The 144,179-nt window shown below is 39.8% G+C and overlaps 5 protein-coding genes, 1 long non-coding RNA gene and 1 pseudogene across 15 annotated transcripts in view; 3 read left to right on the top strand and 4 right to left on the bottom strand.

Annotated features, from left to right (window-relative positions):
• LOC114563671 (olfactory receptor 2B2-like) overlaps positions 1–2,076 on the bottom strand; it is a 4,125-nt pseudogene extending 2,049 nt beyond the window's left edge.
• An 8,793-nt stretch (positions 2,077–10,869) lies between these two features.
• LOC114564019 (frizzled-7-A) lies at positions 10,870–28,540 on the bottom strand. Of its 3 annotated transcripts, none has more exons than XM_028591134.1 (3): positions 28,410–28,540; positions 27,047–27,132; positions 10,870–16,252 (listed from the first exon to the last, which is right to left on the bottom strand). In XM_028591134.1, the coding sequence occupies exon 3, from the start codon at positions 15,638–15,640 to the stop codon at positions 13,946–13,948; it is 1,695 nt and encodes a 564-aa protein (XP_028446935.1). In that variant the 5' UTR covers positions 15,641–16,252; positions 27,047–27,132; positions 28,410–28,540; the 3' UTR covers positions 10,870–13,945. The 3 variants fall into 3 exon arrangements, with proteins under 3 accessions (XP_028446935.1, XP_028446936.1, XP_028446937.1); XM_028591135.1 differs by having other exon boundaries at positions 10,870–16,162; XM_028591136.1 differs by having other exon boundaries at positions 28,414–28,540.
• Positions 28,541–29,843: 1,303 nt separating this feature from the next.
• Positions 29,844–32,169, bottom strand: LOC114563561 (uncharacterized). Of its 2 annotated transcripts, none has more exons than XR_003693655.1 (4): positions 32,060–32,169; positions 30,560–30,628; positions 30,219–30,313; positions 29,844–30,046 (listed from the first exon to the last, which is right to left on the bottom strand). It is a non-coding gene; the product is annotated as an uncharacterized LOC114563561 (long non-coding RNA). The 2 variants fall into 2 exon arrangements; XR_003693656.1 differs by having other exon boundaries at positions 30,219–30,302.
• Positions 32,170–32,251: 82 nt separating this feature from the next.
• Positions 32,252–60,642, top strand: LOC114563902 (alsin). 4 transcript variants are annotated; one of them, XM_028590885.1, is made up of 41 exons: positions 32,252–32,458; positions 33,415–33,614; positions 34,325–34,485; positions 34,945–35,169; positions 35,308–35,498; positions 35,723–35,755; positions 35,854–36,048; positions 36,246–36,370; positions 36,506–36,720; positions 36,863–36,950; positions 37,260–37,435; positions 40,106–40,274; positions 41,659–41,755; positions 42,060–42,137; positions 42,624–42,851; positions 43,176–43,347; positions 43,615–43,810; positions 45,030–45,095; positions 45,452–45,611; positions 46,377–46,508; positions 47,150–47,278; positions 47,654–47,677; positions 49,355–49,425; positions 50,741–50,807; positions 51,341–51,519; positions 51,933–51,998; positions 52,298–52,396; positions 52,663–52,827; positions 53,160–53,271; positions 53,816–53,893; positions 54,192–54,328; positions 54,585–54,737; positions 54,869–54,983; positions 55,875–56,032; positions 56,165–56,263; positions 56,453–56,635; positions 56,774–56,819; positions 57,842–57,903; positions 58,482–58,631; positions 58,822–58,918; positions 59,122–60,642. In XM_028590885.1, the coding sequence occupies exons 2-41, from the start codon at positions 33,595–33,597 to the stop codon at positions 59,158–59,160; spliced, it is 4,956 nt and encodes a 1,651-aa protein (XP_028446686.1). In that variant the 5' UTR covers positions 32,252–32,458; positions 33,415–33,594; the 3' UTR covers positions 59,161–60,642. The 4 variants fall into 4 exon arrangements, with proteins under 4 accessions (XP_028446686.1, XP_028446685.1, XP_028446684.1 ...); XM_028590884.1 differs by having other exon boundaries at positions 54,582–54,737; positions 56,456–56,635; XM_028590883.1 differs by having other exon boundaries at positions 54,582–54,737.
• Positions 60,643–85,130: 24,488 nt separating this feature from the next.
• serp2 (stress-associated endoplasmic reticulum protein family member 2) lies at positions 85,131–89,858 on the top strand. Its single transcript, XM_028591897.1, has 3 exons — positions 85,131–85,397; positions 88,095–88,167; positions 89,398–89,858. Exons 1-3 carry the CDS (start codon positions 85,314–85,316, stop codon positions 89,436–89,438), a joined length of 198 nt encoding a protein of 65 aa, XP_028447698.1. The 5' UTR covers positions 85,131–85,313; the 3' UTR covers positions 89,439–89,858.
• A 6,342-nt stretch (positions 89,859–96,200) lies between these two features.
• Positions 96,201–132,914, bottom strand: LOC114563942 (TSC22 domain family protein 1). 3 transcript variants are annotated; one of them, XM_028590963.1, is made up of 3 exons: positions 129,405–132,914; positions 98,394–98,445; positions 96,201–96,651 (listed from the first exon to the last, which is right to left on the bottom strand). In XM_028590963.1, the coding sequence occupies exons 1-3, from the start codon at positions 132,050–132,052 to the stop codon at positions 96,382–96,384; spliced, it is 2,970 nt and encodes a 989-aa protein (XP_028446764.1). In that variant the 5' UTR covers positions 132,053–132,914; the 3' UTR covers positions 96,201–96,381. The 3 variants fall into 3 exon arrangements, with proteins under 3 accessions (XP_028446764.1, XP_028446766.1, XP_028446765.1); XM_028590965.1 differs by lacking the exon at positions 129,405–132,914 and adding an exon at positions 103,884–104,648; XM_028590964.1 differs by lacking the exon at positions 129,405–132,914 and adding an exon at positions 98,922–101,005.
• A 9,557-nt stretch (positions 132,915–142,471) lies between these two features.
• Positions 142,472–144,179, top strand: part of LOC114563857 (general transcription factor IIF subunit 2) — a 54,584-nt gene continuing 52,876 nt past the window's right edge. Inside the window, exons 1-3 of one of the 2 annotated variants that reach the window (XM_028590789.1) lie at positions 142,472–142,694; positions 143,176–143,249; positions 143,365–143,383. In XM_028590789.1, the coding sequence (XP_028446590.1) occupies positions 142,602–142,694; positions 143,176–143,249; positions 143,365–143,383 (186 nt within the window). In that variant the 5' untranslated portion in view covers positions 142,472–142,601. The remainder of the gene's footprint in view (positions 142,695–143,175; positions 143,250–143,364; positions 143,384–144,179) is intronic. The other variant, XM_028590790.1, reaches the window with a different exon arrangement.

Here is a 144,179-nt window from a genome sequence, read left to right as displayed (position 1 = left end):
TTCATTTCCGATTCAATTCATGATAACAAAAAAAATGTATTGTTGATTTTTTAAAACTAATATGTTAATTATAGACTAACATAACTTGTTGAATGATTTCTTCTTTGTCTATAATTTCTTTAGAATAATTAGATCACTCTGAGAAATATTGTGCAAGCTGATGTATACTTGTTCTGATGTCTGTAGGTGTTTAAACTGGAAACCTCCAGTCTCCAGGAGATTTTTTGCCCTCAGGGTCTGTATATTTTGAAGGAGTAGTGTTTGAGTTGATATCAATATTAGTTTAATATAAATTAAATATATATAGTCACAGTGCAAGTCATATCCAAAATTTGAAAACTAGATGGCATTTTATTTCTAACAGAGCACATTAAATGAATAATTCTTAACAGAGTATACAATGTATTTATTTTCTAAACAAATAAAAGGAAGATATTACCATAGAAATTGTATTGTTTAAAAAAATAGCAAAGCTACTTTGTCTAACACTTTCTCATTCTCATTCTGCCTGAGATCTTGGAAATAAGGCCACTTAAAATAAAATGCCAGTATGTGTTGTGTACATGCAAAGTAATGAATGAATTAATCTGTCATCAAAATTGCAGTGGTTGTGAAAGGACCAGGTAATGCAGATATCCACTAGTTGTTACATTTCTTGTTCTTTATTTAAGAGATATATTTATTTATTCACAGTTTATTTCAGCATAACCAATATATTTTTTAGTTGCCCAGCTGTTATCAACATGTTTACATCGACTAATGATTCATAACATTTTTACGTGACAGAAATGTAATTGGCATGTTCAGTTTATTATATTCATTTGATCCAATGAAGTAATATACAGTATGTCTATGTCCACAACACACAGGCTACTACATTCTCTGTATTTAGAGAAATAATGTCATTAAATATCTTGAAAACATTAAACATGTGGCCATAATATTCTCACTGTCAAATTATATGACATCTTGTGAGTCAGTAATCATATCTCTATTATCCTTTTGCTTTATTCTGAGAGTTAATCAAAATGTCAAATGTTTTTTCTTACCATTAACACACTATTTTTAGCTTTTGTAGAATAATGTGTTCCCATAAGCATAGACACACAATAGGCTGTGGTGGGTTCTAACTGAACATTTTTGAGAGATTATTTTAAACCATTGCAACAACTTTAAAATGTGTCTTCTAATTTATGGTAATTTGAGGCCATACACAAGAGGATTTAGAACTGGAGGGATAATAATAAACTCCAGTGACAAAATAATGGCCACAAATGGATTTATAGCTTCCAGATTATACCGGCTCAAGGCAATATCACAAAATCCAGTGATACAATAAATCACAAATGAAACAACATGTGGCAGACACTTCTGTAATACTCTCCCTTTGAAATCTGCTGAGCTTTTCCAGCAAACAACCACAATTCGCGAATAGGTGTACAGGACATAAAAGAGGGAAAGGAAAGATGAAGCTATGGTAAAAAGCATACCCACAATGTTGTTGACAACAGTGTTAACACATGATCATTTTACAATATTCCAGTTGGCACAAAACACTTTGTGTATCTCATTACCACATAAAGGAAGCCTGGAAGACAAATAAATGTATGCTTTAATAACTGAGGCTGGAAAGATCCAAGCCAATGTTGCCAACGTAATAATTGTTTTAGAGTTCATCTTTCTGTGATAATTTAAAGGATGACATACAGCAACATATCTATCATACGCCATAATGCCAAGAATGGTCAATTCATAGGAAGCATATGTGTAAATAACATAGATCTGAGTGAAACAAGCAGGACGAGAGATCATCTGAGTATCAGACAGAAGGTCCATGAGCAATCTGGGGAAGAAACCAGTAGAACCATACAGAGCGTTGACAGATAAACATGCAATAAACATATACATGGGCTCATGTAGTGTTCTCTCTCGACATATCACCAGTGTTATGACAAGATTAGCAGAGACAATAAAGCTGTAGAGCAGGAGACAAAAAACAAAGGCTGGATAGCGGTAGTGTCCAATGTTCACAAACATGGTGAAGTTAAAGTAAAGAGGAACAGTACCATTGTCCATTCCACTTACAGTAAATTAGCAACGAATATATCAGCATACAGGTATATGTTTTCGGACAAACTATCATTCCTGTCTTGAGAAATCAGATCGAATTTGACAGACTGCAGCATCTGTCAAAAAGAAAATTAAGCAGTTGTTAAAAAGCTTAAGTAGGCATTGTCACATAGTATCATATAATATTGGTCATATCTACAGTAGTTTCACAATACTTACTGAACTAGTGGTCAAAACTCTTCAGATGTGTTCTGCATTCTGCTCTTGGTATAGATAGACCCAAGGTGTAGGAAATAGAAGGAGTATTTTATGTTGTCTGACTGCACATGTCATCATAGTTTTTCTACTCTGGATCATCAATCATTTTAATATGGCATTTTATTACTTACCCAATATGCATCTTAAGATTTCTACTTAAACATTATGATATAGTTTCTTACTTAGACTATATTAAAAGGAGTTTGCATGATTGATGATTTTATGGAAAGTACCCCATACCTACATAGTATAGTATGTTGAAAAAAGTGCTAAAAAAAAGTCATAGTATAGTATGTAAAAATTGTCATAGTATAGTATGTCGAAAAAAACAATAAAAAATTGCCATGGATAGTATATACTATCTACTACAATTTTTTATTGTTTTTTTAATAATTTTACCTTTGGTAAAGCACTCTAAATTGCCTCTATGTTTTAAAAGGAGCTACATCAATAAAGCTTGTCCTGTCCTTGCTTTGCCTTCAGAATCAGAATACTTTATTGATCCCCTCAAGGAAATTATTATGTATTTACTTGTGGACCAGTTTATACTGCAGCACAGTGAAGGTGCTACACCGCTCATATAATAGCTTCCTCCATTATGGACTCTTGGTTCTCTCAGTCTGCTCAAAGGTCAGCACTGTCACGAAGTTTGGCAGTTGGTCAGTGACACAAATTTGTGGCTCAAAGTTAACCAAAGCTGAACTTTCTGAAATGCTCACATTTATATTTGCCGTCACTGAATCCACTAATTGTGGCGATTGAATTGATTTTGGTTGGATATTTAGCTATTTCTGTATTTTTCTGATGTGACAGAGCACAAATACTAATTTTAGTTTTTATTTCATCATTAAAGTTAATCCATGAAATATGGGCATTGGTTTTTCTGGATCTTTGTCATCCAGAATCTAACGTTAGCGGCCTTCTCTCAGTATATAGGGAGTTTGCACACGTTTGTTCTGCGTGGAGACTGCTGGTCCCAGGGAATGACATGAACAACAGATTGATGTCTTGGGGATACAGCGATGTAGTGGACTAATGACCCTGAGGCTTAATCATCATGTTTACTCAATATTTCTGTGTCCCTGTGACATTGCATCAAAACAGATGGGAGTTACATCAACAGATCTTTATTGTCTCATCAAAAAACATGGAAATCATCAGGTTGTCTCAAATGTGTTGGCCTTAGGTCAATGTTTAAGTTAAAGTAACTTAGCTTAACTTAAAGTTTGTTTGTCACATAAACACTTTAATGAAAGTACTAAATAAAGATAATGCATCTTTATTGAGTCTGGTGTCATACAGTGTAACTATGTATGCATGATATATTTGGTATTATCTGTAGTATCTAGTAAATACAAATATTTAGCTTTTTCAGACTTTATTAATTGAAGACTTTATATTAAATATTTGTGTTAACTTAAGCCAAACAAGCCAAACAGTCATCATACTACTTCACGTCTTTTCTTTTCATTCCACTTTCTACTTCTACTCCACTACGTTTCAGAGAGAAATATTGTACTTTTTACTCCACTACATTAATCTGATAGCTTTAGTTACTAGTTACTTTACAAATGAAGATGTTTGCACACAAAACACATGTAGTTTATAAAATACAATGTTTTTATGAATTAAAGTTTTCAATAATATATAGGCCTATAAGTCCAGCTGGATTTATTAGCCGATTAAACATTTAGTGGATTAACAGAAAATTTCTGATCGTTTCCAATTTCTAAAATGTCATGATTTTTCTGCATTGAGTACTTTTACTTTCAATACTTTAAGTACATCTTCCTGATGATACTAACATACTTTTACTTAAAGGTCCAATATGTAATATATTTACTGTAACCCCAATGCGTCATCAGATATTAAGGAAACATGCTAAGTTTAAACACTATATTTGGCCTGTGTGTTGTTATCAACGGCCCAGTTTGACAGCCAGACCGGGTTGCCAGACATACCTGTAAAAACGTAAACCCAGCGTGCTACAGCTGTAATGTTAGTACAGCCATGAAAGCAGCAAACAAACAGGATCAACAGAGACAAATTCTACCCAACCTAAAAATAACAGCATGTTTCTAACAGTTGCATGACCAGAGACGTAACAAACCGGGTAAATATATGGAGATGTATTTGAAAGATGGAGACAGTTTAGAGCCCAAAAGGACACCAAGGTGGCTAATTTCCTCTTGAACAGGTAAGCATCATCTTCAGGCTAATTTATCACGGCTACAAGGGACAAACATTTTATGTCATTTCAACATTTGCGTACTCACATCGAATTTTACAGCTAAAGTACCCGAGTTGGTTACTCACAAAAACAATTGAGACATAGCCAATAAAGTGATCCCGACTGGTCCTGGCTAACGCCGCCATGCTAACCCTGCTAACTGCTAGCTAACATTATCGGAGGGCCAGTCAAGTTTACAACGTGTAGCCTTTTTATTTGCCGTAGCCGACAACGTTGCGTTATTTTAAGCCAAGAGAGGGGGGCTGTAAATTGGGAAGAGAGAACCGTGAGTTTGCAGTGTGTTTAGCGATTGTTGCTGTAATTCTAAACCAATAAAGTGTGTTCAGTCGGGTGGAGAGGACGGCAAGGTAGTGTAATTTTCTCACCGTAATGGTTCTCACCGTAATTCTAAGCCGAGGAAGTATCTCTGTCCGTTTTTGTAGAGAGGACGGCGAGGTTGTTGTGTTTTTAGCGGTTCCTACCGTAATTCAAAGCCGCAAACGTTTGCCTTTCAGTTGGGTACAGAGCTTCGCATGATCACAGGCTTTTATGACTGTCAATTTAGCCAGCATCTAACATTAGCTGTGCTGTGGAGTAATGTCTGGCTATGTGAGACAAGTGTCTAGTAACATTATTGTGGATGCTGCGGTCTCAGCCTGGCAACCTCCGTGAACTTTGAGTCTGGGGAGGAGGGGGCGGGGGGGACGACTCTCTCCAGTATTTTGAATTTGTACTGCAGTAACTATTTTAAACACTAGCTGTCAGTATTACATATTGCACCTTTAAGTAACATTTTCAAATGCAGGGCTTTTACTTACTAGAGTAATTTTACAGTGTGGTATTAGTACTTTTACTTAAGTAAAGGACCTGAATACTTCTTCCACCACTGATTATAGGAGGAATAGGATCCGTTTCGGAGCTTGCCCCAGACGTCCACTTTTTGCAATGAAAAGAAATCACTTGAGTCCCCTTTTATTTAAGATTATTACAACTTCAGTCTTATTTTCATAGCTTTGGTGACCAGTGTTATCGGATAGAACATGCCAACACTAAAAAAGAAATTTGACCATGGCAACAAGAAAAGGTATCAGATTGGATGGGTCCTGTATGAGGTGTACAGTTTTGCTCCATTAACTCAACAGATTGGTCCTTGTATTAGGCTTTGTGACTTTCGTTATCCCATTTATATATTTATTTAGTCTCTTATATGAAGATTTTCTCAAGAAAACGGGCAGTGACAGTGACCACAAATTTATTAGAATGTTTAAAAGTTGAAATCTGCATCGAAAAGAAGAAGAATGTTATTGTTGCTGTATTTATAGAGCACCAGGTTCCAATATTGAACTATTCAAGGGGTGGATGGAAGAAATGTTCACAATGTCAAATCAAAAGGTCATGTTCATCTGTGGGGATTTTAATATAGATCTGCTTACTCCAAATAATCACAAACAAACTGAAGACTTTATGAACACAATGTACAGCTTAAGCCTCTATCCAAAAATCACTAGACCCAGCAGGATTACATCTCACTGTGTCACTTTGATTGACAACATATTTACGAATATGACAGAAAATAATACAATAACTGGATTACTGATCAATGCCATCAGCGACCATCTATACCAGTGTTTTTACAGATTTTGACTATGACTACAAGAAAAAGCAGGAGATTAAATTTGAGTACAGGCGAGTACGGACAGAAGTGTCAATAAATGCTTTAAAAAATGAATTATTAAATCAAAATTAGGAAAAGGTAATGAAGAAACCATCGCTAAAGCATATGACATATTCTTATGGGTGTATAAATTGTATGATAAAAATTGTCCATTTAAAAAATCAATAGAAAACTTAAATATTCAGATAGACCATGGTTAACAAAGGGATTACAAAATGCAAAACAATTACTATATAAAGAATTCATAAAAAAAATAGAACCAAAGATGTAGAAACACAGCATAGAAACATAAAAATAAGCTAAATAGTATTATGAGAATTTGTAGGAAAGAATATTATAGCAAATGTTAAAACAATATTAAAGGTTTATGAAATATATTAAATAGTGTTATTTGTAATGGCTCTAAACAAGTTAATTATCAACATCACTTTATTAATAAGGATATGATTATTAATAATATGGATGATGTAGTAAATGGCTTCAATAATTACTTTGTAAATGTTGGACCAAAACTGGCAGAAAAAATCCCTGAATCTGTGACTTCTGATGAGAAGAATGATGATTTCATTGATAATAACCCTTACTCAATGTTTCTTTAAGCAGTGGAAGAGAGGGAAATTATAGAGATTGTTCATGAATGTAAAAACAAAACTTCAACTGACTCTAAAGACACGAGAATAGTTTTTAAAAAAGTAATTGAGGGAATTGCGAAACCCCTAACGTATATCTGCAATTTATCATTTCAAACATAATGTAGTAAACACAAAATTGCTGTACAATCACCGCTGTACAAAACTGGAGACAAACACCACTTCACTAATTACAGGCCTGTTTCCTTGCTTTCTCAATTTCCCAAAATTTTAGAAAAACTCTTTGTTGGCAGTCTAAACAAATTCATCAATAAACACAACTTACTTAATGGGTTAGGGTTAGTTATTGCCTTAACTGATTGAAGAAATCACAAATTCCTTAGACCAAAAAAAATATGCAGCTGGGATATTTATTGATCTCAAGAAGGCATTCGCTACAATAAATCAAATTAAAGTAAACTTGAACGGTATGGTATCAGGGGGGTTGTTTTAAACTGGTTGAGAAGCTATCTACATAACAGGCAACAGTTTGTGAAGATGGGTGAAAACATGTCGTCTTGTTTGGACATTACTTGCGGTGTCCCCCAGGGGTCAGTGTTGGGGGGCCAATTATTTTTATTCTCTACATAAATAACTTAAATTAGTCTTATTTGCAGCAACTTCTGGAGTTAATCACATCTGAAATGAGCAAATTAAAAACATGGTTTGACAGTAATACATTATCATTAAATCTGAGTAAAACCAAGATTGTGTTGTTTGGAAATTGTAAGTCCAATAACCAAGTGCATGTTTAGATAGATAGTGTGACTATTGAAAGAGTGTGTGACTATAGATCACAAGCTCTGCTGGAAACCTCACATAAAAGATGTTCTCTCAGTCCTGTGTAAGGCAAAGCATGTATTAGATCCTAAATCATTGCATATTCTATATTGTTCACTTGTTTTACCTTATTTAAATTACTGCGTGGAGGTCTGGGCGAACACCGATAAAAGCACAATGCAACCATTGATCACACTACAAAAAAGAGTCATAAGAACAGTTAATAAAGCAGGATATTATGATCACACCAACTTACTGTTTTTACATTCCCGTGCTTTAAAGTTCATTGATCTGGTTGCACAAATCATGTATAAAGCAAGAAACAGACTACTAACAGGTAATATTCAGAAGTGTTTGATAGAGAGGGGGGTTATAATTTAAGGGATAAATTTAATTTCAAGGTTCTAGCTGTTCGCCGGAACATACCATGGAAAAGGGGTAGGATTAAATAAGTGTATACTTCTTCCTACTCCTTTTCAGACATTTCTATGTTGGTTAATGTTTCTTAATGTTTATTGAATGTTTTGCTTATTTAACTTATTTTTTAATTTCTTTGATGTTTTTATTGGTTTATAATATTGGTTGATATGTCTGAAATAAATTTCTTCATTCATTCATTCATTCAAAACAAACAAAAAGCTGTCACTACTGCACACCTCAGATTGTCTACGTGTCGTTTGTCAGCTGCATTTTTCACTTTGTGGATTCCATGTTTCTTGTGGCCGATGTAACGGATGGTGTGCATTATTTAATCTGTATATCTCCTCGTTTGCCAACCAACGGTCACCCCATTTATTTGGCCTACCGAATATAGGAAAATTGTGTAAAGGATTTTAATTCCTGCTTAATAGAAAATAAATATTTGTCTTCATGTTGCAAGAGTCTGTTTGGAGCAAGGAGGGGTATCTCTGCTTTGTGGAAAAATAACAAGGCGGGTATATTAAAGTGGACATTATGCTTTTTAACTTTGCCTTTGTATATCTTTTTATATGTGATAGTTACACACTATGTAAAATTGTCCAATTGCAGTAACATTGTATAGTATTGATTTTAGCCGTGGCACACACTATAGTTTTAACAAAACATGTATTTCTCATTGTATGTACACACCAGGCAAACACAAATACATAAATGAAGCTTGTACAGAAAAAAAATATACAACAGCAAAAAATATCACAAACTACTGTACAATATGTGCAAGAAAAAAGAAAATATGGGTCATCCAATCTCTCGTCTCTGTCTGACCACAACATTTCATCAACATCACAGCTGATATCCTCCATTGCAATGGGAGTTTTCACAGCAGACATTTTTGACTTGTCATAGTAGGCAAAAACACAGCTGAAATTGATAACCTTAATGATGGCTCAATTCCATCAAGTGTCCCAGTAAGCTATTTCAGTGAGTCAGCATGCACAATACCAGGGCCTCTCCTAAGTGGAATGCATAATTAATGGTTTGGAATACACCTGTACTTTTCCTACTATGACATGTCAACATGTCTGCCATGATGCAGCCACCCCCTACAACAATCTGCTGTGATTTGATTGAATTATCACCTTTTGCAGGTCACATAGATGGTGTGGTGTGCTGAATGTACCACGTGGTGTGAGGATTGTACTTAGAGTTTTGACAATTGTAAGTTTGTTCCAGTAAATGAGAAAAACTGTAATATAAAGTTCATGCACTGTAACAGCAGGCAGGCAAACTTCTGCATGTATTTATAGCTTTGGCCACCAGAGGTCAGTATTAAACCAGAGTGTAATTGCGTGAGGACTGACCATCCTTAAAGGGGAGCTCAACCGATATTACACAGGAAAGTATGTGTACAGGGAGTAGCCTAATACTACATCTGTGGAGGCGGGGTAGTATAAAGCTTTTTGTTGGCAGAAAAACGTATCTGGGGTTGTGAAGTTACAGTTTTTCTCAATCGCTTTGGCACAATTGTCGAATGACTATTAAACTTCGTCAAACTATATGACTATATGAACATTAGGTCAGTTGTTCACATGACTATAGTCATTTGTCATTGGTTTGGCACAAAATGCAGAGTAAGCCTTGCAGATCAAAATAGTATGCATTCAATTGCTATTGAATCATATTACTCTTTTCCCCTCGTTGGACTGACTGCAAGGGAGGATATCAGGTGTGATGTCGATAAAATGTGGCTAGCTAGACAGAGACGAGAGATTGGATGAAACATGAGGTTGATAAATTTGCAGCATATTTTCTTTTTGTCTTGCAAATATTGTAAAGTATTTCCTGATAATTTTGCTGTTGTATATCTTTTTTTCTGTACAAGCTTCCTTTGTGTATTTGCAGTTGGCTGGTGTGTACATACAATGAGAAAGTATAGTGTGTGCCATGGCTGCTATCAATACTATTTAGCTAGCTAAATATACAATGTTAGCAATTGGGCAATATTACAGTGGATAACTATCACACTTTCAGAGTAGACTACACTGTCATTTGACAAGATGTCTTTGCATTTAGATATATAGCATTTTGGTATAATTTTTTCTGTACAAGCTTCATTTATGTATTTGTGGTACAATGATAAATACAAGTTTTGTTAAAACTATAGTGTATGCCATGGCTAAAATCAATACTATATATAAATTGTTATTGCAATTAGACAATTTAACATAATGGGTAACTATCACACTTTGAGAGTACACCGTCATTTGACAGGATGTCTTTGCATTTTGACTGTCTTGGTCTAAACGATAACAAAACCTTTTGTTTTGATGGCAATGATTTATTCATTGATGGATGTATTTACATTTGAAACAGGAGTTATTTATTTTGATTGAGTAATTACCTTTTGCAGGTCACATAGAGTGATGTGCTGAATGTACCACGTGGTGTAAGCATTGTACTTAGTTTTGACAATTGTAAGTTTGTTTCAGTAAATGTGCCAAATCGATTGAGAAAAATTGTAAATAGAAGTGAGCTAGACCTCTGTAGCAAGCTCCTCTTGCTCGACATAGTGCTCGAGGCTACATTAGCTGCTACCAAGATAACACACCCGAATCTTTGACTCAGTGGTCGAGTTGCACTGTGGGCAATGTACTGTAGGCTCTTTTAAGTTTTATTTCAAGGGTTGTTGTAGTCAGTCAGAAAAGTCACCGTTTGTGTACTTCTAGTCTAGAGTATGCTGCAATTTCTACAGATATGTGGCAGAATACAAACAAAGAAAATCTGTTGTTTAATGCTGGTACATTTATTTATTTACATGTTGGTATGTTCGACTTTCATCAAGTAACAGATCTTTGGCAGGTAAACAGAATCACTACTATTCTCAGAGTAATGTTACACAGAATAACTTGTTCTTGTATGATTAAAGCTAGTCAAATTCCTTGTATGTGCAGACATACCTGGCCAATAAACCTGATTCTGAAGACAGTGCAAGCAATAAAAAGTATCAAGTTATAATCAATAACATTAAGGATTGTGTGACTTGTGTTGTTCACTTATTGGCCTAAGTGCTGCTAAGCAGCATCACAATGTTGCCTGTGTGTCATTACTAATGTCTACAAAGTCATGTGTCCTGCCCATGAATGAAAAGTATTTTCACTGGCGTGCCATAAGGTTAAAGTGGTAAGTGACAGCAATACGGTGGTGCATTATTTAACAATAAATACCATGCATATGTTGACAAAACAATCTGAACTCAAGGTCTAATTACTCTGAGATTGAGATGTTTTGTCAATGGCTATTTCCAAGGTCATACATTTACTGTGAAGCTCAACATGCACAAGAGTTCACCTGAAGACAAACCACAAGGAGCAACGCATTACAAACCTTAACAATTTTATTCAAACTGTACACATACAACAGGCTTATCTCATTTAAAAAACATGTAAAAAAAAAAGAAAAAAAAAAAAAAAAGACAAAAATGAGTATCCCCATAAATACAATATGCCTTTACAAAACAGAGTCTGTGTTTACTTGGTAGGCTGCATATGTTCCAATAAAAAAAGAAAACCACACACTTATATTCCTTCTGAAAACTTAGCACAAGACAAACATCAGTCTGGTATCACTGACACTGGCAGATTCAGCTGCCTGAAGGCAATTACCTCATACGGTTAAAATATGGACACGAGATATGGGTAGTGGAGTGTTGACCTGCTTCCTAACTCAATCCTACATACTAATTTTATCCTAGGTTTGAGGTATAGTGCATTCAAATGGGAACTGTGGCACTTCTCGTAGACAAACCGCTTTAAGAGTATACGATGAGGATTGGTACTTAAGTGTATACACTAGTAGAAAATATACATATGTTCTACTATTAGTATGAGTGGATTCAAGACACAGCTTTAGAGATTAAAATGCACTAGAACACCAAGTCTTTAAGGTAATTAGTTTACCCCCATTGTTGCAGGGTGTTTCTATTCATCATTTACATGTGATGTATGTAAAGAAAATGTTCTACATGACAAGAAACAAAAACCTTCTGGCAAACACATGCTGCCTTGCAGCTGACTCCGTTAGAATAACACGCTTTTTTTGCCCCACAAGATCTCCTACCGATTTCATTATTTAGTCAGAGAAATAAACTGCGGGTTACTCATTAAATTCAGTGTATTAGATGCAACAGAGGATTAGCAATGGGACTAAATCACTGGTTACCGTTTTACGTTGATGCTTTAGGTTACCAATGATGCATTCAGCACTGTTAAGTGAGGACACTGTTATTCTAAATGTAGTGTTTTCTTACTTGAATAAATAGTGTTGAACTACTTTCAGAAAATAAATGAACAGTACTGAAATACACTTTTGGGTTGTTTAACTATGTATGTGATTGTTTAATTTTAATAACTTTTATTAATAAATTAGTGTATTGTCTCAAGTGATTCTGTCCCGAATTAAACAATCCACCTCTGCACAGTCCGTCTCCACTGCTGTCCCTCCAAATAAAAATTTATTCCACAAGGTAGTGACCTTTGACCTCCTTTCTGGTGTTTCCCGAGATTTAAAACATCAAACACAAGTCCCGTTTCCAGACTCAGGGACAATAAATGCAGTTTATGTGTTTTGAGGGCTTCTGTAAGGTAGCCAAGACACTAAAATAATGCTTCATTAAAAAACTCTGAAATGTTCAGTCTGCTTGTGAAAAACATATAACACTTCAAGTGAGGGATTAAGGCAGATTCAGTTACACTGGCTAGAATACAAGCGTGAATGTGTATAAAATAACATCAAAAATCTCAAGCAACCATTTTCACCCAGTATGGATTAAATCTGGATCTTTGAAATGGTGCTTTGGAGGTCTTAAAACCTAGAAGTCTTTTTGATGAGGGATCCAATAGTTGAAAGACCACACACAGAGACAAACAATAAGCTGTTGTGTCATTGCAGAGTGGTGTGTGTGTGTGTGTGTGTGTGTGGTCTCCCTTACTGTTTAATCCAGGTCATCCTGTGATGAATCAGTCATTTTTAACACTTTTAACCTTTAGGATAGCTGTGCAAACCAATACATAACTTCATTCACCTTCGGAGTGAACATTCAATACAGAAGCAAATACTCAACAGTCTGAAAAATTAAAGTAAAAAAAAAAAAAATGAAATAAAGTTTTGATTTGTGGGCAGCCACTTGGCACATAATGGCATGGAGTCACTAGTTGGACTTTTTCTCAGATTAAAAACAGGCGAGATTGTACTCTGCAATATCTAACACATATTAAAGCATTTCGGTCTTTAGCTAAAAGCAGAGTAACCTAAAATGTACATGTATAATCCAGGCATCCAAAATTAATGAATTCACAGTCAGAGGGTGTCGGTGGTAAGGATCAAACCATTGACCTTTTTGCTGCAGCATGGGCAGATGGCCACGCTGCTAGATCCATCAGTCTTTTCTGTTATGGTGTTTTCCACTGAAAAACTCTCACGAAGTAGACAGGATGTACATTCAAATTGTAATAGGATATATTCAATAATATGTAGGAAGTTTCATATTAAAAGAAACCCTCTCCAGCCAGGCATTACAGTCCAGGGACCACTATGGCAATTCACACCAGTTTATAATCCAAAGATGCAAAAGCCAGGAGTGTGGGCTGATAACGACAAAAAAAAAAAAAAAAAAAAAGGAAATATATTGAAAAAATCATCCAACTTCTATCGAATATAGATTAAAGTTTGGTTGGTGTCCAAAAGCCTGAATTGCTGTCACAACCTGAAGACACATGTGGAAAAAAATGTCCAAAATAGTATTAAAAAGGAAAGCTATTTGACCTCATTTACATGGTTATTGTATCCAAAAGCCCACGGGCTTTGTGCCTTTTCTTCCTCGAAACTTTACACCGTTGTCTCTCCATGGTTACCGTTGCTAAGGCGCTTGTAGAAACTCCGCCATGATTGGAGAGTCTTGCCGGACCAGACCCAGAAACCCGAAGTGATGCCGACGATCATGGTCATCAGGTATTTGATCATGAACACGGTGAAGTCTGGAGTCATGGGGGCGAAGTTGTGAACCGGGCAGGGTACGGCGAACCGCTTGCATGTCTGCATGTGCCAGGTCCGCTGCCAGTGCTCCCTAAAGGCCTGCTCGTAGAAGTAACAGGCGATCACTATGGTGGCCGGTACCGTGTAGAGCACACTGAACACGCCGATCCGCACCATCAACTTCTCCAGCTTCTCCGTCTTGGTGCCGTCGTGCTTCATGATGGTGCGGATCCGAAAGAGGGACACAAAGCCGGCCAGGAGGAAGGATGTACCGATGAACAGGTAGACAAAAAGCGGAGCCAGGACGAAGCCGCGGAGGGCGTCCACGTTGAAGATCCCAACGAAACACACCCCGGTCAGGACGTCGCCGTCCACCTGGCCCATGGCAAGGATGGTGATGGTTTTGATGGCCGGGACAGCCCAAGCGGCCAGGTGGAAGTACTGGGAGTTGGCTTCAATCGCCTCATGGCCCCATTTCATCCCGGCAGAGAGGAACCAAGTCAGGGACAAAATCACCCACCAGATGGAGCTGGCCATACCAAAAAAGTACAACACCATGAAGAGGATGGTGCAGCCCTCCTTTTTAGTCCCCTGAGCCACTGTCCTGTAGGCGTCATCTTTGAATTTATCCACGCAAACAACTTTGTCCTCCAGGAAAAATCCAGCAGCGTAGGCTACCGCCACCATGAAATAGCACCCAGATAAGAAGATGATGGGCCTCTCGGGGTACCTGAACCGCCTCATGTCCACTAAATATGTGAGCACTGTGAATAAGGTGCTCACACAGCACAGAATGGACCAGATTCCAACCCACAGCCGGCCGAATTTGACCTCATCCTCCCGGAAATACATGATGCCGGTGGGTTTAGTGGGCTCACATGGGGCCCCGCAGTCGTTGACCCCCATAAATCGGTAGCCCAGGTACGTAGGCACCTGCAGCTGTAGAGGGCAGGAGAACTGGTTGTGCTGGGGCGGGTGTGGGTTGGGTCGGCCTATGTTTGGGGGAAGGGTCACAGCATCGGGTGCATAGGGGGAGGACGAGGCCGGGCCGCTGGGTTCGGACGTGTTCTGACCGACGCAGATCTCACCGGCTCCGTGGACGGGGAAAGCCTCGCAGCGGAGCCGCTCCGGCCACTGGAAGCCGAACTTATTCATGAGGGCTTCACATCCCTGCCGTGCACGCTCACACAGGGACCGACAAGGGGGTATGGCCTGCTCCAGCACTGTGCAGACTGGTGCATACATGGAGCAGAGGAAGAACTTTAGGTCAGCAGAACACTGGACCTTAACCAGAGGGTAGAACTGGTGCACCTCTAGCCCGGCGTCCTCCTGGTTCGTGTGGCCCAGGAGGTTCGGCATGATGGTCTGGTTGTAGGCGATGTCGGTGCAAAGCGGGATAGAGATGGGCTGGCAGAACCCGTGTTCTGGGATAGAAATCCCACTCTCACTGTTGTAATGTTGAGCAGAAGTGGATGAGAAGGACAACCCGCACACCAGCCACATGATCCGCAGCAACACTGAGCCAGTGGTGGACCTGGCCGCCGCCATAGTTGAGGAGGAGGGGGGGAGGGAAGGAAAAAACTTTGATCCAAGTAGGGCGACTTGAAAACTGTTAAAAAGCGAAGAAATCTACATTAATTGTCGCACCACGTTAGCCTGTAATACGAGTGCTTCGAGTTAAAATTGCTGCGACCGTTTTTCCTCGTATTTTATGAAGTTAAATCCAAGTGAAACGTTCGTCGTGTCATGACTTCTTGATGGTCTTTGTAAGTGACTCCAAGCAGCCCACTCTCACTCCCGACCCGGTGAAAATACCACTTAAAGTCCCATTTTCTTGAAGTAATGCAACCCCAAGTTATTCCAACGTGTCTAACACGTAAGCGTTGTCACTTTAGCACAAAACAAAAAATGTTTAAAGTTTAAAAAATGTTATATTTCCATCCTTTTTCGACTTGAATTCACACAGAGCGTCAGTTCGCATGCTGAGCGGTTGGAAGTCCAGAGGCTCGCAGCTCCTCTCACTCCGTGCAGATTCCACCGGTTTCCAGGCGCCCCCTCCATTCACAAGACCTTCCAACAGAAAGCAGGGCGCCTTGAAACCGATGCCGCGTCTCAGCCAATCCTAGCATTTGTTTTCCTACAGGACTGTTCTTGATTGGCCTTTATTTAATATAGAAATAAAAATGTGTTACAGTAATTACATTAAACCAGAGATTTTACAAAAATAATATTTTTTTCTGGTTAGTTGAGGTGGTTTTCAAAGCAATTTGCCTGTAGTTGTTTTTAAAGAGCTCTTAAATTATATATATTTAAATATATATATATATATATATATATATATATATATATATATATATATATATATATATATATATATATTATACATGAAATGTACAAGCCTTCTTTCTTGGATTGATGAAAAAGAAAAAAAGCATGTAAATCCCAAACCAGTATAATGTTATCTTAAGACATCTGTCACCTGTCAAATTCACACACAGTCAGGTCATCTTTGTAGACCAACTGTTCAGCTTCTAATGCCCATTATTTTATAACTTGGTTTTTCTTTCCTATTTTATCATGATTCATCTTCTACATTAAGCAATCACTCCCTGTAGAAAATGCCGTGTTCTATGTTCACAACAGAAAGTTTACGTCTGTTTGAGTTTTAAGCTTTTTTCCATCTACACTATTTTAGTGTGCAGCTGTAAAGTTGAGCTCTCTCCATCTCTTCACGGAATCTCTACAGTCACTCACTGTGTGCAGGACATGTAAACACATTGCAGCGCAGTGAGCAAACCATGAAAAAAACGAAATGGATTCCAGCTTCTTAACCACTCAACCACGGCAAGCACCGCAAGAACCTGTTGCTGTTTTCTCCTTAAAGGGTTTCATTGCAAACAATCAGATGCAGCTCCTGAACTGATCTGTATCATTGTGGGAATAACAGCAACAACAGTCAAGGCAGCAGTAAATTGGATTGACAGCATGATCGATCTGCCCACAGGCCCAAGTGTGGGAGGTGTAGGAGGTTCTTGTTGGCCTTGCTGCATTTGGTGTGTTTCTACCCTGAGTGGGATAATAGAGGGTGGGGGTAGGTTGGGGTGGGGGAAGGGACAGGAAGAAGAAAGAGAAGGAGCGAGAGCAGGAAGAGAAGCTGAACCAAAAGGAAAAGTCAGTAGAGTTCCCAGCTGTAAACTGACCTATATAAAAAAAGACAAGTTAGATTGAAATAGGACAGTCGGCCAATCTGGATTTCTGACCCACCACACAGTGGTATTCATCTAGAAACAAATTCAGGCAAAATGTAATTCCTATTCCTTAATAATCTTACCGCTGCCTTTGATACGGTTGACTGAGAAAAGTGGGTTGGACTTCCTAAAATGGTCCTCCATGACAGGGACCACTTTGTCTCATTCAGCAACTACAGTTCCATACAGATTCTCTTCACAAGTAGATTAAACAAACAAGATACTGAAGTTGTGGGCCGGGCAGCTAAAACAATAAACTGAAACTCCGTAAAGCTGAGGGGAGCTGCAGATTGCGAGTAACCCCTTTTACATTTCACATTGTTTTCACCTTGTTAATATAAAAATATTGATTATAGCTGCTTTAACTTCCTTTAAAACCAGATTAAAAAGTTTTATGGTCTCCACTGCCTTTGGCTAAATCTTAAAGGGGCTGTACTCGAAATACTGAAAAAAAAACAGCGGGCTGGGATTGCCTGCACACAGCTCTCACAGACCCCCAATACATGAAATACCTTTCATGGCCACATGCACGCGTGGACTGGCTATCAAAAAAAAGAACAGAGAAGCATAGATTACCACACACACACAGAGGGAGTGTGATTTCATTCTCTGCTCATGATGCCATTACTTCCCAATATCTCTACATAGCAAATATTTGTTTGCTGCTATATTAATGTTCTAAATGTCAAGTACAGCCCCTTTAGGTACTCACCATTATCCGCCTTGCACTGAAATAAATTCCCTTCTTTTACTTCTCTCCTTTTTATCTTATCTTTAAAAATTGTTTATAATCTTTTACTAAAATCTTTTTAAAGGAAGTTTTGTAATGCTATCTGGGACAGTATTCAATAAAACAGTACATAACAACCTCAAGTAGCTAGTTTCAAAATGCAGACAGATACAGGTATTATTTTCCTGAATGGTTTTGTAGATGAAATTAGTTTAGAACCAATAAAGAATTACAAAATATTTACCATGGTGTCATTCATAACATTGCTTGAGAAATGTATTTCAATATTTTGCTACATTTTCGGTATTCTGTATTGTATATATGGGACATGATTTAAAGCATGCAATTGCATGTTTTTGTACAGTACATGCTAAACTTGATTCCAGTACATAACCAGGCCATTTATTTGCTGTTCTTTAATGTGTCCATGTGTAGGTACAGCCATGACAAATTCAGGTCAATCCCATATGATTTTCCTTCCTCGATGACCTAAATAAATACAGGTTCTTATGAAGAATCCTGCAGTAAAGGTAAGCATTAAACAATTGTAACTATCACATGACAATAATCATGGTGTCAAAATAGGTCCACCTAATGTGGAAACAATATAAACAAAAGGTAAAGCAAAAAAATTGTGTATGCTACTATATCTTACTTACTACTACTATACTTACATCATTAAATTAATAAGAATGTTTTTCAAAATCACTATAGATATCACAATATGGCAACAATGGGCAAAATTGCATGTACATCTGGGATTTACATTGATAGTATTTAAATTATAGCTACAATAGACTCATGAAAAATGCCTAAAAGTTTAGCTGTAGAAAAACACTAATTTTAATTTGGAGCATCAGGACTTTGGTTGAAGATTACAGGCCACTAATTGGTGACCACTAATTTGGAGAATAATTGATGATAACATGATTGCACATTTCATGCAAATAGCCCATACCCACACAGACAAAAACATGTTAACACTGTTCAAATTTACAGTTAATAATGGAGGCCAGATGATGGTGTTTTAAATGGGCTGAAATTACTTTGATCTCTCTCTCGCTGCCTTGCACGCACGCACGCACACACACACTCACACACACAAACACACACACACACACGTCGTTTCTCCCCGTGGTGTAAAACACAGCAGTTAGTAGCCACAACAGGTCAAATGGATGCACTTCATCGTGTTTAACTGTAGCCGTTTGTTTGTGTGTGTGCGTATTTATGTGGATAGTGTCTGCAGTGGTCAAGCACATGTGGCCAGTCCAGCAGGTCAACAGGTTTCCAGACACTCAATCACTGTTTGGAGTGCAGTCTGCTGTAGCTGGACATCTGCTTAGGGGGGTGTTACACAAACAACAACTAGATTTACAGTAGACCGAGGTGGAATAAACGAATAAACAAAACTAAAAAGATTTAGATGGTTTGGACTGTGCTTGCTCAGTTCAAGGATAGCCAGAAGCGTGACCGCCGTGCAAAGTATGTGAGCTACCGTGTGAAACCCAATACTGAACAACTATTTAGATGTGGAGTTGAGGAGGAAAAACACAAGACTTTTTGTTTGGTCTGAGGAGGTTTTCAAATTTGAGGACGGCTTAGAGGACATGTTGGCTGACCAAATTGGTCTAACCAAGTATTTTTGAGGAGTTAGCTAAAACATTTTAATGCACCATGTCAGTTTATGTTCATGCTTCAATCCATATGTGTGTGATTATGAGATGATTTTAATGTAAGTTATATCAATTTGTAATCTTTATTTTTGGACTGGCATTTGAAAATTTGGAGACTACATTGTTTACAGAATGTGGTGGTTTCTTGTAAACCCATGCGGTCTGAGCATATCTGCATGAGACGACAACAGAATCTCATCATCATTTATCTATTCATCCATTGATTTATACGAAAAGTCTGCGGGGTTGGTGCAGATACTCTACTGTAAAGTCTTCTTTCTCTTCTCATTTTTAGGAGTTTTTTTAGGCCTACTGCCCCCTATTTTACTAGAAAAACCACTGCACCTTATACAGTTTTTCTTTAACTATTTACTGTTTTGAATTGTCTGCTGTACATTGTCCCACAAAAAGGATGTGAGGTTGAACATTTGTAATGCTTACTTTGACCTTTTCTGCTTTAAGTCTGGTTATGTGGGTTAAGACTTAGTTATGTCAGTTACTTCAGGAAAGATAGCAACACATCAGGATGAGTGACGGGTGTTGAATATGGAAGCTTTTAAGGCCCTGTCCACACGTACCAAAACGTTCTTTTTTTTACCCGTCTTCCCTGGATTCGTTTCAAGAATAGTTGCGTCCAAACAAATCCACTTGTAAATGACTCAATACGCTACTTCATATGCCAGGCCTATAGGTGGCGCGGTTTCTGCTACAGAAATTCACCAAAAAACGGAGAAGAGCATGGTCACTTCCACTTCCCATCATAACATGACTAGCTAGATTATAATTTTCTCTTAATACGTCCGTGGACTATAATAACTTTCACCACTGCTCATTTTATAAAGGCCGCCGCAAGAAAATGTCTTTGTTTACGTTGTATAATGTGCTGTTGGATTGCTTTTTATTTTGCATGATTGCAGCGCATTAGCAGCGAGCTAACGTTAGCAGCAAGCTAACGTTAGCGTGCTAACGTTCGCTAGCTCTAACATCGGCAGAGTCAAACAAACATCAATGATCCATGAATGATGTCTTTTTAATAATCTATACGTTTTTCTTGCAGTAGCCTTTCTACTATAATCCGTTCAAGGAGTTGATAAGCAGACAGATTAGCTAACTAGTTGATAAACAGATAGCCATAGCAGCTAACGTTAAGGTTACGTCAATGGTTACTTCGCTGCTGGAGCAGTCAGCTACTTTAGCGATGTTTAACGTTGGCTACATAACGTTAGCAATATATCTTGTGTAGAATCCAGAGGGAAGGGTCAGGGAGCAGAGACAGTATTTAGATATAGTGTGCTGGTTTGACCACAGAGATGGGACATGCTCGCTTAGCTTCACCGCAGTTGTGTGCGTCAAAAGAGGGTGTAAAAGAGGGGTGTGGCGATGACATCATCGATACGGATCCGTATTCACCATCCATACGAAGCCAAACGAGAGCCGTTTTCGGATTTTTTCACCCTGAGACCTAGTTTCAAAAAAGTGTGTTTGCAGGATTCGTTTGGACGGTCGGCCCAAACGATGCAAAACATGTGCGTTTGCACAAAAAAACGTTTCCGTGTGGACGGCCCCTAAGCCAGCTGTAAAAGGTGCAACATACAAAGCAGACAATTTGTTTCTTTACTAAGCTGTCTTCTGCCTGGTTTCCTTATTGGTGCGCCTGAGTTATGGGTTGCTATATATATATATATATATATATATATATATATATATATATATATATATATATATATATATATATATATATATAGCATTATAGAAGTATGTGTGGGACACCCGTTTGAATGGGGGGAGGGGAGATCGACCTTAAGAAGTCAGCAGAGAGAGAGAGGAATGCAGGCAGCTGGTTTGTGTCTGTCAGTGCAACACAGAGAGCCTACAGTACTAGACTACTCATACACACACACACACACACACACACACACACACACACACACACACACACACACACACACACACACACACACACAGTGATGAAAGAACGATTTATTTGGACCAACAGAGTGTGTGTTCCGTCCAGTGGCGGGCAGCAGGAAGTTCACTGGCTGACATCTCAACTACTTGGACAAAAATTCCATACGAGAGTGTGACCAAAAAAGTCCATGCAGTAAACTACACACAAACTGTTGTTAAAAATACAGTCAAAGTTAGCATGGTCTGGGTGTAGGTCAGTCTTGTTGTATTTATGCTCCTGGCAGAGATCTATGGACTGAACTATTGCTGCAGACTAAAGGTGATATACTAGACGCAGCCCAGCTAGCGCGTACAAATGTGACGTCATGAGATCGCCGTGACTATTTATATCTGCGCTGGTGGTCGCGACACTAGCTGCAGTCTTCTCCTGAACAGCGGTGGCGCTAATGAGCAAAGGCTACTGACGTTGCTCTTTCTACGGACTGGAAGAAGAAGAAAAAAGTAAACAACGGCAGAACTGGCAGCAGCATTGCCGTCAATGCTTCGATTTTATTCCATGACCTACTTCGTCGGATCAAGCCTTTCATTCTCCATAAAAGAGATCATCTTAACCTGGTAAGTTTACAAGAGAGACTTGTAGTCACTCTGAGAATCCTGGCATCCGGGTTGTCAGCGAACTCATTCAGGCCTCCTGTTTCCGCTTTGTCGCGCGCCGCTGAAAAAAAAGGAGCCGTGCGCGACCTCGGCTCGCGCGCCATAAATTGGACGCGCCGGCTGGATATTGCATCATTTTGACGTCACGATGTCGCGCGCCACCTTGGATGCGTCTAGTGTAAAAAACCCTTAATGGCGGGGAACACACATCCAGTGTAGTCAAAAAAGTGTTTACACTACGACGGTGACGGTTTTTCATTGTTTGGGCTCTGTACTTGCATTTGAATTGAAACAAGGACTATGGGGTTTAAGTACTTTTCAGCTTTAAATTAAATTTATTATGAACATTGTTTGGGATTCATTTACTTTTTCATTTATCTCAAACATATTTCAGTTCTGTAATTTTTTGTTACTTATCAGCCAACATATACAGTATATTGATATATCTGTGATCCACTAATATTAGCCTGGCGCTACTATGCAATAAACACAACAGAATGGAAGGAATTATATCCGAATATATAAATAAAAGCCTGAGAGAACATCTTTGCTAGCAGCACTGTGAATGAGGCTGTGCTTTGAGCTAAATGCTAATGTAAGCTAAGCTAAGCTAATGTCAGCGTGCTAGCATGCTCAATGACAATGTTTACATGCTGATGTTAAGCAGATAGATAGCATTGCTAAAAATGAAAACTTAAGATGATTTATCCATCTATCTATCTATCCATCCATCCATCCATCCATCCATCATTCAGTGGTTCATATGAGAAAACGGCTCAAGATTATCTTTGTGGCCTTCCCCACAGGCATTGTGTGTGGTAAGTGTCCTGAATGGCAGGGAGCTCCCTGCCAGTTGTCTGCTTCACTGTTCTAACCAATCTCTGGAGGGCCTTGTGGTTGTGAGAGGAGAGTTGCCAAACCACACGTGCAAACAGTTTCTCAATGCTCTCAATGCTCTGAAAGAGTTTGTGAGGATTGGATAACTTCTTGAGTCCCCTACAAAAGAAGAAGTGGGAAGTTCGAAACACCATTTCTGTGTCAAGGTAAACTAGAAATGTTACCCTCTCAGCAGGGGTGTGGTTGCCTCCAGCAACTTCCTGTAGTCCACTATCATCTCTTTGGTCTTGTTGGTGTTGAGGTACAGGTTGTTATCGTAACACCAACACACCAGGACTTTGACTTCCTGTCTCTAAGCTGACTTGTCGCCTTTAGTGATTAGACCTATGATGCTTTGTGTCATCAGCAAATCTTCTAATAATGGATGAGCAGTGCATTGAGACATAGTTGTGTGAGTAATCAGGTCATCCAGCAGAGGGCTGAGGACGCAGCCCTGGTGGACACCAGTGCTTAGGGTCAATGAGGAGGAGGTGGGGTTGAGAATTCTCACCACCTTAGGCCTATTTGTGAGAGTTCAAGGACCAGCTGCAGAAGGAGGTGTCAAGTCCCAGGTCCATGTCACCAAAACTGTAGGCAGTGGATTGCACTCCACTAGAAAAGTGGACTCTACCATTAATGCGTGTTTTTTGATTAGGTAATTTTTAGGTGCAGCACCCGATTTGTTTGGGCAGCACCTTAGCCAAAAGAATGTTAAATCAATGTGAGCATCAAAACTAACTGCCCCCATAGCTAAAAAAAATCCTAAAGGAAACACTGTTTTGGAGTGTTATTTATTTTTATCTGCTCTAGCTTTTCCAACGTTTTAGACACAAATATTGTAATAATAACGCTCCAAAATGATGTCTTTTTTATAAATTGAAAAACCTTTTCTTGAGGGACGAAAATTCTCTGCCAAATATGTGCACCTAAGGTTTTTATAAAACTAGGGAAAACACTGCAATGTCATCAATTCCCTTTGCGATATAACTTATGACAGAGTCACTGTTACATATGGATGTTGCCATCAGATGAGTCTGTCAGTCTGTAGTCTCAAGTAACAATTGTGTGGTCACTCAACACTGGACAGTTATGTAGAACTGGTTTGTCCTGTTTGAGTCTTTTCTTGTATGCTTGGAGCAGGAGAATAAGATATGATCTGCTTTCCCAAAGGCAGGGCAGGGGAAGCTCATATAGCAGTGGTGCAATGTGCATAACCTCTAGTAGGGCTGTGCTCGATTGAAGAAATTCATTCAAACACTCATTCAATTGTATCGACTAATCGATTAGTTGATTTGATCGACAGATCTGTAAATCTGAGTTTCTCCGCAAAGAGTCATGCAAAAGCACCACCTTAATTCTTGTGTTTAACAGAGATGTGCTCGTACGATTCTTGGAAATAAGTCATTCAGCATGAAAAAAGCATAAAACATGACTAATCGACTAAAGAAATCTAAGTTGACTAAGACCAAAACAACCGATTAGTCGACTAAGATGGAGCAGCCCTAACCTCTAGTAGGTATGTTAACATGCTGGTAATATTTTGACAGAACCTTTTATATGCTGGCGCTGTTGAAACTGAAAGCTGCCTCAGCGTGGACATTCTCCAAACCACTGATAATATCATTCAGTTCATCCATGGCGTTAGCTTTTTCTGCTTGTTGTGGAATGTAAACTACAGTTTGAGTAATGAAGCTGACCTCTCGAGGGGTATAGAAGAGTCTTAGGCTACATCCAAACTACTCTGTTCTCTGTCCACACAAGCGTTTAGGCTCCATATAAGAAAGGATCTCCGTCCATATTAACAAGCCTGACAACGCATATCACATACACCATTCACAAACACTGGACATGCGCAAGCCGGTGTAGACAGGAAGCAGATTTTCTAACACTACTCTATGGTTGGAAATCATGGATGTATAAGTTGAAAATACTTTGGAGAAAAAAAAACTATGTCGTAAAGTAAGACCAGGGATTTGCTTGGACCGACAACAAGGTGGAACTGTAAGGTGAAAGGTATGTAAGCCTACCTAACCGATAAGACTGACGTGTGTCGCCGTTTCCAAAGGTCTCTGTTTCTGCCCATCCAGACTACAATGCAACCCCGGAGTTTTCTTAAACTTAAACGGGGTCAGCAGTGTTTTCAAATGTCTCCGTTTTAGGGGCTCAGAAAACTCAGAGTAGTGTGGACCTTAACGTAGCAAAAGATATGCGTTTTTAAACAAAAATGTATTAGTGTGGATGTAGCCTTACATCTCAAGTTAGGAACTATTAAAGAAAGACCCTTCTACCTCCACTGAGAGCTTGTGTGATGCAAATATTGCTACATAAAAGCCCCTCCTATTGTTAACCATCTAATAAGAGTTGTGTCGCTTGTTCAATTCCTCTACTTCTTGTCTAGGGACAGAGCATTAGCCTGAATGATACTTGGAGGAGGGGGTTTAAAGTACTTTTTCTGAGTTCTCAAAAACAAACAAATGGAAATTTGTGGTTGGCACTCATTGTGAAATTGGTAATATGAAAATATTTTGTGATGTTTGTCGATCATATTGTATGTGCATATGTGCGTCACTTAACGTAGACAGAACAAATACAAAAACATGCTCAAAACACACAAGTAGTTTAGAAAGGTTTGTCATTCTAGGGCGCACCATAAGCAGAGTACCGAAGGGACTATCATGGAAACTTACAACAATATTAGACTGTATATAACCATAGCAACAGTTCTAATGCTGTATATGACCCCTCAGATAGACTGGGTTTAACAGACTAAGTTAAGCAACACAGTAAATTTCTTCTGTTATTTCCTTGACTAAACACAATAGTCCTTTACTTCTCCTCCCCCACAGTGAGCACACACACACACACACACATGCACACACAAAGCAGTCTTGGAGGTGATGTGCTAATTGATGCAAAGTAATGGAGGAGGTGAAACCACGATGGCTGCCCCGCTAAGCTTTACACAGAGCTCTCTTTGCTTGCATGGCTTGTATTCAGTAAATTTTATGTATTTTGATGGTGTGTTTTTGATTGAGAATCGATCAAGAAATTGGAATAAAGAAAACAGAGGAGAGGAGGAAGAGGAAGATAAAGAATAGGAGCAGGGGAAGGAAGAGGATTAGGAGGGGGGGAGGCCTCCTGCGGTTTTGAGGTCAAACACACAGCTGTGGTCATCACCTTTCACTGCAGGACACACACACACACACACACACACACACACACACACACACACACACACACACACACACACACACACACACACACACACACACACACACACACACACACACATACAGATCATCACCCTCTGTGGGAGTTTGACCTGAGCCAGATGGTCACCGCTCTCTCATTTTATGACTCTTTTTTTCTGTCATGTCCACACTAAGCCAGTGTTTTTCACACCTAAAAAAAACTAGCTTTTCGAATACGCTCTCCAGAGTGGATACGTTTCAAAACACCAGTCTAGCATTGTAGTGTGAATGAGGCAAACAATGCCAAATCAATTATGTATCAATAACATGCCTTCAAAGCCTCAACATCTCTGTAATTGTTCATCTTGAATTCCAATGGAGATCACACAGTGTAGGTTTGTGATTAACCCATCCCTAAACTTATGCTGTAAAAACAAAAAAAAAGGTCTCAGTGGAAGAGCATTTCCAAAACGAATAACAGATTTGGCTAGATTGGCTTTTCCATGTCCTAAAAGTTTGGACATGGAAAAACTAGCAACATTTGGTTTATTGAGATCTTCGGTTTGGTCTTTTAACATTCAACATTTAACATTTTTGCGTAAACAATGACCACTATATATATTCTATTTTACATTCATTTTAAAATGAATGTTTAAAGTTTTAGTCCTCACCTTGTCAGGCCAGGTTGAGCCTTGTTTATTGGGATGATGCAGATCTCCATGGTGGTTGATGCTGTCTCCCTGCCCTTCACTTCCCCCTGTGCAGACAAAAACAGTGCCATTTTTTTTTTTATGTTCCAAGTTCCAAAACTCTGCACTGCACCATCGTCTTAATCCCTACCCGTGGCCTGTCATGTGCAAGTGCTTGTATTGTTTTAATGAACGTAATGTGAAAACCCAAATGCATCCACACCCACGTATAAAACTCTTTCCAGTTAATGGTGTATAAATTAACACATGTAATCTCCTTTACCTTTTTAAGAGTTATCTCCCGCTGCTGTCTAACTTTACAGATTTAGGTTGAAAACATTGAACATATATCTGCCATTGTACATTTGTCAATATGTGTTATAAACTGTACATCTTGCATAGATTGCAGCCCATGTAGGACATACAGTGTATGGTTTTATGCTCGTAATGAATACTTTGGGATAATGGAAATATTTTTAAATTAACTAAACTAAATTAATTTAGTTTATATTAAAGTTCTTTAGTGTTTCTGGTCCAGATATTTAATGCATGTAAATGTTGTTTCCCAGAAGGTCAAACTTCCTCCATCCAAGGGAGCAAGCTTGTATGTGTATGTGTGTGTGTGTGTGTGTGTGTGTGTGTGTGAAGATCATGCCAAATTACCCTGTGCCTAAAATGTTTTTATCAGGCTCCAGACATGTGTTTCCAATGTTCTTTAAATACGCTGCCTACACACACACGCACAGTACTTCCAGTGCCAGATAGTTAAAATTAAACCCCTCCCTTGTTGTCTAAAACAAAGTTAAATGTTTCTTCCTTTGCATCAGACTACATGTGAATAAAAAAATGATAAAGACAGTAATGAAAAGCTGACACAAGTAGACACACCAGTACACCAGTGATGTCTGTTTGACCTAAAAAAAAACATTGCAATTATGGCTTATCTTTGTGTCTGTAGTTAACTACTTTGTATTCAACAACTCTCAGGAATCCCAAGATCATTCTAATATTAATTAAAATGAATAGTTTTTTTCAAAGTGAATCACAAGATCTCACAAGTTTAAAATATTTATCAGAACAGGATGTTAAGTCATAATTACCAGATATATAAGTTATGTATGAGGAAAAAAAAAAGCATCTCTCTCTAGTTTTCTCCCTTTTTTGATGAAGTGATATGCTTTTAAAGGAAACAGTTGTCATTGAATGTGACCCAGGATTTGCAGAAACAAACAAATATCAATTGCAATTGGAATTGATGTTTATTACAAATCTGGATTATTTTTCTTGACAGTTGCACACAATACAAGCTCTGAGGCAAAGTTTAGAATGCTCTGGTGTGTGTTACCTACTCCTCTGCTCCTCACGACATTGTGGCCAATCAAACCGCTCTCTCAGGCTTGCTGTGTCTCTGTGGCCTGGCTGCAACCCTGTATGGTTTCTCACACTCACACACACACACACACACACACACACACACACACACACACACACACACACACACACACACACACACACACACACACACACACACACACACACACAGCCTCTGCAGTCTAGTAAATCCAGGTTGTGTTGTTTCCAGCAGCAGTAGAAGTTTATGAGGGTTTGGACAGGGAAATACTGGCTGCTCAGGTCACGACATGGGGTTACTGTGTGTGTGTGTGTGTGTGTGTGTGTGTGTGTGTGTGTGTGATGATCAGGGATAACATAGGGTTCAGAAATTAAATTGGGAGCGGTGTTTTGTTTTTTTTAAATAGAAGATAAAAATTTGTTCTGAAATAGCAGGTTATGTCTGATTTTTCATGAACTATAAACTGCAACAAATATGACAGTTTCAAGTAGGACTTATTCAGTAGCTTGTTGCATGATCATGCAACCCACTTCTTTATTTTAAGGACTACACCAGTGCTTTGCCAATTACTACAAATGATATAGTGTTTTTTTGTCTTTGTCTCCTAGTCAGCGGTAATTTCCTCTCTGTACAGTTTGACGACTGTGCAGAGACATAAACTTGTTTGAGTAAAATGCAGATTATTGCCAACGTTACGTTATTGTTGCATAGAACTACAATTGAAAACACAAGTTAACTTCAAAAGTCAGCTGATGTGGTGGGTTGAAGTTATGGTGAGAGTTTCTAACTAAGGGACTGGTAAATTTACAATAACCCAATATGATGCTAATGGTTTGAAAATAGAACATGAACAACAATGACATCAACAGTGTGTCTCTAAAGAGCTGAACTTCACAACACTAAGATGTTTGTGTGGTGAAAACTGAATATTAGATTAGGCAGAAAAAGGAGCATATGCTGCATTTAAGAACCCAGAAGCTACTGCCAGCATTTGTGATCCTTTAATGTCTTGTGTTCAGCTCTAAGAAGGCAAAAATGTAGACACTCTTTCTCTGGATTCCCTGCCCTTGTTCCCTTTTTCATTTTTTCCGCCTGTTTTACTGCAGGCAGTAAAAGTCTGAGCCAAAACCTGCTGAACACTTTTATATAGAAAACACTAAAACGGCAAACAAGAGCTGATCACGAACATGGGTGAAAAGAAAGGAAAAGGGAAAAAAAGGATGTAGCAGTGAAATATATATATATATACAGTATGCATAGACACATACAGTATATATAGACACACTGTGAATATCTGTTAATGTAATTATATGGTTATAGTTATAGTTATGGTATATAGTGTGGATATATATATATATATATATATATATATATATATATATATATATATATATATATATATATATATATATATACACGTGGCTTGATAGCCTAACAAACTGCGGTTCAGCTTAGAGAGTCCAGAACTCCATCACTGAAAAGTTGTAGATGGCCAAGGGTTTAGGAACTACATATAAGGTAATACAATTGAGGACTGTTGAAAGACATTTTTACATTTGTGATATGACTCACCTTGTCAGGGTCAAGAAGGACCACTGCTGTGATGATCTCTGATACTCCAACTGGGTCTCCTGCAACAGAGAACAGCAGAAAACACATTTTAGTTTAAATAATTTTATACTTGGTAATATATCAGTCACTCTTAGACAAACAATCCCTTTTTGAGCATGGGTGGTGTGTGAGTAAGCTGTAATGAAATCACACTAAAATGTAAGGGAGCAAATGAGCAGATGTTCAACTTACCTTTAGGTATTTCTCCAGAGGCTGACTCACTGAACCCAACACCAGATCCATGGAAAACCTTTTGTAGTCATTTTCTGTCGAGGACTGCACACCATCTCACCATAATAAAAGGACAATTTGAATAAAAACAGAACTTAAAACAAGGTTTCCTGCTTTAGAAACTTTGTAAAACAACTGAACGTTATCACATAAAAAATTCAACCTTTGAAAGAGCATGTTATGCAAACAATTCTTTGTTATCTTATGTTGTATATATACAAGAATGTGTTTCACAGGCTTACTTTGTACAGGCTACATTTTAAACCCTGGTATGTGTAAATGTGTCGTTGGTGTGGTCCTACCTCTTGTAGGTCCAGGTGCCTTACAACTGGGCAGCAATATGAGCCTGAAAAGGGCAGGTGTAGCTAGGGCTGGGAGATATGGAGAAAATCAAATATCAGGATATTTTTTACCAAATACCTCAATATCGATACCGCAACGATATTGTAGTTTTGACTATTGGTACTTTAACAAAATATCTTCACACTTTGATTTTAGATAAATAATCATCAGTAATGTGGATATAATAACTAAGTGGGGAAAAGGCAAATAATAGAACAGTTACAACAGTCTGGTAAGTTCAGAAAAATAAATCACTTTACTGTAATGCAGCCTTTAAAACCAGGAAAAGACAACACTTATGCCATATTACGATATTACGATATCCAAAATCTAAGACGATATCTAGTCTCATATCACGATTTCGATATAATATCAATATATTGCCCAGCTCTAGGTGTAGCCAATGCTGCTTTTGCAGCTCAAAGGAGAGAGACCTCTGCTGTTCCAACATACAGCTGTGGAACCCATCCTGCTCGCACATACATTCACACACAGTGTTTGGGCAGTAGTGAACTACATGGAGTTAAACTAGTAGTTTAACTAACATTGTGCAACTACATTCATATTTGCATAATGATTCAAGCGGTTAAATTACTTGTTTGCCATTTTGTGTAGGTAACTACTGAAACCAGAAAGAATTTTGGGCTATAAAAGGAAAGGAATGATTTTTTTTGTTTTATTTTTACCATATTGCTTCTCTACTGTAATTGAACCCCCTTTGACCTTTTTTTCCATCCTGACCCCTTTGAAGGCATGCCAGGCAATGCATTCATCAGGCAGCCACTTTTGTTAAGGACAGGTTTAGGTCTTAGAGACTATAGTTTTTAATGTTTTGAATCTAGATTTGAATATATTAGGTGTCAATTAGTGATACGTATCGATAATGGTTATTTATTAACAAATGTTCAGAGAAGTTGCTGCATGCCATTTTAAAAGTTATAGTAACTGGCTAGCTGGGTAATCCTGCTTGGTGCAATACCCCCACCTGGACTCCAGTTCCTGGAAGGCAGCTGTCTGGCCAATGAACATTGTATACAAAACCGAAGATGACATTCCTTGCACTTTCCCATAACTAGTTGGGTATTTAATTTTTCTGTTTGTGTACCTGTTAACAAGTGGGCACTTTTTGCAATAAACTCAATTGAGTGGTATTTCTTTGCTGGCATATGTGACTGTTTTTTATTTTTTTCATTTCACATGTACATTGTCAATATTTTTTACAAAGTAGTTTGACATTAGCTGGGCCTTTTGTCTTACTGTAGAACATAACATTTGCACATTTTGGAGAATTATTTGATATTTACAGGTTTTAAGATGTACATTTTGAATATTACAGTGGATATTGTTACAGTGGTAGATTGCTGTTAAAACAAACAAAAAACAAAAAGAGTATTTAACCGGCTTGTGGTTTTGTTTTACACCTAATTTGTTCATGAACTCATCTTTTATCCAATACTTACATTATTCTAGGACATGCAAATGATGCCAGATGCCGTTCAAAGAAAGTACGGATAACGGTAACGTTAGGCCTATCCTATGTGAAAAGGACATGCTGGCGCTGGCAGCCAGACTGCAGTACTGTCTGGAAATGTAAAAGAATAGAACCTCCTTGCCCCATTTACATACAACAGCAACAGGTGTGGCACCGCCGCAGTGTTTGTCCCTGCCCGGCTGCCATCGGAGAGGTGGCTCCCATCAACAACACAGAACTGTCAGACAACTTCTGCTTTCAGTGCGTAGCACTGATTGGAATAAAAAAATGTCATAGCTCAGTGTCTTCTGCCGTTACAGCAACACACAGTTATCCGGACTCATGCACACATCTCCGCGACTTTCTCACGAGTTAAAGCTGGCAGTTGGTAAGTTTAGTTAACGTTAGCTTCTGTAGCAGCGCTAGCATTAAGCTAACCAACTATCAGTGTACTAGCTTTACCTTACTTATTTTAATAGCAAACTACCTTCATGTTTTATTTAAGGGGGGAGTTAATTTCGCTATATGTTAAATATTGACGAATGTATACTTGGCAAGATATGACAATGGTCTCTATTTTCACTCGGTGACAGAACATGTCTGCTGTTAATTAGCTAACGTTAACGTTAATCTCTGTGTAAATTGATAGGTAACTTTATGTTAACCGTAGAGTAATTACGAGTTCTGTGTTGATGTGATGTGTGTTTCCAATGATACGGGGTAATATAACGTTAACGTTATGGCTTTTAATGTAATGCACGTAAGAAGTATGGAGCAACAATAACAAATAGCTAGTTTTACTGGATAAGGAGTTGTTGTAACTTGTCAGTAGAATCCAGTAAAGATCAAAAGAAACCACTCCTCCTGCTCCCTGTGGAACCATTACAAACTAGCCTGCTCATGACTGAAATCAATATCACACAAGTTCACTCTTGAACTTGGAATTAACGTTAGTAGTTTGACAAAAAAATAATCTTGAGTCAAGGTCTCTGAGCAAACTGATGAAGACTGTAAGATGCATTTCAAAACCTCTGAAAAAGATATAATAAGTAGACCTCGAGTCTCTTTATTTTGTCAGACAAGATTATTATATATTAACAAGTATATATTTGCAATATATATGAATTAATGTATCAATAATAAGGTGACTAAATATGCACTATGATGGATTACCAATGTCAAGCAAGTTTCAGAATTCACTGTTGATTTCTGTAGCAGACTAAAATGGAATATAAGCTTATCCTCTCTTGACATTCAATGCTGTAGCCCTTGAAATTGCATATTGCACATGCCTCACTTTAAAAATACTGTATATATTTTTTTAATCTTTCTTTTCACAAACAGGTGTTTTAGAAAGAACAAGCACTTGAAGCCAGATGAATCAAAGAGGTGTCAAAACGGTACAGAGGATTATTCGTGCTCCTGTAAACTGTTTTATTGTTGAGAGTGAACGAAAGTCAAGAGCTTTGGAAAAATGTTAATAAAGATGCCTTCACTGTCCTGTGGAATGGAGAGTCTGAAGTGATGGAGAACAGACATGAGAGGTAACACACACACACACACACACACACACACACACACACACACACAAAAAAAGATATAACACAATAAAGGAAAGGAGAAAAGCCAAAAAGCATAATATGAGCACTAAGTGTGAGACCACTGATCTTTCAGTCAGTCAGTTAAACTTAAATTAAGGTATATAGCAACTTTAATACCATTAGTTCAGTTAGCAATTCTTTACAAGTGACAAACTGTATAAAGATGGTTAAATATGATACCCACGTCAAAAGAGTGTCTGGCCAGTGTTTGTGCCTTTGCATTGCAATTCTTTAATATATTTTTGTCCCGTTGAGTGTGAGTGAGTCACTTAAAGATGTTCTCCCTCAAAACATAACTGCATTAATATATTTTTGTCCAGTTGAGTGTGAGTGAGTCACTTAAAGATGTTCTCCCTCAAAACATAACAGCATGTCAGGACCTGCAGGTGCTGAACAAACAAGTATCAATCAACAGATAAATGAGTCGGAATTGAATCCAACTTTAAGAGTGTCTGTGTCACTAAACCACAATACATTTCAACATTTACAGTCTCAGGTGATTTTTGGAACTGGATGGTGGTTGCCAGGTTTACCTGGTATTCAGCTGGTTTGGGTTTGGACATCATGTATTAAGCCTTTTAGTTCAGGTTATGTCTACATTTAAGGCCCATTTCAGGCTAATGTTATTGATTCATTGGCATGCATTATTGCAGCCCTGCAGATGAGCCGGCCCCCACACCTCCAGAGCAAGGACTGTTCCACATCTGGCAGTCAGCGGGCCCCAGTGCGCAACTCTGTCCAGAGAGAGTGCTCCTGTCCAGGCCTGTCCTGCAGGCAACTCTGGGAGAACACCATGGACTCCTGCTGACACAGGGTAGTGGAGTGTGTGTTTGTGTGTGTGGGAAAGCAGGCCTGTGTAATGATTCAGTGCTATTACACGCATATATCATTTTCTTATATAAAATTAATATTCTCAACCAGTTGAATATAATATTTTATATTTATGATGTTGTCCCACCAGTATTGGAAAGGGATACTTTTTTTCTGTGTGTATCTGTATCCGGGGATTGTAACAAAGTCTGAACTCTGCTGTGGTTACATCATTACATCTTCAACAATAATATTCCTTCCATAAATTTTTAAACAACTAAATGTTTTTACCCTAAGCTACTAATTCTAATAGATAGATAGATAGATAGATAGATAGATAGATAGATAGATAGATAGATAGATACTGTAGATACTTGATTCATCCTCTTGGGAAAAAATTTGGGTCAATTGGCATCTTTAAGTCAGAATTACTCGTTTCCACTCAGTTGTTGCTGTCTTCCAGGTGGACAGGTGTATTCTTTCGGAGAGCTGTTGTGGAGGGATCTGAGCATCCCGGTGTCTGCTCCGGTGCTGGAGGTCTCTCTGCTGGGGAAGACGGTGGTCCGTGTGGCTGCTGGTGGTTTCCACTGCGGTGCGCTGAGCGAGCAGGGCAATGTCTACATGTGGGGGGAGAACACTGCAGGACAATGTGGGCTGACCGAGAGGGGCACAATCACAAACATCACAGGTTGGTCACCACCTTACTTCCAACTTCCTTACGTCTTTTCTTCCCACATTCCATTGATTGATTGACTGTCCTACCCACTGCTTGCCCAGACTTACTTTTTTCTTCTGTCAAACTATGTAAAAAAAAATTCTGTGTCAGTTCCAGAGCCTTGCCCAGTCACAGTGGTGGACAGTGAGGTTGTTCCTCCAGCAGTGGTTCGGGTGGTGGATCTGGCTCTCGGACGGGAGCACAGCTTGGCTTTGTCAGCCCGGAACGAGGTGTGGGCGTGGGGCAGCGGCTGCCAGCTTGGCTTGGTCACCAACACCTTCCCTGTTTGGAGACCACAGAAGGTAATTTGTTTAAAAGCTCATTGAATTTCATCATTCAAAATTCAGTCAGAATGAAAAAAACATTGACTCAACCAATGTTTATGATATTGTTAAATATTTACTAAATGTTTGCACTGATTGGTGGAGAATCAATGGCGTTTTGGTATGGGTTTGCATGTGAGCACTTGACAAAACTGTATTTAAATTTAATAAACACATTTGTATTATTTCTTTCTCTGCCACAGGTGGAGCACTTGGCAGGCAGACATGTCATTCAGGTAGTTTCTCTTCCTGATATACTCATTGCCATATTTAAGAATTACAAAGAATACTATGTTCTGTTTCCAGAAATACCATCTCTATTTATTTCCCACAGGTGGCTTGTGGTGCCTACCACAGCCTGGCCCTGGTTCGCAGTTTAACTCCACAGAATAGCCTGAATCCCACTGAGAAGAGGGAGCGGGGTCGGTCGCCTCACTATTCAGTGGCAGAAAGGGAGGAGCCGTCTGCAGTTGATGTTGGTCACTACTGTCCCCTGGGGGTGGAGCTGAATGAAGTCATGACTGGCGAGGTAAACTGTACTCCAAAAAGGAGAAATTAAAGAAAGGAATATGTTTGGGCAGACCTAATATATTGTTGTACCATAAAGATATAAAATTACAAAATCTAGGTGCTGTAAAAAATGTTTAAGGTCAAGTATCTATGCTCATTTTAGAGGTTCAGCTGTTTTAGCCCTGGTTGATGCCCCTGTTTGGTTTGCATTCCCAGACCTTTCCCAGAACAAGAGGCCCCAGACAAAAGTTCCAATCTCGGGGAAGGTCAGCTGGAAGCAGCCCTGGCTCTGCAGCCGGTTCTTGTCCATTTTCTGAAAATGGCAAATCTAACACTAAACAGTACGGTATTACATAACTTATGGGTCTTTTTTTTTTTTGCCTACATTTTTATGTTTTTGCATTTCAACTTTTTCTATTTCAGTTTTTAATTCTGCTCTCTGCTCTCTTTCCCTTTCTTTCATTGCAAAACTTCAGGACTAATCTTTCAGTTGGGCACACTCACCCTCTCACTGACACAGATGGCAGCCCCAAGTCTCATCCCCTGTCAGGCTGGGAAGCCAATAAGAACTCCGCTTTCCCTGACAAGATAGAGCTTCAGAACCTCCTTCAGAAACTCTCTAGTCACTCATTCGAGATGCGCCACAACACCGGGCCGGGAGATACCGACTCACTGAGCAGTTACACTTCAGGTTGGTAATTCAGTTTTGCTCCTTATGCCTTTGTGTTGAGGTTGGTTTATTTGTTTATTTCTTCATAGCTGTTTGCCCGTCATTCTATTTTCTTTCTCCTAAAATGTTTTTATTCCTTCTCTCCTGCCCTTGTTCTCTCCAGATGATAGCTGTGTTTCCTCGACTCCTTCCACGGATCTGTTGACTTCCAGTTACAAAGAAGACTCGCCAACCAAGAGTCAAAACAACAAGTAAGACCAAGTTTTCTGTAGTTGATAATGTGGCACTTTGGTTAAGAATTTTAGGCAGTGCAATTCATCAGTGTTTTCAATAATCAGAAAAAAAGTCATGTTGAGAAGTTTTCACTCCAGAAAGAACATTTTTAGTGCTATTTTTGTCTTTATTTTATGCAAGTGATTCCACTTCACCTTGAATCACTGTAAAAATAACGAAAAGTCAAGCTTAACTTTATAACACAGATAGTGTTTATCTGTGTTAATTTTCTAAAGTTAAGCTTGTTAACAGACTCTCATCTACAGTGTATTTGCTTTCCTATGCAGTGGAGTGGCCGTGCCGTACTCCTCCTCCCCAGTGTGTTTGGAAGAAGTTCGGCTTTGTCTGGAGGCGGAGAAGCAGACACTGCAGGGGCAGAAAAGCTCCAGTCTCACAAATATAAACCAGAAGGGCAGAGCAGCAACAAACAGGAGACGCTCCCTGCCTGGAATACCCACCCGTGGTAAGAATGGTAGGGTGTGAAGAACTTGACTGCGTGTTTGGGAAATATTTACTTTCTTGCCAAGAGTTAGATAAGAAGATTGATGTCCTGGGGCCTAAAGCGTTCATTATACTCGCCATTCCTGACCTGTGACAGTGTGACGTCATGGAATGGAAATTGATTTATTTGAATGGAATGGAAATTGATTTATTTGAAACAGGGACAATGCACAAATAAACATTAAACTTGTTAAACAAGAGAATATGTCTTGGGCCAGGTTATAGCAACAATTGCTAATTTCCACCTGTAGTCCCTGGGCAGGTCATGGGAGCGCCGTAACTGTTTACAGTATACTCGCGCGTGGTGGTCGCGACACTAGTTGCAGTCTTCTCCTGGACAGAGGTGTCGCAACTGAGGAAAGGCTACCGACTTTGCTATTTCTACGGACTAGAAGAAGAAGAAGTAGGTAAACAATGGCAGAAATGGCAGCAGCAGCATTGACGTCAATGTCAACAGTGGCTAAGATGATATTGGAGTCAATGCATGAGAAAGAACAGCTACTTTTGAGCCTGCTTGCAAAGAAACGAAGAAAAAGAAGGTGGAATGTTCATTCTTTGAATAACGGCAGACATAAATATGGTGAGTTCAATATCCTCGTGAAACAAATGAGGATGATAGACGAAGAGAAGCGCTTTGAATACTTCAGAATGTCTGCACAACGATTCAATGACCTTGAACTCATCTTAACCCAGTAAGTATACAAGAGAGACTTGCAGTCACTCTGAGAGTGCTGGCATCCGGTACCAGTCAGAATGCAGTTGCTGTTGGCGTACTTGCTCGGAAAGCTTGCCCTTGAACTAGTCCATGCTTCCTGTTTCCGCGTTGTCACGCGCCGCTTAAAAAAAAAAATTGAGTGACGCACGACCTCTGGTCGCGCACTTTAAATGCTGGTGCGCCAGCGAGATCGACGTCACTTTGACCTCACATTGTCGCGCGACAGGTCGGGAACGGCAACTGTAAAGAGGCCTAAAAGTTTGGTTATACTTGCGTGTGACACCAAGCGTGGGCCTCCGTAGATGGAGATGTTAATTCGTCAAGTCGTTGTTTGTTACAGTATTCGCCGAAACATCAGAGGGCGTACAAACCATTTAATCTGTGAATTAGAAATAAGTAGTAGAGAAGAAGACGCAGGCCAGGCTCGGACAGAAAAATGCGGCCCAATCCGCACTCTATTGAGAATGGAACCAGGGGGCCATTAGCTTAGCTCTGCATAAAGACTGGAAGAGGTTGTTCACCAAGAAATATTTAGACATGAGCTAATTAACATGCTTTAGCTAGCTTTAGAGTTGCTGGTAATAGTATTTTTTTATTTTAGACAGAGCCAGGCTAGGTGTTTCGCCCTGTTATCTGTCTTTGTGCTAGGTTAAGCTAACTGTCTGCTGGTGCAAGCTTCATACTAAGTGTACAGATAATGAGGTTTAAATGGGCCACCACAGACACAAATATACATATACATAAATACACAGAAATAATCTGGTACCAATGAAGTAAACCATATCCCCAGAATCACTGAAATGGGTTACTCTGTGAAGTTGCAGCCTGACTAACAAGAATACACGTTTTATCTCAAATGGAAACACACAATACAATTTCTGCTTTTGTCTGCCTTTCACTTTGACACACTGAACAATAATGGGTTTTCCTGGATCTGATGAGCTCAGATCAACTGATATGGAAGTCAAGATTACAGCATACACATGCTCACATAACAAATGTATCATTATATTGAGATAACATTATTTGCTTTCTTGAGATAACATAATAATTAACTATTATAAGATAAGAAAAAAGACTTCACATAAAAATCAGAAAGTCCTTTAGTCACAATATATTGCCTAAGCCAAATGACGATTATTGTGATGTTTTACCCTTAATTGTATTATGCTCAATTAATCATTTAAAGTCTCTTTACACTTTATATATCCACAGGAGAATGTATGAAGTGTATTCACAAAATACATGGTTGGACCTTATAGGGAAATTATCAGACACAGCAGACTAACTTCTTGTTTTCTGGTTTGCCCAGAGTTTCATTAGTGTCAGAATGAAAGTCCCTCATCCTTCAACACAGATCCTAAAACCATCCCCCATATAGACCTTTTTCAGTTTTAGTAGTCCTCAAAAGCTTTGGGTATTTATTAGATATTGAATGGCAGTAAATAATGTATAACCTTTGTTAGCCTGTGTGGCTGAACAACTTTATTATCTTCCACACAACTCATCTCTTGCTGGGATGCTGGGAGCTCACTAGGTTATTAGGGCGTGTTCATACCAAACCTGTTTGGTGTGAACAAACGTTTATTTAGGCTGGTGAGACAATTGTATGTGAACTCTGGTGCACATTGTTTGTGGAGATGAGGCAACACAGACCAGCTACAGCCTTATGTTATACTTGTTATATGTGACACTTATATAGATTTTTGTTCATGTCTTATATTTCCTTTGTCGTCGTTGTAGTTTGAGACACATTATCTACTTCCTCTGTTTGTAGTGGCTGTTGTTACGTATGACGGATTAAGGGCTTTTGCAGTCTTGACAGATGTTCAAATGTAACTAGTAGGTGATGGTTCAGTTGGTTGAAACAACACTGTTACCAGGACTTTACCATTAGATCATGTGTTTTTCTTTCAGGGTCTCCACGGCAACTGCGGTCTTGTGCCTGCAGGCCATCCTCTGCTGGTTGGTCCCAGGTTGCTGCAGCGGAGGAGGCTGGAGACGGGCTGCCGTCTCTGGAGACAGAAGTGTGGAGCTGGGGCCGCGGGTCTGAGGGGCAACTGGGCCACGGAGATCAGCTCGCTAGGTGTGGACACACAAGTACACACATACGCTTATAGTATATCCCCACTTATAATAGCTACAATACTTATAATATATTCTTACACATTAACATAAATCAGTATAAAAGAAAATAATTTGACATAAACCGTCAGTATAAAAGTTTGTCCTGCAACAGATTTGGAGGTTCACTCTTCACTGGCTGCATGTGAAAACGCCATGCCGTTATAGCCGTGTTAACACTTTGGGCCCTATCTTGCACCCGGCACAGCTCGGCGCAAAGCCCGACGCAAGTGTCTTTGCTAGTTTAAGACAGACGCAGTTGTCAATTTCCCGTCCAGCGCCCGCGTCGTTTAAATAGCTAATGCACCTGCGCCCATCTTTGTGCCCGTGGGCGTGCTGGCCTTACAGGGAGGTGTGTTCAGATGAATTCTTGGCATATTGCTGTCTTCGGGCAGCGGAAAGTGATCGCGCCATTGACCAACAAAAACCTGGTCTAAACTCAATAACACAGCATTTTATTTTTATTTTAACAGCGCATTAGTAAAATGCGCCTAGGCTCGTGAACAGCGCGCGCACACTATGCTTGTTACACACAAAGGGAAGTGCAGCAGCACACAAACATGCAAAAGATTAAAAATACAATGTGAAATATCCGCCATCATAATAGCAATGCGCCAAGATGCATGTTACACCCAAAACGCAACATGCACCTATGAATTAATGAAGACACTAAGTACAACCCTTTTGAACCATGCGCCTGGGGCACAAACCCTTTTTTCCGCCGTTAAACTAGCAAAAGTGGATTCGTACACGCCCTAAATGCACCCGCGCCAGGTGCTTCACGCCGTGCGCTTAGATCGTTAAAATAGGGCCCTTTGGGTAAATCACTTAATTAAACTGCTTTAACTACTTTAACGTTAAAAAACGACTTGTGTTACACAAGAAGCACAATTCGAGGAGTATAACGTCATTAACACATTTAAAAATAAATTATTATATCATTATTATTAATTATTATATTAACGCTGTAATTGTGTGATAGTACTTACTTTACATGGGACAAGATAAGAAAATAAATTCTGTGAAATGCACTTACTTTAAATGACACAAAGAAATTAAATACACAAGACTAGACTTATAACTCTTACACAATGTCTACACAATCTGTGTAATATGAGCAGCATGTTAGCACAGTCAGTTACTGTAGTAGTATGTAAAACGTGCGTATACTAAAAATACACTTTGGGTTGTGTTTAGATGTAAGCAGTTCTAGTGAAATTCAAGCCGTTATGTGGCCTGTGCAGACATGCGTGTTGGATAAAAACGCAGCTGAAACGCCTCCAATGTATACAAGCTGTTACAGTGTGTGTGTGTGTGTGTGTGTGTGTGTTTGTGTGTGTGTCCAGACTCCAGCCTCTGTGTATCAAGTCTTTGACAGGGGAGGAGGTAATCAAAGTCACCACAGGGTCACACCATTCACTGGCTCTCACTGCTCACTGCCAGGTAACTCACACACAGCACACACACACACACACACACACACGTAATTGTATGTTTGTATGAGGACTCTCATTGACATAATATGCTCCTTGGCCCCTGACACTATTCCACAACCATCACAAATACATGCCTTACCCTAAGTAACCTAAGTCTAACCTTAAGCTTTAAATCAAGTCTGATACAATGCTTTAGAAAAGTGACGACTGACCGAAATGTAGTCATCTAAAAGTCAAATTGGTCCTCACAAACATAAAAGTACAAGAGCACACACACATTTACACCAATTAACCTATCTTGTGTTTTTCAGGTGTACTCATGGGGCAGCAACATGTGTGGACAGCTCGGTCATGTCAACAGTCCTGTCACTGTACCTCAACAGGCAAAGGTAGAGCAGTCAGTCATGTCTCTTCTTTCATTCAGTCCGTGCTTAACTAATTTACAGTATTTCACATGTTTAGTCATATATTGATTTATTTCTTGAAATGCTTATTTCTTATTTCTCATTTATTTTGTTATTCACTGACATACATTCAGTCATTCACACAATCAAGGAATCAGTCAGTCAATAAATCAATTAATGTATGCCATATCCTAACAGCATATTACACAGAAATGTATTACTGAAAATTATAAATGAACATATCATTAGAGGGATGTCGTTCGTACTGTAAAACATACTTGAGGACATACAGTATGAATGCAAATGTGCTGAAATAACAGATAGTGAGAAGAAAATAGCACTGTGTGCCAGGTGGTAACATATAAAAATATACAGTAAAGTAATCCTATTGTAGTCACACTAACAGATCTACAATAAATCAGTAAATAGACTAATAGCATTCTGTGTTTTGTCCCTGGCTGGCCACTGTAGCTGTCTGACGATCTTCGGGTTTGGGACGTGTCAGCCGGTCAGAGCCACTCCCTCCTCCTGGCTGATGGAGACTGTGTCCAGCCGGTCCTGTTGTACTGCGGCCAGCAGCAGGAGCCAACGTCGGCGCCGAGTCCGAGGTCCCACCAGAGTCAAAGTTCATGTCAGAGGTCCCCCAACAGAGCGGAGAGTTATACAGTCAGACCCACCCTACTGCCCTTCTGCATGGAGGTTTGTAGGTCCTTAACACAACTGTTTGTGGTTTATTACACATACTTCAGTATGGTTAAAGTACAAAGAAGTATCCTTTATAAAGTTATATTTGTGGTATTGACCGAAATCTTTAAACAGACAACAGATACACACACACCGCACAGAGACGGTAGTCATTCACAGCTGCCATTTTGAAATCTGGTGGAGATACGTGGAACAAAGGGAGAAAGTCAAGAGAAAGCTGAGAAACATTACAAAACATAGAAGCAACAGCGAGAAACCACAAACTTACTGGAATCCTGCTGTTAATGCATGACTAACGAGTATTTCTTCTGTGTGTAGATGGGTTACATCAGCACTGTGTGCAGCGGCGGTCAGAGCTGTGCGGTGCTGGCAGACCAGAACGTCATGGGTTTTATCTCAGCTATCCATGAGCTGGCCTCCAGAGAGAGACAGTTCTACTGCTGGTCAAGCACCGTCACGGAGCGCCTCCTCACACCGCTACGCAACAGAGGTGAAAGCGTCTCTTTACTGGCTCCATCTTTGTTGATTAGCACCAACTGCTGTTATGCATCTACTCTGCATTTCCATCTCCGACCCCCTTACTATTGGGGATTTTGTGACCCCTTAAATGTAAATGAAAACATATGAAATTGTTGCAAATAGAAACAAAACTGTGCATACAATACAACAAATTATCTGTGAGATAATACATGTTGTACAAGTGCATTAGTAGTAAAGCGTCAACTTAATATTTGTGTCTGTGTGTTCTCCTGCACAGAGAGTGTGTGTCCGTCGTTAGGTGAGCCATGCACTCATCTCTTCTTCTCTCTCTGTGAGAGTTTTGTTCGTCTGAGCGTCCTGATCGGTCGACACTCCACGTCACTCAGCTACTTCCTGCATAATGTGCAGGGCTGTGATGTCACTTCCCTTCCCCTGCTGACACATGCTGAGCACTTTCTGGACATCTATAAAGAGTAAAGTTCACCTTTTTGTGAAAAGCCCATACTGTATTTATTAATATGGACATTCTCCTATTTTTTATAGAAAATATACCTATACATGTCTTCTGCTTATTGTGGATTTTCTTGGAGTTTTAGTCCCAGTTTAACTCTTTCCATGTGCTTTAATGTTCCTCTCATTTACTTATTTTTTTGTAGTGCCAGTAAAGAAACTGTATTAAACTCTCACTAAACACCGTTAACAGTTTTAACAGTTACAAATTACAGTAAATACCAGCTTATATTATTTGTCTCAATGTTAATGGTCCCCTTCTGTAACAAAAGACCCCACATGCTATTAGAGTTGCAAAGGGGTGAAACTTTTTCCGGTAAATTTCTGGAAACTTTCCATGGAAAGTTCAGCTGGGGGATTTTGAAAACATTCCAATTTGGAAACTGTCATGGGAATTAACCGGAATAAATGGGGATTAATGGGAATAAACTGGATATTTTTAATATTGCTTTCCATGAAAGGTTTAGCTGGGGAATTTTGGAAACATTCCAATTTTGATGTACTATGTTTAGTGGGCTATACAATTAACACACATAGGTTAATAATATCAATGGGTTATGTGTTACACCCCCCCTCCAAATAACAGAATAAGAATACGGGGAGGACATTCAACTGAAGTTGCATTAAATCAGGTTGTTTTAACCAAGATTATGCTGCAAGATGTTTGTTTTTTTACTACATTTAAGTTCCCTGTTATAGACTAACAGTATTATAACAAGCAATATTAAAAACATCCAGTTTTTTCCCATTAATTCCCGTTAATTCCTGTTAATTCCCATGAAAAGTTTCCAACATTGAAAATTCCTGGAATTTTACAACCCTACATACAATACTGTCAATGACTCCATAAATCTCTTTGAATATAACGCTTTTTGAATGAATTATTCTTGTCCAGACTGTAGCCAAACTGTAAACTGATTTTCTGGAAAGAATTTGGAAAACCAGTTACATGGGTTTAAAACACAAACCAGGATGGTGGCACTGATTTTCCAGAGCAAATAAAGTTAAAGCTTGCAGAGTTTCCGTTGACAGTAGATAGTGCAAACAGTAAACGGACGGAGGGTACAAGTTGGTTTTTACCCAGGACTAGTACATTTGACATTTTTATATTGTATCTAGTATGTGAATTCAAGTGAAAACCCAAATTAACATCTCTCCCTCTCTCTGTTGCTGTCTCTCTAGGTATTGTTCTTCAGTAGGTGACTTCCACGTGATGGGCGGATTCCGGTCACTCCATAAACTCTCACTGTACGCTCCTTTTATTTTTTTCTTTGTTTTCACTTGAGGAGTCCTGCTAACCTCACTTGGCTTTGCCCCAATGTTAGCAGAGAAAACATTCACCGTTAATTACCATTCACCGTTAATAGTTGATGATCATGCTCGTGCTAAATAGCCAGCTATTCTGTATTTTATTTCCCAAAACAAACCACAAACTTAAAACACAGGAAGTGATCCTGTGCAGAGTTGCCAAACAGAACATTTTTAGAAAAGCAAATGGATTTGCTCCCATCAACTGAAAACAGACACATATTTAGATTTAAATACTGAAGATAATTGAGTCTTGAGTGGTATGTCTCTTTGTCTTTCTGTGTGTTTCTGTCCAGTGAGTGTTTAGGCTCTCAGCAGACCATGCTCGCTCAGCTGTGTGTATCAGACCAGTCTGTCAGTGGTGATGTTGATCTGGTTTCCTTGTTGTACTGGCCTCTGCAGCAACTCCACCAGTATAGCCGAGTCCTGCTCAAACTGGCAGCCTGTTACGATGTGGTGAGGAGCTCTCTCTTTGTTCTGTTTTTTACTCAAACACTCTTTTGATCTTCTCTTTTTTTATTTATCTTCCACCTTTTCCAAATGTGTTTATTTCCCATGAGTAACTTTGGATATATCGTAAACACCTGTTCATAGATAAATAGTTTATAAAGTTATTTTAAGAATGGTTGAAAAACAAGCTTTGAATGTATCGTCACATTGAAACAGAGATACTGTAGCTTAAATAATATAACAAAAATGTACATATGACATAGAGTGATTTAGCAGTAAATAAAATACATTTAAAATGACAAACTAAAGCTTAGCAGTCTTTTATTTCCATGTTCAACATGTGAAGAGAATATGCCTTTACTACTGAATTGAGCAGTTTGGTGATTTCCAAAACTTACTGGTAATAGACATTCCTCTATTGTTTTTCAGTCTCCTTAACATAATTACACTCCTGTCAAGCTCTTGAGAGTGGTTATTTTGTGAGCAGTGTTACATACTTTATATGTATTTACTATTATCATAATAACAGATTTAGAGAGTGTTGGCAGAAGTTAAGGAATAGAAAATATTCCACTGTATCTTCCATTTTGTGGTCAGAATTAACATTAACATTTTTTTCCAGACATACAATACAGCTAGCTCTCGTCTCAGGGGGACATGAGGGAGGGAAGCATGGTCATTCAAAAACACTACCTGGTTTCTACTGATACAAAGCTTAATGCTAATCGTTGAAGTATCCCTTTAACCTCTCTTCATTTCTCTCCCACCTAGTTAACTACAGAGTATCAGTCCCTCCATCAGGGCTGTGGTCAGTATGACTCCCTGTCTTTGTCCCTGTTGAGGAAGAAGAAGGAGGCTGAAACCACCTTCCTCTTCTGGAAGACCCACTCTGGAAAAATTACTGTGAGTACCACTCTATGTTAAGTTATTTAGACCTGCTATCATTCTTCCTGATCATACTGTTTGGGTGAGAAAACGTTGAGAGATTTTACATTGCCAAACTACGATACACAGAAGACAAAGAGAGTATGCTCTTCAAAATAATATCTCTTAGATCCTAAACCACTAAACTGTACTTTGTACCCAGGACTGAGGCTGTTCCTGCTCACAGGATACAGGAACATTTTAATTTAGCAAACATTGCGATCTGTTTGCTCCTTTTAAATATGTGTTATTATTCACAAAGAGAGCTTTTTAACATTGACAGGGGGCACTTGGGTAATTGCACTTGCTCCAATAAGAGCTTTACCACTCGAGTCCTCTAGGTTACCTGATAGCCGAGGTTAGGTCAGGGGTACGGCTGGGGTTAGGGTAACCCAAACCCTAACTCCAAAATGATGACTTTTGTAAAAAAAAAGAGAACAAAAAAGTTAAAAGTCACCAAAATGGGAGGATTGCAGCTGACAGCAGTGTTTTCTACAGTTGTACAGAAAGTCTCAAGGTGGGAATTCATAAATGCAGCATGTCCATCTACTCTAAAGTGTAAGACACAGTTGTTTTCAGATGTCAGATATCTAACCAGCAAATGTACATGTGTTCATCAGGAGGTCCTGCGTCTCCCACAGCGTCGTGTGGTGTGTGAAAGCAGCAACAGATCTCTGACTCTGCAGAATGCCGGCCGGTTCTCCAACCACTGGTTCATACTATTCAATGACACACTGGTGCACACACAGGTACACACACATGCAAACACAAAAAATATCCAAATGATATTATTTTTCTCCTATTTTTAGGTAGTTTAAATCCTTGATGGACACCAGTTTTTTCTTTACAGACAGAAGTTTATACGTAAATTGGCTAACAAAGATTGGCTAACGATGCCTACTGCAGGGCGGAGCGAGCACAACGCACCCATCTGTTAAAAACTTTTTAAATTAACCTCAAATTGTCTTACAGTGACACCACATTTTTTTTTACATCAGAGAAAATTTGTTAGTCTCGTTCACATCAGACAAAGCTTCCACTGGATCTGTCCTCTAGTTTCTTGACATCTACCATGTTTTGTAAATAAAGTTTATATTTGTACATTGTATCTTTTATTCACCTAGGCTGCCATTCCCTCTCAGAACCTTGTAAGTATATCTGGCACCAGTTTACCAAACTTCACCTCCAACCAGTTTAACCACCCTGAGCTTAGTGCTGCAGCAGCATGGGCGGCCTCTCTTCAGTGCTTACACTCTGACAGGTTCACAAGGGATTAGTAAGCAAATAAATAAACAAACAAACGTTAACACAGGACTTTCTGTAACATTATAGAGATTGTTCATGCCAAACCCAATAATTTTTTTCAGTTGCCAGTTTATTAGGCACATCTAGTATAAACTGATGTAGTTCAGGCCAAGAGCCTTACAATAAATCCTATAGGTAATAATGTTTTTTTTTTTTTTTTTCATTTTTCAACCCTAACCCCAATAAGAGTAGATTAACTGAATTATTATTGGGCTTTGTAATATTGCACACCTTAGCATTGCAAATGTTCTGTGTTAAGATTTAGTTTGTACACGTAGACAGTCTGCTGTGTGTGTGGATATGGGTTTAGATGTGTTTGCAACCGTAACGTTAATCAATCAGTGCTGAAAATAGATGAGGTCATAGTTACAGTAGCTCATGTTGGTGAAAGGATGCAACTCACAGCTGCATGGCTTTCAAAAGCATCTGATCCAAGACACAAGCAACAAGACAACGTGTTTGCCACTGATTAGATCATACAACATATTTACTCCTGACTCTCCCTCTCTACTTTGTATTTGTTTCAGTATATCTGTTTGCTTTGGTTGGTGTATAAATAGGCAGCAGATAGTGGTGAAACCTGTACTATTTCTCTCTGTGTGGTTTTGGGTTGATGTCTTGTGTTGTGTTGTGTAGTAGACCTTTTGATATGGTGTTAATCCTGCATTGCACATGGCTACACATCTTGCCTAGTACATTTAATAGTTGAGATTTGTTAGTTAAACTGGACAAAGTTATACTGCAAGCATCAATAAATCACACATACGTGGTATTGTTGCTAAGTATTCTCTAAAGCATTAAGGCTGGGACAGACGATATGCTTTTGTCCCGATTCGATTAATCACAATACATGGGTGCAGATTCGATTTATTGCGATTCAATAGTATTGAGTATAACGATTTTCTTTTCCTTCTTTAAAAAAAACTTGAAAACAAAAATTTGTTTAGGTTAACCATTGGTAAAAAAATAAATAAAAATTAAGCATACTGTAGATTTTTACATTCACTACCTTCAAGGAAGCCTTATTTTTAGTTCCAGTATATAGGGAAAAAAACCATCAGAGACTTGAAACTTACTTGAGATAAGACAAACCTAATATATGCTTTGTGAAATATTTGTTTTTTTAAGTTTAGTTTAGTTTTTTGTTTACAAGAGTTATGTGGACCCATTAATGAAATACCATGAAAGTCAAAACTCCATGGAGGAAACTATTGACAAGTAGGTGATTTTTGTAATAGAATTAAGTAGTGGTGTTACCGTACAGTGACATTTAAATCGACATTCCTTACATGCACACACTAGTAAAACTGAAATTACATTTGTGATATTTTGTATAACTTCCCTTATTCACAAGAATATTCAAAAGTACAGTGAGACATGTAAAGAGGCAAATATATATGAGTCATTTCTGTAAACATTGATTTGGTAGTCTCAGATAATGTGAGAAGTATCAATGTCCCACATCTGCAGAAAGATGGTGATAAAATACCTGAACCGCTGCTGTGTGTCTCTCTCTGCAGTTCTCCACACATCACGTCTACCCTCTGACCTGTCTGTGGGCAAAGCCACTTACTGAAGACAGCAGCGGACTGTGAGTTGTTTGTTTTAAAAAAAAAAAAATCCAGACTGAATAACAAAGCTAGCATGACTAATGCTAATAAAAAGTGATGGATGTGGCTATAAAATCAGTGAGCCTCGGTCGCCCGGATGGCTCGGTTGTTAGAGCGACCGACCGTGTGTGGAGGTTTTCAGTTGTCCTGTCAAGTAAAGGCCTAAAAATGCCAACAAAAAAATCCTCTTTAAAAAAGATTCAGTGTTCATGATGATAAATAATAAACATAAGACATGTCATCTACCGCAACATGTACAGTAATGTTACCCTATAGCTTCAGCCTTGTTTGCTTATACCACAAACATGGACACAGTGTGATGTCACCCAGGTCTGAAAAGATTCTGGATTTTGAGTTTACCACTCAGAAAATCTTTTTTTGTTTGCCCATGGATGGAGCTGAAGCGGGTCAAGCTAGCAGCAAACATGATGGCTTTTATTTAAAGAAACAAACTGCTCTTTAAACTGTAATATCAAGGTAATGGAACCATTTTCCCAGAGACACGTATTGGAGGAAGGGAAATTAGTTCTCTTCATTCACTTTTTATTTATTCAATTCTTTGGCTCCAGCATCTAGTGGCTGATAGATGAACTGCTTTTTAAGGCACTTCAGTGCTGGTGAACATTAAAGGCCTTTTTGTAGTTGTGCGTCGAATCGACGGCGTACCCCCACAGACCCCTCTGCATCTACGCCAGACCCTACGGCGTAACCTGACGTGCACCTCTTGAAAAATGTAACTACAAGCCGCAGTGACGCATGTCGCTCGGCCGTGGCTTGGTAGCGTTGCATTTCCCCCAACTCATTTCCTGGTTCTCCTTCTCCATAAACAACATGAAATCAAGGAGAGGGTTAACTTTTTACTTCTACAGATTTCCCACCGTGGTCAGAAAACACATGGGAGACACTTTGTTTCTCTCACTATGACTCCAGAGTCGCTACTCGCTCCAAAGCTAATCTCCGTCACTCTCTCACTTCTCCCTCGCTCTACAACACACTCCCCACACATACACACATGCCGGCTCGACGCACACACCAGCGCACAAGTATAAACATCAGGCCACTTACGTAGGCTACGGCGAAAGCTCTGCGTGGAGCCTGCGCAGGACCATAAAACGGCCTTAAGCCTCGGTGGTTGCTTGCTGTTCGGCTGATATCTGGGTATATCTCTGGAACTACATCATACATAGCGGTGAAGGTTGATGTCTGTGTCACAGATTGAAAAATGGTTTGTCATTCATTGTTAAAACATTTTATGCAGATCAAGTTTATTATTGTCCTTGTCGCGTGTGTCTTCAGCTACGCCATCAAAATTACATGTCCAGAGGAGAGTTTCACCCTGGTGGCTTCAACACCACAAGAAAAGGTACATTTATGGTTTATACACTTATTACCCACTTATTGCAGAATGGTTTGTTATTCAAGAAGTTTTATGCATATTATTATTTGCAAATTTAGAACAACAATTGAAATGATTAAGGTTGCTTGATGTAGAATGTTTTTTTTAATATTAAGAAGTATTATGACATTTTGTGATAAATATTAACAATGTGTTGGAATTATCAATGGTTCGGCATGATTACTGCGACAGCAAGAAAGCGGCACATTTCTATTCAATGTACTGTACTACTAACAGCTTTTCATGTTTTGGCCATCCGCTGCAAACATCAAATACAAATATCTGACACTAAAAAACAACTTTCCTAATATGCTGATAAATACTTTTACATTTTTTTTAGGTTCATAGATAGATAGATAGATAGATAGATAGATAGATAGATAGATAGATACTTTATTAGTTTTAGTCGGGAGGCACTCACATTTCTGTCAATGCATATTGCATAATGATGATGTCTCATTTAATTCAGAATTCTCTACTTTTGTTTTGTCTCTCTCCAGAACAAGTGGCTACGGTCTATTAACCAGGCGGTGGATCAGGTGCTGGGTGGTGCAAGTCAGGGGTCGTCCCCAGGGATGACAGCAATGTCTCGCACTGCCTCATACATGTTCACCGGAGAGGGCCGGTTTAAAGACGCCCAATACACCGGGAGCTGGATGGCAGGACGAGTTCATGGCAGGTGTGTGTGTGTGTGTGGGTGTGGGTGTGGAATAATGTTTGCATACAGGTGTGTCCATGAAATGTATTTTCAAGTGTGTGCATTGGTTTTTGGCAGCCCACTATAAACTCTTGGATATGGTTTAAGGATAATGACAGTGACATTAGTTTAGCCAACAAATTTCAAATCGGTAGTAGTAGAAACCTGTGGAGAAGAGGCACAGCGTGAAAGTAAATTGATCAATCAAAGTATTAGCAGGGAGTGAGTGAAGTCAGCATTGACTGTGAACAACAATTTCCAGCATTGTTGAATACAGACTTTGTTATAAGGAAGGCTGAAGCTGATTCTTCCTGTAGTAGCTAATTAAATGGCTACAGAGTGTAAAACTGGCTTTGTGCAAATAGTTGGATAGTTACATGTATTTGCCTCTGCAGAGGCACCATGAAGTGGCCAGATGGACGGACCTACAGCGGGAACTTTAAGAAAGGACAGGAGGATGGGTAAGTACATTCACCTGGTATAGTACTAAAGAGATGGTTAACGTGTAAAGTTGTTCATTTCCAATATGACACATCTCTCTACCTTTTTAGGGAGATCTGTAATCAGAAGTTAAAATATTGAACTACTATACTATAGAAAATAGTGGTGGTATTTTTTAGTTCTGTTCTGTATGTCATCATCAAGTATGCCTAAAACAGTAAGCTGGTGGCTTTTGCTATTTATATCTGTGTAATTAACTAGCAAAATTAAACTGTTGTCCCAACAGTTTGTACAATTGTTATTTCTCTTCTCTTTCCAGCTATGGAGAGTGTATAATACCTAACAAAGTGCTGAAGAAGCCAGACAGCTACCAAGGATACTGGAGAGATGGCAAGATCCATGGTTTCGGGAAGTACAAGTCAGTACGCTGTTTTCTACTGACTTTTTAGTAAAGTAGAGGGTAGCATAGGACAAATGACCTGTGTATAAGTTGTACATAACAGAGTCACTCACGTAAAGACTGATCAAGTCACTCACGTAAAGGCAATATTCAGTCTTTGGGCATCATGTCTGACTCCCACACTCACAACCCTGTCAGTCTTAGCACCTTGCTCTGCACATGAACATACAGACAGCCACTACCTGTGTGTGTATTCATGTCTCTGTGGGTTCTACCTGCTGAAGGTATGCCAGTGGTGAGGTGTACGAGGGCTGTTTCTGTGATGGGCAGCGGCACGGTTATGGCATGCTGAATTCCGGGAGGCTGACTAAGAACTCCTCCAGCGTTTTCGTTGGCCAGTGGGTCCACGACAGGAAGACGGGATATGGAGTCTACGATGACATCACCAGGTCTGATTAATGGTTTGGCTCATACCCAAGAAAGCTCCAGTAAGAGAGAGAATATCGGCTTATAAAGGAAGAATAAATGACTAGATCATTTCAGGAGAACATCCACACTTTCGTGATATAAGCTGAAAAATGTATTATTTGGCAGATGCTTAATTTTTTCAAGTATGGTTTTAGTTGTTAGTCCAAAGCATTTCAGAGGAATCGTGCATACATTTGTTACTGCAAACAGGCATTTTCCTTTCTGTACTTGATTTTGCTTAAAGTTAATTTAAATGTTGTACATGAAGACATACAAACTGTCACTTGTGACTGCTCCCATTTGCTCTCCCCAGAGGTGAGAAGTACATGGGACAGTGGTTGGAAGAGCAGCGGAATGGCAGTGCTGTGGTCGTCACCCAGTGTGGTGTGTACTTTGAAGGGACCTTCAGAGACAACAAGATGTGTGTAAGTTCACCCTAAAATATGTACTTCATCCTTCTAGCAAATACAGTTAATGGCTGGATGTAAATAGATTCAACTGCACAACTGTCCTCAACAGTCTGAGGAAGTTTAGGCATCAGTGTGCTTTGACAAGGTCTGCGTGTGTTTTCCACTTAAAGGAGGTATTGATTTTTGTGCCAAGGAATTTGAAAAAACATTTGTCTTAGGAGCTTTATACCAAGTAGATTTTGGGCCAGTAAATTGTGCTTATGATATAAAGTCATGTAGCTTAACTTGCTATCATTTATCATGTCATATTTGTTATAATTAATTCTATTTCAAGCTACAAACCTGTTAAATATATCAAGAGATAAAAGTTGGTGGACGACAGCAACTTATATACGGATGCTCTGATGTGTAGTGTCACTTAAAGACAGGAGGTGGTGCCACTTTGTTTTCTCATTATCAACTGTAGGTACCTAATGACTTCAGGCAATGATAAGATGAAAACATTGTAAATAAAATAATTTGAATGTGTAATTGTTATTTGTTGTTTGATGTGTATCAGGGTCCAGGTCTGTTGATGTCAGATGACGACACAGTTTTACATGGGGAGTTTTCTGATGACTGGACTGTCAACGGGAAGGTAGAAAGCTCCATCTCCTTTTGATCTATGTGCTCCGTCTGCCTGTTTGCTATGCTCTCTAGCAGACGGGTATCTTGTCCATGGTTTTTACTACTTTGTAATGTAACTGGGTCTTCTTGTTTCGGAATACATTTTGAAAATGAGTTACTTGTCTTTTTGTACTTAATTCCAACTTAAAATCTCACCAAATGGTTCCATGGTACTAGCAAGAAGCCCTAGTTAGTCAACAAAAAATCCAACCAATACAACTGCAAGACTATCATTTCATACCATCAAACTCCCTTCCCTTTTTCTTCAGGGTGTTTTATCCCAGGCTAACGGTGACTGCCTGCAGGGCGTGTTCAGTGGAGAGTGGACCACAGGGCTGAAGGTGGTTGGAACTTACACCAAACCAGCTGCAGATGAACCAGAAAACAAAGAGAGAAACAGCCTGCTGTGAGTATTACTTTGTACTCTTAAAAACCTGGAATTAACCAATGTCCTGAACTGATTTTCTGATTTAAATAATGCCATGTGAATGCACTTATGTTGAGCAGCTAGTCCAGAAGTTTGCAGGTGTGTATTCATGTCTATGTTGTGAATATTATTGTGAGGCTGATAGTTGTTCCTGGAAACGTGGTATTCAAGTCTAAGACAGAGTTTTGTATCATCTGGTGGTCATATTGTGTTTATATGTGTGCATGTGCAGCAGGCTGGGTCAGTACATGGTGCCTGCAGGTCAGAGGTGGCTCTGTGTGTTTGATGAATGTTGGAGTCGACTGGGCTGTGAGGCTCCTGGGAGAGGAGAGAGGACTGTGGCCTGGGACAACATCGCTGTTACCATAACAACTGCACGACGACAAAGGTAGATCCAGCAGCACACACACAGAGAAGTAAATGTAAATGGTATTTTTACCATTATTATTATTATAATTTTTTTAGATATGCGGCTGTCATATCTAAATAGGTGTGTGTGTGTGTGTGTGTGTGTAGTAGCCCAGATCTCAGTAGGTCTCAGCGTAAAGTATTGGAGTGTTTGGAGATCATTCCTCAGCATGGAGAACCGGTAACCACCGCAAACTATGACAACATACGAAGATACCTCATCAAGGTAAAAGTGTGTGTGTGTACAGACTGATACAATATAAATTAGCTATAACATGAGGTGCTTTTGCTGTTTTGTCAATCCTTATTGTTATAATCTAGTAAACAAAATATTTCAAATACCTTTTATTATAACTTAACACAATTAACCAGCACCATAAATTAGTTTAATCAACACCTAAAAGAGTCTTAACATTATGAAGGTCTGATTTATTGCAGGACTGTTGTTTTTGACTGCATTACAGTGGCTTTAGCTAAGTGTATTACACTAAAAACTGGCAAGTGAAGAATCCATCAGGCTTTTGTCTAATGGGAATGGGTGAAGAGGGAAAATCTCTAAGAAGTACACATAAGGACATTTTTGCAGATGTACCTGATTGTTCAAAGTACCTTTTTTAAAGGTGCTTTAAGCGATGACACGCGTTTGTTGGGCTACAAAATTTTTTGTCACATACAGAAAACCTCTCCTCACTATCCGCGAGTCCCCTGAACACACCGTAAAAAAAAAAGCAGTCTCTGTAGACAGCCCAGGCTCCACAAACGGCAACAAAAACAAACTGCACCAACATGCACCAAGAAACATAACAAACAATCTTCCAACGTTCCAAACAATAGCCGACAAGAAGGATTAAGGGGTGGGGGTGGTGGGGGGGTTAGTGCTTGGAAGCACGGAACGGAGGGAGAGGGGACGGGATGAGGAGGAGGTAGGGGCGAGCTAGCCTCGTTTTGTTTGAAAATACTTTGAACGTCAACAAGAAGTGTCGTCAACATCGCTTAGAGCACCTTTAAGAAGGGCAGGTACTGCCTTAGTCTCCGCCTGAATCAAAGAAAACAAGGTCTGTTCCTTTAGCTGTGGTTTTGTCTGCGTTATACTTGTGTGTGTGTGTGTGTGTGTCAGGCGTGTGAGACCCCTCACCACCCTCTGGGCTGGCTGGTGGAGACGTTGGTGACGGCCTACAGGATGACTTACGTCGGTGTGGGATCCAACCGCAGGCTGCTCAGCCAGGCCGTCCAAGAGCTTCTGGCCTACCTTACACATTTCTACAGCATTGTCAGGTAGATCTCTCTTTTGATTGACTCTTCACTGCTTCAGTAGACGTGTATCTAGTGTACTTTACTTTGCATGGTATATTTAAAAAAAATAAGATTTAAGTCACTTTACTAAATAACATAAATTGTGGTCTGCAGGTTTCTGTTTTCGGGGTTACCAGATGATGGCGGCATCATCCCAGACCCCCCTGCCTCTCCATCTCAAAGCAGACACAACTCTAACATAACAGAGCAATAGTGAGTGTCAACACACACAAACACGCTGTGGTGATCCAAACAAGACTCCGATCAGATGGGATCATCGTTGAAACGATACGTTTGTCAGCTTATCCACCTCATACCTGTTGAAATAGACAGGTTGTATTGTATGTAGAACCTTCATCTCCCTTTCTCTCCTCCTCTCCCTCCTCCACCTTTTTCCTCCAGCAGTGTTGTGGTGGTGAGCTGCTCCTCTCTGCTCCTCCCTCAGCTGCTTCCTCGACTCTACCCTCCTCTCTTTACCCTGTACTGTCTGCAGGAGGACCAGAAGGAGACCCAGTACTGGGAGCGCATCCTCCGACTCAACAAACAGCCCGACCAGTCACTGCTCAGCTTCCTGGGAGTGCAGGAGTGAGTGTGTAGAGTCAACAAACACACGGAGACACACACATTTGTTTGTACACCCACAAGTTCTGTCTCTAAATGGCATTTACATGAACAGTGTACTTGTGGTAAGAGCTGCATGCTTACTTTTTGTTTCTGTTGTAGGAAGTTCTGGCCTGTGTGGATGTCAATTCTGGGAGAGAAAAAGCAGGTCAGAATCAGAATCACTTTATTCGCCAAATGCATCAGCAGACACACAGGAATTTGACATGGTAATCAGTAACACAGAAGCTTGACAAACAGTTTATGTTCATAGCTGCATAAGCATGCTTAAAACAATTAATAATGAAATAGTCCAAAGATAAAATAGTGACGGTAGGGGAAGGAGGGGCAATGGATCAGCTATTCAGGAGGGGAAATGGCTCCTGGAAAAAAGTTATTGAGGTGGCACGAGGTCCTTGTCCTCATCGCCCTGTACCTTCTTCCTGAGGGAAGCGGCCTAAAAATGTCACTTGCTGGATGGGACTGATCAGCAGCAATTTTAGCTGCCCTCTTCCTGCCTCTGTCCAGTCAGCCTCTCTGCTGTGCGCACAATGCGCTGTAGTCTGTTCTTCGCCTGGGCTGATGCTGAGGGCAAACCATACAGTAATGGATGTTGACAGAAGGCTTTCCACAGTGTTTATTTCACCACAGTTTTGGTGGCAATACAGGTTTGCTCACAAAAGGAAATATATGAACACACAGTGTCTGTGTGAGTCCATGGAGTCACAAGCGGCACACATGGATTCCCAATCAGTGGTGTTTAGACAGTCTTGTAACATCACAATTGCCTCTGTCGTCCATCTTTTAGATGTATGCTGAACTGGTTTGGCTAGTTTTAATTTCTGTTTGTAGGTGGGGACCATCTGAATTAAACAGTGATCAGAGTTCCCTAGGGGGGCACGGGGAAGTGAACGATATGCTGCTTTGTGGACAGAATAAAAATGATCCAGTATGCTTCCTCCACGAGTCGGACAGCTGATTAGTTGTCAGATACTAAATGTACTATTTTCTCCACATGGACCTTTTCTCAATTCCTGCACTCAATTTCCTCCACCAGCTTTAAACCACCACTCCTCCCCCCTCCTCTCCATCACTAACACACATAAGGGATTACCTGTGATTCTGACATAAGTGTGATGTTTCATTTTTTGTTTTTTCCTCTATAACTGATTTTCTTTACTTTTATCACAGATTGTGTCCAGCAGTAAAGATGCCTGCTTTGTTTCTGCTGTAGAGACACTCCAACAAATCAGGTAGCTGCCATGTGTTTGTGGTGTTTTTTTATATTTTCTCCCAGACCATGTATCGCTCCTAAAACAAAAACTAAAAGTGAAAGTTTTCGATGATGGTTGGATATGGTACAGTTTAGTTACAACGTTTGAAATGGTTTTCAGTGATTTGACGTATCTTGTGATGTGTGCCGGGGGGGTACATGGTGCTTTTTTACAGTTTTTGGGGCAGAAACCTTTTTTGAAAATGTAAGAAGTTGGATTATTGGGGCTCGAGACAGTTTGCATGAAATCTTTAACAGTTTTTTTTTATTATTTTAATTTGAATTTTCACTCATTCTTGTGATCACAAGATTGCAAACTGATGGAAGGACTGAAAGAGGTTTCACTCAGCCACAAGTCCAATTTTAAAAGTTTTACCACCAGTACTGAAAAAAAAAAAAACAAGCAAACCTCATCCCTTCACCAAGGCTGTGACAGAATATTTCAGCAGAATTTCTTTTGTTTGTACAACAGTGCAACTTAGGACATTAACACAATCTGAAAAAAATGCATTATCATGTGTATATAAATAAAAAATGTATGTCTCCCGACACATGCAGCACCACCTTCACTCCGTCAGACAAACTCCTCGTCATCCAGAAGACATTTGAGGAACTGAACCAGGAAGTAAAACCTATGCTGACTAGCAACTTCCTGTGGTGCATGGATGACCTGCTCCCTCTATTCCTCTATGTTGTGCTCAGGGCAAGGTGCACAGTGTTACCACACACACACACACACACACACACACACACACCCTTTGTTTAATTATTGTTTACTGTCATCCAGTTATTACTCTACATTAGCTGTATACAGCATCTGCTACCAATTAGCTCATTCGTAGCAGGCACTGCAGGCTGGTGACTGAACATGTTGTGTTTCTGCTGCCCTGCTCTCCAGGATCAGGAACCTGGGAGCTGAGGTCAGTCTGATAGAAGATTTAATGGATCCCAACATTCAGCACGGAGAGATGGGACTGATGTTCACCACACTGAAGGTGGGACCCCCACACACACGCGCACGCACGCACACAGATAATGCCACATGGTGAAAAATGTGTTTATTAACTAAAGACATTAAGACTAAGACATTTAGAGGATTGAGCAGCCTTATAATCCTTCTTAGTTCCTATAATATATTCAACAACATCAGTCATTAGTCCTTCCTGAGTTAATCGTCAATGAAATGACTCTGCTGCAGGCCTGCTACATCCAGATCCAGCATGAGTCGGCTATGTAGGAGCAGAAATCAAGATACACAGTCAACAAACAGCAATGCATGCACTGCCGGAAGACGCGTATGTGCTTAGCACATAGAAGCTGCCGGAACAAAAACAAGTCAACCCACTAGTATTCTACTGGATACCACTGGGAAGCTGCACTCACAGATGGAGGGAAGGGAGAGTAAGAAGTACTCCTTCTGTCAAACGGAGAAATTATGTCTGGCACCTCGTTTACTGTTGATCTTTTCAGTATGTTACAGCACACCAAAGTTCTTTTTATTTATTTAATGGTAGACAGTTTTAATAGGGAAGTAACACATCACTCTCTTCTGGACAGGTTAGGAAACTGCATTGTCGTCTTCATAACATTTGGGAAGATGGCGTTACATTAGATTTTCGGTAATACTTTGTAAAAATATTTCAGTTCCGTTTCAACAATAACAATTTTGTTGAAAAGGTGTAACAACAGTTTTCAATTACAGTATTTTTTTATTTGACAGTTTTTCCCTAAAGGGTGATTCATAAGACTATACAGTAAGGTCCCTGTGAGGTGTTGGACTGTATGTTACTCCAGACAAAGGGAACCTACTAACTACATCACTGATGAAGTCAGTGAACATAACGGGCTATTAACTGAAAATCGAAACAATAAATGTAAATATTGTTATAAAGGCCAGGCACTCTTCAAAGGGAACGTCAAGGTTTTAAAGTTGTGATTTTCCACGTTTAATTTAACAGTAAATCTCCAACGACAGTAAAATTCACTGTTACATATCAAATATCAAAAGTGAATGAAACCTGCAGTGCGGGTACCTTACTGTATATGGTAGCTGCAGTTTATTTAACTTTGAGCAGTTGAGACAGCTACAGGAGACAGATGGTGTTAATACAGCAGGGTCAGGGTCAGTCTGAAAAGCAGACTGGATGAAGGGTTCTGCTTTTTTAACAGAATGCAACTCAAAAGTCGCATAGTTGAGTTTTTGTGTGAAAACAGTAAAACAGCTTGAGGCACTTAATGTCTCAGCCATGGTTTTGCTATTTCTTCCTCCGAAGCCAAACCAAAATCACCAGCTCAGAAACCTTAACTTCTCATGTAACAGTATGTTCCTGCAAATGTAAATTAGATGCAAATCGTCATCCTTTGTTTGCATATTTAAATCAAAAATGCTCCACTTCAGTAACATCTCCTCTCACTTCCCAAACAAATGTAGTACCTTTTGAATGCAAGAGAGGTGTACGTGACACTAAAGAGACTTTCAGTTTCTTTACATTGTTAAAATAACTTTTAGTTTTTAGTTTTTGAACACTTACGACATACTGTCCTGTAATACAAACCCAACCTGTGCACGCTTCTGCATGTTGAAACTAACCATGAAGTAGTTTGTCTCAGGTCTGAACTTCTGATATTCTCAGCTAGTATACAATAAGCTGACCAGTAGGGCAGTAACATGTCACTACAGAGGGAAAGGAGTTTTTAATTTACTTAAGCTAAGTAATGGGGGGGGTGAGCATGTATGAACAAATCTGATGAGGGACACTTGTCATGTTGCACTGACAGCTTTTTAGTTTAGTTTAACAAACAGCCAGGAGAGTGTTTGAAGACCGATTATATTCACTTTGTCGTGCAATCGTTTTGGCATCCAGGTTACCTTAAAAAATATATATATTTATAAAAATATACATAAAAATATCCCAGGATTGTTCCCTGTCTCCATAAGGACATTCTGTTTTGTGTCCTGTTAGTTTGTGAGCAGGATTTGTCAAAAAACTTTTTGTTGATTTTAATGAAATTTGGTTAAAGGTTGAGCCCGAAAAAGGGATGTCTACTGTGTGCGTCCACTAAAGGATTAATTCACATTGTAAAATGGGGCATTTTAAACATAGTCACTATTCTTTTATGAGCTACTGCACTCTCTAAAATCAAAGAAATATGGCATATGTATGCCATGATTGGCTATCACTGGGTGTTTTAATACAGCTAATTCGTTAGCTAGCCTACAAAAACCATCAAGGTCCTTAAAACTTTCTTTTTCTGTCAGTTTGTTTTGTGACTGTATTGTACTGTACTGTATTGTCAGATATTTTCAGGACATCAAAAATAATAATTCTCGGTTTCTTTAAAAATGCTCCTTATTATGGCAAAAGTAAAAGTTTATGATTACAATCTGGCATGACTTTAGAACCTGGGGGACCTTTAAATCACTAAAGGAATATTACTCATTAATTTATTATTAGATTCAATTATGTATCAGAGATATAAAATATATATAATATATCAGAGAATTTTAAACTTTTAAAAATCTACTGAGAATCATGATGATTTCCACCGTAATGATACTGCCGTCAATGTTACTGACTTGATTAACTAAGCTTGTTTTAATGTTGTCAGGAATAAATGTCAGTCAGATTGAACTGCAGTATTCAACAATAATAAAAAAAAAAAACTTGCCAAAATGATAGAGAAGCAGCTGTTCAATTAGATTTGATTCAAAATCATTTTATCTCTTTCAGCGTTACTGAAATGTGTTTGTACTGTATTTATTGTCACTGAAGTTTTTTTTTGCAGAATGCTGACATGTATGTGTTGGGACAGTTTTCTTTCTTTTGGTTATTAAGACGATTGCAGTGTAGTGTAATACAGATGTAACAACTAAGGATGGACTGATGTTTTGCATGCTTTAGCCCAGTATCAACACATCACCTGCAATTTTCATAACTGCCAACCATCACATGCAACATTCCATTATGGTATGTTATTGCAATGAAATTAACTTAATCTAATGATTTAGAAAATGTAATAGTAGAAGTAATATAAAGTGCACATAGTTTTCCATTTTTATGGGCTCAAACATGTAAAACATGGTCTTTTGTAAAAACCTAAATTTCTTGGAGGTTTTACACCATGAGGTACCTGGCTGAATGTATGGCTTGAGTTTCATTATTTTTCTAACAGTCTATATTTTTGTAACTTCATACATTTATAGAAAGAGATGATCAGGGGAACTGATTGCAGAATGTTAATTAATTTAGATGAATAAATGCAGTGAGAAATGAAAAGTGTTTACTATATAAATAAATGTGGTTTCATTCTGGAAATGTCTCTTGATGAATATTATTTTTCTTTCTTTCTTTTAACAGTTACAGTAACTAGCAGTACAGATCATCCAGAGATAGGTACTCAGACTCAGACAGGCTAACATCCGATTATCAGTCTTGGAAAATGATCTAAACTTGCTGAATTGAAAACTTTCTGTGGTGACTGTATAAGGCAAGTTGTATAGAGTTTTGCAAACCAAGTCACTGTCATTCAAAGTATGTTGCCTTCAGCAAGACATTTACCAGCTGTATTTGTTACTCTTTTTCATGTCATGTTGGAGATGATCCTCTTCATGTTATCACTCTGATGAATTTATTCATTTGTCTTTTACACATTCACTCAGTGGTCACTACGTTTACATGCACATAATGGGAATAGAATATTGGTGTGCATGTAAACGTACTCAGTGATACACCTTTCTTATACTGGGTAGGACCTCCATTATCCCCAGAACAGCTTGAATTCGTCATCCCAAATGTGCTCTATTGGTTTGGCAGTCACAAGATCATCAGTGTGGAGGCTATTGGAGATCATGTGTAATTTGACTGTATTCTCTTTTAAACATGCGTTTTTAGGGGCTGCTTATTACAGTATTAAAGGATGATGGAGATTGAACCCAGGACCAAAACAAACCCCCTTTGTACAGCTGTGCAGGCTGGTTCACTGTTCAGCAATTTATTTATAAATTCCTTCTTAATTTGACCAATTAATTGATGTTTCATTTATTTGTTTGCATAGTCCTTTATGTCAGACAGCTGTGTAATGGGCCCTCTGTGTTCAGTATTAAAGGGAGTCAACAGACCTGATGAAGACGTAATACCCTTATGTGGGAGTTAGAGTGTGCACATACTCCAACATCAGAAACCTGAACAAACACATCCTCGCCTCCTGTAAAGTGAGATTTGATGATAAGGAAGCATTTTTTTTTTTTAGACACAGTCTAATGCAAAAAGTGAGTGAATGCTGAAAAAAAAAATTGACACTACTAAAATTGACATTCAGTGACACAACAACAACACAACTCAGCAACACGCTATAGGTTGGGTAATGGCACAAAATGGGCACAAGAGGGAACTCTTTGCTTTTATTGATGTGGAACACAGTGATGGTATGCAATGGCACCGTATCCACAGAGATGATAGGGCATCATGAGAGTGGAAAGACTCCATCCAACATACACACGTAAAAGCTGCATGACTACAGTAGTATAAGTAACACAGATACAGAGAAAATGTGTCTTTCTTTATTGAGTATTATGAGGATTGACTGAAGTAGTTGAAGTCCTACTCTTGATCTGCAGGATGACGACCCACAGGTTGCTTATTTTTCAATAATGCTGATGTTACCCACTCCCTGTGTGCGTTGGGGAATACCCCTCGGCACTCTGTGTTGCGTTAGATGTTAGGGGTGAAGTGCAGAGAGAAGGGGGCACGGGACGCTGGGTTGAAGATTGTGGCTGAGACCATTGGGTTTTATTGTCACAGAGAAGGCTGGTTCCCTCATCCCCTTAACGGAGTACATACAGTTTTAGTGTTAGAAATAAATCCACAATCTAACGTAAAAATAATACTGTTTAAAATCAATAGTTCTGCGAAGCTAAATTAAATATAGCACTCTAGGAAGAATAGATTTGCCACATAAAAATTAATTATTAAATAAACCATCAAGTCATCTTAAATGCTGATGACCGCTAATGTTAGCCCACGGGCTAGCCACAATAGTTTAACCCCAAACCAATTTGTACACTAGTGAATACAAAATAATCTGCAGTACTTGACCCTACAAACTGTAACTCCACACTTAAATAAGCAACATGTGAACAAATGAGCTGGATGGGTGGTTATCAATGTACATATTTACACTTTTATAGTATACGCCACCGACTAAACTGCTCACCTTAACGGAGGGCATACAGTTTTAAACAAACATGGCGGCCTACACAGATCAAGTGTAAACTACGAAAATTGCTGGACTGCATCTGTTATAGTAATGGCAACAGTGGCCTACTTAGGGCTACTACCTTACACAGACAACTTTAGTATTACTGAATACACATTATATTATATCATGAAACCGTTGCTATAATGAAATAGACACATATATGTGTCTATTCAGTATGCAATGTTTAAGACCTTAATTAAAGTTCCATTCAGGTTTTTTTGTTTGCATCAATGTCATGGACAACGCTCAGGCCCATGTGCAATGTTCTTGCCATAGATACTGTAACTGTGTTTGACAGCAGATGTAGCCAGTGTGGATTCAGATCTACTCCACTTACAACTCAGTGCCACCAAAGCCTCCAGTGTTACCTTAAGGTCACACCTGCCTGTGGAGTTTGATCACGGATCAGCACCTGTGCTGTAACAAGAGCAGGTGTCTGTTCATTATTAATTCATGCTGTTATTACTCACTTAATGACATCACTTGCATGGGTGTGAAAAAGACATTGCAGTAGGTGTGTGTGTGTGTGTGTGTGTATGTGTGTGGGGGGGGGGGATCTCTCATGATACCTAAAACCGTTTTACGTCAGCTCATTGTCTGTCTGAGCAGCAAATGCAGTGAATCTAATATTGTACATTTCAATTTTAGGTCAGGAGTTTTCTTTGCTGGCGGTTAGATTTGATTAAACTGACCAGTGAAGGAACATTAAGTTAGATGCTGACGCCGTATTTTGCACTAAATTCTCAAGTCATTGCTCTCGGCACAGAGAAAACCTCCAAGTATTGATTATACTGAGAGTCGGATTTAATTTGGGAGAATCTGCTGAGTCTCAATGTTGAGCGGAAGAAACTATTCTCTAACAACTTTCACCTACGCTCCTGCAACCGTTTTATTTTTTGCTTTATTTTTACATGTTAACTGTCCAGCTGAAACATGCTTGGAGATTTTTCCTGCAAGAATACAGTAACATTAATGCCACACATGAACAAAAGAGCATGTATGTGGTGATGTCGATGTCATAATTCACAGCATGTGAAGCAATGTGTGATTTGGAGCTGAAGTTCAATTTTAGAGACCCACCTTTTATCACAAACTCCGTTTGTCTTCAAACCACACGACAAAGCAGTTTGTTTGTGTATACTTACCTTGGATACTACATAGTTTTATGTACAGTATGCAAATGGGTCAGTGTAACGCTTGTCAGTTCAATTCTCTAAGCACAAACAGAAAACAGAAAAATGGGTTCAATTATCCAATTTTTCATTTTTTTCCACTTTGACAAATTAAAAAATTGGATCTTTAACCTTTTTTTCCAATTATCTGTTTTTTATTTAGAGGATCAGAAATTGAGAAAATTACAAAATTGCATCTGAGCTCCAATTATTCAATACTGCAATGGTATTCTCTCCCTCTACTTTGCGGAATATGCAGGTCATTAAATGCATATGGACCAAAAAACAAACAAACTGATAGACTTTGGGGTCAGAGGTGCTTGCAACTGATGGTTTCGAGTTGGGGGGGGGGGCAGCTAGAAGGAATTTCTGATCCTCTGAATAAAAACAGAAAATTGGAAAAAGAGGTTAAACATCCAATTTTTTAATTTGTCAAGGCCGAAAAAATTGGATATCGGAACCCATTTTTCTGTTTTTCCAAATGTCCGTTTGTGCTTAGAAAATGAAACTGATAAGCGTTACACTGACCCAAATGACTTATGAAATAAAGTTCTCATTTGGTGAGGACACCAGTGGCTCAAGTTTAGGCACAGCTGCAGTGGAATATGGTCATTTCTTTGAGGGGCAGAAAATGAACTATGGCTGGTGCAGAATCTCGTGGTGATGCAACAGAACAGGTACTGTTTGTTTATACTTTTCCTGTTTTCAGTGTTAGTGGCCTGTAACCAGGTGTCAAAGGCCGAGGTCATTCAGGGAAACACAGGAACTGCAGAGTGTTTAAGAAATATCAAACCTGCTGGCTTGTGTTTTGGAAAGACAGAAGCAAAAGAGACCGTGGAAGCTTTTTTTTCTTTTCTTTTCTTTTAGTAGCCTAGATGTGGAAAGAGGCAGTGACCTTTTAGGAGCAAAACCTGCAGCAGAAAACACAGATTTAGACATTTCATCTAATGTGTGACCAAGAGATCAGTATCAATTTACACTGGTACTATCTTGCAAGTTTTGGATCAGCGAGGGAGATGAGAAACTACAGAAAATAGCAATATTAAGGATAGGGTTGGGTACCGTTTGGATTTTTAAGATTCCGATGCCAAACCGGTACTTTTAAAACGATTCCGATTCCTAAACTGATTCTTGAAAAACTGACAAATGACATCAAAGAAATGCTCTTTTATGGAGTTTTTTTTTAAATTAAAAATGATTTAAATTTAACAATATATTAACGTTTTAAAGTACTTAAATATATAATAAGTAAACCTAAGTCACCAAACACATAACTAAAATAATTTAACAAATAACAATTACACTATTAACAAGTAACAACTAAATAAATGTTGAGTTGGTATGCCAACCAGCTTCAAACTTTTCAGGAACCAAAATTTGCATTTTAATCCGGTCCGAATACTACCGTTTGTGTAGGGTTTCGGTACCCAACCATAATTAAGGACGGGGGAGGCCCACAAATAGAGCAAATCATGTAGACACCCTTCAAACCCCTTGAAACCCAGGGATGGGGAAAAATATGTGGATAATAACAAAGCTGCAGTACGATCAGCGCCCAACCAACACCAACCAAACACAGTCGCTGACAATGATAGTGTGACAATCCTCCAGGACGACGACGAGATGAAGGCCTTCCTGTCTTTAACAATAACATTATTATACCTGTTGGCCTTCATCTCTTAATCATCATCATCAAACTTGGAATATATTAGATGAAAATGTAAGCGGTAAAAGCAAACTACAGTACTTTAAGGTATACAGCACGGTATGTCTGCTATTGTTTAGCCCTCTTTCAATATTGATTCCATTGCTGGAATCAAGTTTTAAGAACTTCATAGTTAAAATTTGTGAAAATTGCTTCACTGTGTGTGTGATGGAGGGAAAGAGAATGAGTGAATTTGCGCCTTTGTTTCTTTCATACAGTTAATTATCTGGATCGAAGCAGACTTGATGTGACGTTGCACACATTTTACAGCCACATTTGGCTAAAGGAACACACTGTTCAGTCGAGACGTGTTGTGCCATAGGAGTCAGGTTTCATCAGTAAATTCCTACCTGCGTATTTTATCTCCTAAATCGAGGATATGTAAATCAAAAAAGGTGTGCATATATAACAAATGGACTGGTTGGTGTTTCTGGCTGTATCATACAGCGAGTGCTGACATCCAACTCATCTGCAGAGAGAGAGAGAGAGAGAGAGAGAGAGAGAAAGAGCTGAGGGTCTGTCAGAGCTGCAGTTCAGCAGGTTCAGGTTGGCACAGCTTCTAACACACACCCACACTTTGGTGGTTTGCCCATACCTCAGCTGTGTTTGTCTGCGGAGAGGACGAGAGAAATTAATGCGGAAGAGAGACAGACAGGGAGAGCACAGAAGAGAATACAAAGCAGGTGGAGAAGGAAGAAAGAAAGAGTTATAAAGTCTCATCACGTTAACCCTCATCAAAATCATCCGGCCCGCACGAAGAAGGAGCAGAATATGTCTGTGAGTGTGAGTATTCATTTAATTGAAAGATTAGAAACCAGGTGTAAACAGTTCTCTATATTCAGACTAAGAAGGATACGTCTGATATAAACAGATTTACACATCAGCAGCTCCAAATGGCAATGGAGGTTAACTTGCAGGAACATTTTCATTGTGATTTTTTTTTTTATGTAAAGGACGGAAAGGTTTGACAGTACAGGGGATGGAAAGCTGTTAGAAAGGAAGAAAGCATGTAAACATGATGTAGTGGCTATTCCGTTTCAAAATCATAGCCACTGCCCCAGCAGTAGAAGAGTGGTGTTAACACACCTTGGTTCCTTAGTTGTTGATCCAGGCACCATGCGTTCGTTTGAAAATAATAATTAAACTCAAATATCCTACCTGCAGAAAGAAATCTTTATGATCCTACCAAAACGTTGTAGGCCAGTGTTGCATGTGTGTGAATCAGGGAACATAAATAATACTGATTGTTTCTTAAATGATATCAAATAAGATGAAACAGGATGACTAGATTGTTAAAAAACTGTGTTTGGTCCAAACTAAAGCTTTGACTTCCAAAACTTTCTACTCATGTTTCCAATTTACCTTTATTAATTATACCACACCCACAATTACTGTGGTGTGGCCGATTTGCTACTCAGTGGCCTAGCTGTCCATCTAAATCAGTGGATCAGAACTATAACCAAAAAATGGGAAGTCTTAAAATGATAACTTTTGTTCTATAAATATAAACAAAAACTGCTTTTCTTGGCTCCTACACATGAAATAAAGAGTGCTCTGAAGCACAGAGCTGCTGTTGGTGCTTATACACAAAAAAAGGCTCATTTGTCCTCTCCTCTTTCTCCGGTTCTGTGTGTGTTTTCTGACCCTCCTCAGGCTCGAAGGAGGACGCGGGATTATTGACCCAGTTACCTGACGTGACTAAATGCTGGCATGCCTGGTAAACTGGCCTGGCCAAGCCTCCAGTACATACAGTAACTCTACCATCACCATTCATTCACCAATAAACATCCTAATACCCTTTCCATCTTACTGAAATAAGGGGACATTAATGACATGCCAGGGACATAAACTAAAAGGCCAATTTCTTTCCACTGAATTAGTATGTGTTTTTACTTTAATGCCAGTATATTTTAAACTGAAGCTGTCAATTAAGTCAGTTATGTTCAAATATGTGCTCTGTGCACAAACTCATTAGAAGCCAATTATAGCATCCATCTTGAATAGAAATACATGGTTCTTTTATGAAAATGTCTCACTGTGATTTGTCTTTTTTTTTTTTGCATATTTTTTGGATGACAATGAATTTCGGAGAGGGCCGCTGATTAAATATGCATGCTTTATACAGCAATCCCATTCAAGCTAGATTCATATTTGGGTAGGTGGGTAATAAAACACTGTGCTCCTCTGTGCTCAGTGTTCCTTGGCATTCCAGCTACTAGGCAAATTGCAGGAGGGAGTTTGGAACAGACAAGGATTTTCCATCACCAGCAGACTTCATGCTCATCATTTCCAGATTAGATTTAGTCACTCCGTCCTTCGTGTAAAGGACAACAAAGTAATAAAGTAAAACAATGCACTGGAGAAGAAAAGAAACTGAAAATGCCTCATCTCTGTTTAGGGAGAACAAAGCTTTAAACGTCAGTTTGAAAAGTCAAAAGTCAAGATTTATAAGTGTTTTGCCCTCTGTTCAGCATTTGATCCCACCAAATTTGGGCAATCTCTGTAATAAAATAAATGCCAATAAATAAGGACTACCTTTCACATAAGATACTGTTGTACAAAGGACATTTAGATAAACGTTTTGGTTGGCCTTGCATCCAACGATTGTAACTTTTTTAAGTAGAACTTTTGGTATATTTTTGAAAGTGGACTGAAGGAATGAGGGTTGGTGTTTGTAAAAGGTTGAGAGGAATGTCTCTGCACACAAACTCTAAACAGAGTATGTGTGTGTGTCTGTCTGTCTGTCTGTCTGTAATGGATGCCAGTAATTCAATGTATTTCAAACTGTGGGTCTACATTACAGTAAAATCACATGCATACATATTGCAAACATCAAAACATACATGCAAATGGTCAAAATAAAAACAAATTGTCGCCATGATCAATTCATAAAATGCATACACTTCTGCATCCATGTTGTTGTTGCTGCTCTACCCAAAATGTAAAAGATTTTGGGCACATTACGGTCTTATTGTCCTATTGTTATTGTTGTCCACCTGAAAAAATTAAGTCTCCAAACAGCTCTAGAAAAGTGTCATTTTTTAAGATACTCTGGTCAACTTTGTGTGCATTGTAACTCAAACTGCAGTTAATCAATGCATCATTACTTTTGTTTCATACCACATCACCAAATAACGCCACTCATCTGACGATGGCGCTATATGAAGTACAATTCATCATCATTTCATCTCATGAAAATCCATCCAATAGTTGTCAAGCTATTTCATTGACATGCTGCTAGCCCGGCTAAAAATGACTGAATAAGTAATCTATATAAGATAGCTTGTTTGTCCTTGTCAAGATTCAGTAGGAGGACCCAAATGCAAGACTCTTACTCTACAACTTACAAACATATAAACAAAACAGGACAAACTGACAAAGGACAGAGGAACACCAGGAGTAGAAATACACAGACCAATTAATAGGAAGACAGGGGACTGGACAAGACCATAATTGGGAACAGGTGAGAGCAGAAATGGAGAGAAACTAACAAGACAGGAAGTGCAGACCATATAAGGGGATGGGTGGAGACAAAGACACATGACAGACAGGTAACCACAGAGCACATGGGAAACAGCAACAAGCACAAAACACAACACAATATACAAAATGGCCACCAGCGTGGCACAAAGGCAGGCAGTCACAGCAGGACCCTGACAGTCCTATCATATGTAACATTAGAAGGTGGCATCAGAGCTACTAGAAATAAACAATAGTGAGTCCATCACTGTAGTCTGCTTTGCCTTATAGTGCTTTAAGGCCATTATGCAATAGTTAACAAACTGTTTATATTGAATATATTTGTAAATAACAAATTTTACAATTTATTTTCCCCCTAACGTGCATGTCAAAAGTTTTTATTGGTATGTTTATGCACCTCAAACACTTGAAGGTTAAGGCCAAGATCATGGCCTTGGCTAACCGTTGAGAAAGAAGAAAAAAAGACACTGATTTGAAGCATGAGATGGGACACAAGGCATGCACTTTGTACATCAGACTGTCCTCACTGACTTTTCACTGCACTAGTAGCCTGCATAATCTTACTTCCTGCAAAGGAACAACGATTTGTGTTGCCAGTGAACACAAATCAAGTTTAGGTTAAGGACGGCAATTTCATTTAATGTTATTGACTTTTAAATTAACCTTTTCTAACCTAGTATGCACTTCAAGTCTGAGCGAGCAAGTGGAAGAGAGAGACAAACAAATAAAAATAAAAAAACTTTTATAAGGCCATGCAATGTACTTCTTTGTACTGTATATTTCAGCACAATAATAAGATGAATATGTTATTTTTATTGATGTCAGTATTTGCTCCAATTGTCTTCTTGTCACTTGTCAGACTCTAGTAACTAAAACAAAATGTGAGACCAAAAGGACTTTTGTCAGCTGGTCGGTGTGCATTAATTAGCTGTTCCCACGCCATGTGCTCATTACCGCTACTTTCAGTGATGACTCGGGGTGTCGTGTATCACTCCCAAAGGACAAACACGCAAACACACACACACACACACACACACACACACACACACACACACACACACACACACACCACCACAGCCATATGAGCTCTTGGATAGGAGCCATGTTTGTGAGCAGTGTTATCTACACGACAGTCTGCAGCCACAATGGCTCTTTGTCTGCCCAAGTGAAACCAAAGCACCTTACCTCTCACAAAAGACTTGGCCTGAGATGGCCCACGCAGATGGTTTTGCAAATTCCAGCCCCTAACCTGTTGAGCTTTTTCAAAAGCATAGCATTCAAATTCTTAGAGAATAATTTCAGACATTCTCCAGACAGCCAATAGTTTCAGTTCTTTTTGCTGTGCTGCAACATTTCAAGAATGCCTAACTAGAGCATGTTTTTTGCTTTACAAACCAAAATTCATTTTTACAAAAAATAATTTGTGGTTTTGTTGTATCAAGGATATTTACATCCACAACAACAGGAGCCAGAACCTTCACGTACCATAGGTATCCATTTATAGATAGATAGATAGATAGATAGATAGATAGATAGATAGATAGATAGATAGATACTTTATTGATCCCCAAGGGGAAATTCAAGATCCCAGTAGCTTATAGACATCACACACAACATTCACATACATCACAAAAAAAAGCAAATCCATATGAATAGCATGGACAATAAAAGATAAAAGAAAAAATACTAAACACTAAACACTAAATAAAAGAAAAGAAAAAAATCCACATGAATGTACTAAGGGATGTATAAGCATGAGTCGCTTGCAGTGACAGGGCAGGGACTGACCCTGTGATTCAGTATGTATGGTAATTCTCTATGAGAGTGTGTGTCAAGGTGCAAATAGGTCCAATAGTGCAAGGATAAAGTCTAGAGACGAGCATTAAATAAAATATGGACAATTTAAGAGAATAATGTAAACATAGTAATATAAAAACTATAGCAGTGCAATGATAAAGTTTAAAAAAGACAGCATTAAATATGGGCATTATAAGCATTAAGCATTAAAAAAAATACATATATATATATATATATATATATATATATATATATATATATATATATATACACATATATAAGAGCTTTGTCAAAGAGCACTAGCCGCTGTGACGCTAAAACATTAAGGTAACTGTGCGTTGCCGTGTAGTTGTTGCCATGTCGCTGTTGCCATGTGTTACTTCTCTAATTGTGACTGGCTAATCTTTTAGTAGACTAACTGTTCAACAGCCAATATTCAATATTCCCTGAACACAACCGGTGGAAGAGTTTCCAAAACGTCCCTGCTCACAGCTGCATTGCCACACAATGATAATTAACAAAGCAAAATATAGAAAGCTTTCCCAACTGTGGCTACTGTTTATCTCAAGCAAGTATTACGTCTGTGCAGGAACCAACCGCTGTCCTATTCAATTCAATTCAATTCAATTTTATTTATAGTATCAAATCATAACAAAAGTTATCTCGAGACACTTTACAGACAGAGTAGGTCTAGACCACACTCTATAAGTAGTGGTACATTACAGCAGGGCAGAATGGATGCTGCAGTTAGTGGTGAAATCAACATGTTGCGTTGTTACAGTAAACTGTGAGTGTGTGTGCATGCGTGCAATCTCTGAATTTCTCGTTCCATCTGAATGCACCATTAGACATTTAATTACTACCTGTTCATATTGACCTGACTCACATCTCTAGTGCTGCCCAGGAGGGCCTTTGAAGTTAAACAGCAAAAAACTACAAACTTGATCACATGTTGACATTTTCAGGACAATGAGAATGCAAAATGTTAAGAAATTGTAAAACAAATCTAATATAGTTTTGTATCTTTCTTGTCCATACAGTGACTACAGGAATGAAAGGGCACTGTCTGCCATGGGGTTCATACTGCAAGCTATGAGAGATGAAAAAATTATGTAAAAGATAAATGCAGTTTTTTAAATAAATGAAGTTTTTTAGATAAATGTGGTGTTTATGATAAATGTATTTGCTGATCCATTAATCTGGAAAACCTGGAGGAAACAAGAACATTTGAAATGGTCGCAACAAGAAAGCACATAGATTGGCTTTTGACGGCAAATGGAAAGAAGCCCTGATGATGTTTGAACTCTTTGTTATGTGTGGTAATGTTAGTGGTTAAACCCCTGGATGTTATTCTTTTGCTGCACACACACTTTACTGCACTGTATTGTAATGCTTCAGATGTGAAATGTGCAATGCCTGTATAAAAGAAAAGCTCTTTGCTCTTCAGTTTTCTTCCTTTCATCTGTATTTACTGTAGACACAATCCTGGATCCAGCCAGTGAATTTCTGCAGTGTGATGTGTTTCCAGAAATGCTCATCAATTAATTACACGTAACTCTTTCTGTCATGTGGAGGCCTAAGATGGAGTTCCATCTCTCCACCGCCCCCCCCCCCCCACACACACACACACACACACACACACACACACTTACATCACTCACAGAGATCCTCTTTCACATCCCAATAAGGAATGTTTGATTTAACCATTTAACCACCACACACACACACGCACGCACCCACACATACACACACACACACACAAACAAATAACTAAGCTAAATTTTTTTTAGAGGGGCCACTGCTATCAATCTGCTGCTGAGGAAGGAGTTGTGTAACTCAGGTTAATCTTATTCAGGTTGCAACATTTTAATTTAAGGCAAGACAAGTTTATTGATATAGCATTTCAGCAACAAGGCAATTCAAAGTGCTTTAACATTAAAGAGCAATTACGTAAAACATATACAGTAACAGTAAAGAGAATAGGAAATGAAAAAAGCTATAATAGAATAAGACAGGTATATAAAATGCAACCATAAAAGTTATAGTGCAGTGTAAGAAGTGGACAATTACTTGATTTACAGTATTAGAAGACAGTGTCAAACAGAAAAGTCTTTGGCCTTGATTTACTGTAAAAGTACAGAGTTGCAGCAGACAGTTTTCTGGGATTTTCTTCCAGATGTCTAGTGCATGAAAACTGAACGCTGCTTCTCCATGTTTAGTTCTGACTCTGAGGGACAGAAAGCAGACCTGTCCCATGATATAGCAAATCACAAATGTATTTGAAATGTATTTATGAGCAGTAACATCTTATAGTAACCTGAATTTGTGCTCCGGTTGCTCACCTTTGTTTCTGTCTTTGTTATTTGCTTTGTATGCTTAACAGTAAATTACATAATATTTAAGACATTTCTTATAAAGGCAACACCTAAAACACTGTTAATTGTGCATACCATGTGAAATGGTATTGGTCAATATATAGCTATTCGACCATCTGGAGTCCTGCTGTCGTGATCATCACATCAGGGTGACAGTAAAAGGAGGTGTGTTTGGCCGTCCTCATGCACCCAAACAGAAGAATGACGATGTCATCAGGACAAACACTGTCCTTTGTTTCTACAGTGTTTTTTCACCAATTTCCAAAACACACCAGGCAACCACCCACACACACACACACACACACACACACACACACACACACACACACACACACACACATGCTGAGATCATCATCTGGGGAAAAAGAATGCTTTACTGTAATGTAAAAGAAAGAATTTGCAGTTTAAATACAATACAATGATGAATTACATAAAATAAAATAAACAGACATTGGCACATCATGGCATCATGGTTTTCGGTGATCCTATAATGACTCCAAATTTTTGTTTTTCTTTCTTGCACCACACCCAAAGCTGTTTTCCACTTCATACATCCATCACATCCATATGTGTGTGTGTGTGTGTGTATGTATGTCATTTTAGATTAGCTAAGAGACTGAGACATAAACAAGGTGAGGGGATTGTCGAGTGCAGGAAAGTCTACAGCGAGACTAGAGTCTAAAGAGTCTACATTCACTCCATTCAAAACAATGTGGGGAACACACACCTAATTTTGAAATAGAATGAGTTGAAGTTGTTTGCATAACTTTCTCTGTGGCTCATCTTACTGTGCATTTTTGCTGGCTTCTGGATGCACACGTGTGAGTGCATGTGAGATGTGCGTATATACCCTTGTAAACATACTGTAAGTGTATATATATATGTGTGTGTGTGTGTGTGTGCCCTTTCCCCCCTTGCTCTTGCAATCTCCCAGTTTTTCAGGCTTGCAGTCATTGTGCTTCTTTTGTCTGCGGCTGCTTTGTTTAACTAGTGGCTCAAACAGCAGCGGTTAGCTGCTAAACCAGGGCATTGGTTTAGTGACAGCAGCAAAATATGAAGTGAGCTGGAGCAACATAACCACGAGATAAACCACACAAAGAAGTGCTGGGAGCACTAATCATCAGGAAAAAGAGGGATGAGAACCAATCCATCACCAAAAAACCCAGCTCCAGGCCCCTGCAGGAGATAAGTTTCCCAAAGAGAGGTGTTTTTGGATTAACAGCTTTACTTTTAAACCATTCTTACTTGTGAATGATATGATTATTGTATTCCTTTTTTTCTACTAGGTTATGCGTTGTTAGAGTTACGATGCCTTGGCCTCTGCCCTGTGTCTCTTTACTTGACCCTGGCTATATTTAATAGTTTGTACCTCTATTTGGTTGTGGTTTGTTGTACATCTGTGTGGAATGAGGTCATTTTCTTGTGTATCTTGTTGTATGTGAGTGACTCGCTGTTAATCACATCATTCTTGACCTTTGAAATAGTAATTCAATGAAATAATCTGAACTCAAGGTCCACATGTTACTGTCGCTTAGCTTCAGAGCTTTCAACCACCTCTTGCAGTCTTCACCAGCAGATGTGTGTGCTCAGTTGTCAAGGGTGGGGGAAATGTAGCCCTTGTTACCTCCGCATGACTGACAGAGACTGTGATATGTGTTTGAAAGCCCAAAGGAAAAGGCTAGCGAGAGCAAAGATTCTTTCAAAGTGATTCAGTAAAGAAAGACAGATGAGAGGACGCTCATACCAGGGAGCATGAAGTTTGAGTTGTTTTAACACACACACACACATACACACATTCCCACTCCTTTACCTGAAGAGTGGCTTCTTTTGAAAGTTGGATGAGTTAAAAGAAGTGATACTGAATCTGAGTCTGTGTCTGTCATTGGCTGGATTATGTGTGAGGTCACAGTGAGAGCAGATTAGATGTCCTGGAGAGCAAACTATCAATGTCAGATTGAGGCTGTGTTTGAAAAGCACAGTGCAAACCGAGGCCACCGAGGATCTATTGGGGTGGGTGCGCGACTGACTCCGCACTCTGGCATGAGCCAGTGAGTCACGGTGCATGACCATAAATATGTGATGTTTTAATGAACGCGTGTGGGTGTGCGTTTGTGTATTGATCCAGTTTCAGATGACCCTTCCAGGAATCCAGGAACCTATTTAGGAACTCAGGAACTTTACCTGTGTTTCAACCGCAGGAGTCTGGTATCAGGTTTGGCTCCTGCACTGTTAACCCAGATTTAGTTGTAATTAAACTTTTAGTGGTCACTACTTATTCTTTCATGTTTTGTTAAAAAAAAACATGTTCATTACTAAATCACACTAGTTGTTTGTAATAATAATGCAGTGCACAGATCATATTTAAGCAGAGATAACTAAAGATGTTAAGTTTCTGGATGGGAGGGGCGGGGTCGTTTGAACTGTTCTACGCTGAAGCGATGCAAAGGCTCATGGGCGGGAAAAATGTTCTGAACGGTTTCTGTCCTAGTTAAAGTGTGTTTTAATAATGTTCTGTTAACGTTTTGAGTGTACATTAATGTTATCTGGGGTTTAGTTTTGTATGGTTGATTTAGTATTTATGTTTATCTATTTTTATTGTTGCACCATGAGCGAGACCCGGGTGGGGACCGATGGGGTCTGGGCAGTGAGAAGTAGACAGGTTGGAAACTAATAGCTCTGTTTCCTGGGTGACATTTTCCACGTAGTTCCTGACATTGGAAGAGTAAATGTTAATCTGTGTAGTGTTTTCTTTATGTTTTCCACAACAAATGTATTGGGTACGTTGTTTTTAAGATTATACTGTCATAAAGTTAAAACAATATTTATAATGATGAATTATTTCTTTAGTAGTGACAATTAGCCCAATGTTTTATATTTGTTATGATTCTCATGCATGTGTAAAGCTATAGTGCGTAGTTTCTGTCTCCGCAATGAGGAATTCTAAGAAATGACAACAAAACTGTCGGCATTAATATAAAAAAAGTTACGCACTAAAGCTTTAACTTATCATGCTTATTTTAGACAACATGACTTCAGAAAAAAAGTAATTTATGTTTACTAATGATTTTTAGTAATGACTACAAATGTAAACTGGATTTGTCTACTGCATCAACTTACCGCTCTGTGTTAATACAACTTGACCTGTTAAATTTCACCTTGTGTAAAAACGTAGACGATTTAAGGCAACGGGTTTCCACGCACATTTCTAGTAAAGTCAACTAATTTGGGATAACAGCGTGGGCCGTAGCTCGGAAAATGAGCATATTTCTCACTGTAACTTCAGTCAGTCCTTGACTCTGGCATTCAAAGTTGGTCACATAGCTGGGGAGGGTGGGGTGGGGTCCATGACACTGCTACACCTCACCCTCCCAGTCTCCCCAGTCTCTGGGGCAAATGAACCAGTTTAGGTCAACGTGATGCCAGGATTTACTAATCTCCATGGTGGAGCTGCTGGCATCCCCCATCATCTGAAAAGTGCACTATGTACATGGAGATAGTAAATCACCTCCTGTCAAGGGAAACTAAATTAAATTAAGTGTGTGTTGGTGTGTGTGCGTGTGCGTGTGCGTGTGCGTGTGCGTGTGTGTGTAGCCTATATGTGTATCCCTCCTGTGCGGAGAACCTTCACATTGACATATTTTACTTTAAACCAGCCTGATGTCAGGCCTTGCTGTGACGAATCGTGAAATCCTCCTTTTTCAGAAATAACATATTGATTCAAATGGGTTAGGTGTTCTCTGAGTGTGCAAACAATCATTAACCAGGTAATGAGTGACCAAGTTCATCAGAAGCACACCGGTGGCTTCCTACAGTCAAAGTGACCTTCAGCTCACTGAATCAATCACTTTTCACCTCTGTCTGCCCTCAGCTCACTGTTTGAAAAAAAAAAAAGAGCCAGCAGTGTTGACATGTTATTTTCATGGTATGCAATTTGCATTTTTGGAGCTCACTGGAGAATTTCGGTTGCAGTTTCAAGTAAATATTTTCACAGGCAGGGTGTTTTCTTCTTTGGGAGTGGAAGTCCCGCCCATGTATTTGAAATAAATAAACATACAGCTGGAAGCATTTTGGGCTTTTCCAGGGCACTGTTAAAGACCTGCGCTTGTGACAGGAAAAGTGTTGTGTTGTTTCACATTCGTGACAGTAACACTGAGGGATTTAGAGAGCGAGCAGCTACTACTGATGCTGACAGCGATGATATAGAGACTGGACGTACCAGAGCTGCTGGTGTGTCAGAGTGTGTGTGTGTGTTACTGTATATGAAATCACAGACGAAGCTCTGTCTGGCCCGGCAGCATCAAGGCCAGTGGGAGTGGGTGACCGAGTGAGCCTGGTGATCAAAAGAAAAAGAAGGGGGCTTGTTTGGGGCGTAATGAGTTCCAACCCAGTGACCCACCTATATGTTTTCATACAGAGCTTTTTTTGTTCATGTCACACCCTCGCACGCAGACATCAAACACTTCCTTCCCTCCTCCACCACTCCACCCTCGTCTCTCTTTACCTGAATTCATCTCCTACATGTCTGGTTTATTTTGCTATAGCGTTAACTACCGTTTGCCCTCCTCTCGTGAGGTGGTTCAATGTTCCTGGTGCGTTTACTGTAATTAGCGGAGCAGGTTTTGACGTAAACAAGCCAGAATTTAGGTCAGATTTTCTCAATGCTACGACTGTGGGTGGGGTTTTCTGACAATGGAGATGCTTTGAAGTGAGATAGGTTTAGCTTTTACACAGCGGGTGTGTGCAGTCCTGCGTTGTATTTGTGTTCAGATACTGTCTTAAATGGGCTTCCCTGATACAACGACAACATCTCAGGTATTCTCCCTGTTAAATTCCTCCACTACAGCTGCTGTGTTGCTTGTGCATTCATGTTAACAGCAACAATGTTAACAATTTTGCCTTTTTTTTGTTGCATAATTATCATCCAGAGCAGCTGCATACTGCCTCCCCATGTGTGCATTTTGTTTGGTCTAAGTAAGAGCGACATAAAGGTCACTCTGTACTTACATCCCTGTTATTACTGTCAAGTTGTGTTATCTTTATGTGTAAATTTAAAACCCAGTGTTTAAACAGATGGAGAACTGCTGTACACCTGGTCTGTAGATTTGGACCTATGTAGACGGAAATGAATACGTTGCACATTTAGCAAAGCTTGTTTCTTTGCTGTCAACACAGCATCTCCCCCTCACAGTCTTACCTGCTCAGAACTTATTGTAGACATTTCATTTCGAGGCAGGAATGGGTTGTCAATACTGAAGAAAACATGTCCTTCCAAACGATGTTTTCTTGACCCTGATGGAAAACGCCATGAGTTTGAGGAAAGTTGTAAAGAATCCTTTGTAAGGAGGAGACAGGAAAAGCAAACCACAGTGCTGAGCGAATTTGACTAAATTTATGCCAGGCAACATAAACACGTGAGACTGGTTGTAAACCTTTATATACAGTACATATAAGTCTTTATTCGTCAAAAACTTGGTGGACAAACAAATGTTGAAAACATGGATCAAAGAATTTTAAAAGCTCATAAACAAAAGCATAACACCATTATGATAATCACTAGTCAGATTTTTTAAATAATTTGCATTTCTAGTTATTTATGTATTTTAAACTTTGCTTCCATCGAAAGTTGTGAACACCTATATATCCATACCTTTTTAATCCTTTAGTTTTCTGAATTTAACTGAAATTCTCTGTCATCTATCAGATGTACATATTTCATAGATAGATAGTTTTAAAGCAAGTGTTTTCATTGCAGAAATGGTCACATTTTGTTGAATCATTTATAGAAGGACAAACAGGTGTTCTTTTTATTGGGGGGTAGGGGGCTTTTTAGGCCTTTATTTCCACAGGACAGATGAAGACATGAAAGGGGAGAGAGAGGGGGAATGACATGCAGCAAAGGGCCTCAGGTCGGAGTCAAACCTGCGGCCACTGCGTGGAGGAGGAAACCTCTATATATGTGCGCCTGCTCTACCAACTGAGCTAACCCGGCCACACAGGTGGTATTTTTAAGTAAGGACTTAATTGAGATATGAACAGACACACATGCACACACATGCGTACACACACACACACACACACACACACACGCACACAACGGAGACCCCGGGGATGGGAAAGAGAGAAGCTTGAAATCCTGGTGATGCATTAATGGTGACTTTGAAAACACAAGGACATTTGATCTGCAGCCAAGACCTCTGGTCACTTCCTCACAACTCCTCAACTGTCACAAATGTCCAGTCAGTCACTGTATTTGAGACCACCAAAGGAATCCTCCACTGTGTACGAATAGCAGTATAACACACTTCACCATCCACACTTGAACATGAACTTAGGGGTTAATTACACGAGTCGACCGTTCTCTGGAATCTGTTTTTGTGTAAATCGAATGTGACCAGTTTCATCGCAAACCGCTAATTAGCTTATAACGCTAGTCGTCTGGGCAGTAAAGTAAAAATAAATCGCTATTTCTATACCACGAACAAGGCTCAAAATAGCACCACCCTTCCAAGATAGCATAATGAGAGTCCCTACATGTAAACCGAAGCATTGACAACTTTGTAAGTGTACAGACAGTTTATTAAAAAGATAGTTTAGAAAGACAGCCGTGCAACCAGGGATTTCCACTGGATGCGTAACGGCTGCGGACCGGCTCCGCTGCGTGTCTGCTGCGTGCTCCGCTGTCCGTCAATACCCACGGGGTCCGGATTTGTTGCGGAACGGCTGCGGCCGTGACTGACAGCTGTAGTCACGAGGACCCACTCTTTTGTTACTTCTCTAAGCGTAGGCTCCCCCTGAGGGCGAGGCAAGCGGGCAAGCCCTCACAGAGAAATACGTTGAGTTTTTTACTTTTCTTCATTCAGATCCATTTGCGATCCGTTCCATTCTGAATAAACAAACAGCGCAGTTTACATGCTTCGCTCCTGTTGCATTATTCATTAAGATCATTTTAAACAGATTTCTGCAGTTCAAACAACTCTGAATTGTAGTTGAGAACGTCAGTTATAACGGCCCACGGATTAAAAAAGTGTCGGGTTGAAATCGGGCTCGGGCTCATAGTTACAGTTAATGTGTCGGGCCGGGCCGGGCTCGGACACAACGTGCACGGGCTCGGTCGGGCTTGATTTTTTTGGGCCCGATCTAAGCTCTAAGTGCAGAGAAATATGATCCGCCGTGAGCACGGTGTATTTTATTTTGAAAATTAACCGGATATTTATTTTGTTTCTGTGCTCGACTTCCTGTCCCGCACTATCTGCCGTGTGCTGAAATGGTGCGGAGCTCTCCGTCGTCCGTCAAAAATAGAAGCTCTGCGTATCTGCTGCGGAGGGCTGCGGACTGACGGAACTGTGACGGAGTAGGGACGCAGACGTTCTGCAGTCTGTGGAAATACACACATTGACTTTAATGGAATAGCAATGCATAGCCGTTCCACATCCAGTGGAAATTGCCGGTAACATAGCTCAAGCACGGCGTTCGACTGGTCGTGACTGCTACTTTACCCTCTGCCCCGACGACTGGCGTTATAAGCTAATTAGTGGTTTGCTATGAAACTGGTCACATTCCATTAGCACGAAAACAGATCCCAGAGAACGGTCGACTTGGTACACATATGTAATTAAGCCCTAGGTTCATTTCGCGCCGGATTTGTCCTTTAATTATGAGTCAGCTGTATAGACTATTCGACCGACTCTTCTTCTCTCCGCTGGTGGACTTTGTGTGTCCCTTCCCAAGCAAACCCTTTGATGCAGTTGCTAGGCAACCTCTGCTCTCTCTCTCTCTCTCTCTTTCTCTCTCTTTCTCAGGCCTCATTTCTCTCTGAGCTTGTCTTGTTAGATGGAGTGAATGATGTAAGTCAGCTGTAACTGATTCGTCATAAAGCTGAGTTGTCGCCAATCACCACGTTAGCCTGAGCTTAGAATTCATATTGATCCTGTTTGTTTTCATTTATGACAATAACGTGGCCAGACTTAGCTGACCTTATAAAAGATCTTGCCAGCAGGCTGTTATTGCACCCATGTATTAATAGATACAAAGGGTATAATTTAAGGTGCTTAGAGGCTGCAGTCTGTTGGAGTGAAAAGGGCCCCTGATTGTATGTGCATCCTATAGTGTGGAATTACTGCAAATATGGGTTGGAATAATTTATTAACTCTAATCACTTTGTCTCATTAAAAATATGCACCAGAATGTTCTTCGGAAGAATATTCTTGTAGCCAAAGTTCTAGAGAATAAGTTGGTAGTAAAAAAGAAAACAACCCATGATGCCAAATTCACCGATTAGCATTAAGCTTTGTGTCAGTAGAAACCTGGTAGTATTTTTGAAGGACCATGCTTCCCTCCCTCATGTCCCCCTGAGAGGGGAAATCTCTGTATTGAATGTCTGGAAAAAAAAACTCAGATGAAGCAAAATGACGATTTTTGCGTCATCTGAGGCTTTTTTGCCAAGAGGCAAAAGACTCCAGCCTGTATTCATTGTGTATCAGGAGCCACTACCGCATAGCCCAAAGGGGGTTGGACTGTCGGCTTTTTCCGGAGATTGCCGAGGAAAAAACGAGTGTCAGCCATCTTGGATCCTCGCTTAGCTTCTCAGCAGGAGCAGAAACTGTTCATCCCGACGGAAATTTTGGGACGCGAGCTTTTATTTTGAAAAGTAGACGGGACGGCATGATATGGGACGCTCCAGGCTGCAGCCATACAGTCTTGGAAATTTTCGAACAACAATTATGTTCATTCAAACTACCACACACGTGTACCACCGGGATACATTGGAACACATCGGAGAATATGCAGGACACTTTATTACGGACGCAATACTCAACACACTACGCAAGCTTTGCCTGCACGGAGACCAGCGGTGGTGCTCGATTCCTGTGGCCGGTAAAGTGACCTCATCAGCGGGGAGCGTTGAACGAGTGTGCCGGTGGAAAGCTAACGCTAGCCAGCCATCTGTTCACCAATCGTGCTTGCAAGTGTCCGCTCATTAAACAAATTGGACTACATCCAACTTCAACGAAACTCCCAACGCGAGTTCAGAGACTGCTGTGCTGTGTTTTCGTTGTTGTGGAAATATTGCTGTGGACAATCCAGCCTGCTGTCACCGGGTAAGACTACTAGTGGAGGTGGGCTGTGTTACCCCGGACTGCCTGTTGCAGAAATGGGGTGATTTGTATCCAACTAACTGCTAACTGCTGGTGGAGTTTGTGACTGCTGACAATTCTAGCTACATCCCACGCAAATGTACGGCTGTGTTTATACTCGATGTCTATACCACAGCCCACCAAGAGCTAATGCTATTAGCTATGTGTTAGCCTTCTTTTATTAAATGGCTTGGTTGAATTCTAATGTAGAATGCGGTCTGTTATTTCTTGACAACAGACCGCTGCTAAGGATAACACACCGTTGCCATGCATAGCAGAGCGTTGCCATGGACACAGTTCTGTTCACCCTGGAGCTATCAATCAATCGAAAGAAAGAAGAAAGAAGTCCGGATAATGTATCAGCTGTGGCAAAAAAGTATGTTTTAAATGTGTAACACCGGTTGAGCCACGGTGAAACGTTTTTTCGTGTATATGGTTGAAATGACAATAAAACACACTTGTTGAGTTGATCGTCTCACTGTCTGTCTGTAAAGGGTAGGCGTGGCTTGGGAGTGGCCTCATACAGCAGCAAAGCAAGTGCATTCTTGGATTTGGTGTCTTTCATCCATATGAGCCAAAAACACATTTTCTGGCTTATCTCGGCCTAGAAGGCACCAATTTCAATTTTCTTTTCACATTTCTACTACATAAGTGACCCAATTTAAAGATATATTCAGCTTTCCAGCGGTGACATTTCCCTTTAAGCACACCTCAAACCAATGCAGTCTAATACAACAGCCTTGCAATGAAGCCTAACTTCATGTAGGCCTACTATCACTTTGGAGAATATTTTGATTTCCTGTCTTTGTCTTTTTCACCCCTGTTTTTAGCCTGTATGACAGAAATGTGATATGCAATAAATAAATAGGCTATATAAATAAATACAAGGCAGCTATATAGCTTAAAGCCTGAGACAAACATTTTCCCAGAGTTCCTCTCTGTCTGTTGGTTTACTTTGTAAAACATATATAATAGTGACAGTATCATGACGTATCATACTTTATTCTTTTATTCTTTTCCCGAACGTTGTCAATACAAATCCATTATCGATTAAAGGAGCGCGCCCCTGGCGACGCGCTCATCTCTGCCAGGTGCAAAGGGGACCCGCGTAAAGAAAACTAAAATGAAGCATGTAAGTTCCTGTAATGCCCTTCATAAATAAAAGTTTATACAGACACTTTACATTTAAGTTGTTTTTTCAGAATTTGGAAAATACGATCAAATAACGTGGCGAATACAAATCCGCTTTGTGTAATTTGTCAAATAAAATGTCTCTCCGTGCCTTCTCTTGAAATGGTAACATCGTCCACTAATAGTCCATGCTCGTATTTTGGAAGAAAAGGCATCAGATATCCGGTGTTAGTGTGTCAGAGATCTCCTAGCTTGATGCAGGGGTGCTTTCGACAGCCTGCAGCCTCAGAAAATAAAGCAGACTAATTTATCCCGGGTATTTATAATCGTTCCGGAAGATGGTGGCTAAACAGAGGATCCGCATGGCCAACGAGAAACACAGCAAGAACATCACGCAGAGAGGAAACGTAGCCAAGACGCTGGTGAGCCGTTAACTGACAGCAAGATGCCAGCATGACATTAGCCCAGATAGGTGACGTTCACTCCGGTATGAATACAGCAGCATGATGGTGGTGGTGATGATGATGATGATGATGATGGTGATGATGATGATGATGATGATGATGATGATGATGATGATGATGATGATGATGATGATGCCAGCTGGCCGTTAAGTGTTTCCTGCTTATCACACATAGCCTCTATGTCATACAGGAGTACCTCTTCTCTGAAGGTTTGATTTAACCATTGCCACCACACACTCACTCACTCTCTCTCACACACACACACACACACACACACACAACACACAACACACTCAAAGAGAAATAACCAAGTTCAATTTTACTTCAGAGGTGCCACCTCCTCTTTGATATATTCAGTAGCCTATACATTATGACCCACCAAGCTGAGCTCTTTCATTAAAATGTAATTTATTCACACTGGATTCACTCTGCGCTTTACCGCCCTCAGCAGTGTAGGCTATCTGGACTTGTTTGGAGTAGAATAGTGAGAATAAAAGATGAGCAGGGGGTATGATATTGGCTGGAAAATAATTGAAACCAGTGCTCCTGCTCGATGTATTAATATGTATAAATGCCAAATTGTAATGTAAAGGCTATAGTAAGCACTTTAAAAAGTAACAAAAATATCCAAACAACTGCAAATTGAGTACCTTTTTTGATTTTTGAACACAACTTGAGCTCTGAAAAAATGATGATGGTAATTTGTTTATAATAGACTAATAGTAAACTTGTAATATAACAAACAATTCATGAATCAATAACAACATTATCAGAAGCAGGCTTATGAGCCATAACACAGCATTAGAAGTTTGGATTTATTAGGTGCAACTTCATAGTCTGACAAGCCAGACCCACATCAAGATGTCGGGTCTGGGAACTCACCATTGGCAGAGCTCAATCCCAGGGGCGGGATAAACGGTTGTCTTTCAAATTCCCTCTGTACGCAATAGGATAGCGCTACAACCAGGCAGAGCAACGAAGAAGGTAGCGAAGCTAGTTGATGGATGACCTCTCATCCATGTGGAAAGAGCAGTTGAAAAGACAAACTCACCACAAGGTCCATTTAGTAGCTCAACAAAGGAAGGCTGAGGAGGATTGTGTGATACAATCAAAAGCTCCAGAGCATTTGATATTTTTTTCCCATTTATCTCTCTATGGAATATGAACCATCTTCCTTCCGAATCTGTCATTAAAAATGTTTCCACTTTAAAATCTTTGCAAGAATTGTAAAATCTTGCAATTCTTAGTAATATGTGACTAAAAAACACTTTTCCACCAATCCTCTCTGCTATATTTCATCATTAGAAGAAAAGGAATGTATTTTCTGTAGACAGTATATTTATATATTTTTTTTTTATTGAAAGGTGTTTATTTAGACATAACCTACCATAATTAAAGGTCGCAGGGCATGAAAATGTCACTTTATGAGTTTTTTTTAACATTAATATGAGTTCCCCCAACCTGCCTATGGTCCCCCAGTGGCTAGAAATGGTGATAAGTGTAAACCGAGCCCTGGGTATCCTGCTCTGCCTTTGAGAAAATGAAAGCTCAGATGGGCCGATCTGGAATCTTCTCCTTAGGAGGTCATAAGGAGCAAGATTACCTCCCCTTTCTCTGCTTTGCCCACCCAGAGAATTTGGCCCACCCATGAGAGAGAGAGAGACATCATGGCTTTCAAACGAGCAAAGTGGCAGTTGGTCAAGGCCACACCCCCTCTCTCCTCCTCAACACACACACACACACACACACACAGAAATGGCACATACTAAGGACAGCTCATTGTGGGACTGGCTCTAGTGGCTGTAATTCTGCACAAAGGCTGAATTTTGGGAAAGAGACTTCAGATACAGTATTAGGGGACCACTAAGGTCTATATAAAAGCATCCAAAGAGCAGCATGTCATGGGACCTTTAACTCATAGTGTAAGCAGTTAACTTGGTGGTTTTTACTCAAGAGTATTGATGAAGGGGGACTTTAAGAGGCTCATTCCTTGGAAACTCTCACTAACAACCCAACAATCCCAATCTGACAATTTGACAATGTATTATCCTCCCCTTCCTCTGTCACTAAATATAGTTTAAACAGTAGCTTAAAGATTAGACACTGACACAGACGCTGCTCAGGCCCTGTTTTCCACTTCCTCCAGTATCATTGAGACCATCCCTGACTGTAACAACTTCCCTCACCAGCAGCATGTCCTGTATGTCCAAACAGATGATATCATCTGGTGGGAAGCTGATGGGGTCTCCCTAAATCAGTCTAGACTGACTGACTCATTCTGTTCTGCTCCTCTTTTCCACATGAGCCACAATTTGAAGAAAAAAAAAACAAAAAAACAGCTAACTCAGCACCTTTTAGCATATAATTAGACACTTGGGGTTTTGTTCAGTGCAACCACAGCGTTGTTATTGTGGACATTTTGGCGAGCAACACCGCAAACAAGATAATCTGTGGTGGCAGGTCTGAGGTGAAAGAGTGACCAAGCAAAAAGCAGGAACAGCAACAACCTGAGCAGTGGGTGGAAATGGGAAACCTCTTTGTAAATCTATCCACGCTCGGAGCCGTTTTACTTTTGCTCTGCGGCATCTGTCACATTTCTGTTGTAGCAGCAATGCTAATGTACTATATCTGTGTGTGTGTGTGTCTTTCCCATAGCGACCACAAGAGGAGAAGTATCCTGTGGGCCCCTGGCTGCTTGCCCTCTTTGTATTTGTTGTGTGTGGATCAGGTATGCACTTTTTACATACTTGTGTTTGCCTTTGTTGATAATAAAGTAACGTAGTTAATATGGTGGTTGATTACGCTAATATAGTAGTTAGATAATGTAGCTAATATGCTGGTGGTTTAAAAGAACATGGTAGTAAAGATAGTAGTGTCCAAGTAAGCCAGGACAGTGTGACAGCATGAATAATACCAGGAGCCTGACATTGATGCAGCTAAGTCTGACATTTCTTCTGCGAATGGATTCCAGAGGGAATTACAGGGTTTCACTCAGTGGTGTTATGATAATTTTCTTAAAATCAATGTGAAGAAAACAAAAGAGATGGTCATAGATTTTAGCAAAAATAGAATAATAGCCCTCCCCCCCCCTTCTAAGATCAATGGTGAACTAGTAGAGAGGGTCTCAACCTACACATATTTGGGAGTTGAAATTGACTCTAAACTAACTTTTAATGAATGTGCACTGAACAAAACTAAGAAAATGCACCAGCGGATGTTTTTCCTTAGGGAACTACACACTTTTAGATTAGACAGACACATTATTGTAATGTTTTATAAAAGTATCCTCCAGAGTGTTCTGTCCTTTGGCCTTATCTGCGTGTTTGGCAACATGCATGTAAAGGAACAAAAGAGACTGCAGCGCATGATCAAGTAGGCCAATAAGATCATCGGACTTGACCAGGTGTCGGCAGCCCTAAAAAAGACTGACCAAATCCTTAATGACCTCACTCACCCTCTTCATCATACATTTATGAAAAGCAACATTTTTATTTTACAGCAGAGAATTAGAACAGAAAGGTACAATGAACCATTTGTGCCTACAGCGATCAGATTGTATAATGACCAAGCACATCGCAAGCACTTTAATCCCGCACTGGCACTTTAACTGGATGGTAAAATTACAATGGTTGGTATGGTACCATTTTTTATGTTTCGTAAACGTCAGATGTCGGATTGTCTTTGTGATTTCTGTAGTATTGTTTATTTTTTGTATTGTCATTGTTGATTTTTGTCATTGTCATTTCTCTAGTATTGTTATTCCTTTCTCTATACATGTTTATTAGCTTGTCTGTGGTGTGTATAAGTTTGGAGAATATGTTGTGACAAGGGCGTGTAATGAATGACCACATGAATTTCTTGAACTTGAAAAAGATTAAAAAAAATGAAGAACTTGAAAAAGGCCTATGGACGTGGTGGTTGTGACAGCTTTGTTTCTGTGTTTTGGTTGTGCTCTCAGCCATATTTCAGATCATCCAGAGCATCCGAATGGGGATGTGATGCCGAAGAAGCGTCCGGACTCCTCTTCCCCCCCCTCATGCCTTCACTGAGCCTGGCTAGCCCGCACCTGCACACCCCTGAACCCCGTTCCGGAGGCCCAGAGACTCACGCCAAAGCTTCGGATCCAGCAGACCTCAGAGAGAGAAGCTTCCCCAACCACTGCCTCCACCAACCCCTCCTGGGGACATCTGCCTGCCCTCGATCAGTGTTTACAGTGTTGCAGTCTGTGGTACAGACAGCTTTTCTATTGACAGTCTAAAAACACGCCGGCTGGAGAACATGTGTGTGTCTCATTACTCACTTGGCACCTGTGTGTGTGTGTGTGTGTTTGAAGTTGTGACTGCTGATATGAGAGCGTGTGTGGCCAGTGATTCCTGCTGACAATGTGCCATATCTGTCTGTTCAAGTATTCGTCTGTGTTATGTGAGAAGAATCGTTTTTCAAATAAATGTCAAACATTTAGGAAGCACCCAGTTTTACTTCTGATTTGTAATCACACATGCGCACGCACACACACACACACACACACACACACACACACACACACACACACAAACAAATGCAGTGGTGCTCATAAGTTTATGAACCCATGCTAAAGTTGACTAAAAAGAGGAATAAAAAAAATCATCTTTTGGAAATTGATCTTAATGCATTAATTATAAAAATGAGGAAAAATCCAACTTTTAAAGTGCCCATATTATGAAAAAAACACCTTTTCTGGGATTTGGGGTGTTCTTTTGTGTCTCTGGTGCTTCCACACACATACAAACTTTGAAAAAAATCCATCCATGCTGTTTTGAGTGAGATACGGTTTCTGAATGTGTCCTGCCTTCAGTCTCCTAGTGAGCTGTTCAAAATCGGCTCGGACTGTGACGTCACAGTCCGAAAGGAGCTGGCTAACCACAACCGTTAGCTCGTAGCGTTAGCATGCTAACGCTAATGCTAACGCTAGCATGCTACGTCGTTCTCAATAGCAAAGCACTGCTACAAAACACACAAGTTCACCATAATCTACAAAAGAACTACTTACATGTGCGCCCTCATTTAGAAGTCTCTCAGCTAATCCTGCCTTGTAACTGACCAAAGTTGGAGAAACAGCCTTTCTTTTACTGTCTCTAGAGTTAGCTAGCTGACATGATCTACATCTGAGCTACTGAGCATGTGTGAGTGCAATGAAAGATAGTACAGAAGAAGAAGAAGAAAAGAGGTCTCACTCTGTAGCTAAAACAGAAACCAGCTGAAAAGAGGATCTGCAACAGTGAGAGAGAGAGCTGTGCAATACAACAAAAATATGGTGTTTTTTGAAAATTAAACCATGTAAACCTATTCTGGTACAACCTTAAAATACAGTTATGAACGTGAAAATGAGCATAATATGGGCGCTTTAAAGGGGTGATAGAATGATTATATAGGGTATTTTACACTGTTCCTTAAGGTCTCCTAATGGGGTATGTAACATTGGTTGGGCTGAAAATTGCCAGAATGCTATTTTATTAGGCCCTTAACTACCCTGTGAATATGGCTCTATTTGGAACAAGAGCTTTTCTTCCAAATATGGTATGCTCATGAATATTCAGAATGAGCTACGCGCTGATTGGTTTGAGCAAACTACATAGAAACACATGGGAGACTGACAGCAGGTCTTATTGCAAAGTTATACATTGTTTGTCGGGCTATTACGTTAATAAATTCACTTCTGAGACTTTTTCAAGCGAGAAATCAACTATATAAAGCTCAAATATGGGACGTTTTACGAAAATTGATGGCTTATTGCAAATTTGGTAAGACTGTGTGTCGGAGTTCAGCTGCCGGTGCTGCTTGTGTTGCTGCCTCGCTGCACGGCCTGCCTTCCTCCACAGACCCCAGCCTGCAGCTCCCCTCTTCCTGCTAGCTAAATGGCCCGTGTGTGAGAGTGATAGCGTGGTCAGCGAGCTTGTTACACCAGCAATCTCTTACAACAGTTCCAGTTAATCTTGGCTGGCTGTCAGCATAACTAGCTATATTTACAGTTTGAATTTCATCACGCCACTTATACAACATATCTCTAAAGGTCTTATAAAGCTAACAACGGTGTCCGATTTCAAATTAATGATTTTTTGTGAACAGTGGGGGTTTCGTTATCTATGACTGTCCCTTCAATCCTAGCTATGTGTAGCTAGCTACAAATCACGGATAGTTAGCTTCATTTCTGGCGTAATTTCTGTATATTTAAAGTTTGAATTTCATCACGCCACTTATACAAGATCTTCCTAAAGGTCTTATAAAGCTAACAACGGTGTCCGATTTCAAGTTAATGAATTTTTGTGAACAGTGGGGGTTTCGTTAGCTATGACTGTCCCTTCAATCCTAGCTATGTGTAGCTAGCTACAAATCACGGATAGTTAGCTTCATTTCTGGCGTAATTTCTGTATATTTACAGTTTGAATTTCATCACGCCACTTATACAAGATCTCCCTAAAGGTCTTATAAAGCTAACAACGGTGTCCGATTTCAAGTTAATGAATATTTGTGAATTTCAGAGGAATTCTAGGAGGAGCTAGCTCTCATTGATACTTATTGAGCTACATCCAGCCTTAGGCTCTATCAATGAGACTCGCGGACAAGCGGCGTTTATTTCCCCAATCGTTGGTTTAAATAACTCAACACATTATAATTACACACATTAAAAGATTAACTGGAACCTGTGGTAACAGATTGCTGGCGTAACAAGCTCGCTGACCGTGCTCTCACTCACACACACCGGGCATTTAGCTAGCAGGAAGAGGGGAGCTGCAGGCCCTGGAGCTCTGTCAGAGCACCAGCGTTTAGTAGTCCATTATCCTAAAACCGGTGACTTTGCGCGGGTATGGAGTGCTGTGGGCTGCCAGTCGTGACGGAGCTCCAAGTACCTCAGATCAGGCCGGGGTGTGTGAAGGAAGGCAGGCCAGGCGGCGAGGCAACAACACAGGCAGCACCGGCGCTGAACTTCGACACACTGTCGGACAAAATTTGCAATTAGCCATCCATTTTCGTAAAACGGCCCATATTTGAGCCTTACATAGTTGATTTCTCGCATAAAAAAGTTTCAGAAGTGAATTTTGTAATGGAATAGCAGAGATCTGCGCGACCTAGATTCAGAAGACTACCTGATCTCAGGTCAGTTGTGTAGCCTATGTAAATGTTGGGGCGTGACTGTTCTCTTAATACACCCATGGGCTGACAAAGGTTCCGGTTTTTGGGAGGTTGACGTCAACTTCCAGCTTTGTTGGGATTCGCCCGTTTTCAGCGGCAGTTTCAAAATATGAAATTTTCATAGTAAAGGGGTGTCAGTGGGACTTTGAGCTTCTATGTATGTCCTATTTACCCACCGAACTGTCGTTATTCAACTATGACAGGGTAAAATCGGTTTTGCATTCTATTACCCCTTTAAGGACACCAATTTTCTTTGTGAATGAATAATATATCGTAAAAAAATAAATGTTCTAACCTTAAAATACAGGGGGCATAAGTAAGTACACCCCTACTGTATGTTAAATTCCCATAGAGGCAGGCCGATTTTTATTGTAAAAGGCCAGTTATTTCATAGATCCAGGATACTATGCATCCTGATAAAGTTCTCTTGGCCTTTGGAATTAAAATATCACATGCCCTTCACCATACCTAGAGATTGGCATGGGTTACTTTCCATAAGATCATCTCTCAATGCAAATCAAACCAGAGAGAACTTTATCAGGATGCATAGTATCCTGGATCCATGAATTAACTGGCCTTTTACAATAAAAATCAGCCTGCCTCTCTGGGAATTTAACATAGGGGTGTCTATACTTATGCCCCTTGTATTTTAAGGAAGAACATTTATTTATTTATATACATTATTCATTCACAAAGAAAATTGGTGTCCTTAAAGGAACACGCCGACTTATTGGGACTTTAGCTGATTCACCGTAACCCCCAGAGTTAGACAAGTCCATACATACCCTAATCATCTCCGTGCGTGCTGTAACGCTGTCTGACGGTTCCAGCATTAGCTTAGCCTAGCACAGATCCTGCAGGTGAATGGTTCCAGTAATCCTACTGCTCCAAATTGTGACAAAATAACGCCAACATGTTCCTATTTACATGTTGTGATTTGTAGAGTCACATTGTGTACACAAAACAACGTAACATGAGACACAGCCATCTTCTAACCGTAAACAAGCCGGGAACTATATTCTCAGACAGGCTTGCTGCGAGCATATCACTCCGCCAAAGTACTATATTCTTCCGCCTAAGAATATAGTTCCTGGTTTGTTTAGGGATAGAAGGTGGCTGTGTCTCATGTTACGTTGTTTTTTGTACACGCCAGACTCTACAAATCACAACATGTAAATAGGAACATGTTGGCGTTATTTTGTCACTTATTCGGAGCAGTAGGATTACTGGAACCATTCACCTGCATGTTCTGTGCTGGCCTGATGCTGCTGGAGCCGTCAGACAGCATTACAGCACGCACTAGATGAGAAGGGTATGTATCGACTTGTCTAACTCTGGGGGTTACGGTGAATAAGCTAAATTCCCAATAAGTCGGCTTGTTCCTTTAAAGGTTGAATTTTTCCTCATTTCTTTTTTAATTAAGGCATTAAGATCAATTTCCAAAAGATAATTTTTTTTATTCCTCTTTTTAGTCAACTTTAGCATGGGTTCATAAACTTATGAGCACCACTGTAAATAAATGATCAATTCATGTAGAAGTTGGGTGTTTTATTAGTTTTCTGCAGTATTGGTGTAATATAACTTTTTAGCAACTTTACCTAAGCCTAAATGAACGGTTCTGCTGCAACATATTATATGTAGCAGCATCAGGATGTCGTGGATAGTCTTTCATGTAAGTGACTAAGAAAACTAAGGGATGGAGATAAATGCTTTATACAACATTTGAGGCATGTACATCACTGTCACTCATGAAAAAGTACTATCAACTATAGTTTGGATACAGGAGCTCTCATAGCCTTCATGAAACACTGAAAAGTTACAGCTTTGTCTTTTGTTAAGATAAGTTAGATTATCTATATAGGTTATATTGTATGCTTGCGTCGTAGACACATTATTGCAAACAGTTTATATTGTCTGAATATAAGTGGTGCAAAATTACATAGGAACTTCCAAGGAAATTATAAGGAATTTAAGCGTTACCAATTGATTTTGTTTTTAGTTGAACCTTAAAATGAATCTATGAACTTCATCATCTTGTAGCAGCTTCAAACACCACTTGGCTGTGGCTTTAACCTCACTCCTAACAAGAGGATTCAACAACATAGTAGACAGGTTCAGTAACACCCTGAAGCAGAGGACAATCAACTACATGCCATGCATGTACGAAGCAGCACAACTCCACACATGACTGGATTCTCACAGAGACAAACTGCCTGTCAGCACTTGGGAGGCTTGGTGCACATTTGCACGGTTGCATCCACCAGACTGACTGAGCTCAGCAGCCATTAGAGAGAATAAGAAAGAGATGGTGACCAGGTGGTTATTCTTCCTTAAGCACGTTTATTGAAAGTTGTGAAGTGCAGCTGTCAAGTGCAATTGTGGTATGTATGTTACAATATCTCATCCGGTCTTTGCAGAAACATGCACAGAACATGAGCATACAACTGATACATAGAATGAAAAAAAAACAAAAAACATCTCTTACAGTTTGTATTTGTGGTTTAATTTTTATGTTGAGTTTTAAGATATTGTTCATCCAAAAAGTATTTCACTGTCAAATAAAAAAAAAAAGGTGCAATACTCCAGAAATAAAAATAGCAAAGTGAAAATGATTTTACAGTAAGAGTTTTTTTAGTTGCAGTAAGGGATATGGACAGTATGGTTGGCTGTGTGTTGTCAGTTAAATAACCTAAACTCCTGTTCATCCACAGTCTTGAAAATACAGCATTAAAAATAGACAACAGACTGGGCAAGACCAGCACGTTCATCGCTCACCCGCTTTCAATCTGTGTGACCAAGATAGCCTCTGTTCTCCTTCTCCTCACTATTTTACATGGTACTTACACTATACAGAAATATACATCATCTTCTGCCCATCAAACTTTTAGGAAAAAAAAAGAAAATGCAGCTTAGCCCAATATCTCAACCCTGTCAAATAAGGTTTAAATGACATGCCACTGCAGGGTTGAGAAAACAGCAACGATGAGCTTTGTCGAGGGCAAAACGAGGAGCTTGAAAGTGAAATACTGAAATAGAATATCATCATCTCCATAAGAAACCACGGTTTGTTCATCCCCACCAACCCACAGTTGAAGAAACGTCATCAATGCTCAGTGTTGTTCAAAATACCCTCCCACGCCCTCCCCCCCAGACTCCCCCATTCCAGATGGGGACTCCGTCATAATAATTGCTCACATTCTTCATTTGTCACTCTAAGAAGGCTTTTAGTCTCTCTCAAATCTCTCCGCTTGTAACTTTAGGATCTAGCCTTGAGAGAGAACCACTTTTATTTACATCATTCAGCAAAAAACAAAAAAGGTAACAACTAATACAATCCTCCACCCTCCTACTCTTCCATCGCCTTCTAAAATTGACATCACCTAAAATCCAGACACAGGCACAGTGATTTTTTTGATTTTTTTATCTATAGCTAAGTATATTGTTGCCACTGATAAGCTGTTTTGTTTCTTCTTGGTTAGACATTCTAGTTGATATGTCCAAGGGTTATTTGGCAAATGTTCGATGATTCAATTCTCTTCTCTGAAACCAACCCCCCACCACCCCCCCAAAGCATCTCAAGATCGTCCCCCCTCCACCACCGTGCTGTAAAGCACTGCATGTCCCGCTGGCTGCATCCTTCTGAGAGATAAATATGTGCAAATTCTTGTCTTAACAGCGTAACCTCCTGCTGTAGAAGGCAAGGTTTAGCTCTGCTGCTGTAGCAGAACTGGAAAAAAACGGTCAGTAAGTCAGTCAGTCAGTGCAGACCAGGCTACGCCGACGGGCCGGAGCTGTGCGAGGGGGGCTGAGCAAGTGCAGCGGTGCTTGGGGTTCCCGGTGTGGCAGATGTTGAAGGGGCAGGCGGGGAGCCGGTCTGAACCTGGGCCTGGAACTGGGCCATCTGCTCTGGGCTGGCCAGTGTCTTCAACAGGGTGTTCTCCTGCTCCAACTGAGAGTTGCGGTCAATCAGCTCCTTGATCTGCTCCTTTAGGACCTCCACCTCCTCACGCACAGCATACATCAGGTGGCTCTTCACGAGGTCCTGAGACAGACAGAGAGATGGCTTTATGACTGGAATATATCGACAAATTTGCATAAAAGAAAAGTCAGGCACTAATCTATTGCCCAATCTTTGTTTCAGATGTATTGTATTTGTTTGTTTATTTATTGTATATTCAATTTCTGACAATTGCAAATGGGCAAAATCGTAAATATTAAAATATATGTTTAAGACACGTTAAAAAAAACGTGTTAAATTTGACAACAATACATTTTGGGCTTATCCGGTGTGGATATAAAAGATTTTATAAACATTGCTGCTCAGAGATTTTGTAGTGATATGGGTAAGCGGTTTCTCAAAATGTGTTGCACTCCATGGCTTTGTAATCTATTACAACTATTCCCCCCAATTTAAATGAAAGAATAAAGCTAATGAAAATAAACAAACTGTCACAACATGTCATACAGCAGGAAAAAAACATTTATTTATAAGTAATATAAATAATAATAATAATATAAATTATATTATTATTATGATTATTATTATTAGATGTGAATGTTCACTACTGGAATATGTCACTAAATATGCATACAAACTAAACATGCATAATGACATAAGTGGGAACAGATATTTAAAAGTGATGCAATATTAAATCTAAGGTGGTGATAATAATAAAAATTGATGATAAAGAAAATGCGAGTATTCCCAGGGTGCCACAGCATTAACCCTGCCCACATTTAAGTGTGGGCCAATCAAAGGCCAAGATATTTATAACCAGGCTGAGAGCCTTCCAGTTTGCCTAGCAACAGAGCTGCAGCGACAACAACAGAGACCGACTGAAACAGAAAATAAAACTCCGTTTCATTTGATGGGAAAGGGGCTGTGAATTATAATGTAATACCACTACTGAACCGACAAATGTATGCATTAGGAAAAAAAAAAAGAGATACAAAAAAATACTTAACACGATCGTGACGTTGTCTCAAACTGGTTACAGCGGTTAGTTTGAGGTAGCTACCGTTACTATACTGTGTATAGGACGCTACATACACCATTACATTAGCATTTAAACAGTATTTTGGCCCCATCATAATTAGTTATTTCTGAAGTGACGAGAACGTGTTTAACGTTTGTTGCCAGAGATTAAAAACCGTAATCTCGAAGATTTTCATTTAAATAACTGTCTGTTAAATCATATGGTTAAATTACTATCTATCACAATGATAGAGCATATGGCCTGCTGAAGATTGGAATATTTATATAATTGCAGTATTACAAACTGGGTGTCTGGCGTGGCATTCCCCGGAAAAAAGCTTTTGGTACAGTGTTTTTCTATTGTATACACACACAATTGAAACTATGCACAGCATTCTGAAAACTTGAAGCTCAGGTTTCAACAACAAGACTCCAGGCCATAGAAATAGAATGAGATTCATTCTATGTCTATGCTCCAGAATGCTAAACTCTCTGCACAATTCCATTGTTTTCACTCAAATAAAAATTCCAAATCAACCAGGACTGGATACTTAAGGATTGCCACTTTAAATGAACACACACACACACACACACACACACACAAACTACGCAGACAAGAGCATGTAACGGAATGCAAGTGCAATGTTAAGTTACTTCATCCCAATATTCCCAGAATTTTTCCTTATTAAATCCTATCTTTCAAACAAACAAAAATTCATCCCGTTGTAGTGTATGGATTAAAAGGCATTCTAGTAGTCGACATTTCCCACAGTAGGCCTATAAAGAAAAGAAACAAGTTGAAAACTCACCATTGCTTGTTCAATCTTGTTGTCTATGGCCACAACGCTGGCTCCTGACGAACTGCAAAAGAAGAAAAGAGGAATTCATAAAAAACATTTTAAACCAATCTGCGCTGTAACCTTGGTACAAAACGATGGGGAGCAGCAGCCAACGGAGAACCAGCCTCTGTCTTTCTGGAAATGTGGGTCGTTACAGGAAGCCTCTGGAAATTTCTATAAAAAAAAAAAAAAAATATATATATATATATATATATATATATATATATATATATATATATATATATGGTTTATATATATATAACATATTCCTCATGCCCTTTTCTGTGGAACAATTCCTCATGCCCTTTCCTGGAAAGCGTTTATGGCCGTGTGGCCTCTGAGTGTAACGATACTGTAGCATCCATCGACTGAGCACTACCTCCATCACACAGCGGTGACATTACTGGTGAAGGGAGCTGAGCCCTGAATACAGAGGCGGCTGTGCATGGAACTGTTGAAAAAAAGGGCAGAGCTCCTATGGAGGCACACGGCGTTTACCTGTTGTCGAGCTTCACATCTGCGCTCAATAAAGACGACAGAAACGATATGGAGAAATGTCTCAGCTGGCAGACGCCTAGATCCATAGCCACGGTGTAGCACGGCGTATTCATGCTGCTCATGTTTTACAGTCCGTTGACGAACGGCCCAGTGTCCCGACTCGACCTCCACGCGACCAGCGCCGCAAAGCACATCCACACGCGCTATTCTATATTCTGTCCGTTAAAGCTCGTGCACCGAACGTAGCGGTACGAATACAATCCAAGGTCAGCTCATCTCGTCTCTCTACACAAAAATCTGGAGCTCTGGACAAGCCCGCATAATTTATACAGCGACGCGCTGACAGGCCGGGCCCTGATTGGTCGAGAGAGAGGCCGTTTGAATAATCTATTCAGGAACGCCCCCACCTGCCGCTCAGCTGACACGTTTTTTTGCATAATATATTCCAAGAACAAGAAGTAGGTGGATGGAACCGGGGAAAACCGGATAGGGAAAGGAAGAAGAAAGAGCAGTAGTACTGAAAAACAGTGAGGGGAAAGGCTGGATTTTTGGGCGGTTGAATTACAGCGACAATACACATTAACATCAGCCTCTGTTCAAATGTGAATGTGCCCGCCACTAGTGCTGCCTTGGACATTATTAAAAACAGGAATTTACCCAATCTTAACCTTAGAGATGCGATCATGTTTTTATCTCCATAATACGACGACGAAGTGGTTTTCATCCCTGGGGACCAGTACAGGGAATCCCTCGGCTAATAATTTGGTTTTATAGTGACTCATACAAAAACGATATGTGGAGTCAGCTATTCGTCTCCAGAATGTTAGTAAATATAAACTATTTTGGAGGTTTTGGTCTTTATTAAATGCACTATTATGCTTTATGTTGTTGTTGCATCATTTACCTCAATTTCAGGGATGTTAAAATTTGCTTACTACAGCATTTTTATACTATAGCCCTTTCTGCAAAATTAATTGCCCTGTTTTGGGAACAATAAAGTAGTATACAGAGGCTATGGCTACTCTAACCGTATGTCAAAAACAATTATACCAGCATTAGACACTGCCCACAACAAAAATGTGACACCATATTTTTCAGCACATTGCATGAAATAATCAACATTATCCATACTATCTATAGTAACGCAAGCTGTATGTCCAGAGGATAATAATCAGATGGAAATAAACCATGGGCAGTTGTTCAATCAAATTGCTCTGGACATCCATGGAGTGCTATCGGGACTATACCTATGTTGCCCCCATGTGGCCTTGTACAGCACTGCAGAACTGTGGTGCTGAGCCACATCATCAAGAAAGCCTGGCAAAACAAGCCTCCATCATTTACATTTTCTTTTCAAATAATCAAGTCTTACTTATAGCACAAGGGGCAAAAACTAGGTGTTCAGGCTGTAAAGTGTTAAACCGGAGACTATTGTAAGGTGCAAAGGGTGACATTGTGTGCACAGTAGATGAATACAGTCCAAATGGTGAAAATATACTAACAAGATATACGTTAATCCCAACTGGTTTAACTTCTGTCAGAATCAAAAATAATTGAGTTTTTGTCAATCAAATCCCATTGGCTACCTTAAATATCTGACCAATATTAAACATTTAAAAGGCTATTTGAGGTATTAATTGACACACCAAGACATTTTTGACAGAATAAAAGTTAAAGGTCCCATGACATGGTGCTCTTTGGATGCTTTTATATAGACCTTAGTGGTCCCCTAAAACTGTATCTTAAGTCTCTTTAAAACGCCACCATCCTCCACTGTAGCACAAAAGACATTGGATGCATATTTTCAAGCAATGCCTGGACTGTCACTGACTTGATTAAAACATGTCTTATGCAATTTTAAACTCCTGCAGACCGCAGCTGTTTTTTGCAAGATACTGTATGACTTATTTTATTGGGATATTACACATCTGTCAAATGTCTTTCAGACAATGTTATGCATGGGAAATTAACAAGGTCAATGTGACTCAAACAGCATTAGCACACACCCAAAAATGCCTTACAGGGGGGAGTATCTTGGCCAGACAGAGACACCTAAAACAACTACTCCACACAGAAATTCCCACCTCAGACATCCTCTAAATAAGACCCCCTCCCACACACCTCCCTACACAGTCTAAAAGGCCACTCCGACACATTCCATGTACACCCAAAATCACCCAAAATCACCCACACCCACACACCTCAGCATAAGAAAAACAAATACAGAAACCGGTAATTATAAAGCTTTCATTATTTTTCATACATAATTATCAATTAAAAGGTCAACCAATTAAGAAATGTGTTAAATCTTTGAAACACTGACAAAAGCCAAATGTTAAGCCAATAAAATTGAAAATAAGGTCTGGTGTGGCATTGAGCAAACATGAGGAAAAAAATATAGAGAGGAGGTCACAGCACAGCTAGGTAAGGTCCACAGAAGATACTGGAGGTATCTAGAAGTAGTACGGAGACAAGAAAGTGGGAGAGGGGGCAGAGACATATCTTGAAAACACAGAGCACAGTCTTGAGTTTCCAAGAGATTTAAAAGTCAGTAGTCACCTTTAAAAAGTGGGCTTTAGCTAATTTGGGTATCACGGCACAGTCCTGGCTTATTAAGCACAAGTACCAGGAAGATAGCCTCTGAATACCTGTACTGATGTCAGCTGATGCTCACCTCTGATCCCAGTCAAACACTTTAGCACTTCATAAGAAGCCAAATAGGTTATTAAGAGGTTCTAAGCCACACTTATCTGTTCCGGTCTCATCTTTAACTGAAGGACAGGTTTAGTTAATTATCAAGACCAAAATATCCAGTACAACTGCGGCTCTTGAGGAATAACACCCACGACTAACAGGGTCACGTTCACACACACACACAGTTATACAAGCAGATAGCCAAGAGAAAAATGACATGCTGTTCCAAGAAAATGCACTTAATAGGTCACATGCCAAGAACGAGATGCTTTAAACACACTAGCAAAACAACTGGATCTAAGCTACTATTTAGACGGATTCATTCCTTCCAGATAAGAAATGAACACATTGATTTTTTTCCTTCATAACCAATAAACATTATTTAAATTCTACTGCAATATCACCATGTCTAGCTTCCACTAGGGCTGTCCTCGACTAAAGAAATTCTTAGTCGACTAACACTTATACAATTTTGTCGACTAATCAATTAGTTGATTTAATTGACAGAGCTGTGCGCTTTGAGAGGTTGTTAAGACTAGAAAAGCACAATATAAATGTAGTTAATTAACCATCAGTAAAACTGAGTTTCTCCACAATTAATCTTGCAAAAGCACCACTTTAAATCTTGTGTTTAACATAAACATGCTTATAAGTTTCTTGGAAATGAGTAATTAAGCATGAATAAGCATAAAAAATGACTAATCGACTAAAAAAATGTTAGTCGACTAAGACCAAAACGACGGATTAGTCGACTAATCGACTAAGAAGTGGCAGCCCTAGTTTCCACCAGCGGAGTTGACCGGTTATAGACGATATGATGCTTGGTGAAGATGCCAACATCACAAAAATACTGCTTTACTGGTACATGCACTTGATGTACTGTATGGCGTTGCTTCTTTGCTGAAAAACAACAACTGCCCAGTGACCTACTAAATGCAACTTAAGTGAGGAATAACCCAAACTGTATGCAGACAAACATTCGAGGTCACTTAGTACTGTTGTGCATTATAAATACATAGGACATGTTTTTCCAAAAACAAAGATTCACTACATCGGTAGCCTCGGGAGACCGTCCTGACACAAACGGCAAATCTCCTTTACCGACATGTCGCTTGTATCGAGCTATGCTTTGCCTGCAGCAGCAGGGGCGGGCTTGTGGTTGTATTTTCATACACTTCGTGGATCTGATTGGTTGATTTGGCCCGTCTATCACCAACATAGGTGATAAACAGATGGTTCATCCAATCAGCTAACTAGTATTTCCGCCCCTTCCCAAAAGTTCTCCAACGGAAAGTTCCCAGATGGATATGCCGAGCAAATGCGAAGCAATCCATCTGGCGGAGTCAGGTTACTACATCTGTACAAAATTGATCAAACGTATACATTTTTTTAAATTTTTTTTTTTTATATAAATAAAAAATAAATTGAGAATCTGTAACATATATAAGAGTATAGTAGCACAGGAATTTCCCCAGTGTGGGATTAACAAAGTATCTTAAATCTTAAATATAAGAAGTATATAAGAATATTATCAAAGTGTTATTTAAAAAATAAAAAAAATAAATAAAAAATAAAAACTTACATACAGATTAGAAACACCTTAATATAATGTAGTCTCATACAACAAATGAGCATGTACAGCCAGCTGTACATAACAAACTAGTAACTATGTATCACCACATGTCAATTTCCAGCTTTCAGTGCAGTTTCTTTTACAAAACGCTTACAAAAATGCAAACAATACAAGAAGTGTGAGGGCTGCAACACTGCAGACGTTGAGACTCACAAAACAACTGTCTTGTGGCATTTGTGTTGCTATACTGTTGCAGAAGCAAGGAGGACTTGATGTGAAATGATGGACCAGAGGGACAAACATGATGGCAACAGAGCTGTTACAAAAAAAGCAGAATATGGCAAGAAACTCAGTGACATAAAAAGTAACACGCTGTGGGTTTTAATTACTTACGGTCCTCTGGAGATATTACTAAATGGCACACATGTATACCACCGCTGTATGCCATCTACGTTTCCAGTTTTCTATAGTTTACTATACATTAACGCACCCTCCAATATCTTTACTATAGATATGAGTACCCAGCAAACCCGTTTATAGTATCTGCTTTAAGTATACCTCTGTGTTACCGCTGCCCCTGAAGCCACGAATGACTGAAGGGGAAAGGACAATATAGCCATGCAGCCCTTTGTGTGCAGCTACTGTTGTGATTGGCCACTGTACTGACTCCCTGGGGATTCCATGTCTTTATTTACCTTTTGAGATGCTGCTCCAGCTCCCAGAACAAAAGCTTCATTGCCATCTCGTCATGGCCCTCCGCTTGTGCTCCCCGCACTCTCATGGAGCCGCCCGTCAGCAGGATCATGTACACTCCAAAGTAACAAGAGGCTCCCGAGCTTCTTTGTTTTGGCTTTTCTGACACTCCTCGCTCCTTCTTAAAATTTAGCAGAACAGATCTGGGTCGCGCCCTACAGATGCATTCGTATGTGCAGCTGCATAGGGAATCAAAGGCAGCGTGCCAGGTTATGATGACTATGTATATGTGTGCTCCACATTCTTCTTCCTCTGTCTATGTCATCCATTTGTGTTTGAATGGCTGACTAGTGAGTGAATTACTGAGTACAGACAGTAGCTGGGCGGGTGGTGACGTGTGATCATGTGACACTGGGAGTTACATAAACCATCAACAGAGATTAGCATTTGGCCCACTGATTTCCCAGCTCCTACACCATAAGCCCTCTGCCCTCTATAGCCTGAGACACGGATGTACAACAAAACTGTGGACATCCCTTCAGCAGCCCTCTTTTTTTACTGAGCAACGTGCAATTATGGGTCTCTTTAGAATAATGAGACCACAGGAATGTAGATGAACTGAACATGCAACATAAATAGCTAAACGTCCACTGCCACGGTTTAGATGTGATGTATGAGGGACTTGACCGTACAGATTGTCCCAAAAGTCAAGGGTAACCGAGATTACAGATAAGACTACATATTTTTCTTGTCACATAAAAAAGGTTGTCAGAACCACTGAGAGGTCAAAGTCATCTGGGATTTTGGTCATCTCGTCGCCCTGACACTTTCACTTGTTGGTTTAGTTGGCAGTTTCAAAATGAATCATGAATCTTTTTTTTTTTTTTTTTTCTGCACACTCTGTAGTTTTCTATGCCAGCCCTCTGCGTGATAGACAACGGCCCTGTGCCTCGGGGTCTTATCTTGTCATTTCTCATTGAAAGGCCCCCTTAAGATGGCTTAGTGCCTCAGCAGACAGAAAACACAACATGCACTCGCAGGGCCTTCGCCGGCTTAGGGACAGCCGGCCAAGAAACAACAGGTAAAGCGTGAGCATAATGCAGGGGATTTCACTTGTCCTAACAGACTCCATGTGCTGCGGTGAATCAGTATCACAGGACTTCTGGTTGGGTCATGCAGTCATACGGCAGTGGCTGTTAGCCGAATAACCGGTTCCAATTACCTTGAATCAAACTTCGACCTTCTGCCTCTCTCGCTATTATTAAGAAAAGTGATACAGTTGCTTGATCAACTAAAACTAAAAATTGGAAAGTAGTAAGTTTTCAAAAACTTTCAAAAAGGCTTAATATTCCCTTTGTGGCATCCTAACATACCTGCAGCATCAGAATTCACTGTCACTGGGTGGACATAACCACCACTTGGACTAGAGCGAATGCTGCAATGATGTGAAATGCAGCCTTTCACAAGCAGCTGATGTTACAAACATTTCATCATTTCTATCAAAACATCAGCTTGTTTTGATGCCAAATGTAAAGTCAAGCACTGAATGATTGTCAGGAAAAAAGTATTCGGCTACTCTACAGCAGGCCAACGTCTCCAAAAGTGATTCGGGCAAGAGCCAACAGCAGCATGATTATTGCCACACTACACACCTGCTGGTAACTGGATACACTCATTACTTGTACCTGTACTGGCAGTAAAAACGTACACTATACTTCAACACTTGAGACCGATCCTCCAATACCATAAGGAGGAGACTCAAAACACAACCTTTCCACCAAAACCACCTTTTGAATCCTTTTGAGGTGCAACACAGGCCATGCAGTTGCAGCATCAGTTTTTTTTATTCTATTTTATATCTACAATTATAGTTGTAGCAAGTCATCATCTAAACACTACACACAGTTCACTCACTAGTTCAGTGTATATCTGATATCTCCAATGATGAACCATCCTCAGTGAATGCTTTTTTAGACTTAAAGTCATGTGCCAGAAAATAGACTTATAAAATGCAGTCAAGCTTTGCGTAGCTACAAAGATAATGGACATTAGACATTAGAACAGATGTGCATAATAAACAAAGAAATACTAACTGAATATATTAGTACAGTTAATGTATGCATCCATGAGCAAGCCCATTTATTAGTGCATGTTATAAACAAAAGCCTACTTTGAAGAAAAAAAAAAAAAAAAAAAAAAAAAGAAAATCTACTTTTGCAAACATTAACATATGATAAAAATCACACAGTAAAGACAATCTAACCCGATTAAAGGCTGTTAAGTAAAGCAGTGGGGGAAATGGAAGTTAATAAAAGGGGCCTGGCATGTCCCAGCGATGAAAAAAAGAGGCCTATTGAATTGTTGAATTGTAAAGGCTTTTGGCTGAGCTGTAGTTTGATAGTGGAAAGGACACACAGACTTTACCAGTAAGCCCTGGCAGTGGTTTTCCATAGTCGCACCCTGACTATGGAGAATGACAGAGAGCTACTGAGTGAGTCAGTCAGAGAGGAAAGGGAGGAATGATGAGTGGCCATTTTGGCCTCCATACGTAAGAGAGAGAGGTGCTTTTGGAGCATTCGGGCTGACAGCAGCAAGTCCTTAGTGCTCGCTCTATACTCAACTCAGGCACACACACTGGGGGAGAGGCAGAGGGAGAGAAGGAGGGAGAGAAAGTCCGCCAGAGACACAAGAGACCAGAATGGCCCAGATCCACCGCCTCAGCACCAGGACGGTCTCAAAAAGTCATGGAAACAGGGAGAGCTGAGAACAAATGCAATGACAAATACATATTTCTAATATGGTTTGATGGAGATTAGGGTTGGGCGGTATCCAAATTTTGATACCGTCAAACCTCCCTATTTTACCGCGGTATACGGTATTATCGTGACTAATTAAAAATTATGACGCAAGGCTCAGACGGCATCACCAAACTGTTGGCTTGTGCACCGTTCAGAAACAGAATACCAAACAATAATAACATAACAACTTCCAAAAAAAAACTACTTTCTCCTCCACACTGTCACGTGATGACAACCACACATAATGACATAAATTATAGTTAATATTTAATCCTTGTCTCCTAATGATGGTATTGAAACTGATACCGTTGCTATTTTTAAGACCCCGCAGTATACCGTACTACCGCCCAACCCTAATGTCGATTTATTTTTGCACGGCGTTTAGACAGACATTTAATTTGATCTCACACTGATATTCTGATTAATCCTTCCACTTAAGTTTAGCTAATCATCAGGTCAGATTTTATCTCTTATCTGCAATAAAAATGCAAAAATGTTAAAATGCATTACCATGTACGATACATGTTTGTGCATTTTTACAAAATACAATTTAGGATACATGATGGACGCAAACATATCCTCTCACTCTTCACACCATAGCAGATCTACTGGACTATCTGACCCACCTCAAGCACCAGCAACATAAACACACAGGGAAATCACATCTAGCAAATTGGCTTAACATGCAAAAACGCACACAGTTGTGGTCCTTTAACATCCTTGTAAGGATTCAAGACAAAGAAATAGAACAAATGATGTCACTTAATTACAGCAGGTAGACCTTATGCTCCTGTTGCTAAATGCTAGTAAATTGCTCAACAAATACCATCTGCATTGTTTATTAAGATACTTTTAATACCCACTGGTGGGCACACACACACACACACACACACACACACACACACACACACACACACACACACACACACACACACACACACACACACACACACACACACACACACACACACACACACACACTTACATAAGTGTGTGTGAGCAGCAGGACTGAGTAATGTGGAGTGAAACCTGGCATTAAAAGGATTAGCAGCCAAAGAACACACAGCGGTCCGAGTCCAGACAACAGAGGATAGAAGTAAAGGGCTTTTCACACGGGGAGCGACACTTGGCCTGAGTAGTCACGTGGATCCGCGGGGTCTACTACGCTCCTCATGCAAAGGACAACGCTCCGCGATTAAACGCCGGGCGACCATGGAGATTCTGTGCACTACTGTATCACTGCCATACAACTGAAAGACATTAGCTGACTGTGGTAGGCCTATCATACTGTATATCCCTAATCGCAGGTCGATTTATAACAAATATTGGCAATACTAGTCTTTCCTTACCACGGACTGTTGTTGATAGCTAAAGTTAGTCATAATTCCTGACGTTACCCGATAAATCCAGTCTTGTGCCAATGCTCTGACAAGCAAAAGCCCCGCTGTCTATGTCCTGATAACTGTTTAGAAGACCATTTTATAAACTTAGCACAAAAATCTGAAAAAACACCAAACGAGTCAATGGCAGAATAGTTTGGCATTGGCAGAGAAGATTTGGCAAATGTTTCATGGGCGCAACCCACATACTCAGCGCTGCTGCCCACAAATGCATGTTCCTTACAAATGGGGCACCATTTGTAAGGGAACTAAACAGGCTTTCCAACGGTATAAGATTTATTGCCAAAAAGCATTGTTACAACAGAGAAATAAACTACCAAACACAAATATCCTTACTTTTTGTGCTAAGTTTATTTTAGCGAACTCACAAACAGCAAGAATCAGGGCAGGATGTACTAACGCTTTTGAGCCCACTTCAGGCGTATTTGTTTCGCAACATGCGCGTGAAAGCATGGCGAGGTATGTACAAACAGACCGCACTGAGGTAAAAGCGCAGACTGCCTGTAGCGGGGACTGAAAATGGCAAATTGCACTTTTCCTTGTCATGCATATGCATTCATGGGAGGGTGAAGGGGAAAGTGGGAGTTTCCCATAAAGAGATCGGAGGGGAAGCGCATAGTGCGCCTAATTATGTATTCCGCGGTATGTACAAAAACCGTCCGTGAAAGCGCGCCTCTATTTTGCGGTGAAAATTCTCCGCCTCTTAAAAGCAGGTGTAAACCAGCTGCAAGCGGGTTTCCTCGCATATGCCTCCTGGTGAAATGGCAGCGGTAATCAGAGCAAGACGAAGACATAGGCCAAGGAGACGAGCTGAAAAGATTTTTGTCACAAGGTTCACACTTTTTCAGTTGAGTGAACACAAAATCATTAAGCGTTACAGATTAAGCAGCCACGCAATATTACAGTTACTGGAAGAAATCAAAGATGACATCATATCTCCGACTCAGCGTTCACATTCCATTCCAGCAGTTGTTAAACTCCTCGCTACATTACAAATATTGGCATCGGGATCATTTCAAAACAGTCATAGCATCAGCAGTGGGAATATCGCAGTTCGCACTCAGCCGTATCATAGCACCAGTACTTAACGCTTTGCTACAGCGCACCAGTCAATACATATATTTCCCCACCACTAATGCCGAAATAACACGCATCAAGCGGTTACCTCATGCAGATCAACTTCGTTATCGCTAAATCTTAGTTTTCGCTGTTTTGAACGACTTGGTGGCTGATCCATGATAGAAAGATGCGCGCAATTTACGGTATAGTGGGCGGAGAAAGGCGCCGATTACCCGATGAACTGCAGGTTTGGTAAATACGACGTGAGCTGAAGTATCACAGCGTGCGCTTTCTGCGGGTTGGCCACGGCGCTGATAACACCACATTCGCAAATGTACGTACATCTGGCCCTCGGTCTCTCGTTCATGGATTTGCACTGCGCGTCGCTCGCCTAGGGAGAACACAACTCAACTCTTGCAGCGGGTGCGGGTGAGCACGAACGCAGCAGTTTGCAGTCTAACTGAACTAAAATACTTTGGGAACGCAACAAACGAGAAACCATATTTCATGTATTAATAAAAAGATAATGGAAGCAGATTTATCTGTTTATTTGAATAATGGATCATTACAAATATGCTATGTTTTAAATGTAGCAAGTAGTTACAGTGAGAAAAAATAAATTTAGAAATTAAAAAATCTGATGCATCAAGATGCGTAGCCCTATGAATCAGAATCTAATAGTGAGGTGCATAGATTCCCACCCCCTTGTCCCCATTTAACAACTCAATTCAAAATGTATACTCCGCAACATGCTGCGGTTACACAATAACACCTCACAGCTATGTTTATATATTCAATGGCGTCAGTAATGGATTTTGAAAGTCATATGAGAAATATCGGGATACCAACATTACAATAAAAACAAGACATGCCTGTGGTGCCGTAGGCTTTACAGAGAGACCTTTATCAAGTCAGCTGGGGTTTCTATTCAGCTTTGGCCAGTTTGAAGTTATTGGAATTGGTGAAACTACAGCTTAGAAACTTACTTTCGAGGGCTTAAACTCAAATTGGTCTTCATAACGCATTTATTTTCTTTCACTATGCTCATGTTACATTTATCTCCCTCTTCCATTTGAATTGAACAACCCTTCTTTTGAGATACTGTACGTCTTCTCTTTTAGAGTCTGATGGAGGAGGAACACACACACACACACACACACACACACCCCCCACAGTTTGTGTTGGCTGGGAGGCTGTTTATCGCTTCATAGTCCACCGAACCACAAGAACAAGTGAGTCATCTCCCTCTCATGCCTAGTCTACATCTCAACAAACCTCTTCCCCCCCCTCCTTCGACACGACCAAAAGGCTTTCAGGCTCAGTGCAGGCTGTGAGCAGAGGCACTGGTAACATACTGTATACAGAAGTTTTTGGCTGACAAGATTAACAGCATCAGGAGTCCTGTGTTTGTTTTGTTTGTTTAACTGTGAGCTGATGAGATATACCTTAACCAGTGGTCTCTGTTGTCTATTTTAGATCAATTTATTGCATGTACACGATTCCAACCTCTCACGTGTCACCAAGCTCACATTTCATGCAAAGCTAGTAAGACAAATCTTCCAAGTGTCTCTACTGACACTGAAGTCAAATTCAACAACTTCTCCATGTCTTTCACTGCCATTATTTGCTGGTTTGTTAATTTTGAAAAGCTGTAAAAGTGTCAACAGTCTATTAGTTTCCACTACAGCTCAGCTGATAAAGCTATTGATATGCACAACAAATATCCAGGTACATTGTGATAAAGTGGCTTAATTGCAAAGTTCCCTGTATTCTTCCTAAACTTCCCTACAGAATTCTTCAATTTTTCTGCTAGACACCTATTAAAAATCCATGGTATTTTAGAGATTCCACAACCAATGAAAAACCTCATTCCAATTTGCTACTGGAAATTGGTTTGGTTTGCTTTGTTTTATGGTGCCGTTTCTCCCATCCCCCCCACCCCCATGCTGCAGTGTCTTTGCTTGGCTATGTTTAACTTTGGCCTAACAGACTGAGGGGTCAGGTGATTGGTGACAGGAAACTGATGCTACCGCCCATCTTAGTTTGTTTCAGCCTATCCAAACATCTCTGAACACCAAGAATGTCTATGTTGCCTCAATACAAACCTAGAAACCTACATACTAGAAAAGAAGCATGGTAATTTTTTCATTTTTTTTTTTCCTCTTATAGCAGTTGTTGAAACAGGTCAGGGAGAGTTCATCAAATCAATAGCTCTAGAACAATTAGGCTACAAGCCCTGACCCATTTCCCTGCCTTCTCATTGAGAGAGAGGGAGTCATTTGAGAGAGAAAAGAGAGGGAGAGACATAGAATGTATGTGTGTGTGTGTGTGTGTGTGTGTGTGTGTGTGTGTGTGTGTGTGTGTGTGCGTGCACAGATGCAAGATTACAAGTGAAGAGAAGAGGACAGAGCAGTGAGTGGATTAACAAAAGATGACTTCACCGTCAGGGCCTAATTCTCTGACGACAGCAAAGCTATCAAAAGCACAGCTTAGCTACAAACAAACAAACTGTTGTCTCCTGCACAGCTTTATAGTCAGGCAGGACAATACAGACGCTCTCACCATCATCATGCCACTTTCACTGAGGTGATGGATTCTTCTCTGGATATTTCTGCTCTTATATTCAGTATACTTGGATCCTGGCCCGGTTTGGTTTTGGTACAAATGATCAGCAGAATATCTTGCAGTAAATGCTGTTCACATGTACAGTCTTCACCCCTACACGCTGCTGGCATACTTGTTAAGGCCACCCTTACAGAGTATGATATTTCTGAGTTTACATCTGGGGTCTCATTTATAAAAACTGTGCGTAGGAGCCTTACTAAAAGTGTACGTACGCCCAAAAGCCAAAAATGGCGTACGCCAACAAAACATTTATAAAATTATGAATTTTCTTTTATAAAACCGTGCGTACGCACATCTGTAAGCAATGTTCCCTTTATAAATCATAGATTACCCACAAGTGTGCGTACGTGAATTAGCCTCTTATCCCGCCCTGTACACGCCCATTTTTAACCATAAATAGTCAATGCAAAGCACCTCTTGAATGCTGATCAGTAAGTTCATGACCCTGGCAGTTGTTCTTTACACCGAATCATGACGACTGGCGGGGAAAAAGCAAAAACACCTCTCAGACACTCAGGAATTGCTGCAAATTGAATTATAATTTTGGCCTGTTCCCGCACAGTGTAGGGAAATCTGATCTATAGACCACCTATATTAATAATACCGTCCAAAACGGCAGGCATTACGGCACTCGGAGACAGCTTCGATATACCAGACCTATATGATAAGATTTAACAGAACTATATATTATATCCAAACAAGTCTTAGCAATAAAGTTGAAGATTATATATAATATTTATATTAAACACTTAGCCGTCTGCCCTCTGGAAACAGCCGGTTTCCCCAAGAGTGGCGAGGACCTGTATTTGGACCGGGATGTCACAGTTCCGGCGCGTTGCCCTCTCTACTGGACCCATTTCAGCACATAGATCCAAGAGCACAGCTTTAGGGAATTTAAATCGGCATATTAGCCAGTCATCGTCATAGTCCTCCTGCAGGGCCAGCAGTGCCATCATGCAGCATTACGCACAGGTTCACCGCAGTATTTATATGTTTACAACAATTTGTGATTGTTAACACCTTGCCAAAATCACAGCATCAACTAGTGGTATCCCACACCCCGAGATACAATTTGAAGACGAAAGAAAGTCTAATAGGCAAACACACTTTTCTTCATGCAGGTTTTGTCACGGACAGTATTAAAGTTTGGACTGATAACGAGGACATTAAGGGTACCAATTGCGCGAGAACTTTAACGGCTGTATTTCCAGACTTTGACATTTGATGATATATGCACAGTATTAAAGACAGATAGATTAGTTATTTACACTGTGTTCTGCAGTTTAATGCTAGGGTACATGATGCTACCATGTATTTCATGGAGTCGGGCCGTCTCCTCCTCCTGCGCTCCGTAGCGGACAACGTGACGGTGAGACCGCGCCGATTAAATATTAAGAACGAATTTTGATTTAAAATTTGAGTTGGATTTCACAAGGTGTTTATGGAACTAATATCGCTCAGTACAAGTGCAAATAACACTGCTGGATGTAATCTTCATGACGTGGATGATATGGAGGGAAGAAATGTGCGTGTCACATCAATACTTCACCACCTCACCATCTGCGTCGCCAATTCCCATCGTCTCCAAAATGTGCATACGCATGGGTCAGAGTTTGCGCGGAGGACCGCACATTCTCCCGTCAAGTTTTTTTTTTTTTTTTAGAAATCACAACCTTTGCGTGGTAAGTGGCGTACGCATGTTTTCAGCCCCGTTTATAAAAAGGAGACCACTGGACAGCTTGGGTCATTGCTTTCTGAGCTCACCCAAAATAGCAAAGTATGTTGTACGGATGTACCAAGCAGCTAAAGGAAAGGTTTGCTGACATGTGACAAGAAATGCCAAAGTCCGATACAACTATCAACACATTCTATAACTGTATGCAGAAAGAGTAACTAAAAGCCACATCGCCATCTCCTGGTGAGAAATCAGAGTTCAATTCAAAAGTCCCCTGTTCTCCTTTGAAAAACTTGTAGATTTTGGTTATAGTGCTTTCTGTAACTTGCATCAAGGAAAAAAAAAAAAAAATTGGAAATTTATGTTCTCTGTCACAGTGGACCTTCCTGACACTTTGGACCTCCTTAAATAAGATGCGACCTCATGCACCCTCTTGCTTGTTCAGTTGATAATCAGTATTCATTCTGACTGGAACAGAAAGAGGAGGATAACATTAGGCCGGTTACACACTGGCTGCGTGGCGTGAGCGTGGCGTTTCTGTTGCATGTCAGCTGCGTAGATTTTTCTATGTCTTTACACACCAGAAACGTGTCTGACGCGGTGCTGCTGCTAGCCTTGTCTGTACACATGTGACATGTTTCCCCATTGATAAAATGAAATACCATGTTAAACATAAATATATACCGATTTGATTACAGCAAAGACAACGTCGGCAGTATTGACGGCAAAATAGGCTACAGAATTTTTCGTTCTGTATTGACAGGTGCAATATTAGAAACTTGATTTTTTTTTAACTAAATTTATATATCTGCATTTATATCAAAACTTAGAGACTTTCAAACATCAACATGTCATTTATTAATATGTATTTGTGTCAAAATGACATATAAACATCTTTTCCTATTCTATTTTGCCTGGAAACACTTCCAACACGCTTGCATGCCGCGTGAAAAATAGGCATTCGTTCCATTTAGCAGGCACAAGTTTTGAGACCTGCGTGTCACGCAGGCAGTGTGTAAGCTCTAACCTGATAACATGGGAGCCGAAATATAAAAAAGGGACACGCCACGCAGCTGGCACGCTCACGCCACGCAGCCAGTGTGTAACCGGCCTTACGCTGCCCTCCTATAACCTGGATTCTACCACACTTTAAATAAAACTTGGATCATAGTGTGTCAAAACAAAAATAACTTAGAAAGGTCTTACCTGTTGCAGCAAAAATGGTAAAGTCCAAAGGGAAACATGAAAGAAAGAAAAGAAAATCCTATGAACAACAATATACAAGGCTGTGCAGACAATATGTCTACTTTGAGTATCACTGTAAAAAAACAAATACATCTTATAGAAATAACCCTGCAGTCTTCCTGTCAATGGCAATAAAACATGGTTAGTAATGAAAAATCTAATTTGTATTATACAAACTGATGAAGTTCCCAGCCACAGTTGGATTCATTAACATTCCTCCTGAGCATAACACTGTTAATTATACAATAGTATTTAGCCGTTAAAGACTTAAAGACATTCAAGAAGCCACATTATGTTACACTGCTAACAGAGAAACATCCTATTTTACACTTTACTATTTCTATCAATTGCAGAAAATGTGATTTGACCGTTGAAACGGAGTTGAGTAGTCTACTACCTTTCAGTGTGACCTTTGTCACACTGAAAATTACCCAAATATTTACATGATGGAAAATGCATAACTAAAAACTGCTGACTCAATAAAATAAAATGGCTAACACTCACATGGCCTCATCTGATTTCTTTGAAAATGTATACATTCACACTGGCTGTTAGAAGATGCATTGAGACTTCAGAGATCTAGGCTGGTATACACTGCCACCTGGTGGTAAATACTAGAGCCAATGCATATCTTTTTACTAATTAAACTTCCACAAAAGACTTGAATAAACTCCTGTTGTAGGGTTAATTTCCTGTTAAGAGCTGCTCACTTGTTTTTTTTTGCCAGAATGGCACCAATTAATCCCATACCTCATGTGTTTTGCTTTGTGGTGCCTTGCTGATCACAGAAATGCCGGACATGTCAAAAACATTCAGACTTAACAAGTCAACCGAGTCACTCACTGCTTTTCACACATAGCCTCATTAACTCTGCAAGCTTTCATCTCTGTCTGGAATAACACAAAAAAGGAGTTTGATTGGGCCAGTTAGAAAAAAAAATGTAAGTACAGAAGCAGTGATTGACTATTTTACCACTCAGTTTTGCCAATAATGACTATTTTTTGTTCTAACTTGATCAGTTTTTTATTGATGAGGATAAATGTTCTATTGTCAATTTTATGTTCATTTAAGAAAAAGAAAAAAGTATAATAAAGAGGCGTGGTTTACTTCATAGGCTGTGTACCTGTGTTACTACATTATCTGGGTCACGACAGTGATAAAAACATAGACCAAATGTTTTTAGCTTTGTCATGTCATTATTCTCCTCAAATGTTTACTATATAAGAAAAACCGTGAAATTAAATGGGTGGTTTTCTTTGCAGTGACATATATAATTATATCACGCTCACAGAAGTGCTTGTCTCTTCAATGGGAGGAACAGTACTATGATCACAGTATTTTGGCTTTATTTGCAATTGGAGAAAACTCATGAAGTGCATTTCAAAAAAAGTATTACTTATTTGGAAAATAAACTTTTAACAAAGCCAAAAATTAAGTAAGATCTTGACTGAGCAAAGCCTTTAAAATCATTTGGGTTCTGTCATGTAGTGTTTCTTATTAGCCACTAGAGGGACTTGTAGCATGTTTTTAATCCAAGGCTCCTTAAACTCTAGAGTAGCCTCTCATGAGCTGCACTGCTTCCAATTGTGACTCAATGAATATACTTAACAGCTTTCAATCCAGACCTCTGTCCAGTCTGTACATAATCAACTCAAAGTGACCAGGTCCTCAATATCAGATCTCCACACCCAGGCACTAAGAGGTAAAACCACCCTCATCACACAGGGCCCTTCAATCCCACCCCCTCCATAACTCATTCCAACTTCCAACCATCAGGCCCCCATTGTAAAAATCCTCTGCCCAGGACAAATATATCTAGGGCTGTGCTCAATTGAAGAAATTCTTAGTCGACTAACACTCACTCAATTGTATCGACTAATCGATTAGTTGATTTTATCGACAGATCTGTAAATCTGAGTTTCTCCGCAAAGAGTCATGTAAAAGCACCACTTTAATTATTGTGTTTATCAGAGATGTGCTCGTACCTTTCTTGGAAATAAGTCATTCAGCATGAAAAAAAGCATAAAACATGACTAATCGACTAAAGAAATCTAAGTTGACTAAGACCAAAACGAGCGATTAGTCGACTAATCGACTAAGAGGGAGCAGCCCTAAATATATCCATATCATTCATACCGACTGCCATTAACATGATGTACAAGCTACGTTGCAAATAGTACTGCAACACCCGAACATATTTGCACTTTACAGCCAAAGTACTTTTAACTCTATGTGTAAATATATATTTATATATTTTTTAACTATGTATTAGGGCTGGGCGATATGGAGAAAATTAAATATCACGATATTTTTGACTAAATACCTCGATACAGCTGCAATATTGTAGTCTTATGATTATCTGATTATTGGTGCTTTCACAAAATATTTACACAATGACATCTTTGATAAATAATCATCAGTAATGTGGATATACTGACTAAGTGGGTAAAGGCAAATAATAGAACAGTTACAACAGTCTGGTATAGTATAGAAAAGTACATCACTTTACTGTAATGCAGCCTAGAGGTCGACCGATATGGGTTTTCTCTGGCCGATGCCGATCTTTAGAAATCAAGGTCAGCCGATGGCAGATAAATGCTGCCGATTTTTTTTGCCAGATATTTGGCCGATATGTGCATGTTTTTAAACCTCTATTTGAAAGATAAAATGTAACACTAATATACACAGAATTTCTCAACAAAAACATTCATTGAACACTTCACCAATCTACAATTGTATACTTCAATTAAAAATGTATAATTTAAAAACATACTGTATATTGTATAAATAATATATGAAAAATATATTAAATAAACGTAACAGGTAAGAAGAAAATAAACTGTCAAATAAACTTGTAAATGAAAAAATAAAGTTTAGTGCACTTAGCAGCATTTATTAAACTTCTGAGAATACAAATCTGCACATCTTCACAGAAAGTGGCATGTTATTATTAATCTCAACACTATTTCCTCCTAACTCCTGTTGAATCAAATCAGACTAGGGTTATCTAAAGTCAATTCTTGTTCACCTTGTTTGTTAGATCATTGTTCATTTGTTGAAGTGTTGTATCTGTGTTTTGGGGATCCTACTGTTACATGTCCTGTTGCACTCATTAGGATCAAAACTCTGAGTTGTAATTTAAAACTCGTCCAGCCAATTTAATAAAATTAAGGGTTTTAGTCATGCTCGAGTCCATAGATGCAGCTAATGGATACAGGCACGGAGAACTGAAGGCGCTGTTAGCAACGATTAGCTCCGTTAGCGGTTAGCTCCGTTAGTGGTTAGCTCCAGTTAGCTCCGTTATAGGAGTGGATGAGACTGCCACGCACAGGGGTAACAACCAGGATTTGATAAATGACATTCGGGGAGCTTCCACAGCGGTGTGGCCGCGGTGTTTTGTACGGTTTTATTAGTACAGTTAATCCCAAGGCAAGAACACCAGCAATATGTTAGCTACTACTAACGGTAGCGTCGGAGCCTGAAGTGACTGTGCGAGACACACAGCGCAAGAATTCACGAGGGGAGGGGCTGGAGGCAGGTGGTCTGAGCGCGCTGTAATAAATGTCGCCTATTCATGTTTTTAACACTAGGCTGCCCGCAGATGCGCCTGCCTATTAATCGGCTTGATATACTGGGATATTGGCCGATGCCGATTATGTAAAAAAAAAAAAAGCCATAATCGGTCGACCTCTAATGCAGCCTTTAAAACCAGGAAAAGACAACACTTGTGTCATATTACGATATGACAATATCCAAAATCTTACACGATATCTAGTCTCATATCACGATATAATAGATATATTGCCCAGCTCTACTATGTATGTTATTATTCTACCTGTGGGAGCCATGTCAAAGACAAATTTACATTGATTTGCAACAGACAACGTTTTGCTGATTCTAAAAGTCCAGGGCAGCAGAGGTTTAACCTGCAAGTCTCAAGTTGAGGGCTTACGCACTTATAACTCATTAATTTGCTTCCTGTGAATGGATTGCAACACTAAATATTAGTTCCTTTCATCCTAAAATATTTAGCCCAGGGATTTCATAACAATTCATTCACATTACCATTTATGTAGTCTCGTTTTGACAGACCTTCCTCCACCGCAGCGCGGAGGAGGAGGAAAACGTGCTCTGGTTTATTGGCATTTCTTTAAACCAATCACAATCGTCTTGGGCGGCGCTAGGCACCGGGAAAAGCCCAAGCGCCGCTGCAAAATAGCGCCAGGAAGGAACTTGTTTTGGTGGAACAGGTGTACGTTCAAAAGTTTTAGTCGTGCAACAGAAAACTCAGATTGGACAGATAGTCTAGCTAGCTGTCTGGATTTACCCTGCAGAGATCTGAGGAGCAGTCAACCATAGTCCTCATGAATCCATCGGAGTTTAAAATTACAACACAAAGGAAGCCCAAGGCAACGGACATCCGGCCTAAATGAGTGAAATCCGACAGAATTTCCGTTGGCAACGGAGCAATCCCAGAAGAGGAACGTCAAGAATATAGACTACCATTTGTATTATTACCATTACCATTTCTCAAGAAGTCTCGTATGCTGAAGCACATGAAGGCACCAGCACATGCATAAACCTTTTCAAACCGATTCCCAGCACCACTCACCACAAAATGTCATATTTTTTGAAAATAGAGAGGATTTAATGATTACAGTGATGGACTGTATGAATTAACTTTTGCTATATCAATTACAATTGTTTTCAATATTTATGTACATTTAAATATTGTATAAAAAAAATTAAGATCTTTATATATGGTAGTAATGTGATTGAGGTTTTTTTATTTCTTACCCTAATGGTGCAACATGATTATCTAATCACCATCAGATTTGTGACAAGGGTGTGGCCTATATAACATTAGTGAATGTGTCTGACTTGGATTGTTGATTTTGAGGAAGGCCTGGGTGCCGAAACATCATCAAAATATATAGAGAAATGCATAAGGAGCCAGAGTGTGCAACACTTTTTTCTTACTTGCAAGTCTACTTACAGTAATCAGCACCTCACGACAGCCCTGGGTGTTAGAGGTGTTGAAATTATTTTTTAAAAAAAAGTGAAAAAAAAACAAAAACAAAAAAAAACGATGAATCGAATCGAGGACATGGACGATGCTGCATCGATAATAGGCCTGCTCATAATCGATTATTTCTGTTTACAATTTAATGTAGGCCTAACAACATTTCTGTTTACATATTCTGGTATGTTTTGCATATTCAATTAGTGCCATGTGCTCAGTGCTGTAGTTTTATGTATCCAATTTATTTAGTATTAGAGCACTGCAGAATGTTTGGTTTTTGAAGCTTGAAAAGCTATGAATTAAATATCCTACATGGCTTTAATAGAAAAATGTATTTGACGCCTCGTGATGCATCGAATCGAAGACATGATAATCGTAATCGAATTGGGAGATCAGTGAAGATTCACACCTCTACTGGGTGTGCGTTACTTTTCTATATTGTACAGTGATGAACCTATTTCATGCAATCCTCAAAAATCTAAAAGTTGATTTTTAAGGCTTAGTAAAAAAAACAAATAAACTATGGCTACATTAAAAGATATACAAAAGACATTGAAACTAATTATGATGGAATTGGGCCCACTATGATTAGAAGTTAATTTGCCAAGAGTAGAAAAATTCTAAGTCCAAGCAAGTTTATAACAAAATACACTGCTGCTTCACTTTCCCCTCCCAGCATCGAGGCTGGCATGGCTGAAACGGAGCATTGACAGCAGTGGTACTTCAGCACTCTCCCACGGATATTTGACCAGTCAATGTTAAGACATACAGGGCATGACAAATTGGTCCATTTAAGCCTAAAAACAGCAGTCACATGACCCAAATACAGTACATACTGTATATATGATGAGCTCGGTGTGGCAGTTCACAGCTTGCCAACCAGCAGGGGGTAGTACAGCACTACAACTACTACAGTAGTACTACTATAGATGGCATTAATGCTACAGTGACTGCACCAATAGAAACCAAAGGAAATATGTGAGGCATGTTATTCTAGCACCAAATTAATGATGATTAATGATAATGTTTTGTGTGACCTTTGACTTTTGGTTATTATTCCAAAGAGAAGTGCGGGTGTCAGAGTGAGCAGACACAGACATTAAGTACCGGACACACATAATAAAGAGCCAAGTGTCTCTGTGCTTTATTCATGCTACCAAGGGGCAGCTGGCTGGGCTATTGAAGGAAAAATATAATTAAAAAAACTTCAACCCTTCCCTCCAGCAGCCTTCCTCATTCAGCCAGAGCATAGAGAAGGGGATTAGCTGACACAAAGCAAGAGTGAATGAATATCAACCCCTATGGGAAAAGACTCTCACATAGAGTTCTCACGTCATCACGGCCGAGCCGAAACCAGGCTCAAACAATGAGGCTCCAACAACCTTAGCAAACCACATAAATCAATAGTTACCCCACTGACAATGCATAACGTTCATCAGACTGGTTCTAATATTTCAGCAGGAAACTGTAATGAGTGTTTTTTAAAACAGAGCCAGGCTAGCAGTTTCCATCAGCTTACAGTCTTTTTGCTAAGCTATGCTAACCCTGCCCCAACTGCAGCTTTGCACAGATATTGATATTCTTATCTCACCCTCTCAAATAGTTAAAGCACATTTCCAGAACTGTCAATTGTTTTTTTTTTTAAACAACTGCTGTAAGTTAAAGTTTGGTATAGTAACTGCTCTTGTCTTCTGAACTTCCTGCCTTTTTGACATGTAGTAATGATTGATTGATTGCAAAGTCATCCACTGCACTCTATTTGTGTGAGTGACTATTTGTGTGAGTGATTTGTGTGGCTTCACTGCCTACACTGAGGACAAAAAAAGCTTCCTTTTTTTTTATTAGGGGAAGATAAAAGTATGGCATGGCTAGCAGCTAATGTCTTCTCCTGCCACAATAACAAAATAACCTTTTGAGGGACATGCACAGTATTTGTTAGAGAGAGAGAGAGAGAGAGAGAGAGAGAGAGAGAGAGAGAGAGAGAGAGAGAGAGAGAGAGAGAGAGAGAGAGAGAGAGATTCCTGGAGCTGACTGGACAGTGTTCTGGCCGCAGGAATGCCGGCCATGATTCAGCACATTGCCTGCATGTTTAGGGGGATGACAGTGGCAGCCCACTAAAGCCTTAAAATTAAAAAATTAAAAAAGAGTGGCTGAACATAAAACCATCAACACAGCGTCACACATTACATAAATATTATGCCACACGTGAGAGACAATGGTCAATAATTACCACAAAAGAATCACTCCTTTGCCTCCATTTTCTTCAATAAGCTGGCTTCTCCAACAAATGATGAGAATTCCCTATTTGTTCCTTAAGTAATACTAAGTACATTTAACACAGTGTGTTACGACAATACATAGCTCAAGCAAGTGTCTCCTACTTGTACTTATTTTGACTGTTCAAACCCCATGTTAACAAGACAGCACTAGTTTATCAAGGACCTTGAGTCAATCCTGTTGCAATCCTTGTACCATAGTTAAGAAACCAAAATGTCTCTCTGTTCTCATGAGTACAATTACTTTTGTTGCCATAAAAATTAAGCTGGTGGGCATCAGGTAAGTACTGTATATATACATACCGAACACTTAAAAATGACTATAGGAAGTAGTGTCCATCTACAGTGATTATTAACTTTGATAGATTCCTAAAGCTATATTGGTATATCGCTATTAGCACAAGGTCAAAACTTGACAATGTTGCTGTAAAACGTTAGCGTTGAGCACCAAACCAAACGATCTACGAGGGACTATAACGTTTATGTTCTCCTGAACTAATAAGTGAATCAGCAATTTTTTTTACAAAAACATCGATATTGGTTAATGCGTTTTCTTTGCAGTGCTCCAAACAGTCATACTCGCACAAGAAACGGAGAGGGGCAAACATTGAACCTCTCATGAACCCAACAGGACGACCCATTTTGAGTGTGATTATATTTTGATGACCAGTATTGATTTTGATGCACTACAGACCATCTCAGTGGACAGACAATAAATAAACAAACAAACAAATAATAGTTGGTGCAGCAATCTAAGTGCTTCTGCCAGTATCGTACAGGTACAAAAAGAACCAAAATGAAAACAGCAGGTGCAGTTTTTAGACATGGCGTGAGTGAGTGAGTGTGTGCAGGGGTAGGAGGGCAATTTTCTAAATTTTCAGGCTAAAAACACAATCCATTATCATCCATTACGAGCCATTAGTTTTCCCACCACACTCTTAAGTGAAACAATCCTCCTTTATTGATGGAAAAATAAACCATCTAAAAGAAAGGGGCGAGGAGACAAATTAAATCAATGACGCATCTGCACAAAGCATACAAATAAGCAACGGGCAAAGACAAGTGGCGATTTATAGCGTGATATGCATATGCAAATGGTTGGGTTTAACCTCTATTTCATCAAGACACAGTAAACTGCTCTCAATCTTCATTCGGTTAGTTTCATTCTGAAATTCAGGCTTTCATCGCTTGGCTTAGAAAGACAGTAAATATTCAGTAGCGTGTAGTGAGACCTCCCTCTCTCTCGCTCATACACAGCATGTTGCTGCTCTGCTGTGTTCTGGTGTTCTCTGGCTTGGTCTATGTGGTGGGAAGGTCAGCAGCATAACAAATAACAAATGCTGTTTACATTTAGTGAAACACTTTTGGCACAACTGTGGACAAGCCAGAGCTGTATATAAAAAGGCAATAGCCAAACACTGGCACAATATCAATGCATTTGCCACAAAAAAAATAACTGATTGAGTTTGTCATGACATACAGAAGGTAAACCATTCTCAGCATTTGAATTCTTTTGTTGGACTGACCAGTAAACATTATTATGAATCCCCCAAGTGAGGTTGTTAATAATCAGCACATGGAGCGCACCGTTGACACATTCTGTTTTGTTACACGCAAATGAAAATCATAAAAATCACAGAGTCACATGAGGAAAAAAATGGACCAAATGACACTAGGAACGACTGTCAGCATATCAAAAGATATATGAAATATTATTTTTCAGCATCATTTTTAAAACATTTTCTAAATGTTATAACTGGTCACCATTGGAATCCATTCTAACGGACTTCAAAATCAACTCAACTCTATGTAAGACAACGCTACATACAGAACTTTTTAGAGCCATCTTTCAATTCTACAGGGGCACGAGTGTTTGCTACTAAAAATACAAAATAATATTAAGTGTATGCTTATAAGAGTATTACGCATAGAATATACTGCATTTTGCATATTTTTTATTAATTTATTGCAAGGAAACCATCTATGATACATCAGGATACCTATGTAACTCAATAGGATGGCTAAAGTGGGCTTGGGCTGAGAGAAGGACAGTGCTGCCTCTAAACTCATACAGCTGTGGGACAGAGTTTCCTCTATGTTGATTTTATAGTGGCGGCCCACCATGGCAAAATTGTTGCCACCACAGTATCAGAAATCGGGCTGTACAAAAAATGTAGTCGCGGTCGCCTTTTAAATGATCCTGCCGCTCACATTGCAATTTAACAAGTAGAACTATTCAGAGGTTATTGGGGCCGTCCAGTTTAACTCCACATTCTGTTGTGTTGATGTAGTTTATTGTCAAAATGTTCGCTTTCTTCCGAGTCGACTATTAAACGAACAGCTCCACTAAAAACCTCATCGCGGTGAGTCCGTTCTAAGGGTAGACCTGTTGTAGATGATAAGTGCCCTATAGTTCCTCAAAAAATACAGTTCAATCACAACTGAAAATAAGCCTCATTGTGTATGAATAGAGGTAAATAAATATGTGTTTGTGTTGCAGCGAAGTGTCAGTTCCATTTCATACGTAAAACATTTGTGGCGGCCACTGCACACAAAAAAAAAAAAAAAAAAAAAAAAAAAGCCATTAAAGAAAATTTGGCCTGAAAAAGACAGACAAATCAACACGTGGCCTATGTTTAGAACTTCTCTTTTATCCAAGACTGTACAATGACACACTGCAACATCTGGACATCAGGTTTGTCGAAATCTATGGTATAACCTTCCCCAAGCCAATGCTCGTACAAAACCCATCTACAGAGCGGTCACACTAATGGGAGGAAATAGTGGAGCAACACAATGGCGGGATTTATCAGAGCTGGAAAACTGATGCACAACTCTGCCCAGTCTGGTTTCATCTGGTCCAGTCTGCTGTGTCCTAGGTGGTCTCAACAAGCTTCAGTAGACCTGACTTAGATGGGCTGGGTCAGGTTGGGTCACTTCCTCTGTGTGTGTGGTGAATTTTGGGGATCTCGTTGATCTCCACACAATGAGCAACAGGCCCAGCACACACTGGCTCCCTGCACTGCCAGGGGGAAGATTACATTCAAAATAGGCAGCAGCAAAGATAGCCATCATACTGCCAGCCAGAGCCACATTCCCCTGAGCCTTGGCTGTGGTTAGACCAACAATAGCGCTGTGTTGCAGCATCCTCATTCATTTCAATTAGAGATGTTCCGATACTGCCTAAAACGCTGGTATCAGTAAGTACTGGAGTTAATGCACCAATCATCTATGTTAAAATAGATTATTTATGTTCTTTTTCTGTTATAACTGACTGTCAAAGTGGACAATAAAAGAAAGTTCTGTGGCGTTCATTTGTGTTTGTTCATGTTTCACAAAGATAGAAATAATATCACATCCATACAGGGATAGTAGTATACAGCTGTTAAAACATAATAAAATATATGACACACTGGTATCGGATCGGTACTCGGTATCGGGCGATACACAAGTTCAGGTATCGGAATCGGTATCAGGAAGCAAAAAATGGTATCGCGCCATCTCTAATTTCAATGAGACCATCGCGTTGGCACCGCAGGGGCTTCGGCAAAAAAAAGATGCAGGCAAATTTGGCCCAAAAAAAATCTAGTCTACATTCATGGTGGCTGAAGTAACACGGCTCCACCAATGCAACCTGCTGTGTTTTTTTTTTTTTTTTTTTTTTTATAAACATAGTACTGTTTTTAGTCAGAACAACCATACTTTTAATACATTTTGACTTCTGAGACTAGCTTAAAAAAAAATAATGTAATTTTCCCAAAAGGAAGTAAAAAAAAAAAAAAAAAAAAAAAGGAACATAAACCAAAGAATGCTTGATTAAATAATCTGAAACTGCACATCTTCATTAAAAGCCAGAATAACAGTCCGTCAATTTGTCACTTTATATTCCAAGGAGGCCTTGGAATAAATGGAATATCTTGTTTAGACCAACATTCATTAGGGCAAGAAGTAGGCCTACTGAAACAACAGAAAACAAACTGTACTAAGATCATGTCACATGCTGCTAGAAAACAAAACTGAGAAACAGAAAGTACTTAAAACTTGGACCAAAATCTTAAATCATCAAGGGTTGTTTTCCAAATTTACTTACAAATAAAAAAAGGTCAACCTTAGAGACACTGGGTGCAACTTTGAAAAAGAAAAAGAAAAAGGATAAATTATATTATTTATACCCTCAAAAACACCCAATTTGTCAATTACAACCTAACAGCTGTTAATAAAAGTGTTTTGCATAAAAGGTAGAAGAGAAACCATAACTTTAGTCCTACACCCAGGACCTACTGAACTAAGTTAGACAAGTTTGCTAACCAGACCTACATTACCTCTCGTCAAAACACCGTCTTCCATCCGAAGAGTTGAAACAAGAACTAAACTACAAGACGTCAACACACGTATGCGCGCGGACACACGCACAGTCTAACAGCAAAAAAAAACCCACATCCTCACATGCAAAGAGGCATGCATGTGGAAACCCGCATATGATCACATTAAAATGCCTGCTTTCACATTAGTTACATTTTGCTCATGCCATTTTACACCCTTTTTCTAATCACTGTTTTACCATCAATGAGCCTATGAACCCCAGCAGTCAATAAGCAGCAGCATTCCCACACACACAGACCGGCACCCACCCATCTTCAATGTATTCCATTAATGACTTGTCAGTGCAGATAGAGCAAATGCAACACACACACACACACACACACACACACACACACACACACACACACACACACACACACACACACACACACACACACGCACGCACAGACACTAAGGAGACCCTGCCGTTTTTATTGCCGTGCCTCAGGAGTTGATTTAGAAGGGCAGGGTCATGCCACGCATTAAAACCTGAACATGTTGACTGGAACCGTACAACAACCGATATGGCACAGAAACCCCCGGAACATGCTTGTAAATACATTCCTAACAGACGGAGAACAAATTAGATTTTATGAGAGGGACTGTCCTGGCAATTAGTACACAAAGGAAAAAAGGTCCCGGGTCTTAGAAATGCTTTCATTAAAGTGACTTTAAAAAGGTGCAATCACTTCTACTTTACTGCCTCTTTGCACAAAATGATCATCATTTTTAGCAAGCAAAAGCAATTCATACCCAGTCGGTCCTATGTTACAACTATGAGATTTAAGGCAATAATTCGATAATACTGGACGTCTACTTACAGTGCAATCATATTGTGATGATATGAACATATATTGTTAACATTCTGTTGATACGCATACAATGCAAACAAAGATTAGACAATTCGATTTTATTAAAGCTAAAAGTATTGCCCCATTTTTTGTCCTAAGGACTTAACCTGAAAACCGAAGTAAAGTTGGCCTACAATTAAAATAGCCTATATCAAGTTTTTATTATTTATTTAAAAAAATAAATAAAAATATTCATACATCAAGGCTTTTTAAATCTGCAGTAAACTGCTAAATTAATGCTCAACTCACTTACAAACAATACAGAACTGACAAGATTATATACACAACTCAAGTTCCCCAAGCACTGCAAATAGTTATGTGGATAACAATGTAAGAGTAACAGATTAATTAGTGAAGCAGTTACCAAAAAGTAGCTTCGCCTCAACGCTCTGTGGATGCTCAGTATGATCTTATTCATTCGGGTTGTTCTCAGGTTTAGCATTTTATTTTATTATTAATGTACATTATATATACCATATATAGTGGTTTGCTTTTCTAAATGTATGCTCCAATTAAAGAGTGTGGTTTGTCTGTACTTCAAATTGAGTCTTAGAAGATATAACAAATTGAATTAAATTTCAGCAGATTATCAAATATGAGACAACTTGAATCTGGGGGGAAAAGCTGGATTGGGACATGCCCAGTTTGTGGTCTTTGCAAGTGTGCACGAGCGAGCGTGCGTTTGCATCAGCATGGGGCCGTGCTGTCATCTCTCTCTTTTTTTTTTTTTTAATCAATGGAGGGTTCATTGGTTAAGAATGGGAGAGAAATAGCCAGTTCCAGTTGCAGCCACCCATTAGTAAGGAAACGGACATCAGCAGGCACTGGCGGTCACCTACTTGCAATTCTTGGTCGTATTTTACTGTGACAGCAGGTAAACTACGGAGAAATTAACAGTGAGCCTAATTCACCAAGACAATCTTCTCATTTGAAACGAGGGCTTTGGTTTCACCCGAATGCTACTTATCATCAAAGACAATAATCCACCTGATCCCCATAGATTTCACATTCCTCAGAGTTAAACGTCATGTGATAACAGTAGCCATCCTTCAGTATCCATCTAACTGGCCCATAAAGATAGACTGAAACAAAACTAGCATCATTACAACCATGTTACACCCCCAGTATTGAAAAACAGTCCAGTAATCAACTCATCTTTATAATTATAACTCAGGTATGCAAAACAACCACCGGAAACATTTTCACAGATTGGAAAAATGGGCTTAAGATTGTAAGAGTGACTGAAATGTGGGCAATTTCCTAATGCGGCTGGGTGATTAAAATTCCCCTGTAACCTCAAAATCAGCTCTCAAAACTTATTGTTGGGAGGACATTCCACGGGACATTCAGCTGGTTCATAGCATAAATCACACTGTAACGCCTAGAGGGGAGAGAGAGAGAGAGAGAGAGAGAGAGATGAAGGAAAAAGAGATAGTCAGTAGAGTGAGAGAGAGCTCTTAATAAAATCAATACGCTTTTAGTGAAGGAAAACGGACTACTGCACCATACTTTTTATGTCAACAAGTAAACCACCACCTGTTCCTCATGAGCTCATCGAAAGACAGAAGAGTCATTTTAAGCCCTGCTTCGAGAGATGGGCTCGAACAACAAAATCAAGTATGGTCTAATGTCTTCTTTCATCTGTAGAATTAGACTAATTAGTTCATTTCTAGTTCGCAGCTACCTTCGGATCCATCTCTAATTAAATAATCACACAGCCTCCACCTTGTTCCCTGCTTTTCCAACAACAAATGTGCTGAGAGAGTGTGTGTATGGCGAACTGTTATCCCAGCACAAATTGTGCCCTGTAAGGAAGACAGTCAGGATTCAAGCAAGGAGTCAGGCTAGGTAAAATGTCGAATCACTGCAACGACTTGATAAGAGACAAGAGACGTCACGTCCAGCTGAGCCCTGCACTGTGTCCCACTGACAGAGGACAGACGGACTGTGGCAGCCTGGCAACTGTCTGCTGGCTATCTAGGGAAACAAGAACACTTTTCTTCCCTCACAGCAACCAGTGAAATCCTCCGGCTTCACACAGACTCGGAATGCTGAGCTGGTGTACAAACACACATTCAACCGGACATATCTCAGAAATCTACTTTGATATTCAGACTAGTGCTAAAATGTTTGGCAATGGTCCGAAATGTGGTTACAACCAATCAATTAAATATAAACAAAAAAAAATTTGGGAAATAGAATCTCTTACCCATCCTCCTCCCCATCCACCGTTTTGAGACCAGCTGATGCAGTTAAGGCACTGGCGGTAGCGGCGATGCCCTCAGCTTCATGACCCTGGCCAGTGCTGGATCCAGATCCAGCCTCCCCTCCGGACAGCTTGGGCAGCCCCAACAAAGCCGACTGGTGCTGGAGGAGCAGCCGCTGGGCATCCTGCAGCTGGGTGGTGGTGAAGGTGGGCAGGCTAGCATAGAGGGCACTGGCCTGGGCAGCATGAGCCAGGGCCTGGGCACTGCTGTGGTCCTGGGAAGAGCTGACAATAGACAGTTGGCTCTGTGAGACACCCTGTGGGGGCATCCTACCACTATTCCCAGTGTTGTGGCCTTGGGGCTGGGCCTGGGGGGCGCTCTGAGGCACACTCGATGCAGACACTTGGCTCTGGTGGACTGTTGTCGGCAGCTGGGTGCCCAGGCCCTGGTTTTGGATTTGTGTTGGGAGTGACTGTGGCGTCGGTTGCTGGCAATCCAGATGGCTTGGCTGGTTCTGAGGCTGCTGGCCAAGACCTGGCACTCCAACGTGAGGGGTCATACTGGAGGTGGTGGCCTGAAGGGACGAGGGCTGCTGGGGCTGTGTGTGAAGGAGTGCTGATCCAGCTTGGTTGGACAGAGGTTGAGAAGCAGCAGCCTGGGGGATACCTTGGTGTGGATGGGTGTATTCAGGTGCCCTCACCTGCACTGGGGCTGCTTGGGTGGTAGCAGGTGGTTGCTGTGGCAGGGTAGCATAGCCTACCTGCTGCTGCTGCTGCTGCTGCTGCTGCTGAACACCCACAAGGCCATGTGTGGAGCCTGAGGATTGATTAGCAACTGCCTGGGCATAAGTGAGCTGCTGAGCCGATGTAGGGAGCCCACTGGCGGTCTGGCGGCCTTGCATGGGAGCAGGCTGATGAATGTTAGTAGGGGCCGAGGGGGCCACAGTAGTCTTCACATGTGAATGGGTAATATCCTGGGGGTGCAAGTGAGGTTGGGGCACTCCCATGCTTAAGCCACTGGGGAGGATTCCTTGAAAGCCCTGAGGAGGGGACGCATAATCCTGGGTGTGCTGGTGTACTGGGGGTCCCCCTGCCTCTCCACTGCACACACTTTCAGTATAATGGCTCAATGTACTCATAGCGCTACTCACAGAACTACCACTTGTGCTTTCCCTCTCTGAGGCCCCAGCAAAGCTCTCCGAGACAAACTGACGCATGCTGAGAGAGCCAGCATCGGATGCAGAGGAGCTGGGAGCGGAGGCTGGGGTCTCCTTGTCATAGAATTCAGTGCATGTCCATCTGCCCTTCTTAAAGGGTTCAGAGCTAGAGTCCAGCTTCACCACCCTGAAGCGAGAACTGGCGGCAGCCACCGCAGGGGCTGCAGCTGGGGCAGGCTGGGCAGGAGGGGTTGGTACAGGGGCTGGGGCCGCAGCTGTGACAGGGGCACTCACAGGCTGCAGCACAGCAGATCCAGCTCTTCCCTGGATCCCGCTGGAGAGTCCAATCCCTCCAGAGGCACGGACAGCAGCAGCTGTAGTCGCAGTAGTCATAGGGATGTTGGAGTTGATTTTTTGTTGTTGCTGGATCATGCTGACATTGGTGGTGGCTGTAGGGTTACCTCCAGCTGCAACAGCACTGCCTCCGCTCCCCCCACTGCCACTTATCACATTGAGAGGAAAGCCACCACTGCTAGCGCTCATGCTGATCCCCCCTCTCACAGGCACGTTGGCAGAGCTCAACATATTCACATTACTAACAGTGCTGGTCTGGGGATTAACTATGCTAACTGTAGTGCCTGTAGCAGAGCTGTGCATTCCAGAGACAGATCCTGGGGTCACAACCCCGACAGGCTGAGCAACAATACTTAGAGGGGCAGCCTGGGAAACATTCTCTTGAGGGACCCCCACGTTAGAAGGCATTTTCTGGGTGACACAAGGTAAAGCTCCAGAAGTGAGGGCAGATTGGGTGCCCCCAGGCCCAGAGGTCAAAGGATAGACCTGGGCATGGTTAGGATGAGGAGGGTGTTGATGGTGCACAGTCCCGTTCACCATGGCCCCACCGTGCTGTTGAGCCTGGTTCAGGGCATGGGGGTGTGAGGGCTGGTTGGGGGAGACAGCTCCAGGGGTCTCTGCCTCATGGAAATGATTCAGCGTCTCCTCCGAAGAGCTTCTCTCTGCTCCGCCTATGTCATTAGCTCGGGAGAGGGACACATCCAGGATTTCAGAAGATGAGAGATCCTCCGTGTGGGACTCATCCAGGTCATCGTAGCTTTCTGTGTCTTCTGCAATACTGTTGTTGGTACTCACAGATATTTGTGCCGGAGTCACACTTGTGATCTGGAAACCACTCTTCTTTTTTATCTGAGCTCCAGTCGACTGTGCGGGCTGGGGCTGGGAATGCAGATTCAGGCTGTGGGGTGGAATATGATGAGGACCTGGGGAGGATGAACCAGCAGGAGGTTGGCACTGAATCAACAGGGAGGGTTGATAATCATCGGCTGGGACGTGGCTGTTATTGACCACCGGGTTTGCCGGTGTTGACAGCGTGGAGCCGCTCCCGCTGACTGTGTTGCTACCCCTTCTGTGAAAGACAGACGGGTGCGCCATCTTTCTAACACTGCCAGAGTCTCCTGCAGGGTCCGGATGATGCATTTCGAGAGAATCCGGGGGGAAGTTGGTCTCTGACAGTATGCAATAAGGTTGCAGTTCGTTAACGGCGCCGTTTTGACTAAAATACGACCAACAGACAACACGATCAAAAAAATAAATACTTAAACCAAGTTCGGCAGTTCTCCAATATCAGGCAAAGTTGTGCCAATATGTAATTTACAGCCTCTCATACAAGACTCAGTGTTCTCCGGTGACAGGTAGCGAGGCAAAAGAGGCTAGTGGCCGCTTGCTGAGTAGCTAGCGAGCTAACGTCAGCTGATGCCAGTTTTAATTCACCGGATAACCGCCAGTGCTATCCGTTTGTACCTTTGTTAAGCACAATCTAACATTTTTTGGGGGGTTTTAATAATGAGAAAATATGCTGCAATGGCCACTCGTACTGAAATCACAAAAGCTGCTAGCTAAGTAAGTATTAGATGCTAGCCTGACAGAGGAGTAACGTCCGCTAGCTAGCCGCCTGTCTCCATCCCCGGCTAGCTAAACACAGACTATAGCGAGTCGTTTTAGCTGCTGAATTTGTTCAAAGCAAAGAGAATGTAAACAAGCAACCTTTCATCCGGCTCACAGCGACGTAAAGCCAAATACGATCACTTAATAGCGGCGTACAAATGTTTAATCCATTCCACTGAATCCTCGTTTTGGTCTTGGTTTTGCTGTATCACTGGTCCTCCCCAGCGGTAGCGTTGTTCAGTATATGTAGCCTCCTGCACCGCTGCTGTGGCTCTGTGCTGTGACGGGACTGAAGGGGAGGGGTGCTCCGTAATATGGCGACCGCGCATGGTCTCTGCTGCCAGACATAAAGCAGTCTGGGAGAGGCGGTGACGAACCCACCATCAACATCAACGGAAAGAGCCGGAAAGGGTCGAGGATAGGTCGCTCCCTCAAAAACCCGTTTGGGGACATCACAATAGTGAGGACAATTAGTCATGTTTTTGTTCAATGTAACTCAAGGAAACTTGACGCAGTGCGATGATAGATAGATAGATAGATAGATAGATAGATAGATAGATAGATAGATAGATAGATAGATAGATAGATAGATAGATAGATAGATAGATAGATAGATAGATAGATAGATAGATAGATAGATAGATAGATAGATAGATAGATAGATAGATAGATAGATAGATAGATAGATAGATAGATAGATAGATAGATAGATAGATAGATAGATAGATAGATAGATAGATTAAATTACACGGTACCAAAAAGCAGCTAGTACATTTATTAAGTATTCTACTCAAGTACAATTTCGAGGTACTTGCACTAGAGTATTTCCATTTTATGCTACTTCATACTTCCACACATCACTCCAGGATAGTTTTTCAGTGTGTGCAGCGCATCTGCACACAATGACTATTATTTGTCACACTTACTGTATGACTTAGCCTACTCTAGGCTACTACATTTATCTGACAGTAGACCATTACCAAATAAAGATTTCACAAAAGAAAAGTATATGCTTTTAAAATATGGTGCATTTCTTACAGATTTAACTACTGATAAAGTAGAAAAAATAAAACGTCTGCATACATGTTATAATAACTCTGAAAGGGGCCATTCTGCATAATCAGTACTTTTACTTGTTGATGCTTTTGTGATGACTTTGTTGATAATACCACTGTACTTTTTTTAATTGTTTAGATTTTTACAAGGTGATGTTTTTACTTTTACTTAAGTTAATGATCTGAATACACTGTGTATATTCACAGGTAAATGTATGCTATTTAATATACCAAGGGGTATGGGTTTATCCCTGCAGAAACTGTAGAATAATTACACAATGAAAAGATAAATACAAAAATGATACAGGTTGTAAATATCCTATCAATTAAATACTAGCCTCCTGAGGATATGTTGTGGATCGAGCAACAGATCAACATCACAACAGCGTTCTGTAACAAAGGCGCACAGAGAGCTGCTAGATCTCTCTGCAGACACAGGTGCTACACTGAAGGATTTTTCTACACACAGGTACTGTTTAGGGCCTCTCTCTCTCTTTCTCTCTCTCTCTCTTATTTTCTTTCAGCCTCTCACTCTCTCTCTCTCTCTCTCTCTCTCTCACACACACACACACACACACACAGAGAGAGAGAGTGAGAGGCTGAGAGAAAATGTACATGTGTATTGGTCTGTAATGTTGCCACTCTAGGTCAATGAACTCTGGTGTTAAACTGGTCAAGCATCTCCATTGTTCTGTTGTTTTCTGTTCATGTCTGGAAATAAATATCATTTTCTAATTCAAACCCCATTTCAATTTCAATTTTCTCTGCCCTTCTCTCTCTTAATAATCCAAAGCCATATATATATATATATATATATATATATATATATATATATATATATATATATATATATATATATATATATACATATGAATATGAATGATTCAGGCAAACTATTCCAAATATGTTAGAAAGCTACATGTAATCACTAAATGAAATTAAAATTGAATTGTCTCTCAATAGCATAAGGCAAACTCCACCATTCTACTGGTTCATCAGCAATAACACATCCCCATTAAAATGTTTTAACGTCCTAAATGTGAAGCTACTAGCCTTATTTTGGGCTTCATAGTTTTTAATGCAGTATATATTTAGCAAATCACATTAACAATTCAAAAGTTTTAATCACAGATTGGTCTGCCTGCACCATAGTACACTTCATATATCTGTAGTTAAAAAAAGTGACTTTATTTACCTGAGATTTATGGGCAAAAAGGTTAAACAATCTGCAGAATATCTGAAATGTAGCTGAATTCGTTAGTGTAAAAATATGAGGTGTTTAGTTAATTTTGCTATTTAGCCATTTGTAAAAAATCTTTAAATCTTATGGATGTTTGTGAAAGTCTTACACAGAGGAGAAGCAGATGGGGAAATACTAGAAACAGAGAGAGAGGAGGAGTTACAGAGCAGTGGTTGGTGACGGAGGCGCGAGAAGAGAGAGAAGAGAAGTAGAGATCGGCTGTCAGGCAAGCAGACAGACTATATCCATCGATACAAATGATAGAGGACGAGAGACAGCAGGAGCCTAGTGCAGTGTAAGCGTCTGGTGCTGTCAGCAGCTTTAAATCACACTGGCACTCCACAACAACAAAAAACACACAGCACTATTGTACCGCCGCACCAACAATAATGAACAATTTATACTATGGACTGTGGTTTCATTTTGTAAACACTGTTCTTTTCTGAATGAAAACAATCCACAGAAATAACCATTGTATGCTCTCTATATAGCTAATTAAAAGATATCCTGTTGTATGTGCCTGACATTAGTTGTTTGTAATTTAAGAACAACTGGGTAACTAGGGGTGGCTTTTGCTCAGGCTTTTAATTGTAAGGTGGGCTCCTGTCTACAATGTAGTTGAATGAATGTTGCTGCAGTTGGAACGTTTGATTAACAAGTCATTTCTGATAACTGCAGTGCAAAGCAGTAAAGGACTGCAAACATGTACAGTTCCTCAAATGCTGCAATTGAAACTATATATACTTTACTTGAGTATCTGCTGCTTACACAAATTTTACTACCGTACATTTCAGAAGAAACATTATGTACAGAAAAGATATGATGAGGTTATTACAATATGATGCCTTATAGATTAAACACTATGCAAACAAGGTAACATGACTTTTGATTATTGTTTTACTTTAATAAAACTTTGAAAACTCCATGTATTTGTAGTATTCTATATTGTGCTTTTACTTTACTGAAAACTCTCCAGCATGCAAATCGCTACTGTGTGTGGTGTAAATTTAGACACAATTTCTTCAGTTGTCTGGGAGAGTGGCTTTTTTTAGGCTAGCTGCACGTACTGATTATTGAATTGAATTGCCTTCTGAAGTACAAGTAGTTGTCGAGTTTTGAGCAGAGTGGTGATGACGCTGGTCAAACCAACCTAGAATTCTTGAAACAACAGAGGCCTTGGCCATGGAGAGTACAGGGCCATGCCCAGTGATGCGGGGCAGCGTGTCTGTGTCTCTGTCTGGGGCTTGTGTCCACTGAGCCTCCCTGCTCTGAATGGAGACTAGAATAGATGCTGGCTTTATTTTCATTGGGCAACCCTCCCAGCAGAAAATCTGTGTGTGTGTGTGTGTGTGTGTGTGTGTGTGTGTGTGTGTGTGTGTGTGTGTGTGTGTGTGTGTGTGTGTGTGTGTGTGTGTGTGTGTGTGTGTGTGTGTGTGTGTGTGTGTGTTACTAAATGTCTAAATACCATACCTCATTCATTCATGACTTTTTCTTCCCACACATACTGTAGTCTAAACCCAACATCACTCTAACAACAACAAAAAAAACAGAAAGAAAAAAACAGAAAGAGGAAATATTAAAAGCCATGATGCAATGGTGCTGAACAGAGCCGTTATAAAACCAGCTTTTCATTCAGTTATACATATCTATCATGTGGATTGCTCATGGGCAGGACAAAAGCATGATGCATCCCACTTTCCAAGTTCATATTTGATGACTCAAACACCCAGTCACAGGCACATAGATTGCTGCCCCCTTCATACGCCATAACCACTTTATTTCAGCTGTGATTTACTGAGGCAGTTGTAGTTTTTCGGGTCTTGCACATGTTTTGTAAAATCCAAAGATATATTAATACTAAAGTCACATGGTTAAATGAGATATTGTCATGGGTAGAATCAGACCAGCTGTTTTATGCTCCAGGTAAATGTAACATGGAAACCCACACAGTCAGGAATGTACAGTCACACATAACCTTTCAGTTCTTGTTTTGATCTTATAGCTGAATGAGGGAAAATGCCTGAGTATGTACAACAACAGCCAGCAAACTATACGCCTGACTGTGCCAACCTGTCATCATCTGTGCCATGAACACTAAAACAACAGACTTTTTTGTGGTCGGCACTTATTGTATGAACCATGCCGCTTCTTCTTCTTCTTCTTCTTCTTCTTCTTCTTCTTCTTCTTCTTCTTCTTCTTCTTCTTCTTCTTCTTCTTCTTCTTCTTTGCAGCTTGATTGCTGTGAATGTCTGTAAGTCTAAATGTGAGACACTCCTCAGTAAAAGCAGACACATTGACTTCAAGATAATAAATAATAATAATAAAAATCTGTGTTATGGCTTTACTGTTAAAAAGCCATGGCCCATGTCATTATAAAAATGGCTGCTAATGTAGTGGCAATTTTGCAATTCCAGTCTGACAAACAAGTGAGGAACGAGACAACATTCTCTTACAGTATTGTCACACTTTATAATATGCTCAGAGCATGGTACACAAGACAAAGGAAAGTTTTAAAAGTGCACCCTGATGAGAAGTTATTTGTCTCTTTTATACCCTGGAACAATCTTATCTATGTCTCCTTCTGTTTGTACTCCCTTTGGCCAAGGTTGCTTCTCATCAGCCTTGGCTTCTCGGATGTTACCAATTATCAAACCCTCTGGCTGCTCTGCCATAGGCCGAAGCGAATGACCTTTTGGCTTTGGCAACATTCCTTGACAACTTCTCTCAAAAGCATTTTCACACAAGATTCAGAATAATCAAGCATATGAGAACTTAATCATTGCTAACTATACAATAAAGAAAATCAAATATGATTACACTTGCAAGATTGTAAAATGTATTCATTATTGAATTGACTGTCAAGCATAGAGTCAGCACAATGAATTAATCAAAGCAGTAACCTTAGATCTGCATGTCTGACTGATGAGTGAAAGGGGAACTTGAGAGCAGCTGGTGGAAATACTGTATTTAATAATGAAGGAGAGAATCTAAGATGGCACAGACTCACATTCAAGTCAACAGAAAATAAAACTACTTTAATGTTGCTAGAAGGCAAGGAGGACATGTGTTTGTAATAAATGTTTGTAAAACTAGGGTTAAGAAATATGTAGGGTTATATATAGGTTATATTTGTATCAGGATTGTAGAAGCACATCTTGCTGATCACAAACATGACTGCGTTCCAATCTCTCAATTTGATATAGTTGCTAGCCTTCTTCTAGCATTTGATGGCAAAGGTAAAGTGAAAATTAGTGATATCATTTAAACCGTGCATAGAAACAAACTTCCTTAACAATTTGTGGGTCCCTAAATTATTATAACTCCAGCATTCAAATGTCCCAACAATATAAGTTCTTGTTTTTCCTTGCATAAATTATGATTTCTTTTGAAAGACCTGTAATTATAGCACCCCCATCAGGTCAATCTGTGTATTTGTTAAATAGTGAAAGAGTGGGAAGATGCATCCTCCCTCAAGGTTAATCTACACAGCTAAAGAATGCAATCTCATCGACAGTATAAAACTTATACTATATAACATATACAATATTCAACTATAGCCTACTCGTTGTATCCTTGCTGTGTCTAAATGTAAAGTTGCAGCATATGCTACTGATACCAGATAAGACATGTACAGTAGAACAGCAACCATTTGTATCATGCAGGTTGTGGAAATATACAGAAGCTCTTACAGCTTGGCATTAAATCTGACAGATCACATGTACTTCAGAGACACAGCCTTTCCACCTGAGGGAGCCACACTGCAGTGTACAAGTGTGTAAAAAAAAAAAAAAATATTCATTGAGTTGTCAATATATGCACTCCTCTATGTGCTGTTAATTATACAGTAGGCCCATATGGATTGTTTTTCGATGGAGACTTCCGGCAGGATAATGGACCACATCACAAAGCGCTCATCATCTCAGCCTGGCTCCAGGAACATGACAGATACTTTAGTTAAATTACAGACGTCAGCTCAGTAGAATACCTTTGGGATGAATTTTAGGCTCTTCTGACAACAACACAAGTGTCACCTTCCTAGTGTAAACAACAACTAATGTAGAAACAAAATGATGACTAAAAGAAGATATTTGTGAATTTGAAATAAGATAAGATGAGAGAAGAAAAGCCTTTATTGTTCCTCAGAAGGGGAAATTTGGGTGTTGCGGGGAAAAAAGGTACATGATAGTAACCATGAAATCTACTTCCTCTTCAGTGGCAAGTCACCTTCTGTGCATGAAACTCAAACTGGCTCTTTACTGGGAAAAAAAAAACGTATTAAAAAACTTAACCGAAACAAAAAAATTTATTAAAGTCAGATTCATTTGAAATCTCCTATTGGTAAATAAAAATAATTGTATTCTAACAGTAATCCTTAAAAAACACCTTCAAGCCCTTTGGGAAATATCTCTATGTCTATTGTAAAATCTCTCTGTTTTGGGTTTTCTATTTTAAAGACTGTATCTGCCAACTAAGAGCTGCCATGGCAACAGCCCTTTAATGCATTGTGAGCACTTACTGAAGAAATTGCAACAATGCCGAATCATTACAGTCATGCCGAATCATGTCAGGTTTTGGAGAAATTATCATTTCCTTGAGACAAGTGCTTGATCGGGCTATCAAAATAATATGATGCAATTAATGTTAGACAGTTTTTTAGCATGTAAAGGTTAGGGTTTGTCACAGTTCAGGATAAATCAGTGCGCTGGCATTTCATTTTGTGGCTTATATATCTCCCTAGACGGCCCCTGAAATATACCCAGACTGTGGGCGAAAAAATGCCTACCTCAAAGCAAGGATGACCTTGAGAGGAAAGCCAAAACCCTCAGCCGGTTGGTGCCAGGCTCATTTTATCCCTGATGAATAAAGGTTTCTGAATCGTTCAACCTGCAAAGGACTGATAGGGTTTCTGGAGTTTCATATTTCTGGAGTTTCAAACTTGGGTAATAAGAGGAAGTTATTCTTCATTTTTCTACATACACATCCAAACACACACGCACGGTCCAATGATGCAGATAAACTGCAGCCAGCAGCAGGGAAACTTTGGAAGCTGTGTCTCGAGAGCTTTTTGTGTTAAGCTTTATGTGAATGTGCTGATGGCTGGTCAGCCGACAAAGGAGCCTCTGAGTTTTCTCTAAGTAAAATCTTTGTGTTGCACAGATATGGCTGGTTTGTTATAGGTCACACTGCTGAGAGATCCTTTTGGGGCACAGGAAGTTATTCTGTTCCAAATTCATAAACCAGTGCCAACTGCCACAACTACCTGCTGCATATTGCTGTTAAAACATGCATCTCAGTTACCATTTCTACCAAGGACAATTATACAGATACAGCATTTTTACATGGGCTTGATTACTTTCAGCTAATTGTGTGCTGTGCTGAAAGTGCAGGTTTCATACCAATCAAAAACAGTTGAACAGTTTCCATCCTTAACACCAGTGTGTCACAAATATTTAGCGAACACGCTTATCACCATATCTTTTAATGAAGGCGAAGAGGATAGAAAAAAACTTGCCGACACCTCTGGCAAGTTGATTTGCAACATGGCACAACCAGGGTACAGATGGCATGGTGCCCTATGTGCAAGACTGCAACTTATCTGCCCTATGTTCATATTTCACTTCATTTATGAAGCATATTATACAGAAGAGGAAAACTGTTGAGGCTGTAGAGTGTATAGAAATGGTTTTCTTCTTACTGTTATTTTATGTATTCATTCACTCAGTCACTCACTCTGACATGAACTTCAGAAATGAGAAAATGTTCCACCAGGTTTCTCCAGAAATGATCTTTACTTAGACAAAGCTACATGATCAACAACATGATCTACAGAGAGGGCAGAAAAACCATAAACTACCGTCACTTGTTCTCAAAACCAGCTAGCAATATTTAATAATGAAGAAAAATAACATCCACTTTGATTCTATTTAATCTGGATTTCTACATTATGCAAAAACGTTTACCAGTTGTAATGTTAACTGTCATTTAATATCAAGTAATGGCGACACATTATTGTTGTTTTTGTATATTGTAATGAATGTCATTTTTCATTCTTTGTATTTTCTGATGCATTAATTACATGCGTGTCACTCTCCAATGATTCATGTTAATGAATTAGAAAGCTAATGTTGATTCACTCTGGTCTCAAGCTCTACATACATAATTTATTAAGCAAAATAATTAGTGCAGTCAGTGTTGAACTGGCTCATCTCTTTATATTATCCACAACAGCAGTGACTTTAAGTCACAAAGGGCTTTTAAATAATATTTGGGAAACCTATTTTTTTTAACAAGAATGCATCACGTTTAATAAGAGCAAAATTATATAGACAAAAGAAGTACACCTGCAAAAAACTCTGCTGCTCTGTAACTCCCATCCTTTTATCATAGTAAGTAAATAATGGAGTATCAGAATAAGAATACATCTTCATTAAAGGTGAAATTGTGAAGTTGTTTAAGAAAATGAATGCCATTACTCTTCCAGCCTTCATTTAATTCAAGTCATATTTACAATTATGCGGACTGAAGAAAATATATCATGACCGGTCAGAAAGACATTCATTTGCAGTGATGACAGAAATCTGATGGATTTCATTTTACAGATCGTGGAGATAGAGGTTATATGACATATTCATTTAAAATATAAATAGGAATTTAAAAAAAAAGATATCACACATCATAGTATCAGATACCGACTAGAGATCATCTTCAACATGTTAGTGTGTTTTGACAGTATGATTGTACAAGAGTGCAGGGTGTCTGTTGATCCACATGGTGATGCTACTCGTCTCGGTTAAAAATGACATAAGGAGACAGTTTAAATGGCTTTTTATTCAAATTAATCACTAATTAACCACTGCCTTGTAAATCATTTTTGACAAGTGTGTAAGCATGCTGTTTAATGATGCCTGTTTCATATTTGCTCTGCCCTCTTGGATTTAAATTAGACGTTTGATATTGTTACGATAGTAAGTGTGAGAAAATAAAAGCATAACCATTAGAAAACAATTATTTGCAGGCCTTCACAGAGTGATACCCCCTTTTAAGCTGTTAGTTTGGTGTGTTAAATGGTAATGATGAAATAAAGTTGTGGGCTACAGTCCATCCAAAAAGCCACCAGTGTGGACGTGTTATGCATATTCATTACCATGCCTTGAGTTTGAGTGTGGATGTCATGTAAATTTAATCAGTTGCCTGCAGTTCCCAAAACCACACACACCTGAGACATTTGTCTTTTACTTGTCAGTAGCCTAGGTAATTGTATTTTCCTTTTTCAATGGTTTTGTCCTACAGTTTTTGTCCTACAGTTAAGTGATAAATGTATTTAAAGATCAAATAGTTGTTGTAAATTAATCAAGAAGTTCAGATATTGCAAGAATTCACAACCTACAAGACTTTTGGTAACTTTTCATCCATGAAAACAAACATGTAGCCTGCAGGCCTACATACATAATCTAATGAAGTTGGGTCAGTATGGACAGCTAAGTGGAAAAAGAAACGCCTGTCCCTAGTACAAAGGAAGAAAGACATGAATCAAGAAGACATAAAATGAGGTATAACTATAATACACAGTCTATGGGTATAACTCAACTGCAGACTATTTTATGAAAGGTCTATTGTGTCGTTGTTCGGAGTTTTATTATGAAAGATGAAACAGGAAATTCTATTTTGTAGTTATTCTAATTAAATGGGCACTCCTGACGTAATTGAGGCGTTAACACGTATCCTGCTAACGTTAATTCTTGTTTACCGTATACGTAAAGTGTTTTCAAACTCTGACATTTAAACCATGTCCGACAAAACGGAGGTGAATCTAACTGGAGTCAAACAAAGTAAAGGCCTGTGGCTTGTCAAGGTTTGTTCACCACCTGCACCTATAACGGTAACAGTACTCATCCACCCAACAACTAACGTAAAGTAATGTTAACTGAGCTAATTTAGCTAACGTTACCAGTTTTACTAATTAAAATGAATTTCATCCATGTCAAAATTAACAATTTGACGAAAAATAATCGTCAAAATTCATGTTGAGTAACATGCCAAGTTAGTATTGTGGTGTACATGTTTACCCGTGTTCTGACGATTTATGCTGCCTATACTAGCTAGTCGAAAAATGCAACCGTATAGTGTAGCTAGGTTCCAGGAAGAAGGGCAGCCTTAACTCTGCCTCAGATTGGTTTACCCTACAACATATTCCATCTCTGACACAGCGGACTGTGGAGGTCTGGCAATGCGAGACCCTGATATTCTTAACCTCCCAAGCTCACCTCTAAGTACCACATTTCGTCATGAGCACATATCGACAGAACACCTGTTATCTTAATAATACAAGTGACCTCTTAAATTGCCTTATCTCTCACCAGGTCCCCAAGTATTTATCTCTGCAATGGGACAAGGCCACAGAAAAGGGAGATGTTGGAAAGATTACCATTGGAAAGTATGTTGTGAAAATGTTTAAGCTTTTAATACATGATTTTCATATGCCTAAATCCTGTCCTCATTATCAGTATCGGTAATGCACACTTTTTCTGTCTTCTCATCCACCTTGACAGGAAGCAAGGCAAAACAGAGGTGAGGCAGGCTTTTACCTTCGCAATCTCCCATCAATCAGTTGATCAACTTCTTGGATGTTGTTGTTGCTGCCATCCGTTTCAACCTTTTAATGCATGGAAAAGACAAAAGAAAAAAACATTTACAAACAGCATACATAAAAAAGTGGATGAACAGGTTTTGATATTTCGTCATGTCAAATTCTCCAGGAGAACAGAGGGGAGAGGGGCAGGAAAATTAAAATATTCATTACTGGTCAAAAGTTTGGGGTCACTTAGAAATTTCCATTCCACTCCATTACAGACAGAATACCAGCTGAGATCAGTTGTATTGTTTTTTTTTTTTAACCAGGGCGGCAGTTTTCAGATTACATTATGTGCTTACATAATTGCAAAAGGGTTCTCCAATGTTTTTAAAAATGATATCAGATTAGTGAACAGAATGTGCCTTTAGAACACTGGATGAATGGTTGCTGATAATGGGCATTGTAGATATTGCATTAAAGATCAGCCACTTCTTTCTACAACAGTCTGAAAGTAGCACAAGTAAATTATGCTAGTGGAACTTAAGTTTCGCTTTTAGTTTTTGGTTTTTATCGGTCAACGTATAGTTGACAGTTGTGGTTCATAATTATCATGGGGTGCAACCTAGGTCTGGTCTGTTAAACAAAGTAACATTAGTATTTCAGAACAATGACTATTGACTATTGAAAATAGGATTAGCCTGCATTGAAAAGCAGTCCTTAAATATTTGTCTCAAACATATATTTACCATGTCATGTGAAATTTGAAATGTAACTTCAGCAGGCCCGTATTAA

This window comes from Perca flavescens, chromosome 11, assembly GCF_004354835.1.
Source record: "Perca flavescens isolate YP-PL-M2 chromosome 11, PFLA_1.0, whole genome shotgun sequence".
Taxonomy (NCBI): domain Eukaryota; kingdom Metazoa; phylum Chordata; class Actinopteri; order Perciformes; family Percidae; genus Perca; species Perca flavescens.
The sequence above is the reverse complement of the archived record's forward strand: the minus strand, read 5'-3'. Positions and strand labels throughout refer to the sequence as shown.

Bases quoted from the DNA above. Each gene is read 5' to 3' on its own strand.
- LOC114564019 (XM_028591134.1), bottom strand. From the start codon at position 15,640: ATGGCGGCGGCCAGGTCCACCACTGGCTCAGTGTTGCTGCGGATCATG.
- LOC114563902 (XM_028590883.1), top strand. From the start codon at position 33,595: ATGGAGAACAGACATGAGAG. The intron at 35,499-35,722 runs GTAATTTGTTTA...TCTCTGCCACAG, and splicing joins CTGTTTGGAGACCACAGAAG to GTGGAGCACTTGGCAGGCAG. The intron at 58,632-58,821 runs GTGCACAGTGTT...CCTGCTCTCCAG, and splicing joins TATGTTGTGCTCAGGGCAAG to GATCAGGAACCTGGGAGCTG.
- serp2 (XM_028591897.1), top strand. From the start codon at position 85,314: ATGGTGGCTAAACAGAGGATCCGCATGGCCAACGAGAAACACAGCAAG. The intron at 85,398-88,094 runs GTGAGCCGTTAA...TCTTTCCCATAG, and splicing joins GAAACGTAGCCAAGACGCTG to CGACCACAAGAGGAGAAGTA. The intron at 88,168-89,397 runs GTATGCACTTTT...TTGTGCTCTCAG, and splicing joins ATTTGTTGTGTGTGGATCAG to CCATATTTCAGATCATCCAG.
- LOC114563942 (XM_028590963.1), bottom strand. From the start codon at position 132,052: ATGCATCATCCGGACCCTGCAGGAGACTCTGGCAGTGTTAGAAAGATG. The intron at 98,446-129,404 runs GTAAGAGATTCT...CTTCTTTTGCAG, and splicing joins GTGGATGGGGAGGAGGATGG to TTCGTCAGGAGCCAGCGTTG. The intron at 96,652-98,393 runs GTGAGTTTTCAA...TGTCTGTCTCAG, and splicing joins ACAAGATTGAACAAGCAATG to GACCTCGTGAAGAGCCACCT.